Source organism: Erinaceus europaeus, chromosome 12, assembly GCF_950295315.1.
Source record: "Erinaceus europaeus chromosome 12, mEriEur2.1, whole genome shotgun sequence".
Lineage (NCBI taxonomy): Eukaryota > Metazoa > Chordata > Mammalia > Eulipotyphla > Erinaceidae > Erinaceus > Erinaceus europaeus.
Window position 1 is genome coordinate 13,720,239 of NC_080173.1, and position 143,285 is coordinate 13,863,523.

The following is a 143,285-nucleotide window of genomic DNA, read 5'->3' on the forward strand; positions in this document are numbered from 1 at the left end:
TAAGTGGTGAATGAAGCAGGGCTGCCGGTATCTCTTTGTTTTTCTTCCTCTCTATCTCCCCCTTTCCTCTTGATTTCTGATGGGCTCTACCCAATAAATAAACAAATAAAATTAAAAAAAGTTCAAAAACTATATAAAAACAAAAAGAAAGAAAAAATGACCACCCATAGCAGTGGATTCCTAGTGCTGGCACTGAACCCCAGCAATAACCCTAGTGGGGAAAAAAATGAAATTCATTTGAAATACATCTCTTACTGCATTTCAGGTTTTGTGAGAGATCCTCAAGGATGACCCTCATTTCAGAGATGGAGATCAGAGAGCACTTAAATTTTTTCTTTAGAAGATCTATTTTTTCTTTTATTTATTTTATGACTATTATTGTTATTTTTTTTACCAGAGCACTATCAGCTCTGGCTTGTGGTGGTTTGGGACATAAGAGATCTATTTGTGAGAGTCAGGTGGTAGCACACGTGGCACAAAGCACAAGGACGGGCGTTAAGGATCCCTGTTCAAGCCCCGGCTCCCCACCTGCAGGTGAGTCGCTTCACAGGAGGTGAAACAGGTCTGCAGGTGTTCAACTTTCTCTCCTCCTCTGTCTTCTCTGCCTTTCTCTATTTCTCTGTCCTATCCAACAACGACGACATCGGTAACAACAACAATAATAACTACAACAATAAAAACAAGGGCAACAAAAGAGAATAAATAAATATTTTTTAAAAATGGAAAAAAAAAGAGATCTATTTGTTAACAAGAGTGAGCAAGCATGAACACAAACCAGAGCATCATTGAGCCACATGCAAGCTGGGAGTTGAACTCAGAACCTTATGCTTTAAGGTCCTTTAACCGCTATACCACCTCCAGAGCTACAGCTGAAGAACAGTTTGTCCAAGACCATCATCAAGAAGTCCCGTCTCCATCCCACAGGTATCCCTACCCTTTCCTTACCAGGGATGGTCCTAAAGGCCCCTGTGATATCCATTCCTTCACAGGCAGGACGGGGCCGGCCACCCTTAACCTAAGGGCTCTGTGGCTAAAGCCAAGGTTAAGTCAGATTGTAGGAAAGCTGGGCGCCACCACCTGGCCCCTCATTCATCCAGTTTCCCACTCACTCCTTCACCCCATTCCAGACTCCTCTAGTGACTCAGTGGCTATAGCCTGTGTTAGAATCTTCAGGCATTTGGATATATCAGTCAATAAGAGACCTGGGACTTTCTCTCTCTCTCTCTGTGTGTGTGTGTATTTTCACCCCACCATGCACTTGTCTTCTTTGACAACCTCTTAAGGGACCTACCAGGCTCTGTATAGCCAGGAAGACTAAGGCAGAAAAGGAAGATTCAAGAGTTGAGGGGGCCACAGATGGGACCCTGTGCTTCTGTCCTTCCAGAGGTCAGGAGATCACTGGGTGGGCAGATCCCACAGTGAGAGTGGATGCCATGAGACTTTGTTAGAGAGACGGGTGCCAAGGAGGTATACAGAGGCACACCCAGGCCTGGAATTCTGCCTCATCTTCCACTGGGTGGAAACTTTAGAGGACATCTTTGAGTAGCTTCTACTTTGAGATGGTCCAGGGGAACAGCAAGCAGAAGGAAACCCAGGCGGCGGGTAACCTCTGTGCTTGGTAACTTGTGTGTCAGTGCTGTCTTCAGGGGGACCTGCTGCTCTTAGTAGAAGGGAACCCTTCCTTGGGGCTCAGATTTCTCCGAGCCACCTGCTTATGCCTCACAGACTCCAGGGCGCTGAATCTAAGGATGATGAGTGAGTGAGAATGGGAGTCTGAAGCCTGCCGGGTTTCCATTTGGAGCCCTCATCTGCATTGGCTTCTAGGACAAGACACCTTTCTCTGAACCTCAGATTTCTTTTCTTTTTTTTTCTTTCTTTTTTTTGCCTTCAGGGTTATTGTTGGGGCTTGATGCCTGCACCACAAATCCACTGCTCCTCAACATTATTTTCCCCCTTTTGTTGCCCTTGTTGTTTATCGTTGTTGTTATTGTTATTCTTATTACTGTCATTGTTGTTGGATAGGACAGAGAGAAATTGAGAGATGGGGAAGACAGAGATGGGGAGAGAAAGATAGACACCTGCAGACCTGCTTCACCACCTGTGAAGCAACCCCCCCCCCACACACACACAGGTGGGAAGCCAGGAGCTTGAACTGGGATCCTTGCGCCGGTGTTTGCATGTTGCGCCATGGGCACTTAACCCGCTGTGCTACTGCCCGCCCTCCTTTTTTTTTTTAAATCTTTTTTTTATATTTATTTTATTTATTTATTTATTCCCTTTTGTTGCCCTTGTTGTTTTATTGTTTTAGTTATTATTGTTGTTGTTATTGATGTTGTTGTTGTTGGATAGGACAGAAAGAAATGGAGAGAGGGAGGGGAATACAGAGAGGAGGAGAGAAAGATAGACACCTGCAGACCTGCTTCACCGCCTGTGAAGCGACTACCCTGCAGGTGGGGAGCCGGGGTTCGAACCGGGATCCTTATGCCTGTCCTTGTGCTTTGCGCCACCTGCCGCCTTCCTTTTGAAAAATCTTTATTTACTTATTGGATAGAGACAGCCAGAAATTGAGAGGGATGGGGGAGAGGGGCCACGTGGTGGCCCACTTGGTTGAGCTCACACATTATAATGTGCAAGGACCCAGGTTCAAGTCCCCAGTCCCCACCTGTAGGAGGGAAGTTTCACAAGTGGTGAAGCAGTGCAGCAGGTGCCTCTCTATTGCTGTCTATCTCCCCCTTCCTATCAATTTCTGGCTCTCTCTCCCTCCCTCTCTCTCTCTTTCACCAGAGCATTGTTCAGCTCTGGTTTATATTGGTATGGGGGATTGAACCTGGGACATTGGAGCCTCAGGCATGAGAGTCTCTTTGCATCACCATTATGCTATCTACCCCCCTCCCAATTTCTGGCAGTCTCTATCAAATAAAGAAAGATTCTTAGTAATAATATTTATATTTAAAAAAAAGAGAGAAGGGAGTCGGGCTGTAGCGCAGCGGGTTAAGCGCAGGTGGCGCAAAGCACAAGGACCGGAATAAGGATCCTGGTTCGAGCCCCCGGCTCCCCACCTGCAGGGGAGTCGCTTCACAGGCGGTGAAGCAGGTCTGCAGGTGTCTATCTTTCTCTCCCCCTCTCTGTCTTCCCCTCCTCTCTCCGTTTCTCTCTGTCCTATCCAACAATGACGACAACAACAATAATAACTACAACAATAAAACAACAAGGGCAACAAAAGGGAATACATAAATAAATAAATAAAGAGAGAGAGAGAAGAAAGTTTGTGATAGAGAAAGAGACAGAGAGACAGACAGACAGACACCTGAAGCGTCACCACTCACAAAGCGTTTCCCCTGCAGGTGGGATCAGGGGTTGAACTTGGTTCCTTGTGCATTGTAACATGTGCATTCAACCAGGTACCCCACCACCTGGCCTGAGAAACTCCGATTTCTCACCTGTGAAGTGGTGATCTAGTGGGTAGATGGTGGCACATCTGGTTAAGCTCATTTAGTACTAAGTATAAGGGCCCCAGCAAGGATCCGAGTTCGAGTCCCCACTCCTCACTTGCAGTGGGCCTGCTTCATGAGCTGTGAAGCAAGTCTGCAGGAATCTCTTTCCCTCTCTATCTCTCCCTCCTCTCTCAATTTCTCTCTGTCCTGTCCCCCCCCCCCCAATGGAAAAATGGCCTCCAGGAGCAGTGGATTCATAGTGCCAGTACCACACCCCAACAATAACCCTGGAGGTAGGAGAAGGAGAAGGAGGAGGAGGAGGAGGAGGAGGAGGAGGAGGAGGAGAAGGAGTGGTGAGGCATACTCATAAGGGGAGCATAGACTGTCATGGTGCCTGGCCCATAGTTCTAAGCTACTGTCAGATTCTTGGGGCTGCTGTAACAAGTAGCCACAAACCTAGTGGCTCAGGGGAGTTGGGCGGTGGCGCAGCGGGTTAAGCACACATGGTGCAAAGTGCAAGGACCTGCATAAGGATCTCGGTTCAAGCCCCCGGCTCCCCACCTGCAGGGGAGTCGCTTCACAGGTGGTAAAGCAGGTCTGCAGGTGTCTCTCTTTCTCTTCCCCTCCTCTCTCTATTTCTCTCTGCCCTATCCAACAACGATATCAACAACAACAACATCAATAACAGCAACAATAATAACTACAACAAAGGCAACAAAAGGGAATAAATAAATAAATAACCTAGTGGATCAAAGCAACACACAACAACAACAGTAATAATACCATCCCAGGCCAGCAGGTTAGTGCACCTGGATAGTGTGTCTGCTCTGTCAGGTACATGACTGGAGTCCAATCCAATCCTTATTCTACTGGAAGAAGTTTTGGTGTTGTAGTGTCTGTCATGCTCCCTCTCTCTCTCTCTCTCTCTCTCATTCTCTCTCTCTCTCTGTCTCTCTATCTGAAAGAAGTCACCTTAGAATTGTGAAGCCCCAGTGACGACAACAATAAAACAAGTAAAATGACCCCTGTTTTTTCTAGCAGTTTTCCCAGTCCCACTACAGGGTGGGAGCAGCCACCTAGGATTGACACCGTCATGGTCTCCAGAAGATGACAACATTCTGATCCCCAGACTCTGAGACTGTTACATCCCACGCAAAAGGGGCTGAAGCTTACGGGTGAAATGAAAGGCTGTTCATCAGCTGATCTTCACCTGAGGACGTCACCTGGGGCCCTGTGCAATGACCTCACTGTTCCTGCACTGACTGTTTCATTCAAGGAGAGAGACAGAGGGTGTAGGAGTGAGAGAGAGAAGTGGAGAGGCACCACAGCTTACTATTCTTCCTTCCTTCCTTCCTTCCTTCCTTCCTTCCTTCCTTCCTTCCTTCATTCCCTTTCTCTTCTTCTTTCTTTCTTTTCTTTCCTTTCCTTCTTTCTTGCTTTCTTTCCCTCCAGGGTTATTGCTGGGACTTGGTGCTGGCACTATGAATCTACTGCTCCTGGTGGCCATTTTTTCCATTTTATTGGACAGGACAGAGAGAAATGGAGAGAGGAGGGGAAGATAGAGGGGGGGAGAGAAAGATAGACACCTGCAGACCTGCTTCACCGCCTGTGAAGCGACTCCCCTGCAGATGGGGAACTGGGTTCCTTGTGCAGGTCCTTGCACTTCTTTTATTTATTTATCTATTTATTTTTAATATTTATTTATTTATTTATTATTGGATTGAGACAAAGAGACATTGAAAGGGGAGGGGAAGATAGAGAGACAGAGAGACCCCTGCAGCACTGCTTCACCACTTGTGAAGCTTTCCCCCTGCAGGGGGAAAAGGGGCTTGAACCAGTGTCCTTCTCCACTGTAATGTGTTCTTAACCAGGTGCGCCACCACCTGACCCCCGGTTTATTTATTTATTTATGAGAGAGAAAACCAAAGCATCACTCTGGCACATGCAATGCCGGAACTTGAATTCAGGACATCAGGCTCGAGGGGTCAGCACCTCATCCATTGTACCACCTCCCAGGCCAAGGTCATCTTCTCTTTAAGTTGTCCTGGAAGAACAGAACAGATTGAGACAGGACAGCAGTGTAAACCTGGTCACGTGTTTCTTGTCCCTGGGTCACTTCCTGACAGAGCCAAAGTGGTGTTCAGCACATGGAGTGGAATCTCACGACTGTGATAAATGAAGAGAAACCTCCAGGTCTTTAGCACTGGGCTGGAGGTCCAGTTGGGAGCACCCACCACCACCATCTTGCCCCATCCCTGTTGTCCTCCCCAGCCCCCTCCCACACACATGCAAACACCGACCTAGCAGCTAAGGTACAATGGCTGTGTCCTGACTCCCACAAGCTGTGAGGCAGAATAACCTTCTAGCATAAAGAAAAATAAACCCCAGATGCCGCTTTTCAATTGGAGGATTAGCTTAAATGTTGTGAAACAGAACGTATGAAATATGCATTTGGAGAAACAGCGTTCCCCACCCCGCAGCTTCCCGGGTGGCGGCCTGGCTGCTGCTGATTTGTGTGTGGCGTCAGTGAGCGCAGTTATGACATTATTAATGCTTTGCACTCTGGCAAAGGACAATGGCCTGTTGCCTCTTAATGCACCAGAGTCTGCTGCTGGAGTAGGAGCGCATTAAATGGGGGCTTTCCAACACTGGAAGCTGCTTCTGTCTATTCTTGTCCCACCCCCAGGCCCCAGGAGCAACCTTGAAGCCTTGAGAAGGTGAGGTGGCCCCTGGTGCCCAGGGAGACTTTGGGGGTCCTGGAAAAGTCCCAGAGCTCATGTTCCCCATATCAAGGAGCTGCAAGGGGTCTTTGAAGCTGGGGTAGTGGAGACCTCAGGGAAGCCCTGGGTCCTTGTCTTCTGTTTGACACCTCTGGGGACCCTATCAGCAGACCAGCTGGTAAAGTGCTTGCACAATATTCTAAAAGTATCATCTACTCTTTTAAAATTATTATTATTACCAGAGCACTGCTCAGCTCTGGTTTATGGTGGTATAGGAGATTGAACCTGGGACTTTGGAGCCTCAGGCATGAGAGTCTGCTTGCATAACCATTGTGCTATCTACCCTGAAAGTATCCTCCAGATTTTCTGATCATGCCACTGCACAAAGGAGCCCTAAATTCTCATCTCTCGTAAACAGCTGGGTGCACATTCACACAAAGCAAGTGTAGCACATCAAATCCTTCCCCACTGGTCCCCATGCGGTGGGTCAAACAGAAACTCTACATATTCTTGTCTTTCCGGAGCTTCAGAAGGTCACCTCACTGGAAACTGGCTTTTGCAGATGTGATGAAATTGGGATGAAGTCATTCTGCATTGCTGTGGTCCTAGTGCTGTCTGGTAAGAAGAGGATAGGCCAGTTTGAGCCCACGGCTCCCCTCCTTCAGGGAATCACTTCACAGGCAGTGAAGCAGGTCTGCAGGTGTCTACCTTTCTCTCCCCCTCTCTGTCTTCCCCTCCTCTCTCCATTTCTCTCTGTCCTATCCAACAACAACAACATCAATAGCAACTACAATAACAAAATAACAAGGGCAACAAAAGGGAATAAATAAATAAATATTTTTTTAAAAAGAAGAGGACAGGGCATAGAGTCACACCGAGGAAGGACATAGTGAGACAAGTGGAGACTGGGGTGAGCCTCTACCAGCCACAGGTGGCCTGTCCCACCAGAAGCCAGCCAAGGGACAGGAGACTGACTATTCCCAGAGGCCACTGCCGTTTTGTGTTACTTTTCTTTCCTTTCCTTAATTAATTTATTTTTAAATTATTATTATTTTTTTTACCTCCAGGGTTATTGCTGGGGCTTGGTGCCTGCATTATGAATCCACTGCTCCTGGAGGCCATTTTTCCCATTTTACTGCCCTTGTTGTTGTTATTGTTGCCATTGCTGTTGTTGTTGGATACGACAGAGAGACATCAAGAAAGGAGGGGAAGACAGACAGGGGGAGAGAAAGACAGACACCTGCAGACCTGCTTCACCACTTGTGAAGTGATCCCCCCTGTAGGTGGGGAGCCAGAGGCTCGAATCAGTATCCTTACTATGTTCCTTGCACTTCATGCCATGTTCGCATACCCCCACTGCACTGCCACCCGCCCCCTTTTTCCTTTATTTTTATTTTGTGCACAGCTGGAGCCTCATGCATACGCTGACCTCACTGCTCCTGGACTGACTTTTTCATTCAGGTAGAGAGAAAGGGTACAGAGAGCAACGTCCAAACTTGAAAAGATATATAAATACAATTAACTGGTTACCACACTGATGTAACCCAGGGTCCACATATATTCATGTTTAGTACACAGGAAACTGTATGACTTAAAGATCCCTGTCAGTCTGAGTTCACAGTCCATGGTCACAGCTGGGAACATTCTAGGCTGCACATATCACAGGACCAGTCCTCCTCCAGTGGCAGAGTAGGCTGGCCCAACCTCCCTTCAGAGTGTGGGGCAGTTATTATTGCTAGTTTATAGCAAGGGCAAGGTCCTAGAGAGGCCCACAAAAGGCCTGAAGAGGACATTCCTGATGGAAGTGACTAGTGATGATGGAGAGAGGGATCCTTTAGAGGCCCATAGTATCTCTGGGAAATCCAAGGATTCTCTGACTAAGGATCTCATACTATTGAGTCTAACATTTTAGTCACTGTGCCATCTCCTGCACCATATAACCTGGGAATTTCTGACCCCTCCAGGCAGGTCAGGAATCCCTCTGGATGCAGAGAGAGCCCAGGGGCCAGGTGGTGGTGCACCTGGTTAAGCGCACATGTTACAATACATCAAGAACCCAGGTTTGAGTCCCCAGTCCCCACTTGCAGGGGGAAAGCTTTGTGAGTGGTGAGACAGTGCTGCAGGTGTTTCTCTGTCTCTCTCCTTCTCTCTCTCTCCTCTCTCTCTTGATTTCTGGATGTCTCTATCCAATAAATAAAGATAATTTTTTTTTTAAAAAAAGGGGAGAGTCTGGATATGCTGTAGGAGACTTCCCTGTGGCCATTCTCTCTCTCTCTCTCTTTCCCTCTCTCTTTAGGACAGAGATAAATTGAGAAGAGAAGGAAAGATAGAGAGCGGTGTAATACTCCTTTACCACTTGTGAAGTTTTCCCCCTTAGGTGGGCAACAGGGGCTTGAACCCAGGTACTTGTGCATGATAATGTGTGCTCTGTATTGAGAGTATAACTTCCTAACTCCCAGGCTCAGATCTACCAAGCATTATGCAAGCAGGCTAGAGTAGCTTAGTTTGCAGTATTGAAAACCAAGGCTAGGAGAGGTTGTATGCCTTGGGCATTCACACATTCTCCCTGCATGTCTACAGCAAAGTAAAGTGCAAGAAGGAACATTTATCCTGAACTCTCCTGATCACACAAGGCCTACAAAGGAAAAAACGGACTCCCAGAGGAAGAGAGAGCTGGGTGACCTCTAAACTCTATTCTCTGTCCTCTCTGAACCCACTTCCATGAGAGCAAAGTCCCGAGCTCTAGGGTCTGTTTTTTCTTACCTGAATTCCATTAAAAAATATTTTTATTTATTATTGCATAGAGACAGAAATTGAGAGGGGAGAGGGAGATAGACAGACAAGGAGACAGAGAGATACCTGTAGCCCTGCTTCACCACTTGTGAAACTTTCCCTCAGCAGGTGTGGACCAGGGGCTTGAACCTGGGTCCTTATGCACTGTTATGTGAGAGCTTAACCAGGTGCTCCGCCGCCTGGTCCCATCTTACCTGAATTCTGGCTTCTGGCTGAGGGACAATGGGCTACCTTCCCAGATGAGGTACTTAGATGGGGCTATGCCTTTGGGGGAACCCCAGCTTCCTTCTTTCCTCTGGCCTGATATACCCACCAGGTGTAAATTCCACTCCATGAGACATCCATTTAGAAGGACCATCTGATCTGTCAGTGTAGATGTGACTTTCACTTTGACACTCTGGGTTTGTATCTGTCTGAATGTGTGGTTGGTGTAGGCCCAGGCAGGAGGTGGGGTTCAGAAGCCCAGCAGGGACCCTTGTTCTTATAGATTCCCTTGCTTAGGCTGCCAGGCTGCACGAATTTCCCTCCAGTTTGCCACTCTTCTGCACAAAGGCCCCGCCGGTCAACATGTCCTTGTTCAATGCAAATTTGCTACCTAGCTAGAGTAACACATCAATCCGCCAGCGCCAATTCATCATGGGTTTTCACATTAGTGGAGAGCAAGGCGATGAGATAATGGAACACAGGGCAGGTACAATTTGATGGAGAAGGAACAGGACACGCCAGCAGAGGAGCCGATGCCAGTGAGAAATGGCTCAGGAGGGGGGCTGGGAGGTGGGCTAGGTGGGCAGCAAAGAGGTTGGGAGGGAGGGGAGGTGGAGGGTCAGATTGAAGGGGCCTGGGGATTGAGAAGCAAAGATTTTTCTCTTCCGGGAAGCCAGGCTGCAGAATAGCTGTCTGGGACGGATAGACCCTCCCCTGCAACCCCCCCCCGCCCCCCGCCCCAGCTCTCTCTCCCCCACTCCTTAGAGTTAGTTCCCCCACCCCACCGCCCCGGCCCGGGAGGAGGCGCTACTGGGCGGCGGCCACGAGGTGGCGCCCGCGTGCCGAGCAAGCCGGGCGACCGCTCCAGGGCCGGGCCGCCGCGTTGCCGCCGCCGCCTCGGAGGGAACAATGCGGCTCCTCCGGGCGTAGCGCGGGACCGCCGAGCGCGGGCAGCCTGCGAGCCCTGCGGAGCGGGCGCGGGGCGCTTTCCACGAGAGCCATGGGCGCGGCGCGGCGCCGGGAGGGGGACCGGCGCGGCCCGGGGGCGCGGGAGCCCGGGGCACGGGCCGGGGGTCGCCGCTAGCCCGCACCGGTGATGAGGGCGCCCGCCGCGGGGATCCCGTCTGCGCGCCGCGGTCGAGCCCGAGCAGCCGGCGGTCTGGGGGCGCGCCGCCTCCCGGACCCCAAGATGTGAAGCCGGGAGGGCGGACACGCAGAGGCGGCCCGGCCGGGCACCCCCGCGCCCCTTCCCGCCCGCAGCGCAGCCGCCGACCCCGCGCTCTCGTCCCCCCCCCCCCCGCCCCGCTCGGACCCCGCGCCGGCCGCAGCGGGTGGGCGGGCAGGACGCGGCGGGAGCCGGCGCCTCCGCCACCCCGGAGTGAACAATGGTCACAGTCAACCCCGAGGGCAAGATAATGGTCAGAAGATGCCTGGTCACCCTGAGACCCTTCCGGTAAAGTTCTCTCCCGGCTGGCTCGCCCCCTGCCCCAAGGGGCGCGGGGTCGGGGGGGGGGGTGAGGTGGAGCGCCGCCCCCCCCCCAACCTCGGGGCCACCCTGGGGTGGGGGTTCGGGTTCTGGGACCCAAGGGACGGGTTCGAACTCCAGCCTGTGCTGCTGGCCAGTGGGGTCGGGCAAGGGATGGGGCTGGGTTCTGGGCTCGAGTGGAGCGGGGTGCGTGGTTCTGGGACGCGTCCCGAGTCTCGATCTAGGTTAGACGGGAATCGGGGTGCAGAGATGGGAGCAGGAACCACTCAGGCTGTGATCCTGGGCCGGTGGGGGAGGGGGTCACCCCAGTCGAGGCGCCCCTGCCCTGCCCCTCGTGGCAGAGTTAGAGCTCGGCAACCCCCCACCCCTCTCCACGGGTGGGCAGGGACACCCTGGGTCCGCAGGCTCATGCCCCGAGCGGGTGCGCCCCCCTCCCACCCCTTCTGTGCTTTCTCCCCACCTTGAGCAGGGGACAAGGACCTCCTCTACTGGGGGTTCGACCCTCCGACCCTCCCTATGGAGGGTGCTAGGAGCTAGACCTAGTTGGGAGCTTGGAGACTGTATGAAGGGGAAGGCCAGCGTGGCCACCCCTCGCCCCCTTCCCCATCCTCCCAGTCAAGACCAGGAGGTTCATGGGATCAGCTGGGTTCTGAAGGGCCCATCTCAGGAACCCTGAACACCAGCGTTGCCTGGCCAGCGCCATCCTCTCCCCAGAGCCCACCCACCTGATTATGATTGATGGTTGGCTGGGTAGGGGGCTAAACTCTGGGTGCCCAGTGGAACTGGAGTGAGACTTCCCTTGGTGGGTGGGCAGTGAGGGACCCCGAAGGAGATGTCCAGGCTGACCACACTCCAGACATGGCCACAGGTGGGATCTGGGCTGGGTGGAGCCCAGCAGGCCAGAGCTGGACAGGTGGAGGTGACCTGAGGCTTTGGCCTGTCAGAGGGACCACGTTCAAGCCCCCTCCACTCCAGACCCCTGGGCTGAACCCCAGGCCTTTCCTACTGCCCCTCTGGTCTCATGGTTCTTTGGGGGGAGGGGAGGTCTGCAGGAGGAGAAGATGATCTCCAATTCGGTAGCCTCTCTTAGAATGTTAACCACTCCTGTGTGGGCTGTTTGTGGGTGTGAGGAGAGAAGACTCCTGTTGGGAGGATGCCAGAGAAACTTAGCCCTGGGGGGGGGGGGGTGTCATGAGAGCAGCGCTTTAGGAAGGAGTTTGGGGGAACCTGGAGCCCCTGAAATAGGGTTCCTGTGGGAAGTTATTTGTTGCTGTGAGACTCTAGTGTGACTTCTGGGTTTTGCCTCCTGTCCCCATGGCACCCTAATCTCTGGCAGGTGGTGTATATAATCCACAGCTCTGTAAAGCGTCTTTTGCTCTTCCAGCCGCTGACCCAACTGGGACACCAAGAGGTCCACACCCTGGCTTTTCCTGGCAGCCCATGTTGGCCAGCCTTCCAGGCCACAGAGGGTCTTGCTGCTGACATGTGCTTTCATGAGCTGTTTTCTGGTGCAATTGGTTGCATGGAGGTGGGGGTGGTGGTGGGGTGTCAGCACCATGGACAGCTGCTTCCCTCTGGGCCCTGGACAGACAACGCCAGGCTCTTCTGTGAAGGCAGGTGTCAGTAGTGCACTTGCATAAACCCCCTTCCCCCACTGAGTTATGCCACTTCATCTCAGGGTCTTCCTAAGCTGCTCAGAGCCCCCCGCCATCATGCAGTCTTTCTGTCCCCTTCACATATGAGAGGATGGACCCCCACCCTACTGGTTAATCAAGCAGATGGTGTCAGAGGGTTAGTGAGGGCCGCTACCCCATTCTCTCAGATCTGATTCCTGAGACCTGCTTCTGTATTTGCTCCTGGGATGTGGCATGAATGGCATGGATATGTGAACAGAAATCATTTTAACTACTCTCTGCCCACTCTAAATGCTCCCAGAATTGGGGTTTTGCAAAAAGAGAGGCCAAACCAGTTCTGTGTGGACTCTGGTTCCAGGCTAAAAGTATACAGACCCTTTCTCACAGCTAGACTTGGACACTGGCCACCCAGGTCCCCGGCTCTGAATGTCACCCTATAGCTGGGGGAGGGGTAGAAGGAGTGACGAACAGGAAACTTGATGGTGTTCTGGCTTGTCCTCAGGGTGGGAGGACAATCAGCTGACTTCTCCCAGAACCTTTCTGGCTGTGAGGCCATGCCTTCCACTCCACCATCTCTCTGGGTGCCATCTGCACTTCTTCATGGGTCTCAGAGCCCGAGTCCCACCCCCACACTTAGTGGTGTTGTGTGAGGGTCCCAGGGAGATGAGGAAGTGTGTTCCTTGCACCATCTTGCCTGTCCTCCGGACCATCTCCTGGGGGAAGAAGCCCCCAGTGCCTACTGTGCTTTGGGGCTCTGTTCGCTTTCTGCTGTAATCTCCAACAGCTTCCTTTAAATATGGGTTAGAAATTTTGTTGTGCTTTTATTTTCTTTTGCAATTATGTGTTTTCTTTAATGGACCAAATTTTAATTAAATACTGCTCTGCCAGCTTCACATAATGAAGATTAAAATGCATAAAGCAAGTCTTGCATGGAGAAGCAAACAAATGTGGGACTTGGGACTGGGCTGGATCTGGGTTGTCTGAGGTCTCTGATAGGACTTGACTTGTGGGGTTCCCTCTGGGAAGCTCGACTCTGTGAGAGATGGGATACATCACCCTGACTTCTGCTCTGCCAGCTCAAGTCTTCTGATAGATCCAAGTCCTCAGAAGAGCTCCCACCTCTGGCCAGCCCCCCCAGGTTGTGCTGGTGAGGACAGTTCTCGTGTTGGGGAGCCAGGATCTACAAGGAAGGTTGATGCTGAGAATGGGTTCTGTGTCTCTGAGGAATAGATAATCCATAATAGGTGTTGAGGTGTATATGCAGGACGGAACAACAGACAGGCCAATAGGACTTATGACACCCCACCTCCCTCTGACCAGTCCCTGGGGTGTGCAGTGGGGCCCTGCCCTCCTAGATCCTGTCATCGATTGGTCAGTGGTAGCTCCCCACCCCCAAAAGTGATAAGGTGGTGTTGAAGTGAGCTCGCGAGTGACTGCCGCAGCAGGCCTGTGTACACAGCAGCTGAGCGGGGCTGGGTGATTGATGGCATCCAAACGAGGTTTGTCAGGACCGATTACCCGCCCTCCACCTGGCCTGTGCACTGCCATTTCTGTCCATACCAGTGGTCCTTGGACCTTAGCGGGTAGTGGGATCGCCTGGAACACTGGTTAAAACCCGTGTTGGCCCCACCCCAGGGTGCCTGATTCAGTAAGCCTGGCACTGGGACCCAAGAATGAGAATTTCTAAAATTTCCGAGGTAATGTCAGTGCTGCTGACCTTGGGTCCACACTTTGAGGACTTTGAACCAGGCTTTCTCAGGATGCTAGAGCTTATTCAAACTCTCTCTCTCCTTCTCTCTCTGTCTCTCTTATGGTGGTGTGAGGGATTGAACCTGGGACTTTGGAGCCTAAAGCATGAAAGTTATTTTTTGCATAGCCATTATGCTGTCTACCCCACCCTCAACCTTTCTCTACATGTCCATTGTTGTCCGTAAGGGTGTGTGTATGTATATGTGTATGTATGTATGTATATATGCATAGCACATGGCTAGGTCCTTGTCGTCACACTCTCCCTGTCCTGCTGGCTTGGGAGCTCAGTCTGTGACCATCCTCCATCCATCCATCCATCCATCCATCCATCCCTCCCTCCCTCATGCTCTGTCTATTCCTCCATCCCTCTATCCTTCTATCTTTTCATCCCTTCATTCCTCTATCACTCCCTCTCCATCCCTCCCTTTATTCCTCCATTCCTTTATCCATCCCTCCCTCCCTCTACCTTTCCATCCCTCCCTCCATCCCTCCATCCTCCCCAGTCCATTCCTGTGGAGCCCTGTGTCCCTGCCCTGGCCCTGACCTGCCCTCTTGCTCTCCACAGGCTCTTTGTCCTGGGCATAGGCTTCTTCTCGCTGTGCTTCCTGATGACATCTCTGGGAGGCCAGTTCTCTGCCCGGCGCACTGGGGACTCCCCCTTCACCATCCGCACAGAAGGTATATTGTTGGGAGAAGGGCAGTCAGACACAGGTCTGGGGGGCTGTGGGTCAAGAGAGGGAGATATGCTAGGGCCCTGGCTGCCGGGTGTGGGAGCAGGGAGGGTTAGGTCTGGTCCATGTGACCTTGAATGCTGCTCTGACTTTGGTCCTGGCTGTGGCTGTCGGGCCTCCTCTGGCCTGAACCCTGAGGTCAGGGGGAGGCCTACGCACCAGGGCATCCTAGGCATCAGAAAAGACTTTCTGTGTGGGGAGAGACCTCTGCACAGGGCACTGTGCCTTCAAGACATACACAGTCTGTGCTGTTTGTTAGTTCATGGCCGTAGCAGGACCAGAGGGCTGGCCTGTCCATGGGCTCTTGTTTCTGTCTCTGAGCTTTTGGGGCATCCGTACCATTGTCTCTCCTTGTGAGGCAATGGAGGCACTGGGGTTGGCCTGGCTTATGCCTTTGTTCATCCTTAATCCATTGTGTGCTGTTGGCTGTGTCACTTCACTTACTCACAGAGAAGGGTCCAGATCCACTGAACTCATCTCAGGGGCTGGGCTGGTGAGAGAGATGGAGCAATCAGAGCACTGTTCAGCTCTGGCACATGGTGCTGCTGAGGATTGAACCTGGGGGAGCCTGGGCACTCAGGTCCTATGCTGTAATATGCTGGGCTATCTTTCCTGCCCGATTTCATGAGGGGGTGGGGAGACAAGTGTGAGAGCACTCAGAGCACCACTCTAGCATCTGGTTGAAGGTCTCCCACAGTTTTATGCTCTACCTGCTGAGCCATCTTCCCAGTAGCAGGAACCTCTCTTCTTGGACCTGGGGTGGGGGATTAGCTCTTGTTGGTACCCCCAACCTCCCCACTTCCAAGGACAAAAAGACCCTCGGTGGAATGAGTGTCTCCCAGGGTGGGTGTGCCTGTCATGCCATCTGGCATCCCATTAGAGTCATTCCTTGGGTTTCTCATGCACTGCTTTAAACTTGCAGGAGCTCCCGGCAGGATTTCACATTTCTTAGTCATTCAAGCCCCAGTGCAAATGAATTGATCTCAGCTCCGCTCCCAGACCTTCCTCAACCTCTCCAGCCTTCTTCTCCTCTGGTCAGGGGTGCTGTGAACTCTGTTCCCTGAGGCTCCGTCAGTGGCTGTCCTATGGGAACATCTCCGCAGGGTCCCGGCAGCTGTGGGCAGCACAAGCTCTGTAAATACTTAATTGCTGTCTTGGGGCTCAGATGGGGGTCACTGCAGAAGAGGAGGTTCAGGAAGAGCCAAGGTCACCGCCTATAGGTTCCAGGAGATGCCAAGGTCACCACCTAGGAGAGGCCTGATGGTTGAGACTAGAGGAAGCGGCTGCTATGTAGGTGTCCTTGGGGGGTAACTTGGGGAGGGGTTGCTGGAGGTCATGGGGGAGACAGATGGTAGAGGAGGTGCAACATGGGAAATGGGGTGTAGAGAATGATGCTCAGGTTTCCAGGGTGCTTCCCTGGAGAGGGGGGTGGGGGCGGCAGTAGGCTTGGGTGGGCTGCAGCAAGGGACTTGAGAAGGTAGAAAGGTCCAGAATCCAAGAGATGGGGCTCAGGGGCTGAGAGGGGTAGGGTGGACGGCTGGGATTGGGTGTGTTTGCTCACTTTCCATGAGGGGTTTGGGGGTTTGGGGGCCCCACCCTGGCAGGGGACAGGTGACTTGCTGTTAGAGGAGCCTACTGTGCTCAGTGCTGTGCAGTTTTCCCTGAAGAGGGGATAGGAGTTCAACTCCAGCCCGGATCTCATGTCTTAAGCCTGGCCCTGGACCATATAGTTAGACAAGTGGGATTGTGTGTGCTTGTGTCCGATGTGTGTTCCTGTGTGTGTGTGTGTGTGTGTGTGTGTGTGTGTGTGTGTGTACAAGCGTGCTTGAACTTTCCCTTGGAGAATAATATACCCACGGACTGGACAAACCCGCTACCTGCAGCTGAGCAAGGATCACAATACAGTCAGCCCTCAGAAGCACCGTCAACCCTCCTCCCTGTCAGTCTTGGCTTCTCCGAATGCAGAACTCTCAAATCTGCACTTTGAGACCCTGACTTCTAATAATGCAGAGGAGGTTTTTTTTTTTTTTTTTTTGCCTTATTTATTCTGAGAGTGGAACTGTAAAGCAGGTGTACTTTGCATGTGCCTTTTTTTTTTTCCTCCAGGGTTATGTCTGGGGCTTGGTGCCTACACTGTGAATCCACTGCTCCTGGTGGCCATCTTTCTTCCCATTGTTGTTGTTGTTGCTGCTGTTGTTGTTGGATAGCACAGAGAGAAAATGAGAGAGGAGAGAAAGACAGAGAAGGGGAGCGAAAGATAGACACCTGCAGACCTGCTTCACTGCTTATGAAGTGACCTCCCCCACCACAGGTGGGGAACTGGGGGTTTGAACCTGGATCCTTGCATTGGTCCTTGTGCTTCATACTATGTGCGCTTAGCCCAGTACACTACTGCCCGGCCCCCTGTGTGTGACTTCCTATTGCATGGTGAACTCTCACTTGTTCCTTTGAAGTGATGCTGCTACAGACCTTCGACAACCTGTCTTGTGCTACCTTTGAAGGTATTCGGTTGGCTCTTCCCAGCATTGGGGTTGCTGGGTCTCCCATGAACTGACAGTCATGCTCAGATCGAGTTTATTCAAGCCAAAACTCTTTCACTATTCCCAGGTCTTTGTGCTGAAAGCTACGTGCCCAGAATGTGAGATGAAAGCCCAGGAAGAGAAAGAGATGGACAGGGAGAGAGATCTCTGAGACTGACAGGGAGAGATCTCTGAGTCTTCCAGGAGAGAGATCTCTGAGAATGCCAGGGAGCAGGATCTCTGAGACTACCAGGAGAGAGATCTCTGAGACTTCCAGGAGAGAGATCTCTGAGAATGCCAGGGAGAGAGATCTCTGAGACTGCCAGGAGAGAGATCTCTGAGAATGCCAGGGAGCGAGATCTCTGAGACTGCCAGGAGAGAGATCTCTGAGAATGCCAGGGAGCGAGATCTCTGAGACTGCCAGGAGAGAGATCTCTGAGACTGCCAGGGAGCGAGATCTCTGAGACTGCCAGGAGAGAGATCTCTGAGACTGCCAGGAGAGAGATCTCTGAGACTGCAAGGAGAGAGATCTCTGAGACTGCCAGGGAGCGAGATCTCTGAGACTGCCAGGAGAGAGATCTCTGAGACTGCCAGGGAGCGAGATCTCTGAGACTGCCAGGAGAGAGATCTCTGAGACTGCCAGGAGAGAGATCTCTGAGACTGCCAGGAGAGAGATCTCTGAGACTGCCAGGGAGCGAGATCTCTGAGACTGCCAGGAGAGAGATCTCTGAGACTGCCAGGAGAGAGATCTCTGAGACTGCCAGGAGAGAGATCTCTGAGAATGCCAGGAGCGAGATCTCTGAGACTGCCAGGAGAGAGATCTCTGAGACTGCCAGGAGAGAGATCTCTGAGACTGCCAGGGACATGGTCCTGATTCATTTTGTCTTCCTTGCCCCGACTCTCATTTGTCCTCTTGATCTCTCTTGTTCCTTTGCATGCAGTGGGTTTCCTTGGATAGACCCAAAGCAGGGAGTAAGAAGCACTCCAAATTTATGCTGTGGGTTTAAAATCTTGATCCTACAAGAGGTGTCTCCTAAAACAACACCCCACACCTTAAGTGGAGCAGTGCCCTGGAAAACCTAGGTGGTGCCAACATTTTTCCCAGGGACCTTGCGAGGGGAGGAGTGAGGTTGGCATAGGGGGGCAGTGGTGCGGGGTCCGAGGAAAGACAGTGAAGGTTGTGGGCAGGGACTGGGTTATTGAAGAGTTTTCTTTTTCTACTACTCTGATTTTGTAATTATTTTTTGTATTTTGATTTGTATTGTATTATTTTTATTTGTTTATTGTATAGAGACAGAGAGAAACTGAGAGGAAGGGGGAGGTTGAGAGGGAGAGAGACAGAGAGACACCTGCAGCTCTGCTTCATCACTTGCAAAGCCTTCTCCCTGTAGATGGGGACCGGGAGCTTGAACCTGGAACCCTGTGCACTGTAATGTGTGCACTCAACCAGGTGCACCACGCAGCCCCTGATTTTATAATAATAATTTTCCCCCCTCCAGGGTTATTGCTGGGGCTCGGTGTCTGCACTATGAATTCACTGCTCCAGGAGGCTGTTTTTTCCCGTTTGTTGCTCTTGTTGTTTATCGTTGTTGTAGTTAGTATTATTGTTGGATAGGACAAAGAGAAATCAAAAAAGGAGGGGAAGACAGAGAGGGGAAGAGAAAGACAGACACCTGCAGACCTGCTTCACCACCTGTGAAGTGACCCCCGTGCAGGTAGGTGGCCAGGGGCTTGAACTGGGATTCTTACACCAGTCCCTGTGCTTGGTGCCATGTGCGCTTAACCTGCTGTGCTACCACCTGGCTATTATTATTGTTGCTGTTGTAAAGGGAGGAGAGAAGGACAGAGAGGCACTTGGAGCACTGATCTACTGCTTGTGAAGTTTCCCCCTTGTGTGTGGGGACAGAGTCTTGAACTCAGGTTCTTCCACGTGATAACACAGGCACCACCGACCCCTGTCGGAGAGCTTTTATTCCTCTGTGCCTGCGCAGCACCAGGGCAGAATCAGAGGCATGAAAAACCACTCAAGTACCACCTTTTGGGGGTGGGGAGAAGCTTTTGCCTTGGCCAATAAAACAGCTTGAGCTCAAGTGGAAAAACTATTTCTCCTCAGCTGTCAAGCCTGAGAGGGAAGTGGGGTTCCTGGCTGGAGTGTCTGGGAAGAGGCAGGGTGCAGGGTTTCCTTGAAGGGAAGATCCCGTCAGCCTCAGATAGGGTGTGGTCTCTCTGGAGAGATTCCAGGTTCCCCCGGGCCAATTTATGTTTGGGGATAAAGTTTTCCAGTTTGGGGCCTGGGAGATAGCTCACCCGGTAGAGTGCTTGCCTAACCACATACAAGGATCAAAGTTTGAGCTCTTGGCTGTCATAAGTGGTAGAGCAGTGGTATAGTGTCCTTTTCTCCTCCTCCTCCCCCTCCTCCTCCTCCTCCTCCTTCTCCTCCTCCTTCTCCTCCTCCTCTTTCTCTCTTTCACCCCCTCTATCTTAAGAAGAAAGAGTGCTCAGCAGGTGCATCTCGAAACTTGACATCAGGCTCAACCTGACGCTGTTGACTGGCTACGGAAGAAGGGCAAACGCTAGAAGAAGAAGCAGGTGCAGAAGAATTTTGCAGGTGCAGAAGCCCAGCTACATCCCTGGTGAAAACCAGTTTGGGTGTGTGCAGAGTAAAAGCTCTCCAAAGGGGCCTGGTGGTGGTGACGCAAATACCTCCTTGGGTGTGCTGCACACCTCTCCTGAACTGAGCAAGGAAGCCTGGGGGAGGTCCATCCCAGTTCTCCTGTGCTGCCTCTGATCCCTTGTTGATGCTCCTTTACCAGGTGGCTTTTCCCCCCTCCCCATCCCAGACCCTTCTCTCTGGCTCCTGCCTCCTCTAACCCCCTGCTCCTGCCCTCAGGAAGAGTGTTTCCCTCTGAACACCAAGGGGATGTGAGGCATGTCTGACTCCTCCCTTCTGAGATGGCTGCTGGTTCCCTGGAGCCCGAGTCTTGTCTTGAATTAGAGGCAGAGTTTGGAGGGCCTCTCCAGTCTGCAGCCTGCCCATCTAGCCTCTTGTATTGCCCCTCTGAGCTTTTCTTGGGACCCACTTTGCCTTATCTCCAGCCTCCCCCACCAGGGCTTGAACCTGGGAGACACTGGAACAGTATTTCCTTGCTTCTGGTCTGTGTCTGGCCCTAGACCTTTGGCCCCCAGAAGTTCTGGAGCTCTTCTTTTCAGATGGAACTGGCTGATGGATGTCTGGGCCAGAGCCCTTGTCTCCACACTGCCTGGAGCTGGGCTCCGATGGTCTCAGCTGGTTTCAGAGGTGGCAGCCATGTGTGAAGGGATAATGTGTTCATTTCTCCAGCTGTGCTGACTCCCACACATCCCCTTCCTGCCTGCACCCCCAAGTGCCAGGAGTGCTCTTTTATCAGGCCCATGGGGTCTCAGGCAGTTATCCAACCAGCAGTAAAGGGTGGGGTGGAGATAGAAAGGGAGCAACCAGAGCAGCCAGAGGAGGGGAGCTTACTGGGTGATAAGAGTGCCTTCTTTGTAGCTCTTGTCTGTCTCTGTGCATATGGGAATAGGGGGGAACCTGTGTTAGTTCTGACATGTGGACCTCACGTTAAATACCTTTCAGATTCACTGATGCAGAGAAAGCAATGAGGGGAAGGGATGACGGGAACCAAGATAAGTGACATTCTGCTGACATCGCCTGTACTGGTGGCATCCAGGGCCATGTCCCCAGCTGCCTTCACGACTCCCCAGGGAACCTAACCCATACTTTGTCCTGGGCAGGAAATATTACTCAAGAGGTCCCTGGGGAGTTGTGTGGGGGGTGGGCTGACTCCTGTGCTCTCAGGAACTTTGGGGATCCTGCTGCTTCTCTGAGTTCCAGGGGGTCAGGGTGGCATATAAAGATGTGGGTATGGGAGTTGGGTGGTAGCACAGTGGGTTAAGTGCAAGGACCAGCGTAAGGATCCCAGTTCGAGCCCCCGGCTCCCCACCTGCAGGGGAGTCTCTTCACAAGTGGTGAAGTAGGTCTGCAGGTGTCTGTCTTCCCCCCCCCCCCCCCCGTCTTCACCTCTTCTCTCTGTCCTATCCAACAATGACGACAACAATAAAACAACAAAGGCAAAACAAAAGGGAAATAAGTCAGAAACAGAAGGATGAATATGGGAGGATCTCACTCTCAGGCAGAAGTTGGAAAAAAAAAAAGGGAATAAATAAATAAATATTTAAAAAAAAAGATGTGGGTCCACAGGGAGGGTGTCCCATCTGTGGAGGGGGGATGTTAGCCACTGTGGCCATAAGCCCTCAGATCTGTCCTTTTAGTTTGTGCTTTATTGCAGAGCCTGAGCCTCAAGCCTGTGTCATGTCACCATTTCTGGCTGACTTTTTCCTGCAGAGACAGACAGAGAGGCTGGGGGAGGAACACCGAGTACCAGAGCTTGCCCTGGCGCCATACCACTGTTTGTGGTGCAGCAGCACAGGCCAAATGCAATGAGCGCTCCCTCTCTCTCCCTCTCTCCCCCCTCTCCCCCCCCCCCTCTCTCTCTCTCTCTCTCCTTCCTTCCCTCCCCTAGCCCTCTGTCTGCTATCACTCTGTTGACATTGTAAAGCAACTTCTACTTCTCAAGAACAATCGAGAACCCCCTGATGTCTCCCAGGACTCTTAGCGCTCACCTCTGGCTCTGCTCTGCTGCTTCTGTGGAATTTTCCTGCTCAGTGTCTCCTCTCCCGCCTGCCTTACCCGTGTGCCCCACATCAACCTCGTGGGAAGGGCATCCCAACCTCCCTAAGCCTCCTGCACAGAGGAGGGGGGAGTAGGGTGGGGACACCGACCAGCAACTCCCAGTCACATCCCTGTCCTTCCAGTTCCCAACAGTGGGGTGCCCTCTAATTCTGCTGAGTCCCTGGCCTCCTCTCTCTTGCTCTTCCAAACTGAGCCAAGGGACCCGCTTCCCACTTGAATATGCAGCCATTTAGCTTCCTGTCTGTCTCATTGCTCCAGGCTCACAGCTCTGGTCCATCTGGGCTCAGCAAAACCAAACCAAACAGAACTGTCTCCCTGAGAGCAACTGCCAGCTTTGATGGGACAGTTCTTTCTCTGTTGCCCTAGACAGGAATCCTAGCCTGTGGAACCTCAGGGCACAGTCTGGCCAACTCCCTGGCTTTACTGGATGGGTAATTGTGACCCAGAAAAGGGAAGTGCCCCTTCCTCCTGTCCAGGAAACAGCAGAGCAGAGTCCAGGCTCCCTGGCTGCACCTCTGGGGGCCCCAGCCCACCACTCTGCCCGGCTCAGAGGCTGTGCTGCTCTGTGTTGGGTCTCCTAGTACTTGCAGCTTGGGAAATGTGGCTGAGAGAATCTAGGGGGTGAGAGGGGGCCGTGCTGTGTCACTGAGGCCCCCCACCCCCCCGCTTCTAGAAGTCACTTAGCTCTAAGCACTGCTTGACAGGATGGGCTAGGCTGGAGTGCTGGGGGTGAGAGTGACTTCAAAGAGCCCAGCGATGCCCCCAACTCCTTGCAGTGGAGATCGAGGGGAAGCTCTGTGTCGGGTGAAGTATCCAACTGAGAGCCTGGGTGAACGGGGAGGCCAGAGTGAAGGGAGACACCCCATTCTGCTTCATTTAACTTTAAGATAAAATGTCCCAATCCCAGCCAGTTACCAAAAAAAATTCACCTACTTTTCTTTCTGTCTTTTTAAATCTTCTTTATTTTTTAAAATTTATTTACCTATTTATTTACTTTTATTTTTTTACCAGAGTACTGCTCAGCTCTGGCTTATGGTGATGCAGTGAACCTGGGACTTTGGGTCACCTGCTTTTCTTTTTTTAAAATTTTTTATATTTATTTCTTCTCTTTTTGTTGTCCTTGTTTTATTGTTGTAGTTATTATTAATGTCATCGTTGTTGGATAGGACAGAGAGAAATGGAGAGAGGAGGGGAAGACAGAGAGGGGAAGAGAAAGACAGACACCTGCAGACCTGCTTCACCGCCTGTGAAGCGACTCCCCTGCAGGTGGGGAGCCGGGGGCTCAAACCGGGATCCTTACGCCGGTTCTTGCAGTTTGCACCACGTGCTCTTTAACCTGCTGCACTACTGCCTGACTCCCTGGGTCTCCTGCTTTTCTAAGAGGGCAAGTAAGTAGCCCACTAGCTATTGTATCTCTTGGGGGGGGGGGTAGCATCTCCTCCCTTCCTCCCTCCCAACTCTCATTTTCTCCTGCAGCTCCTAGCTCTCTCTTCTGTAATCCCCCCACCCCCGCCAACACACACACCACTCCAACCTGTTCTCTTTGGTGCTTTATGGAACTACAGCTGCTCCCTGCTCTGGTCTTGACGCCCAGCAGGCACTTCCCCGGCCTGTGAGTGAGCCTTCTCCACTCAGCACCTCCCTGTGGACCTCCCTGGGGCTCAGCTGGGTGGGGCGCCAAGAGGTTGCCCCATCAATATGGGGAGAGCAGCACAGCCACCTGAGACATCGTAAGCAGCCCTAGTGACATGACACCCCCCCAAGTGTAGACCACTCGTCTCTGTCTCTGTTCCTGGTGACCTGGCCTGTGACATGGGACTGCAGGGGGGCCTGGGAGTCTTGCCTTGAGCTGGGAACACTGAGCTCATATTTAAACAAGAATGACCCACAGCCATGGGGGGCTTGTTGGAAGAGGCTGCTGGAGTCCCCACATCCTGCTCTCAGCTCCTGCACCCTGTGACTATGGTGGGGCAGCCCTGCTTCCCCCAGAGCCGGCGGCGCTCACGGCAGCACACAAACTGGTTTCATCTTTGCCCTCTCATTGACACTTACAAGATTCCTTTAGCACCTGGGGCCGGGTCTGCCACCTCACAGCAGGCAGAATGCACCAGCACACTGCTCCTCCTGTGAACAGGGAGCAGCAGGAGGTCGTCTATCCATGCCCCAGCTCCTTTCTCCCCAGGGAAAGACCTCCCAGGTGGGCGCACACCTGCTGCTGGTTCCCTAGCTGTGGTGCTGTACCCTCTATGTTTGCCTCTTCTGTGTCCTCCCACCCTGCTCCCCCATTTCCACCTGTGCTTTCCTTCCATTTCTAAATGAACCATTTGTCCTCAGACCCTTGACTCAGGGTTTGCTTCTGGGGAATCCCAGTGGGGGTGGGGGTTGGGGGGGGCTGTCTTCCTCCTGACTGCCCAGGGTCCCTGGAAATGTCTTTCTGGGTCCTCTGCTTGGCCTGTTTCTTACACATGATTTGAGTCTGGCCCTGGGGGTCTGCAGGCAGCCAAGTGGGAGATGGCAGCGCCTGGAAATGGTAGCACGGACTGTTTAGAGGAGCTGTTTGAAACTGTCACGCGATGTGATTAAAAAGGAAGCCAGGGCTGGCGCTCCCGGGCCGGCACGTGCGGCACTAATGATCAGGAATGATTAGAGAGGAAATCGTGAAGGGCCTCCGGTTGGCTGATGGGAGCTGGGTGCAGGTGTCTCATTTTCATTTGTTCTTCCTTCTCACACACTCTCCCCTAACCCTTGGCCTGGAGTTGGTCTCTCGGGACCTGCAGACCAGTTTGAAATTAAGGACAATGATTTTTTAGAGTAAGTGTCTGGGTAGGGAGGGGACAGCTACAGGGTCTCAAATCTGGGCTCAGAATCTCCCCCATTCATCTAGACCACGTGTGGGAGCAAGCAGATGCAGGGTCCTGGGCCCCACACTGTGGAGATGGGAATTGGCCCGTCTCCACTGGGGCCCAGAAGCTGGATTTTATCAGCCTGACCCAGTGGTTCAGGGCTGCAGGTGGTTTAGAAACCCCAGTCCACAGGCTCTGTCTGGGGCTTGGTGTTGGGAGGCTTTACTAACTGGCCTTCCCTGTCACCTCAATTACAGAGAAAGCTCCATTTTGCAGGGAACAGAACTGAGGCCCAGAGAGGTTAAAAGATGACTCCATTGTCACTCGGCTGGTAGGGCACGGGGTTGACTGAGCTCTCAGCCCCACTGTACTCGAGGGGACTCCTCCCTTGCTGACATGAGGGGCGAGGGACTCTCTCCTGGACCCTTCCTCTGCCTGGAAAGACAGAAACAGAACTGATCGTCTGATTGTGCCCATGCTCTGCCCACAGTGATGGGCAGCCCGGAGTCCCGTGGCGTCCTCCGCAAGATGAGTGACCTGCTGGAGCTGATGGTGAAGCGGATGGATACGCTGGCCAGGCTGGAGAACAGCAGTGAGCTGCACCGGGCCAGCGAAGGCCACTTAGCTGCGGACAGGTGAGGCTGGGGGTCAGGGGAGGGGGACGGCAGGGGCAGGAGCGCTTCGGTGTGCAGCCTCAATAAGCACCCCCACAGCTCATGCGGGCATGTCCTTACTCCTTTCTCTCTTTTTTAAATTTTTATTTATTTATTATTGGATAGAGACATTGAGAAGGGAGGGGGAGATAGAGAGGGAGAGAAACAGAGAGACACCTGCAGCCCTGCTTCACTACTCACAAAGCTTCCCCCCTACAGATGGAGACCAGGGGCTTGAACCTGGTACTTGTGCACTATGATGTGTGCACTTAACAGGTGTGCCACCACCTGGTCCCTTCTTTACTCCTCTCTCTCTTTCTGTTAAACTGGGAAAACTTTTTAAGAATACAGAAAACCTGGGGGTCGGGCAGTATCGCACCAGGTTAAGTGCACATGGTACAAAGCACAAGGACCGGCGTAAGGATCCTAATTCAAGCCCCCGGCTCCCCACCTGCAGGGGAGTCGCTTCACAGGTGGTGAAGCAGGTCTACAGGTGTCTGTCTTTCTCTCCCCCTCTGTCTTCCCCTCCTCTCTCGGTTTCTCTCTGTCATATCCAACAATGACAATAGCTACAACAACAATAACAACAAGGATGACAATAAGGTCAACAAAATGGGAAAAATTTCCTCCAGAAGCAGAGGATTCATGATGCAGGCACTGAGCCCCAGCAATAACCCTGGAGGCAAAAAAAAAATACACGTTCAATAACTGGTAACATTCTGTTATATGGGTCTTTAATTCATTTTTTTCCTTTTTAATAAAATATCACAGATGAAAACTGAAAGGCCCTCTCACTGCTTCACTTTCTCTCTTTTTTAAGGTTTACATTTTAAAAATTATTTTTATTTATTGGATAGAGGCAGCCAGAAATTGAGAGGAGAGGGGAAGATAGAGCGTGAGATAGACAGAGATATCTGCATCACTGCTTCACCACTCACAAAGCTTTCCCCCTGCAGGCGCGGACGGGGGCTCGAACATGTATACTCAGCCAGGTGTGTCACCCCCTGGCCCCTTACTGCTTCACTCTCAATGGTGTTTTCTTCTTTGGCTTTTTTTTTTTTATTAAACCAGAGCACTGTTCAGCTCTGGCTTATGGTGATGCTGGGGACTGAACCTGGGACCTCAGAACCTTAGGCATATGATTTTTTTTTAATTAGGCAGATTAATGGTTTACAGTAAATGCAGTTTTTGATACATGTGTAAAGCATGAATTTTTTTTTTTACATAACCATTGTGCTGTCTCCCAGGCTCTGCTCCCCCCTCCCACTCCCACAAGTGCCTTCCTGAGTTTGGTATAAGTTCTTCCAGCTTAGTCTAGATGTCAGTAGTGTATATCTATAGGTGATGTCATTGTTACCACTTTTTTAAACTTTTATTTATTTATTATCAGAGAGAGACAGCCAGAAATTGAGAGTGGTGGGGAGATATACAGATGGAGAGGGACACCTGCAGCCCTGCTTCACTACTTATGAAGCTGTCCCCCTGTAGGTGGGGACCAGGGGCTTGAACCTGGGTCCTTATGCACTGTAATGTGTGCTCTTAACCCGGTGTACCCTGCCTGGGCCCTGTCATTATGTATGTGTGTTTTTTGGGGTTTTTTTTGCCTCTAGGGTTATTTCTGAGGCTCAGTGCCTACACCGCCACGAATCCACTGCTCCTGGAAGCTTTTTTTTTTCCCTTTTGTTGCCCTTGTTGTTTATCGTTATTGTGGTTATTGTCATTGTTGTTATTGCTGTTGGATAAGAAAGAGAGAAATGGAAAGAAGAAGAGAAGACAGAGGGGGAGAGAAAGACAGACACCTGCAGACCTGCTTCACCGCCTGTGAAGCGACTCCCCTGCAAGCGGGGAGCTCAAACCGGGATCCTCACGCTGGTCCCTGCACTTTGTGCCACTTGTGCTTAACCCGCTGTGCTACCGCCCGACCTGTGCCATTATTTTAATGACAGGGATTGAACACAGGGGTTCAAAGTATGCACTTCACTTCTGTGTCACCCTCCAAGGTGTACACTTACATTTTATCCACATCCAATAATGTAGATACTGTGAGCTTTTGCAAATTGAATAACAGCATATAGTTCAAAACTTTATTTATTTATTTTTGCCTTTGGGGTTATCTCTGGGGCTTGGTGCTGGCACTGCAAATCTACTGCCCAGGAAGCCTTTTTTTTTTTTTTTTTCCATTTTATTTGACAGGACAGCGAGAAAGTGAGAGTGGAAGGGGAGGCAGAGAGGAAGAAAGACAGACACCTGTAGACCTGCTTTGCCACTTGTGAAGTGGCCCCCCTTGGAGAACCTGGATCCTTGTGTGGATCCTCATGCTTAGTTCTATGCGTGCTTAACCTGGTGTGCCACCACCCAGCCCCCTCTCCTCCCACCATTTTCTCTCTCTCTCTCTCTCTCTTTCTGTCTCTTTTTTTAATTCCCTCCAGAGCTTCACAACTCTGGGATGACATTTTCAGGTATACTTAGACAAAGACTGAGAGAGAGATAGAGAAATAAAGAGACCACAGCACTGAGGTTTTTTTTCCTTCAGCACATCGGTGGCCAGGCTTGAACCTGTTTCTCATACATGACAAAGTGGTCACCTTCACAGGCGAGCTTTCTGGGTGGGCCCCCTAGTCTGAGTTCTCTAAGGCTTATTCACTCCTGATGACTTTGAGTTCTGTGTGCTAATAGGTATATGCAGGGCTGTGGGTGTCCCCTGGATTCTCTGTCCCCCATTGGTGAGTCTCTAACATCCCCCACAGAGCCTTAGTCATCAGTGTCACAGCACCGATGCCCCTGTGGTGTCCCCGGGAGTCCCAGAGGGTGTGGAGACAAATTGTGTGTCTCAGGTGTGTAAGTGATCTGCAGAAGCTCTGAGAGTGGAGTCAGGGCTAGTCGGAAGTCCCGGCCCTATACAAGGGGATGTGAACCACTCGCAGCTTCCATGGAGCTGTGTTCGGCCTCTTTTCGATGCCAGGGTTCTTCACAAGATGGATTTGCTCAGTGGATTTCACCGCTAAAATATAAGCGTGAACCTCACACTTTTACCCAGCTTGAGAAAAGCTATACCTTGGTCAGTGTGATTTGCTAAAAGTGTTCCTAGTGCTGAAAGACAGTTTAGAATTCTACATTTTCAGACAGCCTGCAGAAAAGCTGTGTTTCAGCCAGTGTGGGCTATATGAGTCCCTTTCAGATGTTTCTAAAGTCTGGAGTTGGGAAAAATCAAAAGAAGGGAAGGAAGGAAGTCCTGGATTGTGGGACCCTCACCAGCCTGAGCAAGGAATGTTTGGGCAGCCCTGAGAGCCCTGAAGAGAACCCCTCCCAACCCTTCTACCTCTCGCAGTTGGGCCTGTGTGGACCCCCTGACCTGGAGGCTGCCCGGGCTTATTGTGAGTCCCCTCCTGATGGTTTCCTGTCCAGGCGCTGCTCTCAGCCTCACTGACCTTGGACTGTATGTAGTGGGGCACACTTACTGGAAGCTTGGTGGGCACCTGATCTCATTCATCCACAGGCACTGTTAGCGTGCATCTGTCCTCATAAGGAAGGAGCTCAGGCACCAGGAAGTTAAAGAACTAACTCACGGAGACTGGGCAACACATCTGGTTTAGTGCATGAATCACCATGCATAAGGACCTGGGTACAAGCCCCCAGACTTCTTGGGCTGGGGGGAAGTTTCATAGGTTGTGAAGCAGTACGATACCTCTGTATGTATCTGTTTGTCTGTCTATCTATCTATCTATCTCTCACCTTTTCTATTCTTCTTTCCCCTCAATTTCTCTCTGCCCTATAAAGTTAAATAAAGTTTTTTTTTTTTTTTCCTCCAGGGTTATCACTGGGGCTTGGTGCCTGCACTACAAGTCCACTGCTCCTGGAGGCCATTTTTCCCATTTTTTGTCCTTGTTGTTATTTTTATTGTTGCCATTGCTGTTGTTGTTGCTGGATAGGACAGAGAGAAATAGAGAGAGGAGTGGAAGATGGAGAGGGAGAGAGAAAGATAGACACCTGCTGGTTCTTGTGTTTCACACCATGTGCACTTAACCATCTACGCTATCACCTACCCTTTCCCCCAGCCCAATTTTTTTTTTTAGGGAAAGAAAAAAAAATATTTCAGGGTGGGGGTAAATGGCATAATGGTTATGCAAAGAGAATCTCATGCCTGAGGCTTCAAAAGTCCCAGGTTCAGTCCCCCACACCACCATAATCCAGAGCTGAGCAGTGCTCTGGTCAAAAAGAAAAAAAGTAAGAAAAAATATTATTCATTTATTTACTTGAGAAAGAGGAGGAGGAGAAGGAGGAAGAGAGACATATACCAGAGCATTATTCTAGCACATGAGATGTCGGGACCTCAGACTTGAAGTCCAACACACTACCCACTGTGCCACCTCCTGGACCCAGCACCCACATTTCTGGTCCCTGTGCTTCTTTTGATGGCCTTCGTGAAACATGTGTGCGACTGATGTGTTGGTTTTGATTTCTTTGCCAGACTCTTCATATCAACAGATTCACAACTTGTGACAGGGGTAGAATCCTTTGCTAGATCTTTACTCAGATTTTCTTGGTTTGGAACATGGAGGCAGTAAAATTCCCATCCTGGAGCCAGAGACTAAGTGTGATGATGGTGTGGGGACCCCAAAGAGTGTGAGGCTTGAGGAGGGAGCTCTTGGCCTGCAGGAAGTCAGCCTCCTGTGGGAGCCGCCTTGCAGTCCACCTTAGACTTGGACTCATACTCCCAGGCACTGAGGCTCCAGGGCCTGGAGGGAGGGTGAGAGCAGAGCTCTCAAGGGCTCTCCACTTGAGAGTCCTGCTGTGGGACAGCAGAGCCAAGGGGAGGGTGCACCTGGAGTTGCTACTGCCAGCCCTGGCCTGTCCCTTCCTCCTCTGCCCTCCCCTGCCCTCTCTCCCTCCAGCGGGAAGTGTACATCACCTCCCAGCCCCATTCCCGGGAAATAGCAACCATCCATCATGACCAGCGGAGCCCATCAAACCTCACAGGCAGAGCCATAAATTTCGGGGACACTGTTGCTTCTGGTTTCAGAGCGAAGTGGTGGGTGTGTCCAGAGCCCCTAAGCTGCACACAAACATGCCAGCCCCTTCCCCAGCCTAGCCCACCCAGGTCAGCTGGCCTGGAGCTGGGGCCAGAGGGGGACCTTGCAGGTGCACACACAGCCATCTTGTCAGTAGACCCTGCGCTACCTGCTCTTGAATACGTCACTTTGGAATTAGCTGTTTCATGAAGGAAAAACCACCTTCACTGTCCTCCCCCTGCCCTTCTGGAAGCTTCTGGGCTGGGCTTTTCACCCATGGCTTATGTGTCTTCAGGGAAAGTAAATCTGCTTTTTTAGCCCAGGGAAACATAATAGCGGCTGCAAATGGCATCATTTTAGATAGCTTAAAGCTAAGTAACAAGGATCTTTAATTTTTCCACGCTACCTTTCTGCAGAAGCAAAGGTTTCTAGGGTCAAGGGTTGTCTGCATGGGCATCAGTCCCTGTTTGGTGAGTACTTACTGTGTACAGAGCCTGGACTGGACTTTGGGGACTGGGTGGAGAGAACAGAGGATGCAGAAGCTGGAGCTCTGTTCTCAGAGTGTCCCAGCTTCTTGGGGAGTGGGAAACAGCACACTGTCCCTGTATACAGCTAGACCACTGCAGATGAGTGTGTTTCTGAGTCTCTAACTCCCCATGAGGCAGCCCTAGCGGTGTGTGGCGATCTGGGTTTGAATTCTGGCCATTGACCACAGATGGCATGTGACATTGGGAGCCTCAGTGTCCCCTTTGGTCAGTTAGAGTTAACACTGACAGAGGGTAGAGCCCCCTGGCCCTGCACCTGCAGTGGAGGGAGAGACCCTCTGTCAAGTCAGTGGAGAACCTAGAATCACAAAGCCCCCGTGGAAGGAAGAAGAAGGAACGGGAGAAGAGAGGACTAGTGAAACCACATGTTGGACCCAGACATCAGTGGGGCCCAGGGAGGGTGCTGGTTATGCTCTGTGTCTGGTAATTGCGTGTTCTCTCCCCCCCCCCCCCAACACACACACTTGATTGTTCTTACAACCATCTGCAGACTTCTGACTTCCCCATCTGTGTGTCCTACTGGAGTCACAACCCTGACCTTCCACTTGGATGTCCTAAAACAGCCCAAAAGCAACATTAGCTGGAGGTGAGGAGACTCACAATCCCCACCTGCCCCACCCTGAGCCGCAGGCAATGCGGACGGGGCAGAGAATGTCGGGGAAAATTCAGCCTCACAAACAGCAAAAATTCCACTCTGAGAAACAGTTTAACTTATCTGTCTAGTAAATACATTTTCATGATAAGCTTTCTCACTGAGGATACAGCTAAGTAGCTTATGAGTGCTCTCTTATTAGGAAGACTATAAGAAAAAGCTCTGGAGTGTGGAGACATGATGGAATGCAGTGTAACCACTAACATTTATTTATTATTTATTTATTTTTAATTTATTTCCTTATTGGGGAATTAATGTTTTACATTCAACAGTAAATACAATAGTTTGTACATGCATAACATTCCCCAGTTTCCCATTTAACAATACAACCCCCACTATGTCATTTATCATCCTTCATGGACCTGTATTCTCCCCACCCACCCACCCCAGAGTCTTTTACTTGGGTGCAATATGCCAATTCCATTTCAGGTTCTACTTGTGTTTTCTTTTCTGATCTTGTTTTTCAACTTCAGCCTGAGAGTGAGATCATCCCATATTCATCCTTCTGTTTCTGACTTAGTTCACTCAACATGATTTTTTCAAGGTCCATCCAAGATCGGCTGAAAACGGTGAAGTCACCATTTTTTACAGTTGAGTAGTATTCCATTGTGTATGTAGACCACAACTTGCTCAGCCACTCATCTGTTGTTAGACACCCGGGTTGTTTCCAGGTTTTGGCTATTACAAATTGTGCTGCCAAGAACATATGTGTACACAGATCTTTTTGGATGGATGTGTTGGGTTCCTTAGGATATATCACCAGGAGAGGAAATGCAGGGTCATAGGTTAGGTCCATTTCTAGCCTTCTGAGAGTTCTCCAGACTGTTCTCCACAGAGGTTGGACCAATTTGCATTCCCACCAGCAGTGTAGGAGGGTTCCTTGACCTCACACCCTCTCCAGCATTTGCTGCTGTTACCTTTTCTGATGTATGACATTCTCACAGGAGTGAAGTGATATCTCATTGTTGTCTTGATTTGCATTTCTCTGACAATCAGAGACTTGGAGCATTTTTTCATGTGTTTCTCGGCCTTTTGGATCTCTTCTGTGGTGAATATTCTGTCCAAGTCCTCCCCCCATTTTTGGATGGGGTTATTTGTTGTCTTGTTGTTGAGTCTGGCAAGCTCTTTATATATGTTGGTTATTAAACTCTTATCTGATGTATGGCATGTAAAGATCTTCTCCCATTCTGTGAGGGGTCTCTTGGTTTGGGTAATGGTTTCTTTTGCTGTGAAGAAGCTTTTTAATTTGATGTAGTCCCATAGGTTTATACTTGCCTTAGTCTTCTTTGTAATTGGATTCGTTTCATTGAAAATGTCTTTAAAATTTATGTGGAAAAGAGTTCTGCCAATATTTTCCTCTAAGTATTTGATAGTTTGTGGTCTAACATCCAAGTCCTTGATCCACTTGGAATTTACTTTTGTATTTGGTGAAATACAGTGATTCAGTTTCATTCTTCTGCATGTTTCAACCCATTGTTTCCAACACCATTTGTTGAAGAGACTCTGCTTTCCCCATGTAATAGTCTGGGCCCCTTTGTCAAAGATTAGATGTCCATAGGTGTGGGGCCTCATTTCTGGGCTCTCAATTCTATTCCACTGGTCAGTGTGTCTATTCATGTTCCAGTACCAAGCAGTTTTGATGACAGCGGCCCTATAATATAGTTTGAGATCTGGGAGTGTGATGCCTCCGGTTCTGTTCTTTTTTCTCAAGATTGTTTTGGCAATTCTAAGTCTTTTCTGGTTCCAGATAAACATTTGTAGCATTTTTTCTATTCTCCTAGAAAGTGTGCTTGGGATCTTGATGGGGATAGCATTAAATTTGTAGATGGCTCTGGGTAATATATTCATTTTGATGATGTTAATTCTTCCAACCCATGAACATGGAATATCTTTCCACTTCTTTGTGTCTTTTTCAATTTCTTTGAGTAGTGACTCATAATTTTCAGTATACAAGTCTTTCACTTCCTTGGTTAGATTTATTCCTAGATACTTTATTGTTTTTGTTGCTATAGTAAAAGGAATTGATTTCTGGATTTCAATTTCTTCTCACTTAGTGTTTGCATAGAGGAATGCCACTGACTTTTGAATGTTAATCTTATAGCCTGACACCTTACTATATTGCCTGATGATTTCCAAAAGCTTCTTGCTGGATTCTTTAGGTTTTTCTATGTATACTATCATGTCATCTGCAAATAAGGAGAGTTTGACTTCTTCTCTTCCAATCTGTATGCCTTTAATTCCTTGCTCCTGCCTGATTGCTATGGCAAGAACTTCCAACACTATGTTGAATAGTAATGGTGATAGTGGGCAGCCCTGTCTAGTACCTGATCTGAGGGGAAATGCTTCCAGTTTTTCACCATTGAGTATGATGTTGGCTGTAGGTTTGCTATCTATAGACTCCACTATCTTCAGGAATTTTCCATCTATTCCCATTTTTTGTAGTGTTTTGATCATAAAGGAATGTTGTATTTTGTCAAAGGCTTTCTCTGCATCTATTGATATGACCATGTGGTTTTTGGTCTTGCTTTTGTTGATGTGGTGGATCACATTGATTGATTTACGTATATTAAACCAACCTTGCATGCCTGGGATAAACCCCACTTGGTCATGATGAACAATCTTTTTGATATACTGCTGTATCCGGTTGGCTAGAATTTTGTTCAATATTTTTGCATCTATGTTCCTCAGAGATATTGGTCTGTAGTTTTCTTTTTTGGTTGTGTCCCTGTCTGCTTTTGGTATCAGGGTGATGTTGGCTTCATAGAAGCTGGCAGGGAGTATTCCAGTGTCTTCAATCTTCTGGAAGACTTTTCAAAGTAGAGGTATTAGTTCTTCTTTGAAAGTTTTGTAGAATTCATTTGTAAAACCATCTGGTCCAGGACTTTTATTTTTGGGGAGATTTTTGATAACTGTTTCAATTTCATTAGCTGTGATGGGCCTGTTCATGGTATCCACTTCCTCTTTACTTAGTTTTGGAAGTTGGTAGGTATCTAGGAAATCGTCCATTTTTTCCAGGTTCTCTAGCTTGGTGGCATATAATTGTTCGTAGAAGCCTCACATGATATGTTGAATTTCTGCAGTGTCTGTTGTGATATCTCCTCTTTCATTTACTATCCGATTTATTTGGGTCTTCTCCCTTTTTTGTTTTGTGAGTCTGGCTAAAGGTTTGTCGATTTTGTTTACTCTTTCGAAGAACCAACATTTACTTTCGTTGATCTTTTGTATGGTTTTCCTATTCTCAATGTTATTTATTTCTGCCCTAACTTTAGTGATTTCTGACCTTCTCGTTGCTTCAGGGTTCCTTTGTTGTTCTTCTTCTAGGTCTTTAAGATGTACAATCAGGCTGTTTATTTGTGCTTTTTCTTGTTTCCTAATGTGTGCTTGTAGCTATGAACTTCCCTCTTAGGACTGCTTTAGCTGTGTCCCAAATATTTTGATAGCTTGTGTCTTCATTTTCATTGAAGTCTCGAAACATTGTGATTTTTTCCTTGATTTCCTCTTTGACCCAGAAGTTGTTAAGAAGTGTACTGTTGAGCTTCCACATTTTGGCACTGTTACTAATCTTTTGTTGATTGTTAAGTGTTAGTTTAATTCCACTGTGGTCTGAGAAGATGCTTGGGATGATTTCAGTGCTCTTGAATTGGCTGATGCTGTCTTTGTGGCCTAACATATGGTCTATCCTTGAGAATGACCCATGTGGATTTGAGTAAAATGTGGATTCCAGTTTCTTGGGATGAATGACTCTGAAAATGTCCAATAGTTCTAGTTTATCTATCTCTTCATTTAGCTCCTTTATGTCTTTATTGATTTTCTGCCTGGATGATCTGTCAAGTTGAGAGAGTGGGGTGTTGAAGTTCCCTACTATGATTGTGTTACTGTTAATATATTGCTATAGCTCTTTCAGTAGAAGTTTGATATATTTAGATGGCTTCTCATTGGGTGCATAGATGTTAATAATTCTAAGTCCTTTTGATTGACTGATCCTCTGAGCACTAAGTAGTGTCCATTCCTATCTTTTTTAATCTTATTTATTTTAAAGTCTATCATGTCAGATATGAGAATAGCTGTTCCTGCCCTTTTTTGTGGGCCATTGGCTTGTATGATAGTTTTCCATCCTTTCACTTTAAGTCTGTATTTGTCTTGTTAAGTTAGGTGGGCTTCCTATAGACAGCATATTGTTGGGTTGTGTTTTCTGATCCATCTTCCTACTCTGTGTCTTTTAATAGGTGAATTCAGGCCACTGACATTTATTGATATCAAAGATTGAAGATATTTTAATGCCATTCTTGTAGAGTTTTAGAGTGTTTTGATATATGTCCTATTTGTGGTGGTCTGATTGTTTATAGGAGGCCTTTCAGAACTTCTTTCAGGGCAGGCTTGGTGATAGTTGATTCCTTCAACTGTTGCTTGTCTGAGAAGGTTTTGATGCTTCCATCTAGTCTGAATGACAGTCTAGCAGGATATAGTATTCTTGGCTGAAAGCCTTTCTCATTGAGCACTCGATAGATATCTTGCCATTCTCTTCTGGCCTGTAGTGTTTGTATGGAGAAGTCTGCTGCTAATCTTATGGGTTTTCCTTTGTAGGTGACTCTTTGTTTTTCTCTTGCAGCCTTGAGGATCCTTTCTTTATCCTTATTCCTTTCCATTCTAAGTATGATATGTCTTGGTATCTCTAGGTCTGGGTTAATTCTGTTTGGGACCCTCTGGGCTTCTTGAATCTTGATGTTTTTGATGGTGTCTAGACTAGAGAAATTTTCAGCTATTATGGCCTGGAAAATGCTTTCTTCCTCTCCTTCTCTTTCTTTCTCTGGTATGCCAATAATGCGTATATTGTTTCTTTTGAAGTCATCACATAGGACTCTGTTGTTGTTTTCAGCATCTCTTAGTCTCTTTTTGAGATCTCTTACTTATTTTTTAGTTGTCTCTAATTCATCCTCAATCTTGCTAATTCTGTCTTCAGCCTCATAGATTCTATTCTCTTGCCCTCTACTGCTTTCTGGAGTTCATCTATTTTGTTGCCCTGCTCTGATACTGTTTTAGCTTGTTCAGCTAGTTGCCTTCTTAGCTCAGCGATTTCAGCTTTCAGCTCTCTAATAACCATGAGATAATTAGTATTTTCTTCCATATTCTCATTTGTTGTTCCTGCATTTCTGATTACAATTTTTTCAAATTCTTTACTCACTCCTGTTATTATTTCCTTAGCTAATGTTTGGATGTTGAACTCATTGTTTTGTGCTTCACCCTCTGGAGGACTTTTAGCTGGACTCTTGTCCTGGTTCGATTCTCCAATATTTCTTCTTGTTGTTTTAACCATTTTATATATTATGTTATGAGTTCCCTTTATCAGTACTTTTCAAATTATTGGTCACTATTGCCTGGATTGACTTGTGTCTAAGTAAGTTAATTAAAGAGTTCACAGTGGCGGAAGTTAACAGTTGTTTCAATAGTATTTAAATCTCTGACTTGGAGCTCAGTGGTTTAAAAGCCTCTTTTTTTTTTCTTCCCTGTAGGCTATGGGAGCCTGAGGGCTTTTAAACTATCAATAGGCTTCAGCTTAATCACTGACTCCTGACCAAGAGATAAAGCAGGGTGTGGCAGAGATAATCCAGTGGTTATGCAAAGAGACTTTCACAGCCCCTCAGCTATGCCACCGAGGTATAGGTCTTCTGAGTTTCCTGGTTAGATCTCTGTCTCTCCCTGTTGCTGCTCGAGATTCTGAGGGTAGTAGCAATGGAGACTCAGAGTTGCACTTGGGGAGTCTCTGGGGAGTCCTCTCCTCCCTTAAGCTGTCCCCTTGTTGGTGGAGCAGACTGGAGGTGGTGTCTCAACTGATAAACTGCTGAACTGTTAGCAGTCACTTAATCTCTCCTTAGGCTCCTCTCTCCTCTCTGTCACCAGCTACATGTGTTTGTACTCACCGGTGATTTACTGGGTTTCTGTGGTCATTCTAGTCCTGTCTTGTTTCGGTCCAGGGTGGTCTCCTTTGGTATTCCTTGTTGATCCGGGAGAGGAGAGGAGAGGAGAGGAGAGGAGAGGAGAGGAGAGGAGAGGAGAGGAGAGAAAGCGATCTGCAGCTTATAGCTCCATCTTCCAAACTTATTTATTTATTTATTATTGGATAGAGACAGAGAGAAATTGAGAGGGAAGAGAGAGAGGAAAGGAAAGAGGATCCAGGCACACCTGGTTAAGCACACACACTGCGGTGCACAGGGTTGCAGGATCAAGCCCCTGTTTCCCCACCTGCAGGGGGAAAGCTTCACAAGTGGTGGAGCAAGGCTGCAGACGTCTCTCTGTCTCTCTTCCTCTCTGTCGCCTTCTCCTCTCTCAATTCCTCTCTGTCTCTATTCAATAATAGATAAATGAAAACATTAAAAATATTTTATTTGTTTATTAATGAGAAAGATAGGAGGAGAGAGAGAAAGAACCAGACATCACTCTAGTACATGTGCTGCTGGGGATGGAACTCAGGACCTCATGCTTGAGAGCCCAATGCTTTAGCCACTGCGCCACCTCCCGGACCACTTCCCCTCCCCTCTAAATTTTTCTCTGTCCTATCAAAGAAAATAAATAAAGTTAAAAAAATTAAAAAATAATCTAAAGAGAGAGAGAAAGAGACAGAGACACCTGTAGCTCTGCTTCACCACTTGTGAAACTTTTCCCCCATGGGTGGGGACCAGGGGCTTGAACCCCAGTCCTTGTGCACTGTAGTGTGTGCGCTCAGCCAGGCGTGTCAGCACCCAGCCCCACCACTAACAATACTCTAGAAGAGTGAATGGTGCATTGTCCTCATCACGCAGCTCAAGTTAAAGAGGCAGCACCCACTTGATGCGCAGCAGGGTCTCAGTGTGTCTTAGATAACATGCGCATAGGAACTGTTACAACTCTTCCAGGAGAAGGTTGGACCTGGGGAAGGGGCTGGAGTCTGACCAGCCTGGCCCCCACATTCTGCCCTCGATCCTTTCACAGGACCCCACCACCTTCCCCAAGTGGTGAGATGGTACACGACAGCTCCGTCTCTGTCTACCAGTGATGGGAACTTTGCCTACCTGTCTGCCTGCCTACCTACCTAGCAATCTATCTACCCCCTTATCTTCAGTCTTTTACCTATCTGTTCTGGTTTTTTAAAAATATTTTAAAATTTATTTTCATCTTTTGTTGCCCTTGTTGTTTATCATTATTGTTATTATTGTTGTTATTGTTGTTGGATAAAATAGAGAGAAATGGAGAGGGGAGTGGAAGACAGAGGGAGAGAGAAAGACAGACACCTGTAGACCTGCTTCACCACTTGTGAAGCAACCCCCCTGCAGGTGGGGAGATGGGGGATCAAACTGGGTCCTTAGGCCGATCCTTGCGCTTCATGCCATGTGCGCTTAACCCACTGCGCTACCAACCACCCAGCCCCCTGTTCTTTTTTAAATTTAGTATTTGCTTTAAAATGTTTTAAATTATTTTTATTTATTTATTGGATAGCAACAGCCAGAAATCAAGTGGGAAGGGGATGATAGAGAGGGAGAGAGACAGAGAAACACCTGCAGCCCTGTTTCACCACTCGCAAAGCTTTCCCTCTTCAGGTGGGGAGACCCGGGGCTGGAACCAAGTTCCTTGCACATTGTAACATGTGCCCTCAATCAGGTGCACCACCACCCAGCCCTGTTCTTTCTGTCTAAACATATATCTATTTGTCTATCTCTCTGACCTATCTCTCTAATATATGTATGCATACATGTACTTATAGAGGGATGGGTGGGTATGTTTATTGGTACAGGAGAGAGGAATCCTCTATTCTTGCATGGAGAGGGGCTGATAGACCCCCAGTCATCTGTTTGGAACCCTTTTGTTTCCCAACAGGGCAATGGCAGTGCAGCCCTGGCTGGCCACAAGAGCTGGGTTCCTTGGGTCCGGTGTGGTGCGTGTGAGGAGAAAGGCAGACATTAAAAGGACACACTTGCCCATCTGACCCCCCTCGTGTCTGGCTGTTTGTGCTTGAGTCTCTCCCTGTTTGTCTCTTGGTATGAATGTCAGCCCACACCTGTCTGCAGGAGTCTTTGTTTTAAAAGGAAAGCGATCCGCTTCATAATAAAATAACAGCTCCCAGCAAGTACGCTGGCCAGCTGCGCAGAAATCGATACCCTGTTAATTGAATGCAACCCTCATAAATCATGGGAGGAATGCAAAATTAAACTTCCTTCCCCAGGAGTCCTAGAGAGCTCATTCAGAGGCCCAGGGGAGGGAGAACCGGAAGTGCTGATTGCCGAGTGGGGCTGAAGGCAGGGCTGGAGGTGGTCCCCGGGGCCTGCTGTGAAGAGAGTGGGTGACCGGAGCCAGTGGGGCACAGACCACCTGCAGGAGCCAGAGCTGCCCATTCAGCCATGGCCCTGGCCCTGGTGGTAGACAGAGCACGGTGTCCACTGGCCAATGGTGACCTGTGGTCCTGACTGCCTCTTTGGGAGGCCCTGGGATGGCGTCCAGAAGCTGGCTGCACTGGGGTCGCCCTTGGGAACCATTCAGCTTCTGGAAACCCCTTGTGTCCAAGTAAGAGTGGCTGTTGGTCAGAGAGGGCATGAGATGCTCGGACAAATGGGCCAGGGCTTCAATTCCACCGAGTCCTGAGGACCCACCATCTCCCCTCAGGATGGGAGGTGCTGGGTACTTGATCAAAAACCTAGCTTGACAGTCTTTTACTTTTTTAATTTAAAATTATTTATTTATTTACTTTTGCCTCCAGGGTTATCACTGGGGCTTAGTACCAGCACTATGAATCCATTGCTCCTGGCAGTCCTTTTTTCCATTTTATTGGATAGGACAGAGAGAAATTGAGAGGGGAGAGGGAGCTAGTGAGGGAGAGAAAAAGATACCTGCAGACCTGCTTCACCACTCTTGAAGCTCCCCCCTGAAGGTAGGGAGCTGGGGGATCAAACCAGGATCCTTGTGCCAGTCCTTGCACTTCATACTATGTGTACTTAACCCGATGCACTACCACCTGGCCCCCTTATTTATTTATTTTAAACCAAAGCACTGGCTTATGGTGGTGCGGGGGATTGAACCAGGGATTTTAGAGCCTCAGGCATAACCATTATGCTATCTCTTCTGTGCCTTTCTAAATAGCAGTTGCGCAGACACACACCCCTAGGTTTCTGGCTCTGAGTGCACTTAGCTCTTTAGCAAATGTTGTGAGGAGTGAGCCAGCACAAGGAGCCACTCATTCTCCACCCTGCCAGAAACCCACTCATGCAGGTGCTAACAGTCTTGTGGTTTTATAAGGAAGAAAGAAAATATGTGAAAATAGGCTACAGTAGAAGGATTAAGGTCTCTGTCATTTGCACCAGTTGGAGGTGCTTTGGGCATGTTGGCTGTCAGGGAAAAGGCTGAGGTCGTTGCCCCCTGCTCCCCCTGCCCAGGCTCACAGGGCTCCAGCCTTGTGTCCTGTAACAGGCCCCACGGGGTGAGGAGGGGTGTCACCTGGGAAGTGCCAGCCAGAACACTAGCCTCTGCCACTGGTCAAACGGGTGTTGGCTGTTACCTCCAGTAGAAATAGCACCAAGCTTCACCCCTGTGTCATTCCATGGACCAGAGGAGGGCTGGTCATGGTCCTGGTGTCCTGCCCCATGTCCACCTTTAGGGATAGACCCCTGGGGAGCTGGTATGTTCCCGCCTCCCTTCCAGCCCACTTACCGGCCTCACCTTCCCAGGATGGAGGGGTCAGGAGTAGATTTTTACTATGTACCGTGGCCCAGGGCAGCTGTTCCTAGTTTATCAAGTTCAGTGCTCTGTCTTGTGCTTCAGGCTGCTTCCCGTGCTAGAGATAGAGGATTGGACTTCTGTTGGTGTGTGTGTGTGTGTGTGTGTGTGTGTGTGTGTTTATAGACAGAGAAATTGAGAGGGAAGGGGGATGTAGGTGGGGGAGAGAGAGATAGAGATGGGGGGAAGGGAGAGCGAGAGAAAGAGCTGAAGCACTATTTCACTGTTCATGAAGCTTTTCCCCCTGCAGATGGGTCTGGGGACTTGAACCCAGGTCCTGCACACTATAATGTGTGTGCTCTACCAAGTGTGCCACCATGGCCCCTTTTATGCTGGCTTTTAGCCTCCATGTGGTCCTCCCTCTCCTCTTGCATGCCTGTCTCATTGCACACCCTCCCCACACACGCACACACACGCACACCAGTCCACACCCAGGAGCACCTCTTCTCGCATGCCCTGGCAAACACAGCAGCCATGTCAGCAGGGAGCTGATTTCCTCACCGAGCAGGGGCCTTGGTTTTCTTCTCTGCCCAATGGGCCCGTTCCAGGAGTCCTGATGTTGTGCGAGCAAACTGAGAGAATGTCAAGTGCTTACAGATCTGTGCTCCATCCCAGTGGGCTGTTTTGCCCTCGCTATCGTTCACAGATGCTTTGGGAAGCACTTAGTGCCTTTGACTGTCTAGGAGGAACCCTGCCTCCCTGGGCTGGATCATGACCTCAGGGGAATCCTCCTTAAGGAATAGATCCCAGGGATGGTGTTAGTTAGTCTGCCGTAGGCTGCAGTAGCCGAGCTCACCAGCTGTGGCTGAAACAGCAGGATTGTAGCATCCCAGGGTTCAGGGATGAGATGCTCAAGACCAAGGTATGGGTACGGCTCTATTTCCTTTGTGGGTATCTGTACAAGTCCCTCTCCACGCGCCTGGTGGCTTCTGGCTGGTGACAGCATATTCCAGTCTGCACACCCTACCCTCCCTTGTGCCCGTCTGTCTTCATCGTCCCCTTTGTATAAGGACAGCAGTTCTATTGGAATTAGGCCCACTCTAATGGCCCTATTTTAACGTCACTAATTATGCCTGAAATGACCCTATTTTCAAATAAGTTCACATTCTGAGATTCTAGGGGCTTAGGCTGCAACATATGAGTTAATTTGTGGGAAAAAATTGTATCATGGGGCTAGGTGTACATGTTACCATATGTAAAGACAGGTTCAAGCCCCCGGTCCCCACCCTACAGGGAGAAAGCTTTGCAAGTGGTAAAGCGGTGCTGCAAGTATTTCTCTTCCTCTCTCCCTCTCTCCTCCTAGCCTTTCAATTTCTTGCTGTCTCTATCCAATAAACAAAGATAAAAAAATTTTTAATTAAAAAATCATATCATAAAACCGCATGAGCATAGGGTTAGTCGAATATCACCACGCATGAGAATTTTTATTTTGACCTATAAAACTTTTCCTCTCACTCTGGAACTAAATGGAATTTAGAAATGAGTGGCCCCATTGTACAGATGAGGAAGCTAAGGACCATTTTATTTAGAAATCAATGAAATGCAGTGGGGGCCCCATCTGCACCTGTTGGGTCTGTTGAGGGAGTCAGCCCTGTGGCTACTGTGGCCTCTGATCCTGTCCCCCCTCTGGCTTCCTTGGGCCCCACCTTCTGGAGGCGGCTGCATACCCACCTACCCACCCTTCCCTAACCCTCCCGCTTCGGCTCTGTTCCACTCAGTTCCCGGTTCACAGACCTGCTGTGTTCTGAGGCCTTGTGGCACCTACTTTTATAGTCATTTTTTTTAAAGCTTATCTAAAAGACTTCATTTCGGAGGCTCTGAGTTCTCAGGTTGAATCCCAGAACCATCATAAACCTGAGCTGAGCAGTTGTCTCTCCAGCACTGAGAAAGAGCTCTTGACAGCAGAGATAAAGGGAAGCCTGGACACTCTTGGTGATGAATGAAAACCATTTTTCTCTGCAGTGCTACAGATGGGCTGCCATTAAAACGACCCAAACCCTCCCATTTCTGGATGCTGGAGGTCCAAAAGCAGGGCTGATTCTCCAGGCACTAGTGGGAGGATTTTTTTTCCTGCCCCTTTGCTGCTTCTGGTGGGCCAAGTGTCCCCTGGCCTGCAGCTGCCTCTGTCCAGCCTCTGCCTCAATCATCATACAGTCAGCCTCCTCCTGTGTGTCCTCACTTGACTGTATAAGGATGTCAGCCGTGGAACTTAGGGGATCCCCAATCCAGTGCAACAGCCTGACTACCTCTACAGAGACCCCATGTCTAGATGAGGTCACATCCTGAGGTTCTGGATGCAGATGGATTTGGGGGAGCACTGCTCAAGCCAGCACAGTGGTGGAGGCCTGTGCAGGGCAGTGCCACCAAGGAAAGCAAAGTCCCTTTCTTTGACAACTCAGGACTCTGTTGGGAATTTTTTTTGTGGGAGAGGCACCTTCTAAAAAGTGGAATGGACTCCATTCCAAGGTCTCTGGTGGCCTGACTGGGCCCCTGGTGAGAAGTCAGGAACCCCTCAGCTCCTATCCTTTCCTGCCTGGCAACAAGTCCTGTCCTCCCAGGGCCCCCTTTGTAGCCTCCCACCCCGACCCAGTGACTGTGAGAGGCTCTGGCTTGCAGACTGTGGCCCACATTTTTAGCCACCCAGAACTTCCAGACTGAGGAGTGTCTGTCCTGCCCCCTGGGTCAGTGGGAACATTCCACTGTCTCATTTGGAACTTATTTCAGAACTCATCAAAGGTCAGAGTGGCCCATTCCTCCTCTGATCTGACCCAGGCATTCTCAGTGGTAATGGAAAGTGGGTGGAGAGTGGTTCTTAAGTGTGTGTTTACAACACACACACACACACACACACACACCATAGATATTGCCCTGGGGTGATTCTGCAGTTCACAGTGTGTAAACATCAGCACAGTATTTGTGGTGTTGACATTCCCAATGGGGAGGGTGAGAAGGGGAAAAAATACCCCAAAACAAGTCTTTGGTGGAGGAACCCTCTGCAAAACAGGCAACAAATCCCACCCTGGCCCAAATCCACTTTGCTGAAAACCTCTACCCCACAAAAACCAGTAATAGAAATGATGCGGACAGGGTGATGTTTGGCCCCGTTGGGCTCTGCTGTAGTGCAGACTCACTGACCCCTTTCAAAGGAAGAGAATGTTGAGGAACAGTGAGGTTAAGCAACTGGCTCGGGGTAACACAGCTCATTTCCTGGTGAATCACGGCAAGTGCAAGGCCAGACAGCATCCCAATAGTCTGAAAAGCCAGGAGAAATGGGCTGGTTCCTCCTACTTGAGGCCCCGTGGAGTCAAACAAGTGGGCTCCTTTCAGTTTTGTTGCTATTCATTACCTCATTGGAGGAGGCTGACTTAAACTATGTTCCCCCCCAAAGATGTTGAAACTCTAACAGCCAGTGGCTATAAATGTGGTTTTACTTTTATTTCTTTTTACAATGTTTTTATTTTACTTATTATCTTTACTTATTGGAAAGAGACAGCCAGAAATCGAGAGGGAAAGAGGTGGTAGAGAAGGAAGGAGACAGAGAGACACTCGCAGCACTGCTTCACCACTTGGAAAGCTTTCTCCCTGCAGGTAGGGACCAGGGGCTTGAACCTGGGTCTTTGCACATTGTATTGTGTGCACTTAACCAGGTTGGCCACCACCTAGTCCCTAAATGTGGTTTTATTTGGGCTTAAGATCTTGGCAGGTGTGCTCAGACTGATACAAGGTCAGCCTGACCCTAATCAGTCTGGCCTGGATCAGCATGGGCCTTAATCCAAACACAGGTGTCCTGACAAGAAGGGAGTATTGGGGCAGAGATGGTGAGTGGGAGATAGCATAATGGTTACGCAAAAAGACTTTTCCTACCTAAGGCTCTGAGGTCCCAAGTTTAATGTCTAGCACCACCATAAGCCAGAATTGAGCAGTCCTCTGGGAGGAAGAAAAAAAAAAAGCCATTTATACACACAGAGAAGTCCTAGTGCCACAGAGGCAGGCCTTGGAGTTACACAGCTGCAAGCCAAGGGTCATCCTGGATCTTTGGCCCCAGAAGTCAGGAGAGACACTTGAAGGCTCAGAAGGTGGCCAGCTCTGCTGACAGACACCTTGACTTTGGACTTCTGTCCTGCAGAGTGAGGAGAGAGGAAATTTGTGATTTTTAAAGCCACCAGAGTTCATGGTCATTTGTGACTGTAGCCTCCAAAGTGAAGACAGAGGCACTGTTATTTTCCACTGGAGTGGTTTCAGAGGGAAGACTGCATGTATGTGCATGCACATGTATGTCCATGTTGGGGGCTCATATCCCCACCCCTGCCCCTGCCACTTTCTCCCTCTCGGCTCCATGTCTGCTTTTCCCCTTCCTGTGCCCTATCTTCACGGCCCTTTCTGTCTTCATAGAAAGGAGGGAAGGGAAAGGGGGCCCCAGAGGGTCCTCACTGTGCTTCCTTCAGAGGACAGGTGCAGTGGGCAGGTGAGAGGAGCCCAGGTGACAGGACCAAGCCTACACTTCATCCCCACTCTGCACTGCAGCAGGCACCCAGGCCTTGTAAGGAGTAACAGAGCTTGAGTGGGAATAGGAGTGAATGTGTTCTAGAAGCCAGAACCTTCCTGGCTCTGAGACCATTGCTGGCAAAATGGGCTCTATCTCTGTGATTTTTCTTTTTTCTTTTTAATTTTTTGGGGGAAGGATTAATGGTTTACAGTAAATATAGTTATTGATACATGTGTAAAATTTCTCAGTTTTTTGCAAAACATTCACACCCAGCCTAGGTCCTCCTCCGTCATCCTACACTAAGACCTGAACCGCTTCCCTCTTACCAAGAGTTTTTACTTTGGTGCAATACAGCAAACCCAGTCCAAGTACTGCGTTGTGTTTCCCCTTTCTGTTCTTATTTCTCAAATTCTATTTATTTATTTGAGACAGAGAGAAGTTGAGAGGGGAGAGGGAGATAGGGAAAGAGTGAGATACCTGCAGCCCAACTTCACCACTTGTGAAGCTTTCCCCCTGCAGGTGGGGACCAGGGACTTGAACCTGGGTCCTTGTGCACTGTAATGTGTGCACTTAACCAGGTGCATCACTGCCTGGCCCCTGTCTATTTTTTTTATTATTATTGCCATCAGAGTTGTCGCTGGGGTTCCTCTATGCCTGTATGACAAATCCACTGCTCCCAGTGGCCTCCCCTTCCCCCCTTTTATTTGGTAGGTCAGATGAAAATTGAGAGGGGAGGAGGTATAGAGAAGGGGAGAGAACGGGAGACACCTGCAACACTGCTTCACCACATGTGAAACATTCTCCCAACCCCTACAGGTGGGTCCAGGGGCTTGAACCCAGGTCCTTGTGCATGGTGATATGTGTATTCAACTGAATGTGCCACTGCCTGGCCCTTCTCTGTAGAAGTTATTCTATTTTTAAAAACTTTTTACGGGAGTCGGGCGGTAGCGCAGCGGGTTAAGCGCATGTGGCACAAGTTGCAAGGACCAGTGTAAGGATCCCGGTTTGAGCCCCCGGCTCCCCATTGGCAGGGGAGTCGCTTCACAGGCGGTAAAGCAGGTCTGCAGGTGTCTGTCTTTCTCTCTTGTCTTCCCCTCCTCTCTCCATTTCTCTCTGTCCTATCCAACAACGATGACATCAATAACAACAACAATAATAACTACAACAATAAAACAAGGGCAGCAAAAGGGAATAAATAAATAAAAATATTTAAAAATTTTATTATCTTTATTTATTTGATAGAGACAGCCAGAGATATTGAGAAGAAAGGGGGAGATAGAAAGACAGACACCTGCAGATCATGAAGCTTTCCCTATGGAGGTGGGGACCAGGGGGCTTGAACCTGGGTCCTTGCACATTGTAACATGTGTGCTCAACCAGATGCGCTACCACCCAACCCTAGTAGAAGGTATTTTTGCAGTGAGTTAATAAGCACTGTAAATGATGCCTCATAAACTTACATAAGAGTCAAGTTGCTAGTCATCAATACAAACAGAGGCAGCCTGGGTGTTGGTTTAGGGGTGCAGACCATGGCATTCATAGCGGTAAACCTTCTTCAGATCCTGGGAAGAATCCATCCTTGGGAACCCAGCAGTCATTTACCAGAGGTTAATACATTGGCAGGTGCCCAGATTGCTTGGGGTAGAATTTATTTTGGCATCATACAGCCCTTCTGGAAAAGTAGATTCAGGGCAGCTGGCCATGCCCAGGAAGCGGGGCTGTCACCTGAAGGAAGGATGGGGGAGACTAGAGAGAGCTGCCCAGGTCTTGAGTGGAATTCTGCTGTTGCTTCTGCCTTGGGCTGTGCCCCTGGCTGTGTGCCCATGCACAGGCCCCATACAGATGTGCCTGGCACCAACAGAGGTGGCTGTATACACAGATGCCTCCACCCTCCCGCACATGCAGTTGTGGGCTTTCCTGTATGTGTGGAATGTGTGCATTAGATGGTGGGTGAGCCCCTCCGGGTCCCAGCTGGCCACAGGTAGTCAGTGCCATGGCCTGGCCTGGCTTTCATTGCAGGTTGGCATTTGGCATTTCCTGCTGCCTATGCTGACCAGCTGGAGTCCTCCCTGGAAGGTCGCCAGGGCCAGCCGGGCCAGCTCATCCCTGGTTTCTCCCCTTAGGTTCACCCCTGGGGCTGGCCTCATGGAGCGCCTCCAGGCCATTGCCCAGAATGTCTCAGACATCGCTGTGAAGGTGGACCAGATCCTGCGCCACAGCCTGCTCCTGCACAACAAGGGTGTGTGTGTGTGTGTGTGTGTGTGTGTGTGTGTGTGTAGGTGGGGGTAGGTGGGGATTGACTTCTCCACACAGCAGCTCCCCTGGCTCCTGAGCCCCTGCTTTGGGGCTCATACTACCCTGATGTGGCATGATCCTCAGAGTCCTCAGACATCCCCTCCATTCCTCTGACCACTCAGGAAACGTGGAAGGTAAACGTGGGTGTGTGCATGTAGCCTGCTCAGCCAGGCAGTGGGGCCACAGCCATTCAGACCTACTCTTCTCTGGTTCCCAACCCTCTGAGGATGGAGGGTCAGGACAGAGTGGAGCAGCCCAGGCCTCTGGGCTCCTAGAGGTGAGAAAATCCCCGCCTTCTCCGGCTTTTCCTTGACCCAGGTTCCCCGCGAATTAATCTCTTGTCCCCACAGTATCTGAAGGCCGGCGGGATCAGTGTGAGGCGCCCAGTGACCCCAAGTTCCCTGACTGCTCAGGAAAGGTGGAGGTGAGTTCTGGGGCTAAGAGTCACTGTGAGGGTGGGTAGAGGTGACCAGGAGGAGAGATTCCTCCCTGGGGACTGTGTCCTGACCTGGCACAGGCAGGCAGTAGTCAAACTTAGGGAAATTCCTTTCTATTTCTGTCTAACCAGCCAAATCCCCAGTATTCTAGTGCTTGCCATGAACTGTGGAGGGTAGGATTGCCACGCCAACAGCCTGGAGTGAATTCAGGGGAGCCTGGGCTCACCATCTCCCCTCACTCCTCCTGAGAGAACCAAAGGAGAGCCCCTGTGGCCTGGTGGGTCTGACCCTGATTTGACCCAGGTTTGTCGCTAAGGAGTCAGACATCAGTATAAAGTCAGATCACAGCGCCAGGCGGTGGTGCATCTGGTTAAGTTCACACATCACAGTGCACAAGAACATAGGTTCAAGCCCTTGGTCCCCTGCAGGGGGAAAGCTTCAGGAGTGGTAAAGCAGGGCTGCAGGCTTCTCTCTCTCTCCCTTTCTATCTCCCTCTCGCCTCTCAATTTCTTTCTGTCTCTATCCAATAATAAATAAATAAAAATATTTTTAAAAAACCAGATCGGGAGTCGGGCTGTAGCGTAGCGGGTTAAGCGCAGGTGGCTCAAAGCACAAGGACCGGCATAAGGATCCCGGTTCGAACCCCAGCTCCCCCCCCCTGCAGGGGAGTCGCTTCACAGGCAGGTGTCTATCTTTCTCTCCTCCTCTCTGTCTTCCCCTCCTCTCTCCATTTCTCTCTGTCCTATCCAACAACGACAACAACAATAATAACTACAACAATAAAAAAACAACAAGGGCGACAAAAGGGAATAAATAAAAAAATAAATATTAAAAAAACAAACCAGATCATGCCGCTTCTGGGCTCCTGGAGGCTAGGGGTCCACTCTTTCTCTCTGGCTGTGTGGGGGCCATTTGGGGGCACTAGCTCTGACCCTAGCCCGTGCTTCTTGACCTGGACCTCAGCTGAAGCCTGTTCTAGGATCATGGGGGTGGCATGCTGCTGCACCTCCTTTCCTTTGCCTTCGAACCGTGCCCTCTAAGTCCTGACCTGCTGTGGACTCTCCTGGGATTTGGGGTGTGGTCTTGTCCAGCCTTCCCTGCAGTTCTGTGTGACTCACACAGAAGATGGAGTCCTAGTTCCTCTTTGCTTCTGGTCTCTGCTGCATCTTTAGGGGGCTCTAAGCTCCGTCCTGGGGACTTTGGGGCTCCCTAGGCCCATGCTTGCAGGGATGCGGTGAGGGTGCAGGTAGGCCTGGCGCCGGCTCCCTGACCCAGGCCTGGTCCCCTCCTCAGTGGATGCGTGCCCGCTGGACCTCCGACCCCTGTTACGCCTTCTTCGGGGTGGACGGCACCGAGTGTTCCTTCCTTATCTACCTCAGTGAGGTTGAATGGTTCTGCCCCCCGCTGCCATGGAGGAACCAGACAGCCCCCCAGATGGCCTCCAAGCCCTTCCCCAAAGTCCAGGTAGGTGTGGAAAGTGGGTGGACTAAGGGACCTCCCCAGGCTGGGCATGTGGGATGGGACATCAGTGAGTGGAATGTATAATCCCTGGTAAAATGAGATCAGCCTGCTTTGCCTGGTGGGTGGGCAGGTCCCAGCCTCCTCACTGGACACAGGGTAGCCATCTTCTACGGGCTGCTATGAGGAGGGGTGGACTCAAGACAGCGGGCTGTGGCTCTGGGTGTGACCCTTTAAGGGACTGTAAGAATATAGCAATGACTTTAGCTTACTGAAGGTTTCCTGTGTCAGACACTTTATTTGTACTTAACCCCCCACCCCATCCCCAGCAGCCATTGGCATCATGTTTAATGGAGAACTGTCCACTCTGAGGCCTGGAGAGTTGAGCTCATATGCTCAGGACACATGGTCACTGGCTTCTCTGAAAGGCTGCTCAGCCTCCCTGCCATCCAAACTCCTGCTCTGACCACTACCCATGTGATCACCTAGTGACTGGGATCCCTGAGAGCTGTCACAGGGTTGGGGACAAGTGACAGATTGCAGCTGGGCTGGGGCTGACCAGCTTGGATGGGGGTGATGAGGGTTGAGAGGTGATAGCAAGATTCATCACCTGCAGGGCATCTTAGAAAAGGTGAGGAATCCAGAGCCGGCCTCAACTTGGTGGGGAGGGTGCCAGCTCTGCCCCCGGGGCAGCAGCTGGTGGTGCCATGGTGGCAGAGCTGGATTGGAGTGGAGGTTTGGATTCCATTCCAGGCAGTGTTTCGGAGCAATCTGTCTCACCTCCTGGAGCTGATGGGCAGTGGGAAGGAGTCTCTAATCTTCATGAAGAAACGGACCAAGCGGCTCACAGCCCAGTGGGCACTGGCTGCCCAGCACCTGGCGCAGAAGCTGGTGGGCATCCAGAGGGACCAGAAGCAGGTACCTTACCTTTCACATGTGTTCAGGGAGCTGAGATATTAGGGAGTGAGGTCATGACCCCCGAGTGGGCACTAGCTCGCCCCTTGATGTTTTATTGAATCTGTTTGCATTTGAGCTGGTGGTGGGTGGCAGTGGCAGGAGAGATGAATGCTTGGGTTTGGGACAGAAAGACCAGCTGCACACCTCCTAGTAGTTGTCCTGAATACTGTAGACATTTTGTTCTTGTTGGGAAGAAAAGTCTGGTGCGCTGGGAATAATCCGATTTATTTGGAAAAGTTTATTGATTCCTCTATCTGCCATCCATCCATCCATCTATCCATCCATCCATCCATCCATCCATCCATCCATCCATCCATCCTTCCACCCAACTGTCTATCCATCCACCCAACTGTCCTTCCTTCCTTCCTTCCACCCAATTGTCCATCCATCCATCCATCCATCCATCCATCCATCCATCCATCCATCCATCCTTCCACTCAACTGTCTATCCATCCATACATCCTTCCTTCCACCCAGTTGTCCATCCATCCATCCATCCATCCATCCATCCATCCATCCATCCATCCATCCATCCATCCTTCCACTCAACTGTCTATCCATCCATACATCCTTCCATCCACCCAATTGTCCATCCATCCATCCATCCATCCATCCATCCATCCATCCATCCTTCCACTCAACTGTCTATCCATCCATACATCCTTCCTTCCACCCAATTGTCCATCCATCCATCCATCCATCCATCCATCCATCCATCCATCCATCCATCTTTCTTTCTTCCACCCAACTATACATTCATACGTCCAATAAATATTTATCTGACTCTCTCATCGCCTTGCTTATTTCTTTCAGAGCCCTTATAATTTCATGAAATTGTTCCTCTTCCATCAGCGGCTAAGGGCATTGAGGCAAGATGTGACTGCCTCACTCACTCGTATTCTCAGTGCCCCGACAGTCACTTACCCCTTAGTTCCTTCATGGTGCTCAGCGCGGCATGGACATAGTGTCTGCTGGTGGCTTGGTCTTCCTGGGGATGGCAGAATCATCTGCTGACCTCTGTGTTTCCTGCCCCTAGATTCTTGTCCATATTGGCTTCCTGACGGAGGAGTCTGGGGATGTGTTTAGCCCTCGGGTGCTGAAGGGCGGGCCTCTGGGGGAGATGGTGCAGTGGGCAGACATCCTAGCTGCGCTCTATGTCCTGGGCCATAGCCTGCGCATCACGGTGTCCCTGAAGGAGCTGCAGAGGTGAGTGCTGGGGGGAGCCACTCAGCATGAGGGGAAGGGAGGGGAGGTCAGGAGGTGGGGGGAACCCCTCCTCCAGGGATCCTCGCTTCACCTCGCTCCACAGCCCATGGAACCCATCTGACGTTTTGCTGGTCTATTGATTCTAAAAGTCTCTCTCTTTTCTGATGACCATTAAAAATCTTTTTCTTCTTTTTTAATTGTGTGGCTTTCCAGTGTGCTGTCAGATGGTGACATTCCTAATTTCTTCCTCTAGCTACCCTGTCCACATCACACCACCATTTCCTTCTCCATATTGCCACCTGGTCCCAGTCACTGTGGGCTGATCCAAGGCAATATATTGGCACAGTGCTGTTCAAACAGGGTTTATTTATTTATTTATTTATTTATTTATTTATTTATTTATTTATTTTTAATTGCTGGGCTCAGTGCCTGCACCATGAATCCACCGCTCCTGGAGGCCATTTTCCCCCTTTTTGTTGCCCTAGTTGTTGCAGCCTCGTTGTGGTTATTATTGCCATTGTTGACGTTGCTTTGTTGTTGGATAGGACAAAGAGAAATGGAGAGAGGAGGGGAAGACAGAGAGAGAGAGGAGATAAAGATAGACACCTGCAGACCTGCTTCACCGCTTGTGAAGTGACTCCCCTGCAGGTGGGGAGCCAAGGCTTGAACCGGGATCCTTACGCTGGTCCTTGCACTTTGTGCCACTTAACTTGCTGCACTACTGCCTGACTCCCAGGGGGTCTCTTTCTTTATCTCCATGTTTGTGCTCAGAGGTTGACAAACACTGGCTTCTGGAACTAAGCCATGTATACATCCTGGCAAGTGTAGCCTCAGGCAATCTCTTCTGGAATGGACCGCTTCTGGTTTGCTCTGGTACCTGGGGGCCATAAGACCTTAAAAATGGTGAGATCCCCACCCCCCAGAGTTTCTGGCTTCCCTCTGCTGCTATTGGATGTGAGAGACTGGTGGTTTGATGGTGGCGGGGGGTATCTGTGAATGATTCAGTTATTTTTAGCTACATCAAAAGTTTCCTTTATAATTTTATGATATGGCATTTGCTAGCAGACATCAACAGACCTAGCATGTTGCAAAGCTTTCTCTGAGAGCTGATTTCTACCCCCCCCAAGCCCCTGTTATTATGTTTTAAGATTCATCCGTGTTATGGCACATAGCTCTAGTTCATTCCTTTTCAGTACTGTAAAATAATTCCATTTCATGAATATACCACAATTACTTATTAATATTTCCTGCCTATGGGTACTTTTCCTGTTTTCACAGTTCTTCTGGTCAGTGATAATGGATATTTTAAAAAAAGACTTTATTTACTTATGAGAGAGCTGGGAGGATAGAGAGAAGGAGAACCAGAACATCACTCTGGCAGTTGTGTTGCTGGGAAATAAATTTGGGGCCTTATAATTGAGAGTCCAACACTTTATCCATGGCTCCACATCCCAGACCAAATGGATATTCTTGTATACATCGCCAGGAGTGCCTTTGCAAGAGTCTCTCTCAAGGATAAACAGGTGCACAGTAGCTGGGCTGAGGATATGTGGAAACCCAGCTTTCCAAGAGAAAGCTAGATACTTCTGAATCGACTACACTAGTTTGTTCCTACCATGTGCAGCCTCCCAGGGCCCGTTCTTTGCTCATGCTTAGTGCTACCACACTTTCTGGTTGAGGGTGTCATGTGGATTTATGGAATCTTATTATGGTCTTAAATTGTATTTCCCTGACAACTGATAGGTCTGAGCTTCTAGTTTGTTCTTCTTACCTCTTGATGAACTGTTCATATAATTTTGTGAGGTATGATCTTTTCCTCATTGAGCTGTTGATATTATTATTATTATTATTTTAAGATTTGTATATTTATTTATGAGAAAGAACCAGAGCATCATTCTGGCACATGCAGTGCTGGGGATCAAACCCAGGACCTCATGCATGCAAGTCCTATGCTCTTCCACTGGGCCACCACCCAAGCCACAGGAGTGTCTTATAAATTATGGGTACAGATTTTATTGTTATTTTTCTAAAGTCTCCTAATTTGTGACCCATCATTTAAAAAATTTATTGTGATTTAATGTTGATTTACAAAATTATGAGATAACGGGGGTATAATCCCACACTGTTCCCACCACCAGAGTTCTGCGTCCCCATTCTCTCCACTGGAAACTGCATTCGTTCTCCCAAGGTCACAGATATGAGTTGACTGTTATTTCTATAACTATCTATCTTTTTACCTTTTTTTTCCCCCTATGGTCCTGCCTTCTCTTCCTTTTTTTTTTTTTTCTTTCAGTTTTTGTTTCATTATTGGATAGAGACAGAAAGAAATTGAGAAAGGAGGAGAAGATAGAGAAAGAGACAGAGAAATACTTATAGCCCTGCTTCACTACTCCTGAAGCTTTCCCCTGCAGGCTGTGACTAGGGGCTTGAACCTGGACCTTTGTGCACTTAACCAGATGCACCACCACCTGGCCTACCTTCTCTTCCTTTCTAAGTCACACCTACACCTATTATTACTTCCAAATGTCCTTTTTTTTTTTTTTTTCTTTTCCTCTTCTCTCTCTGAGTCTTGATAGAATTGAAGTTCAGAGTCCTCTGGTTTTCTTCCCCTAAAATTTTTTGCCCTCTGGGAGTATGGACCAGAATTCTTTATGGGATGCAGAAGGTGGGGCTTCTGGCTTCTGTAATTGCTTCTCCACTGGACATGGGCATTGGCAGGTCTATCTTTCCCAAGTGAGGTAGGGCTCTGAAGAAGTGAAGTCCCAGGACACATTGGTGAGGTTGTCTGCCCAGGGAAGTCAGGACAGAATCATAGTAGCATCTTCAATTTGGTGGCTAAAAGGAGTAAGATATAAAGCAGGATAAAATGTTTAATAGACAGGAACAAAAAAGTAGGACTACAGCATATGAGAATAGGAATCTCAGGGTGGGAAGAGGTTAGAAAGTCTATTTTAGGTGTGTTCCTCGAGGGCTATGACTAGTGAATTTTGTTTGAGTTTGATAGCTAACCTGCAGGTTAACTAAAAATATTGTCTAGGAAGTTGATGTCAGAATTGAGAATAGGACTAGAACACTGGCTTAGGGCAGAGAAGTGTCTTGTCTTTGTTACATTTTTTTTTTTTTTTGGAGGGACAGAAAAATCTTGATTTTAATGTAATTAAAGTTAACAATCTTTTTTTCTCCCCCTTTTTTTTCCTGTTGTAACTTCCCGGCCAACTCTTTTCACATAAACAGAGGCAGAAAGAGTAAGGCACCATAAAGCGCTGAAGTTTCCCTCAGAGTGGGGGCTGGGATCAAACGTGTATCACAAATGGCAAGGCAGGCACCTTTCCACTTGAGCTATCTTGCAAGCCCAAATCCTTTCTCTTTCTTTCTTTCTTTCTTTCTTTCTTTCTTTCTTTCTTTCTTTCTTTCTCTCTTTCTTTCTTTCTCTTTCTTTTCTTTTCTTATTATTTTTTTATTTTTATTTTTTTTGTATTTATTTTCCCTTTTGTTACCCTCGTTGCTTTTCATTGTTGTTGTAGTTGTTATTGTTGTTGATGATGTCATTGTTGTTGGATAAGACAGAGAGAAATGGAGAGAGGAAGGGAAGACAGAGAGGGGGAGAGAAAGATAGACACCTGCAGACCTGCTTCACCGCCTGTGAAGTGACTCCCCTGCAGGTGGGGAGCCGGGGGCTTGAACCGGGATCCTTATGCTGATCCTTGAGCTTTGCGCCACCGCCCGACTCACTCTTTCTTTTATTTTTTTATGGTGAGGGATTTTTGTTCTTGGTGCATTGCTATTCCTCATTTTTATTTATCTTTAAGGGAATCATTATAATTTTACTCTAGAACATAAATTAACTTTCCTTCATTATCCACTAACTTACTCTCAGGTGGTTTTCAAGCCCAAGTGAGACTCCTGTCCAGACCCTGTCCACCATCTTGATAGCTTATTGGTTCTAGATGTCTCTCTTTTCTAATCACTATTTCAAAAAATGATATTCTTTCTTTCTTCCTTCCTTCCTTTCTTTCCTTTTTTACTCTTTCTTTCTTTCTTTTTCCAGTTTTGAGGGAGAAAGAGCAAGGCCAAATCACCACAAAATCATATGTGATGCTTGGGATTGAACCTAGAGCCTCACACGTGCAAGGTGTACTTCCCCACCCCCACCCCAACCACCTTCCCAGCCACTCTGAAAAGCATTTTTCCTGGGTCATGTATGCAGATTTTCTGTCTCACAGGAGGTGGAGAAAGGGGGGTGCTGGTAGGAATAGAGCTGCAGATAATTTTAGGTCACAGGGGCCCAGCGAGCACTAGTCTTGAATACTTCTGCCGGCTCTTTAGTTCTGTTCTGTGACTTAGAGTCTGCTAATGACTCGATGAGAACTTCCAATGATCTCAGTCAGCAGACAGGTTCCAGGTGTTGACTTCTTGCCCTTCCCCCCTCCCCCCACCTCTCTGTGCTGTCCTTTCTCACTGCAGATATGCACACATGCCCTGTGTACAACCACACATGCACACCTACTGGGTGTGCATACATGCATGTGCACAAAGACATGCTTTGTGGACCCTGTACACACACACACAAACATGCATGCCTTTGGACACATATACGTTGCATCACACACATGCAAACACATAACTCAGCATACACCCCAGTGCTGGACATGTAGCACTCTGCCCATGTGTGCAAATGTGGATACATGTGCACACACATGCATGCACACATGCCCCACACAAAGCCTGTATCTTCTCACCAGCCTTTCACCCCTGCCAGGCTCTTGCAGAACTGAAATCCCCAGAATCAGGGACCCCAGAGAGCGGCCACCACCTGTCTCCCTGACTCTTAGTGTGCTTGAATGGGCAGGTCCAGGACTGTGCCTGGCTGGCTCTGCCCTTGGTTTCCTGTGGGAACTGTCTGTACGTGTGCATGATCTTGTCAGCCAGGGCAGAGTCATGTCAACAGCCCTAGGAAGGTGTTTTCTAAAGCTCCTATTCCATGTAGTTCTAAAACGACTAGAAAGAAGAACAAAATGGAAACCGTCTTTCCCCAGAGACATAATATAGTCATATTGTCAAAATCAGCAGCATCAGCTGTGATTGGAATGAGTTCCAGGTGGGGATTCTTCAGCCCAGCTGCAGCCTAACCTCCTCACACACACACACTGTATAACTGAGCTCTACTCCTGGCTCTTTGATTTCCCGTATCTGGGGCTGAGCCCAAGTGTCAAGTGTTTAAAATCCCAGGTGATTTGAATGAGCAGAGAGAAGTAGGAGTTGAGACCACGGCTTTTCTTTTTCTTTTTTTTGCCTCTAGGGTTATTGTTGGGGCTCAGTGCCTGCACCTGTTGGGGCTCAGTGCCTACACCATGAATCCTCTGATCCTGGAGGCCATTTTCCCCCCTTTGTTGCCATTGTTGTTGTAGCCTTGTTGTGGCTAAAGTTGTTGTTGATGTCGTTCGCTGTTGGATAGGACAGAGAGAAATGGAGAGAGGAGGGGAAGACAGAGATGAGGAGAGAAAGATAGACACCTGCAGACCTGCTTCACCGCCTGTGAAGCGACTCCCCTGCAGGTGGGGAGCCAGGGGCTCGAACCGGATCCTTAAAACGGTTCCTGAGCTTTGCGCCACATGCGCTTAACCCGTTGCGCCACCACCCGACCCCCGAGACCATGGCTTTTCTAAGTACTCCCCCTCCCCCTGCAAGGTGGGGACTAGGTTTGGGGTTGAGTCATTGTAGAAAATGTCGACTGGCCTTGATGACTTGCTCAAAAGCGGTTCCTCTGTGCCCTGAGGAGTGGTTTCAGGCTTGGGGTGGAGGGTCAGAACCCTCAAAGATTTGCAGATTGGATGGGTTCCCCAACCCACAACTGCCAGCACCATCCAATACCCTTGGTTGCAGGTGTGTGGACTATGTGGAGGGGAGTGGGCCAAGAAGGCCCCCACTGGAAGGAACTAGAAAGTGGGACCTCCCCTCTCATGCCTCACCTAGGAATCAACTGGGGACCTGCTGGTCTGGGGTGAACTTTGTGCCTTATTTGCTCTTGGATGTGCTTTCCCCCATGGGAGCTGTAAGCCAGGGCTATGAGCTCCTCAGGGCATCCTCTGCTGGGACCATCCTGGTGATGCTGCCTGCTGGCTTCTTCTGAGCAGCAGCGAAAGTGCAGATGCATCACGAGGATTGACAGGGCTGTGGCATGTTGCAAACTGGGGTTCTGAAACAACAGAAAGGTGCAGAGCTCGAAGCCCAGCCTCCAAGTGTCAGCAAGCAAGGAAGGCTGTGAGGGGCAGGTGTCCCATGTCTCTCTCCACACTGCTCAGGATTGGATGGTGGGTTTTGGTGATCATCGGCTTGTAGCAGTATCTCCTTGACTTCTGTCTTCATAGTCACATGACCTCTACATAAGTGTCTGGGTTCAGATTTCCCCTTCTCATAAGGACTTTGATTCTGTTGTCTACCCTAATGACCTCATCTAATTTTTTTTACTTATTTATTTATGAGAAGGATGGGGGATGATGGCTGACCCTGAGTGCACACATTATCATGTGCAAGGACCTGAGTTCAAGACCCTAACCCCCACCTTCAGGGGGAAGCTTCATGAATCGTGAAGCAGTGCTGCAGGTCTCTCCATCTCTATCTCTTGTTCCCTCTCAATTTTTTAAATTCTTATTTGTTTTAAAGATTTTATTTATTTACTCATGAGAAAGATAAGAGGGTAGAGAAAGAACCAGACATCACTGTAGTACATGTCTGGCTGGGGATTGAACTCAGGAACTCATGCTTGAGAGTCTGATGCTTTATCTACTGCACCACCCCCCGGACCACCTTCCCTCTCAATTTCTCTCTGTTCTATCAAATTGAAAGGAAGGAAGGAAGGAAGGAAGGAAGGAAGGAAGGAAGGAAGGAAGGGAAGGAGAAAGAAAGAAAGAAAGAAAGAAAGAAAGAAAGAAAGAAAGGAAGGAAGGAAGGAAGGAAGGAAGGATGGTAAAAGAAAGATGGGGAGAGAGAACTAGAGCATCACTCTGACACATGCAATGCCTGGGACTGAACTGAGGACTCATGCTTGAGAGTCACTGCTTTATCCACTGCACCACCTCCTGGGCTGCATGACCTCATTTTTACTCGATCGCCTGTGTAGAGATCCTCTTTCCACATAAGCACACACCCCGAGGTGCTGGGGTTAGGACACCAATAAAGGAACTCACAACACATGGCGAAATGGTGACGTTTGAGCCCGGTGACCTTGGAGGATGGTAGAGATATAGTGACGAATGTGCCTGCACGGAACCTTTATGGCTATTGCAGGATGAGGCAGGATCATTGAAGGGACCAACATGGCAGGGGAGGTGGGACACAATTCCCAGCCCAGGGGAACCATCTCTTGCCAGTAGCACCAGGTTAATTTGAAAATAGGTCGGCAGGAGGTGAAGGTAATCTGAATTCCAAGCACCACAGCTTGGCTGTGGGAATGACCCGCGTGGGGCCGGCAGCAGGACAAAGGCGCTGCTTGTACAGTCATTGTAGTTTATTCACAGATGTTCACGGCAGCTGTCTCAGCCCCTGACTGAGCAACAAGGCTGGACGAACGAGCCTCCTTCCACTGCTGCTTGTGTTCTGGTGTCTTAATTAAGCGGCTCACTGGAGTGATGTTCGGGGGCCAGTACCCAGAATCCGAATCTGGCAGTGCTGCTCCAAGATGTCTGCAGGGACACCGGGTGGCACACGGGAGCCACGAGTTTCGCAGTGTCACGGCGGCAGGGTGATGCGAGCCAGCCCCCACCCGTGCAGCACCCCCGGTGAGCTGCATCCAGCACTGTCCTCCCGAGTGCCTGGCTCCAGAGCGGACATTTAAAGTCAAGCCTTCCCTGCCCACCCGCTCAGAATTGGCTGTGCTCATCAATTTTATTTGCATAATTTCAAGCATCATTAATAGTACATGGCATGAGGAGAAATTACTGAGCTCTTCCTCCATCCATGAGTGAAATTGGGTTTAGTAGAAAATTAGTTGACTTAACTGGCAAATGATGAAAGCTTGAGAGGAGAATGTTTAAATAAGGAGGACGAGGAGGGAAAACGGTGTCTGGTAAGCTCACCATCCAAATGGAAATCAGCCTCATGTTTGTTCAGTGTTTGTTCAAGGGAAATGCTGGGGAGGGTCCCTGGAGAACAACAAAGACAGACAGAGACCACATCCTATTTTCAGTCTTCAGCATGGCTTCACCCAACTCCGTCCGGCTACACGCTCCCGGCAGCTGGCTGTGCAGGCAGGCCTGCGGTTTGGACCCAGTTGGGATCTGGCTCTGATTCTCACACTGGCCTGGACCAGGGCTGTGCTGAGCAGTGCAAAGCAGGGGGTGGAGGAAGCAGGGGTGGGGGTGGGGGAAATGCAGTAGACCAAGGCAACATTGCATCTGGGTTCGGGCATGTTGAATTGAAGGTGCAGACGGCTGGGCCATGGGCCTGGGGCTCAGGGCAGGGACAGCATCTTGGCAGCCTTTGGACACAGTCCAGATGAAATTGCCAAGTGGTAGCAGAGGAGGCTTAAGGGCAAAGCCTAGGGCACATCAGCACTTCCGGGCCAGTGGGAGTGAGGAGTGGCTAAGAGCCTATGGACTCATGGGAACTAATGGAGTATTTATTTATTTATTTATTTATTTATTTATTTATTTTTAACCAGAGCACTCCTCATCCCTGACTTGTTGGGGGGGGGAGGGGGTTGAAACTGGGACTTAGGCACAAAACTTTTTTTTGCATAACTATGATGCTGTCTCCTTCACTTGAATAGATGCTTCTAGAAGGAGGTATAGCTCATGAGATGATATGTTCATAAAAGTTAGGGAGAGGGGCTCAGGCAGTAGCGCAGCGGGTTAAGCGCATCTGGTGCAAAGCGCAGGGACCAGCGTAAGGATCCCGGTTCGAGCCCCCGGCTCCTCACCTGCAGAGGAGTCGCTTCACAAGTGATGAAGCAGGTCTGCAGGTGTCTATCTTTCTCTCCCCCCTCTCTGTCTTCCCCTCCTCTCTCCATTTCTCTCTGTCCTATCCAACAACGAACGACATCAACAATGGCAATAATAATAACTACAACGAGGCTACAACGACAAGGGCAACAAAAGGGGGAAAAATGGCCTCCAGGAGCGGTGGATTCATGGTGCAGGCCCTGAGCCCAGCAATAACCCTGGAGGGAAAAAAAAAGTTAGGGAGACTGAAAATGATCAGTGGAAGTCACTGTTGACTGAAGAAAAGAGTCATTTTGATTGAGTGGGGTGGGGGGGGTGTGACTGAACAACAGATATTTAGCAGCTCAGTACTGCAGGTTGCAAGTCAGAAACTAAGATGGCAGATGTTTGGTTCCTTTGGAGACTGTGAGGGGAATCTGTTCCAGACTTCTCCTTTAACTTCTGGTGGATCCGGTGTTTCTTGTCTTGTGATATCATCTCCCAGTGATTGCATGTTGTTGGGACTTTGAGATTTTTTTTTCATTAAAAAGAATAGAGAGGGGGAGGGGGAGGAAAATTAGAGAGAGCCCACTCAAGGATCCCAGTTTGAGCCCCGGGCTCCCCACCTGTAAGGGTGGGGATCACTTCACAAGCAGTGAAGCAGGTCTGAAGGTGTCTATCTTTCTTTCTCCCCTTCTTCTCTCTCTTCCCCTCCTCTCTCATTTTTTTCTGTCTTATCCAAAAAAAGAAAAAAAGAAAAGAAAAGTAAAGAAAAAATGGCCTCCAGGAGTAGTGGATTCGTAGTGCCAGCACCAAGCCCCAGCAATAAGCCTGGAGGGGGAAAAGTAGAGAGAAAGGGGTGCATAACAATACAGTCTTCCATCCATAGACCTTCTCTTGCTCTTCTGAGGCTGTCGTGTGTTGCTTGGAAATGAAGCCGGGTCTCTCATTTGGTAAAGTACATGTTTGATTGGGCCTCCCCAGTACCCCCCCTTTAAAAATTTTTTTATTTATAAAAAGGAAGCACTGACAAAACCATAGGATAAGAGGGTTACAACTCCACACAATTCCCACCACCAGAACTCCGTATCCCATCCCCTCCCTTGATAGCTTTCCTATTCTTTATCCCTCTGGGAGGAGTATGGACCCAGGGCCATAATGGGGTACAGAAGGTGGAAGGTCTGGCTTCTGTAATTGCTTCCCCACTGAACATGGGTGTTGACAGGTCGATCCATACTCCCAGCCTGTCTCTCTCTGGCTCTAGTGTGGCAGGGCTCTGGGGAAGCAGGGCTCCAGGACACATTGGTTCAATCCCCAGCACCACTATAAGATAGCACTGAGAGACTCTGCTCTCTCTTTCTCTCTCTCTATGTCTTTAATTAAAAAATAAATTAATAAAATATATTTTTATTCCTGCATAGAGACAGAGAGAAATTGAGAGAGGGAGGAGATAGAGAGAGTAAAAGAGACAGACACCTGCAGACCCTGCTTCACCACTCATGAAGCTTTCCTCCTGCAGTTGGGGACCAGGAGCTTGAACCTGGGTCCTTGTGCACTGTAATGTAATAAGTAAAATTTTAAAGGTAAAGAAGTGTAGGATGCTCAGCGGTTAAGCGCAGATGGCACAAAGCACAAGGACCAGCTTAAGGATCCCGGTTCGAGCCCCGGCACCTCACCTGCAGGAGAGTCGCTTCACAAGTGGTGAAGCAGGTCTGCAGGTGTCTGTCTTTCTCTCCCCCTCTCTGTCTTCCCCTCCTCTCTCCATTTCTCTTTGTCCTATCCAGCTACGAAGACATCAATAACAACAACAATAATAACCACAACAATAAAACAAGGGCAGAAACCAAGGGTAAATAAATAAATATTAAAATAAAAAAGAAGTGTAGGATGGTATGAACAGATCCTCAAGCTCCTTACAGCTTTCCCTGTAGTCAGAGATCAGTGTTTGTAAAAGAGAAGTCTTCTTCCAGGAAGCCTTGCTCTCTCCTCAGGGCTCTGGGTAGACCCCTTTCTATGGCGCCACAACAGCTGGGCCTGTCCTTCCAACCCTCATCCTCCCCTGGGTTATGCTACTGGGCCTAAACCTGGGTCTTTATATAATATGATACAGAGAGAAATTGAAAAGGAGGAGGATATAGAGAAGGAGAGGGAAAGAAAGATACCTGCAGGGGGTCGGGCGGTGGCGCAGTGGGTTAAGCGCATGTGGCGCAAAGCGCAGGGACCGGCGTAAGGATCCCGGTTCGAGCCCCCGGCTCCCCACCTGCAGGGGAGTCGCTTCACAGGCGGTGAAGCAGGTCTGCAGGTGTCTGTCTTTCTCTCCCCTTCTCTGTCTTCCCCTCCTCTCTCCATTTCTCTCTGTCCTATCCAACAACGAATTGCGTCAACAAGGGCAATAATAATAACCACAACGAAGCTACAACAAGAGCAACAAAAGGGGGGAAAAAATGGCCTCCAGGAGCGGTGGATTCATGGTGCAGGCACCAAGCCCAGCAATAACCCTGGAGGAGGAAAAAAAAAAAAAAGAAAGAAAGATACCTGCAGCACTGCTTTGCTGCTTATGAAGCTTCCACCTGCAGGTGGAGAGCCAGGGGCTTGATCCAGGGTCCTCATGCATGTTAACATGTACACTCAACCAGGTGTGCTACCACCTGGCCCCTAAAACCTGGGTCTTATCTCTGTGTCTTCCCCAACACACTGGTTCTCAACAAAGGTATGCAAGTGGGCAGAACAGTGTGAGCCTAGAATGAAGCATCCCCAAGAACTGCAAAACTGACTTCCAGGGCCCAGCCCCCAGTGTGGACCTTGGTGGCACCTGGAATGCATGGCCAGGGCAGCTGGGGCAGCAGGAGCTGTGAGGACACTTCAGTGATTCTCAGTCCTGGGGAAGCTGCGAGGAGGCAGAGGCCTCACCGGGTGCCCATCACCTGCAGGCATGTGTCATAGAAACCAGGGTCCAGGGAATCGGGCAGTAGCACAGCGGGTTAAGCGCATGTGGTGCAAAGTGCAAGGACTGGTGTAAGAATCCCGGTTCGAGCCCCCGGCTCCCCACCTGTAGGGGAGTCACTTCACAAGCGGTGAAGCAGGTCTGCAGGTGTCTGTCTTTCTCTCCTCTCTGTCTTCCCCTCCTCTCTCCATTTCTCTCTGTCCTATCCAACAATGGCGATATCAATAACAACAACAACAACTACAACAACAATGAAAAACAACAAGAACAACAGAAAATAAAATAAATAAATATAAAATAAAAGAGAGAAAGAAACCAGGGTCCACCGGCAAAGTAGACAGCAGGAAACAGCCAGAGGGAGACAGCAGTCGGCCCTTCCAGCACTGGTGGAGGGGAGCCTTGGGAGCCAGGGGGAGGGAGGAGTCTGTGGCTTTGCCTAGCACTACTTCCAGCCCCGAATTTGCTTTCTGGTAAGGGACATGGAGAATAAAAGTGTCAGCTTTTGTCTGTTCCCACACAGCCCACCCCCCTCAAGTGGGAGACCCTTGCTCTCTGGGCTGCGCTTTCCCTGCAGGGCCCTACTTTCTTTTGGCCTTGCCTAAGGAGTGGCTGGAGCCTCTGCTCTCCCTTAGCCATGTGCCCCTGGCCTCCGGGCACAGGAGCATTAGCCAGTGATGGTGAGCACATCATTGTGGCATCAGAAGGCTCTTCTGTTGGGCATTTTAGACCAGTGTGGGCAAGGGGCACAGCCGCCGCAGGAAGAGATCATTTCTTCTTCATTAGTGCCGTTCACCTTCCTAAAAGTAGCTCATTAGATGCCCAGTGAGCTCCCCAGGGCCCCTTCTGAATGCCCTTTCATGCTCTTGGGAAGCAGAGGCTGACTCTGGCAGCCAGCCCCAGGAGGCACGGGGGCAGTGCTGTAGTGCCCAGGAAATGGGCACCAGCCAGGGTGGGCAGGCTTCCAGGGAGTCAGGAATGCCTGGAGCCCCCAGTAACAAGAGATGAGGGGAAGGAGCGGCTCCTTGGCTGCACATTACACCTGCAGCTGAAGATCTTTAGCACTTGTGAAAATTCCTTTTTAATTAGGTCCTTCCCACACAAAGAGGAGCGAGAGAGGGAAGAGGGTGTCCCAGAATTTGAGCACTACCTGGAGAGATGATTCCAGCCACGGGGAGGAATAAAGGCAGAGCATTTTTAGCTTAGAAAGACTGGCAGACTCTGGGTCAGTGTCGGATTGGGGCAGAACTCGTGCCCAGGGCCGAATCTCAATCCTTAGATGAGGGTTATGTCTCTTTGTTGAGTGTAGATAGATTTTCCTTTCTCTCTTGTCCCATTTACCCATCCTGTCTTCTGATCTGCTGGCAGAGGTGACTGACTGAGTCATCCTTCTCTGAGTATTTGCTGAGTTCCAAATTTTTGACCAGCTGGGAGCCTGGGGGTGCTGGAGAAGATGGGGACACAGATATCCTCAGGAGACAGAGAGCTGGACTGAGCAGGACTAGATGCAGGCCCAAGAGTGTGCCCCGGTTGGCTCTTAAAAAAAACAATAAATATTGAGGGGGTGGACGGTGGTGCACCAGGTTAAGTGCACATAGTATGAAGCACAAGAACCCATACAAGGATCCCAGTTTGAGCCCCTGGCTCTGCACCTGCAGGGGGGTCGCTTTGCATGCAGTGAAGCAGGTCTGCAGATGGCTGTCTTTCTCTCCCCCAACTCCATACCCCACTCCTCTCTCAATTTCCCTCTGTCCTTTCTAATAAAATGGAACAAACAGCCACCAGGAGCAGTGGATTTGTAATGCTTGCACTAAGCTCCAGCGATAACTCTGGAGGCAAAAATATAAATAAATAAATAAATAAATAAATAAATAAATAGTGTTGTAGTTGGGGCCTGGGGAGGTGGTGCACCTGGTAGAGTGCATATGTTAGCACGCACAAGGACCCAGTTTCATGTCCCCAGTCCCAGGGAGAAAGCTTCACAAGCAGCGAGGCAAGCCACAGGCATGTGGAGATGGGGAGCCTCTAGTGCATGGGCTTAGGGAACCCCTCTACTGCCCCCTCCCCCTTCTAACAGCGCAGCACTCAGCTTTCAGAGAGACATGAAGTTGGCTTTGAAACCACACATTCAAAGTGGGTCTTTTAGGAGCTGGCATGGAAGGGGGAGGATCTTGAACCAAATTTCCCTGGGCACCTTTGAAGGAAGTCCAGGAGACTGTATTTTATTTTAGCTCATGTCACTGCTCCCAGTCAAGCATACAGCATAAAATTTCCCGTAAGAGTGAACTTAAGTGATGAGAGAGAAAATCACAGCCCCTCTCCCTGGGGCTGGCCCTCTGCTCTCTCCATGTGCAGCTCTGACTCCTCAGGACAAGAGGAAGGAGGCAGCTGCAGACACTCATCTCTGGTGAAGGCACCTGAAATTGAAAATCTTTGTTTTCTGGAGCCAGGAGCCAGTGTGGCTTCTGGTTAACCCTTGGCCAGGTCTCCAGGCCACTCTGTCCCTCTCCCTCATCCTTCAGGGTGTATGGACCACCAGCACCCCAGTACTGCCGGGGATGCTACTTAACCGTTGCAAGAGGATGGGGGGGGGGCAGGGTAGAACTTGAAAGAGGAGCCTCTCACTGTGTCTAGTGGTCCATTCCAGGAAGGCTTCCTGGTAAAAGAAGCAAAGTTTGAATTAAGATCAGGAGGAGAACAGTGTCATGGAGAGAATCTGAACCCGGGGATGATATAGCCAGATCTACATAATAGAAAGATTTTTTTTTCTCTAGAATAAGATAGAAGAGAGGGGAATGTATTTAGAGAGTCCAGGTGTTACATGCCAGGATTTTAGATTGGAGGTGGGGCATGTGGGGAATGTAGGGGTTGTAGGGAGAGGTTGACACACTCATGTAAAACTAATGACTGAACTATTAACAGTCATTAATGGGACCAAGTCACCTTGCCTCACTTGTGAGATGGGCATTCTTACTTTTATTTATTTAAATTTTATTAGTGATTGAATAATGGTTAACAAGATTGTAAGATAACAGGGGTACAATTCCACCACAGTTACCACCACAGTGCCCACCCCCCTCCAATGGAAGATTCCCTATTCTTTATCCCTCTCTGGGAATTTGGACCAAAATTCTTTATGGGGTGCAGAAGGTGGAAGGTCTGGCTTTTGTAATTGCTTCTCCACTGGACATGGACATTGGCAAGTCAATCCATACCCCTAGCCTGTTTCTGTCTGTCTTTCTCTAGAGGGGTAGGGCTCTGGAGAGGTGAGGTTCTCGGAAACACTGGTAAGGTCATCTGCCTGGGGAGATCAGGATGGTGTCATGGTAGCATCTGCAACTTGGTAACTGAAAGTGGTAAGATATAAAGCAAATTATATAATAAACAGGAACCCAAAGATAGGAATAGAGCATCTGAGAATAGGGATCTCAGGGTGGAAAGAAGCTAGGAAGTCTATTTTAGGTATGTTCCATGTGGCCCATGACTTTAGTAATTTTTGCCTGAGCCTGATAGCTAATGTGAGGTGAACTAAAAGTATTCTCTGGGGAGATGGTGTTAAAGTTGAGAACAGGATTAGATAGCTGGGTTAAGGCAGAGAGTAGCTCCCAAATATGAGGGATGTATATAAATACTATTAACTGTTAACCCCATTGATCCAACCTAGGGCCCATGTCTATTCATATTTAACACAGAAGCCTGTATAACCTCTGAGTCTCAGTTGCAATTCCCTGAGGTTCCTGACTTCTCTAAGGTTAGCAGCAGCCCTGGGACTGGAGCAGAACTCTGCCAGCCAGCATCCCAGGGCTCTGATTTGAGACTGTCACCGTGAGTTGATGGTCTGTCACTGTGATCTGACCTCCAGAGGGCTGGGGAGCCAAGAGAGCCTGCTGGTGGGCATGTGGACTTAGTTCTACCCCAGCTCCTCTCCTTGTGTGCTTCTGGGTGAACAGTCAGACTTTCCATTACTTAATCTGAATGAGGCCTGGCCTCACTGGGAAACTGCCCAGATGAATGAATAGGGAGTGGGTGGTTCAGAATAACAGCCCTGAGGCTCATGGAGAGGGGAGCACATGGCCTGGCATATTAGCAGGTGGTCATTCTCCCAGGAGAGATCCCTGACTTGGAATATGGGATGGACATCAAGGGTGTGGGTCACTATTGGGGCAACAAAAAGGAGCCCCTCTAGGGGCTCTAGCTCTGTGGGCACCACACGTGACCACAGAGGAGACACATTGCCTGGAAATGGCCAGGGCGCTATGGGAGTCACTGTCTCCCTGGCGCAGGTGGCAGCACCCACACCCACATCCTATTTTCACAGCTATCTGAATCCCCCCCACACATACACACTGAGATTCTCTGTGGGAGGAGCAGCCACCCCTTCCACATTTCTGCAAGGATGGGTCAGGGAATCATCATTCTGTCCCATGTGTGGTTCTCAGTGGAGTGTAGGGGGGAAGAGGCATGAAGGGTGGTTCTGTACCTCTGGACTGTAGCCCCCGAGAGAAATTATGCTTCCTGCTGGGGCCTCAACCTTACTGGGGGAGTTTTGGGATAAGGAGGTCCCTGGTTAGAGCAGGCAAAATAGCTCACCTCGCTAGAGCATTTGCTTGCTGTACTGCTGTACTCACCACCGAGGTTTGAATCCAGCCCCTGTTGCCTTGGTAGAAGCTTTGGTGATATGGTGTCTTTTCTTCTTTCTCTCTGTTTTATCTGTTTCCATCTGAAAAATCAGTGAACTCCCTGTAATGACAAAAAAAAAAATCAAATGTAGAAGTCCCTGCTTAGAAGAAAATAAGGATGTCGTACAAAGTAGAATCCAGCATCCACTTACAGAGACCACCTAACATTTGCTTATTATTATTCTTTTTATTTATTCATTGGCTAGAAACAACCAGAAATCAAGAAGAAAGGAGGTGCTAGAGAGAGAGAGAGGGAGACCGAGAGACACCTGCAGCACTGCTTTACCACTCACTGCTTTACCACCCTGCGGGTGGGGACTGCAGGGTCTAACCCAGGTCTTTGCACACTGTAACATGTGCGCTTGGCCAGGTGCTCTGCCCGCCACCCATCCTGTGTGTTCGCTTTTACCAGACCACCTCTCAGCTGACTCTTGAGGTGCTGGGGGTCTAACCTGGGACCTGTCGGATGCAGGTTCTATGCCCCACTGTTGTGCTAGCTCCCCTACTGGCTCTTTCTTTCTCTTTCTATCTCTCCTTCTTTTTCTCCCTTTCTCTCTTTCTATCTCTCTTTCTTTCTTTCTTTCTTTCTCTCATTCATTCTTTCTTCCTTCGTTTCTTCTTCTTCTTTTAATGATCAGATATGAACAAACAGAGACACCTACAGCACTGTTTTGCTTCTTGAACCTGGACCCTTGCACATGGTAACATGTGTGCCCGATCAGGTGTACCACCACCTGGCCCCTCCTTAATGGTTCTTGAAGTCTCCAGGTTGCTGGAACAGTTTCCTGTTTCTAGAGTCTCTTGTGCAGTGAACACCTGCCCAGCCATCCAGGGCCAACCTGTCTGCTTCTTTTGCGAGAATCTCCAGGACTCAAGACTCCCTGATTTTCCTTACAAGCCTCTGCTCACCCTGCCCCCTTCCCCATGTTTATGAGGGAACTGGGGTGGGCTCCAGGGCTGGCTGGGAAAGTGGGTGGCCCCTTTCTGGGGCATCTCTCAGAGCTCAGACACTGAGAGGTTCTTTTCTCAGTAATTTAGGGGTGCCGCCAGGTCGGGGAAACTGCCCGCTCACTATGCCCCTGCCTTTCGACCTCATCTACACTGACTACCATGGCCTGCAGCAGATGAAACAATACATGGGTCTCTCCTTCAAGAAGTACCGGTGAGCATGGGGACAGGGTGCAGTGGCCTCTCCCTGCCCTCATGCTTCGGCTGCAGCCCCTCACCCCCTAGAACTGCTTGCTTGGATTCTGAGTCATGTCTCTGCCCACCCCCTTCTCTAATAATCACTGCCTCCAGGCTGCCTCAGATGACAAGAACCCAGGAGGGACAGGGTCAGAGCTACCTGGAGGAGGGGGCAGAGGAATTGCTGGGAGGGGTGGAAAGAGAAAGAGGGGGTTGGCCCTATGGGACAGTGACCTCTGCTGATTGGAGCTCTGAAACACGTCCCCTCCCCACCCTTTGTCTGGATCTAGGCCAGCACCCCCTCTGCAGCCAGTGGGGTGCGGGGTTTAATTTAGCACAGAGAGTTTTGCTATTTATTATATTTGTTCCTGTCCCGTTGACGAGCCCCCGTGATTTTATTAGGAGAAAAAAAGGTGACAGGCAGCGTTATTGCTTTTATTATGAATGCGTGTTCTCTGCAGGAGCTGCCTCCTCCTCCAGCCCCTGTCCCTGCTGCCGGAGGAGTGCCGGCCTCAGCAGTCTGCACAATTCTGGGTCAGAGGGAAGGGCTCTGCATGCCCAGCTCTGCATGGGGGTGTCTGAGTCTCTACGGTGTCCCAGGTTGGGGGGGGTGGTCGGGCGGGTGAAGGGGGAGGCTCTAGAGAAGGGTCCTGGGACAGAGAAGGGGCCCCAGGGCCTCTCTTCTTCATCTCAGCCTGGATGAAATGGGCCCATCCTGGGGTGTCAGCTCCCCAGCAGACTCCTTTCCTGCCTGGGAAAACTCAGGATCTGCAGGAGCCCCCCCAGGGATAGTGGGGGGGGGGTGCTCTCCTCCTGAGCTCTCTTGATGTAATAGTCATGACTGTTCCTGAGTTGCCAATCTTGATTCAGGGCACCCACCTAGACAGCACAGCCAGGCTGATGGGTCCGGCTGTCAGATGGCGAGGCTGGCCCAGAGAGGTCAAGGCTCTCACCTGTGGTCACATAGCCAGGCCTGTCTGAGTCTGAACTCTAGCCCCTCATCACGCCACCTCCAGCACAGCTGCTGGCTGGAAGTATAGACCCACGGCCAGGGCTGCCCCAGCCCGGACAGACGCCAGGAGTTGCTAACCCTGCGTCCTGATCTTTGGCGGGGCCAGGTGTCGGATCCGGGTCATCGACACCTTTGGGACCGAGCCCGCGTACAACCATGAGGAGTACGCCACACTGCACGGCTACCGGACCAACTGGGGCTACTGGAACCTCAACCCCAAGCAGTTCATGACCATGTTCCGTGAGTGGCAGGGGTGGGGTGGGGTGGGGTGGGGTGGGATGGGGAGGTGGGTGGGCCTCTGTGCTTCTGGGGGTGACAGGAAGGAGGCAGGGTCTCATCTCTCCTGGCTACTTCTCCTCTGCCTCAACAAATAAGTGAGCAGAAAGAAAGTCTCTGACTATGCTTGGGGTGTGGGAGACACAGAGGGAGCAGCCTGGCTGGAGAGCCATGTGGGGAGCCATCCATCAGGAGGACTGGCCTTTTCCCTCCCAGGGGACGAGTTGCTTTCAGAGCATCTAAGCACACGTTGTTCCTGAACAAAGACGATTCCGTGGCCTTCCAGAAAGAGGCCAGCTGCAGACTGGGGACTGTCACTGAGTGTCAGAGGGTCAGGACAAGCTGCCTTTCCAAACAGAGGGCAGGAGGGGATGAAGAAAGTTCTGGAAATCAAGCATTTCCCCCACTTCCCCACGTGGGGAGGCTGGCACGTCAGACTGTCAGTGGGGGATTGGCCCATCTGGAAACCCTCGTATCACGGGCTTCAGGCAAGGAATTTAATTAGAGCTGAGCCTTTGCTGTTTTTAATGTGTGCACACGCCGGCCCACCGTCTTACACACAGCATGTTGGGAGTGATCTCACCTGTTCTTGACATCCCTGGGCCAGTTCTAAATCTCCTGCATGCGTTGTGCCCTCTGGGGCCGGGAGCTGTGTCCTCGCTCAGTGACCCCTTCTCCCATCATTGTTTTAATGTGGCACTTTGGCTCCCTGTTGTGAGGCAGTCAGCTATCACTCTCCATTCTTATCATTGTGGCCACTTCCAGCAGCATCCTGCCTCTAATCTGCACTCTGTGGAGGCTCTGGGTCAGAAGGTCGGCTGAGCACCCTCATTAGGACTGTGTCTAAATTGGGGCCAGGCAGCGGCGCATCTGGTTAAGCACACACACTAAGGATTGTATCTAAATGAAGCACAAAGCAGGCACCAAGCTTCGGGGCTTCTCAAGAGCAAGTCCATGTTGCCAGAGGACTCTGGGCTCTGTGTAGCTTGTCGACTTAGCATGTCTCTGTGAGAAGCTTGGGGCCTCCTTTTGTATTGGTCTCTAGGCTCTTGGCTGTGTTGGATGCAGGTGAGGAGGTTCCTGGAAATCCGGGCAGCCCTGTTGGGGAAACTGAGGCTCAGAGGCAAAGAGTTCCAAACAGCCTGTAGGGACCAGATTCCTCCCCTCCTGGGCCCATTTCAAGCTTGCCTAGCTTCCTTCCTTTCTTCAGTGTGTGTAAAATAATGATTTTTAATTGTTATTATTGTAGACACAGAGAGGAAGAGGGAGAGGATGAAAGAGAACACAGCACCAAAACTTCCTTCAGTGCAGTGAGGGAATGGGCTTGACCCTGGAGTGTGCATAGGTCAAAGCAACACACTACCCAAGTGAGCTATTTTGCTAATTTTTTTTTTCCCTGCTAGGGTTATTGCTGGGGCTCAGTGCCTACACACTGATTCTATCAGGAGTGGTGACCATTTTTTTTATTCTTTGCTTTAAGGTGAGAGACAGGGGTGGGGGGAGTTACCTCCAACACTGTTTCACTGCTTGTGAAGCTTCCCCCCTGCAGGTAGGGACTGGGGAGCTTGAACCTGGATCGACCACCACCTGGCCCCACATTAGAGTCATTTGCTTGTGTATTTATTTGCCCCATAGATCATAAGCCTTTCAAAAAGGGGCCACTGGCTGGTTATTTTTATCTCCCTGGAGCTAATCAAGGTCTTCAAAAAGTGTCAGTTGATTGAATTAATTAAAGAAGATAGAAATGCACATGAGAGAGACGGAGAGAGAGAGAGAGAGGGAGGGAGGGGGCTTTTCCAGTTGTATTACACTGCAAACCCAGAGCAGAGTTCATGGACCATCTTTTCCTCTATCTACTAGGCTTTCCCAGGGAGCCACAGCCAGCCCAGCTGCTTCTCCCTCCCCACGCCAGCCCCAGGAGATCTTTATTTAAACATCAGTCTCTTTGCAGTCCCTTCCTCTCCCTTGCCCTGTGACTTAATTAATTGTGTTCTAAACTTGTCCCTGCTGGTGGAGTTGGTGGAAAGAGGATGATTTAATGGTTCAGCTCCCAGAATAAGGAAGAAATGATTAGAGAGAGACCCGGATGGCAGCTTCATCTGGAGCTAGGGAGAGAAACAGAGGAACAAAGGAGAAAGTTGATTATGACGTGTGGATGTTGAGGGCTGGGTGAAAACATGACATGAAATCTACACATTTGATGAGAACATATGCCCCAGTGTTAGAAAAGTGCGTCCCTCTCTCTCTCTCTCTCTCTCTCTCTCTCTCTCTCTCTCTCGCCCTCTCCCTCTCCCTCTCCCTCTCCCTCTCCCTCTCCCTCTCCCTCTCCCTCTCCCTCTCCCTCTCTCTCCCTGCATCTGTAATGCTGAAATGAAGAAATAGGTGTTCTGTGTTGGAGTCTGAGCTGTTTTGGCAAATCGAGACTCTGTGTCAGAAGCTTAGTGGAGCCATGCAGTCACTGAGCCCCAGCAATAACCCTGATGGCAAAAGAAAAGAAAAGAAAAGAAAACCTTAAACAACAACAACAAAACATGTCTTTTGTCAAGCTGCTCCCCTGAGGCAGGCAGAACCAATCTCATTAGATGCACCAAGCAGTCTGTTCAGGGTCCCAGCTGGGAGGGAGAGGCCCTACACCTTGCCTGGCCTTGCTGAGAGACAGCTCTGTGCCCATCCCTCCACCTCTGCTGGGAAGACACAAGAGCGCTTTGCAGCCTGACCGGAAACTGGGCCCAAGAGGACTCACCCCCAGCCTGGAGCTTGGGGGTCTAGGGATGGAAGCCACTGCACCATCTGAGATAAACAGTGGGCATGGGTCATAAGAGGGGGTTACAATTACCCCCAGAAAAAGCTTCTTGGAAGAGGTGACAGATGGGTGGGAGTTTCTCATCCCTGGTGAAGGGAAGTGGACACTGTGGACAGAGGGAATAATTCAAGTAGGTGAGTGCAAATGAGGTGGAGGCCTGTATGTGGCCTGATATTCCTGAGCTGGCGTGCAAGGCTCCCCCAAGGGCCAGGACCACAGAAGGGGACAAGACAGCCCCTGTACGCACAGGGCTAATGTTTAGACAATCCTGCATGAATAAATACATATATAATATGACATCTGGTTGTTGAATGCCATGGCAGGAGTAGGGGGAGCTGGGTGACAGCGGGTGTGGCTTGGCCACTGCTTTTGTGCCTCAGTTTTCTTGAAAAAAGCAAGGGGGAGGCTGGGGCTTTGTGACAGTCTGGGCAAGGAAGAGGTCCAGGGCACCTCTATCCGCAACACCCATCCTGCCCCCAGCCTCTGCTCTAACCCTTCCAAAGGGAGACTCCTCCCATGGGGGCAGACCCCTGTAAGCCTGGGACGTGTCCTCGGCTGACCTCGTGGTCTGGCTGCAGCTCACACCCCGGACAACTCCTTCATGGGCTTCGTGTCCGAGGAGCTCAACGAGACAGAGAAGCAGCTCGTCAAGGGAGGCAAAACCAGCAACATGGCCGTGGTGTACGGCAAGGAGGCCAGCATCTGGAAGGTGAGCCCCTGATTCGACCCTAGGAGCTCACCCTTTCGGGACCCAGCTCCCGTCCACTTCCAGCCCTGGACAGCAAAAAGCTTCCCCTGCTGAGGGGTCAGCAAAGAGAGCTCCTTCGGACCAGTTTTGGGGAGAGGCCCAGCCTGGCAGTGCCTAGCTCATCCCTCTCTCTCACTCCACTCTTTGCAACAAGCTCAGCGGTACTTTATGGGGCTGTGACGCTTCTCCGTCCAACCCGTCCTCTTCCCCCCTCCCCCTCCCCACCCCCGGTCCATCAGCAAACACAGACCAGCCAAAGGAGCACACGGAAGACTTGGGGATCTGGTGGGTAGGAAACAGAGGGGAAGACTGGAGAGAATTAAGGGTTAGAGCCTCATCTTCAGGGCTGGGTCCCCAGGGAAACTGCCTGTTGAAGCTGACCTGCTCTCTTTCCGCTTTCCTTTGTGCTTCCTGGTGTCGAGGCAGCTCCAGGTATGATGACTCTACTGCATCCTCCTCTCGCCTCTCCACAGGGTCCCCCTGATCTGGGCTTTTTGGGGTGTCTGGCTTCTGTGCATGGACCACGGTGGGAAAGAGGTTCCAGAAGGGCTCTTCCCTACTTGGGGAGAGGAAGACACCCTGGGGGTCAAGATCCAGCTTGGGCTGCCATGAGGGTTAGAGCTCCTGGGGCAGGTGACTGACCTGAAGCCAGTGACAGGTGATGAGAGTTCATCCCAGAGATACTGGGAAGTACCTGCATCCTGTGTGTGGCCTGTGATGTGACCATTTATTTATTTTACTTTAATGAGAGAGAGATATAGAGAGAAAGACAGGGCTGGGTGGTGGCTCACCTGATTGAGCGCACTTGTTAGAGTGTACAAGGATCCGGGTTTGAGTCCCTGCTCCCCACCTGCAGGGAGAAAGCTTTGCAAGTGGTGAGGCAGTGCTGCAAGTGTCTCTTTCTCTCTCTCTCCCTCTTTATCACCTCCTTCCCCCTCGATTTATGGCTGTCTTTATTTAATAAATAAAGATAATTAAATAAAAAGAGAGAGGAAAAGACTAGAACACTGTTCTGCTCTGTCATATGGTGGTACTGGGAATTGAACCTGGGACATCAAAGCCTCAGGTATGAGAGTCTTTTGCATAACCATTAAGCTGTCTCCCCAACCCATGACCATTTATGTAATGGTGCCTACACCTGCTGAGCTGGAACTAGGTGCTACTGTCACAGGAAAGCCCCAAATAATAGTGCTGCCAAGTAGATGGGATTATGGGGTTGTATAGATGACCCTCCAACAACATGGGCTTAGGGACCTGATTCTCCCTGCAGTCAAAATTCTTGGCATCCTGGAGAGATTGGTTGTAGGGCCCCCTCCCCCCGACCCTTCTCCTTCAAGCCACCCAAACCTGCTTGTGTCGAGTCCCTTCTTGCCAGTCCTTCTCATCTGTGGGTTCACCTGTGAGTGCAGAGCGCACAGACGGGAAACAGTTGCAAATCAGTGGACAAATCAGTGCCGTCCAAACAGGCTGTTGAGAGCCAGCTGTGTATTTTCTGTCCTACTTGCAAATGCTAGGAAGATGTATCTGTTCAGGGCTGGTGGGCACCTCCTGGGGGCTCTTTTCACCCTACTAGCCCTCCTTTAGTTTACACCCACGCCCACACGCACACTCATACACACAGTCTTCCCTCATGGTTTAAGATGGGTGTGGCAATTTCAATCATTGCCAGCACCTGCCCTCCAACTGTCAGGAAAGGGACAGGACAGAGAAGGTAGTTGTTTGGGGCCATCACCCTGTTTCTCCCTCGTGCTGCTCTCGGGCTCCACCTCAGTCCCGTAGTCATGCATGCCCAGTTTCAGAGGATGCTGGAAATGGCTCTGCTAGGCAGCCATGTGCCGGGCTCAGATGTGTCTATGCCAAGGAAGTGGGGGGAGAGGAAAAAGACAAGTTACCCTGAAAGAGCAGCAGCAAGATTCACACTGACTTCTCCACAGAAGCGCTAGCAGCCAGAAGACAATAGAATGCTTCCCGAGCACTGAGAGAACACCGCCATATTCAGACTCTGTGAGCAGCAAGGATTGCCTTCGAAGATGAAGGTGGAATAGAAGCATTTTTAGAAAAGTTAAAAACAGAGCAAGCCCAGGCTGAGGCTGTAGAAGGATAATGATCACAGATGGAAGCTCAGAGGTGTAAGAAAAAACACAGAATAGTGAAAAAGGACAGTGTATGGAAATGAAGACCAGCTGCACGAAACAATACTCTCTTATATTTTAGGCTATACAGTATTTTGAGGGAATTAAAATACAATTTGCATATGTAAGTGGAGCATGAAATTAAAGCATTTTAAAGATTTTTAAAGATTCTTTTATTACCTAATAAAAAGCAAAACTATCGATTTAGACTTTGCGAAGTCGAGGCTGCGTGGTATAACTAATATAGCTTTTGAGAGAATATAGGGAGTGATTTATTAGCTAAAAGAGGTGGAGTTAAAAAGGTGTGTTTTTAAAGAGGGCTAAAATATAGAGGGAAAAACACACGGGACTGATGCAAAGTAAAAAAGAGAAAAAGAACTACTTGTCATAAACTGAATCTGCTCATAGAAATATTCAAATAAAGGAGGCCAGGTGGGTGGTCCAGAAGGTGGTGCAGTAGATAAAGCACTAGATTCTTGACCATGAGGTCCCAAGTTCAATCCCCGGCAGCACATGTACCAGAGTGATATTTGGTTCTTTCTCTCTCTCTCTCTCCTATTTTTCTCGTGAATAAATAAATTCTTTAAAAAGGGGGGGGCAGGTGGTGGTGCACCAGGTTAAATGCATATAGTATGAAGCACAAGGACTGGTGCAAGGATCCTGGTTTGAGCCCCCGGCTCCCCACCTGCAGGGGAGTCACTTCACAAGCAGTGAAGCAGGTCTGTAGGTGTCTATCTTTCTCTCCCCCTCTCTGTCTTCCCTTCCTCTCTCGATTTCTATGTCATATCCAACAACAACAACAGCAATAACAATAATAACAAGTGCAACAAAAATGGCCACCAGGAGCAGTGGATTCCTGGTGCTGGCACTGAGCCCCAACGATAACCCTGAAGGAAAAAATAATAAATAAATGAATGAAATATTCAAATCAAGGAGATTAAGAAAACACCAAGAACCTCCTTGATTCCCACACTGCAAAATCCTCAGCCTTCTGTGTTGCTGTGTGCCAGGTGCACATGTATGTCCCCCCATTTCTGCACACTGTGAGGTGCGGGTCACACATTAGCAAATTAATTCCACAAGGGAGCAAACCCAGGTATTAAAGGTTCAAGCAGCAAGCCAGGATCTAAACCCACATAAGCCTCCAGAGCTGGGGCATTAACCAGACTTTGCCCAGAGTGCCTGGTTACGATCCTTAGGTAGCAGAGAGAAGCTCTGGGGGCAGGGCCTGGACTGAGACGCCATGGGCATGGGGAGGACCCAGGAGGTCGCTCTCAGCCATGTCACCTGAGTCACACCAGGTGATTGCTGGGAGGTCAGAGAGCGATGCCAGGGCTCTGGGGAGGGGCAGCGTAGACTGCCAACTGCCTTGACCAGAAAAACATTGTTATGAAACCATCCCAAAAGAATGAGAGGTTATGAAATCTGAGCAGCAAAAAGGGTTTATCTCTAGCCTCTGTGATAGCCAGGAGCAAGACTGTTGAGCAACAGACTTCAAAGAAGCTGCTTTCCAAAACAGAGCGAGAGACCTTTGGGCTGGTCTTTATGACCGAATGGAGTCAGAGGTAGTTGGGTGGAGAGAAAAACAGCAGCATCCTGGGATGAGTGCTGTTGTGAATCCGGGGGAGTAGGCGGCAGAGAATATAGGAGACAGGGTGGCTTCGGGTCAGGCAGACATCACATGATCCCTGTGGGAGTGGCAGCCAGGACCCAGGGGGAAGGTTGGTGATGCTTGTGCTGAGGAACATTGTCTTCTTCTGGAGGCGAAGACCTGGGTGCTCTTGTTTTATTCAAAGTTGAATTCCTAGGGAGCAGGAGGGAGGGACAGGAATAAGGCAACTGAGTCAGGCATAGGGCAAGCCTCTTCTTGCAGCTCAAGAAATGTTCCAGACATCAGAAAAGAGGGAAGTGCTGGATTGAAGACCCCACCAATATGTCCTGGAGCTCAGCTTCCCCAGAGACCCACCCTACTAGGGAAAGAGAGAGGCAGACTGGGAGTATGGACCGACCAGTCAATGCCCATGTTCAGCGGGGAAGCAATTACAGAAGCCAGACCTTCTACCTTCTGCAACCCACAATGACCCTGGGTCCATGCTCCCAGAGGGATAGAGAATGGGAAAGCTATCGGGGGAGGGGGTGGGATATGGAGATTGGGTGGTGGGAATTGTGTGGAGTTGTACCCCTCCTACCGTATGGTTTTGTTAATTAATCCTTTCTTAAATAAAAAAAAAAAAAATTAAAAAAAAAAAAAAGAAAAGAGGGAAGTGTCCTTGAAGAGAAGGGTTTTTTGTTTTGTTTTTTGGTCAGGGGTAGAGAAAGAGCTCACAGGTAGGGCTGTGCCTTTCTATACACATGACCCAGGTTCCAACCCTCACACCACATGGGAACACCACAGCACCTGAGGAAGCACCAGTGCTGTGGCTGTCCTCTCTCGCTTTATCTCTCTACCTGAATGAAAATGCAACCCTGGAATAGTCAAACCGGACACGTGGGAGGCCCTGGCTCTGCACAGAGAAAAGAACGGCTTCTCAGATGATAGGCAGCCAGCTGATGGATAAGTTGTGAAATCAGTTCAGGGCTCTGGTTTTTCTTTTATCTTTTCACTGAGGTACATCTGGCAAAGAGAATCATATTATGTGATGATTACCACAGTCAAGCTAACGAACCTATTCGTTAATTCATAGAACATCTTTTTGTCGGGCCGGGTGGTGGCGCACCTGGTTAAGCGCACACACTACAGTGCACAAGGACCCACGTTCGAGCCCCCAGTCCCCACCTGCAGGGTGAAAGCTTTGCAAGCGGTGAAGCAGGGCTGCAGGTATCTGTCTGTCTCTCTCCCTCTCTATAACCCCCTTCCCTCTTGACTTCTGGCTTTCTCTATCCAATAAATAAAAAAATAAAAAGAATATCCTTTTTCTTTGTCAGATGAGAATACAGAAGATCCACTTCTGTATTCTGGGCAGAGGCTGGATATAATGCAACCATGTTAACTCCAGCCTCTAAGCTGTGCATTCGAGCCCAGAACCTGGACGTTTGCGCCCTTTGACCCCATCTCCTCACTCCTGCTTCCCTAACCCCTGTTAACCACCTTTCTGCTCCTTGTTGCGGAGTTTGGCATTTTTAGATTCTAAGTAGAAGTGAGATTTTGCACTTTGACTAACTCAGACTTATTCCCACCCCCCCCAGCTGAGAATTTGTGTCCGTGCAACATTACAGCTCCCAAGATGTTTTGTTGTTGTTTTTTTATTTGTTCAGATAGAAAAAGAAAGGGAAGGAGAGACACCACAGCACCAAGCTTCCCCACTGGAACTCTGTTGTGGTTCCGGGCTCAAATCTGGGTTGCGCACATGGCAAGACATGCACCCTACCCAGTGAGCTATCTCTCAGGCCCCAGCAATTTTTTAAGGACTTGAGCTTTTGAAGCTGTGTTCAAAAAATCTTTGTCTAATTTTTTTTTATTTTGTGAGTTTTATATTTGAGTTTATTATCTATCTTGGATGAACCTTTGTATATTATGTGAAGTATAGATTACTGTTCTATTTTATCTTTCTGATTACTCTGCACATGAATACTCAGTGTTCCACTTGTTGAAATGACAGCCCTTCACACACAGACACCCTTTGATGAAAATCACTGGTCCATACATGAGTGGATCTATTCTCTTCCAGTGATTGTCAGTCCTGAAGCCAGTGTTACACTATTTTTTATTACTGTGGCTTTATGATAAGCCCGTTTCTTTGGTTTAGTATTTTTACTATTGGACTGTTATGCTCTGCTTATGGTGGTGCTAGGCATTGAACCTAGGACCTTGGGGCCTCAGGCATGAAAGTCTCTTCCATAAACATTATACTGCCCCCCCCCCCGCCACAGTCTATAATAAGTCTTGAAATCAGGTAATATAGGTCTGTCTACTGTCTTCTTTTTTCTTCAAAATTATTTTGTCTGTTCTAAGTTGGTTTTTGTTTGTTTGTTTCTGTTTTCTGCCTCCAGGCTTATCGCTGGGGCTTGGTGCTGCACTAAGAGTCCACTGCTCTTAGCAGCCGTCTTTCTTTCTTTTTTTTTTTTTCCCATGGTTGTTGTTGCTGCTGCTGCTATTGTTGGATACGTAGAGAGAAATTGAGAGGAGGTGAAGGCAGAGATGGGGAAAGGTAGGCACCTGCAGACCTGCTTCACTGCTGTGAAGTGACCCCCCGCCTGCAGGTAGGGAGCTGGGGGCTTGAACCAGGATCTTTGCACAGGTCCTTCCACCATGTGTGCTTAACCTGGTGCACCACCACCCAGCCCCCTGTGTTCTGAGGTCTTTGCAGATCAAAGTGACTTTGAGAATTAGTTTGTCAGTTTTCCCCAAAAGACTTCTTGGGGATTTTAGTGGCATTTCATTGGCTTCTTTTCCTTCCTCCCCTTCTGTTCTTCTTCTCTTTGTTTTTATTTTGATGTCTAGAAAGTGAATATGAACAACCTGAGGGCCAGGATGCTGCTGTCTTCCTCCAGGGAAGGTTTCCTTGGACCCTTGCCTTGTGGCTGGGACCCAGGTGACTCTGGCCACCTTAGTCCGTGATGATGAGTTGAGACTGCCCCAGCAAGGAGAGCCCAGGATCTGGTCCATCCTCCCAACCCCCATGGTCTTGAAGCTTCTTTTAAGCCAGTAACAGAGTCCAAACTTATTTCTGACCACAGCACTGAGCTCAGGGCCTGCCTGTGGGTCAGGCGCTCAGAGGCTAAGGAGCCCTAACCCTAACCCCAACTTTATTCCATAGGTGGAGGGACAGTGGAGGAATGGGTGGATGGAGGGGTTATAGGTACAGGGATCATGGAGGGAGGGAGAAAAAGAAGAAAAGGAAGGGGTCATAGGTAGAGGGGTGGGTGGGAGGATGGATGGATGGGTTGTAAGTAGATGACTGATGGGTGGAGAGATGGATGGATGGATGGATGGATGGATGGATGGATGGATGGACAGATGGACAGGTGGGATGATTAGGTGCATAGATGGCTGGAGAGAAGAGGCAGGATGAATGAATGAGGATTGAAATAGATGGCCAAGCTCCAGGAAATTCAGCATCCCCTTAGAGGTCCTTGGAAGGGCGAGCAGCTCCATTAAATATTGGTGCCTTCGGGGGGGAAAAAGCAGTTCAGGGACAGGGACTACAAATCGCCCAGACTGCTCTGGGCTAGTTCAACCTCAGCAACTTAACTGACAGGAGCTGAGGGCTGGAGAGGAACCTTGCTCAGGCTTATTTAGACTCTGGGTAACTACAGGCCTAAAATGGTGCCACATCTTCTAGCTCCCAGACCCAGCTGTCACTTCTCCCTGTTCTGCCTGCTTCACTCTGGGGCAGCTCTCACCCTTCCTTTTGTTCTCCAGGGGAAAGAGAAATTCCTGGGCATCCTGAACAAGTACATGGAGATCCATGGCACCGTGTACTACGAGAGCCAGCGGCCACCTGAGGTCCCAGCCTTTGTGAAGAACCACGGCCTCTTGCCGCAGCCCGAGTTCCAGCAGCTGCTTCGCAAGGCCAAGGTGAGTCTGCCTCACCCCTGCTCAGCTGCAGACAGGAAGGGAGCCCCCACAGTGGAAAGGGACCCAGGCTGGCCAGCAAGCTCAGGCTCTGGGGCAAGAATGTGGGCTTCCTCCTTGCACCAGGCAGCCAGTGAACTGAGTGATGTCTGGCTTTTGTAGGACAGCCTGGAATGGATCCCAGCAAGAGTTCCATGAGGCCATCAGTGTTTTATTTTGTTTTGCTTTGCTTTTGCTACCAGGGTTATCACTGGAGCTCAGTGAAATTGAGAGGGAAAAGGGGGAGATACAGAAAGACAGATACTGGGGGCCAGGCAATGGTATACCTGGTTAAGCACACATAGTACTAAGCCCCAAACCCTCACAAGGATCTGGGTTTGAGTTGTAAAGCAGGTCTGCAGGTGTCTGTCTCTCTCCCTCTCTATTTCCTCCTCCCTCCTCAGTTTTTCTCTGTCCTTTCCAATAAAATGGGAAAAATGGCCACCAGGAGCAGTGGGTTTGTTGTGACAGCACCAATCCCCAATAATAACCCTGGAGGCAAAAAGAAAGAAAAGGAAGAAAGAAAGAAAGAAAGAAAGAAACCTATAGTGCTGCTTCACTGCCTCAACGCTTCCCCCCTGTAGGTGGGCACCTGGGGACTTGAGCCCATGATCTTGTACATGATAATGTGTGCACACAACCAGGTGCACCATGGCGTGGTCCCTAGACCATCGGTTTTGACTTACTGCTGCCATGGGTTTGTGAACTGTATTCCTGGAGCAAAAACTAGCACAGTGGGCCAGTCAGCTGAGACTAGAGGGTTTCTAGTCAGTGTCAACGTCCTCTCTGGATCTTGCTATAGCTCCTTCCTTTGGGCTTCGTGCACATGTGTGTGTGTGTATACGTGTGTGTATACATATGTGTATACGTGTGTGTATACATGTGTGTATACATGTGTGTGTATACGTGTGTGTGTGTGTGTGTGTTTAGTCGACCTTTGTGCAGTGAGTACCCTGACTGACCTTACATGACATCCCTGGATTAAGAATCATTTGAGGACCCTTCAGGAGTCAGTCCATGAGGGCTTCTTACACAAGGCAGATGCTAAAGGAACTTTTTTTTTTAATTTCTGTATTGGGGGATTAATTGTTTGCAGTGGACAGTAAAATACAATAGTTTGTACATGCATAACATTTCCCAGTTTTCCACATAACAATTCAACTGCCCCCAGGTCCTCCTCTGCCTTCATGTTTCAGGATCTGAGCCCTTCCCCCACACCAGAGTCTTAATTTAGTGCAACTCCGATCCAAGTTCTGCTTAGCGTTTTCTCTTCTGTTCTTATTTTTCAACTTCTGCCTATGAGTGAAATCATCCCATATCCATCCATTTCTGACTTACCTCACTTAACGTGATTCTGAAGGAACATTTTTTAAGATGAGAGTCAAGGTCCTTTGAGGTCAGTTGTAGCTCTAAACCCTTCCCAACTGAAGACCCTCACTCTTCTCTTTCCCTTTCCAGAGTCATAGCCTAGTAGAGCCACAAGAGACCATTGATGTCATGTAGTCAGAGGTCCTCATGTTACAAGTGGAGAGACCAAGGCGTAGAGACAGGAAGCAGTGCAGCTGACCTGGGACACCCTCTGCCCACACCCCAGCCCTTAGCCTTGCTCCAGCTTCCCAGGGCTCCAGAACGGGGCTGCCCAGCCTGCCCTGACCATGTGCACCTTCCCACAGCTCTTCATAGGGTTTGGCTTCCCCTACGAGGGCCCTGCACCCCTGGAGGCCATCGCCAATGGCTGCATCTTCCTACAGTCCCGCTTCCACCCACCGCACAGCTCCCTCAACCACGAGTTCTTCCGAGGCAAGCCCACCTCCAGGGAGGTGAGTGGGCCACCTGGGGGGCCTCACTGAGCTTCCTGGAAGAGGGACAGGTGAAGGAGTGCTGAGACAGGTGGGTGGGGTGCCCCTTGACCCGACCCTGTGGGCACAGTAGATGCTCCTGTCCCTGCCTCCAGGTGTTCTCCCAGCATCCCTATGCAGAGAACTTCATTGGCAAGCCCCACGTGTGGACGGTGGACTACAACAACTCGGAGGAGTTTGAGGCAGCCATCAAGGCCATTATGAGGACCCAGGTGAGACTCAGGTCTCGAGAACACTGCCACTAGCCCATATTGTAGGCATTCAGGAAAAAGAGGAAGAAAGAAAAGAAGGCAGGAAGGGTGAGAGGGAGGAAGAGAAGGAGGAGGGAGGGAGGGAGGGAGGGAGGGAGGGAGGGAGGGAGGAGCCCTTTTTGTGAGTTCAGATTTGCAGGCCTGGGTTGGCAAATTTGAACATTATCCCCAATGTCTGTATGTTAGAGAGGAGGGGGCTGGGAAGACAACATAATGGTTATGCAAAAAGACTTGTTCCTGGGGTACCAAGTGTCCTAGGTTCAATCCCCAGCACCACCACATACCAGAGTTGAGCAGTACTCTGGTATAAAAGGCGGGGGCGGAGATTAGCGGAGAAAAATGTCTGTGTGCCGTGAGCAGCGTGCACAGCCTGGCACGGCAGCCTCTGATCCAAACTCCCTTGTTGGGTGTCTCTGAGGGCCAGGCCTGTAAGGGCACCCAGCACAGGTTGGGTACTGTGTGTTTCCTGAATGAATACATGACGTCTCTTTGAACTCGCTCTTGCTGTGGGTCTGTGGCCTTTCAGGACCTAAACTATAACACGCATAAAGTCTATCTGGAGCTCTTGTTAAAAATGCCAGTTTGGATCCAGAATCCTGGGGATGGGGCTAACAGCTATGTTTCTGGGGGTGGCACCATGGTGCCGGCTTCTGAGCAGCAAGGAGGGACAGTCAGCAGACACCTTCAGGAGCGGGTGAGGCTCCACAGCTCGCCTCCCTGGGCCCCTTGGTAGCCTCTCATGGCCCTGTTGCTTTCTGGTCCCTTCACCAGTAGTGAGGCTCTGCACCTGCTTCACACTATAGTTCAGACACCAGATGGGGCCAAGCTTACCCCTCTCCTCTGCCCAGTGTCCCCTCCCTGCCATGCGGTGCTGAGTCACCTTTTCTGGGGGGACATGCCACCTGAGTAAGCTCGTGGGTCTGGCTAAAATGGGGTGGTTAGGCTTGGTGGGAGCAGGACTGCCACCAGCAAGCAACAGACAGATGGTTCCTTCAGTAGGGGAGAGCCAGGCATTAGAGGACATGCAGCTGGCCGGTGGGGATGCTGCCCAGGCACCCATAGGCACTGCCCTGGGCTGGGTTACCCCCATCCTTGAGGTCTGTGAGGCTTCTCTTTAGTTCAGATCCATGCCTGGCTATCCTGACCCTCATACAGGGTGGCACCGTTTGTTTGATTGATTGACTGATTGACAGGACAGAAAGAAATAGAGAAAGAAGGGGGAGACAGAGATGGAGAGAGAGAGACACGTGCAGCCCTGCTTTACTCATGAAGCCTCTCCCCACCCCCATAGGTGGGGAGGGAGGGCTTGAATGCAGGACCTTGCGCATGGCAATGTACATTCTACCAGTGTGCCACCACCCAGCCTCTCCTGGCATCTGGTTTTATAGGACTAGGTATGTCCTTGGAGCCTGATTTTTTTTTAATTTAATATTTTACCTGTTGTTGCCCTTGTTGTTTTTCATTGTTGTTGTAGTTATTATTGTTGTTATTGATGTCGCTGTTGTTGGATAGGACAGAGAGAAATGGAGAGAGGAGGGGAAGACAGAGAGGGGGAGAGAAAGATAGACACCTGCAGACCTGCTTCACCACCTATGAAGCAATTCCCCTGCAGGCGGGGAGCTGGGGGCTTGAACTGGGATCCTTATGCTGGTCCTTGTGCTTTGCGCCACGTGCACTTAACCCGCTGCACTACCGCCCGACTCCCAATTTTTTTTTTATTACCTCCACAGCTATCACTGGGGCTTGGTGCCTGCAGGATGAATCCACTTGCCCAGGCAGCCATCCCCCCCACAACACCACCTTTTATATTTTTTTAATTAGATAGGACAGAGAGAAATTGAGAGCAAAACGGGAGAGATAGGGAGAGAGAGAGAGAGAGAGAGACCCACCTGCTGTACTTGTTTCACTGCTCATGAAGCACCTGCCCCACCCCCCACAGGTCGGGAGCTGGGCTCCAACTGGGGTCTTTGTGCATGGCAATGTCGCACTCGACCAGGTGCACCACCACCCGACTTCCTGGCAACTGAACTTTGAAACAAACCCTAGGGGGCTCTGATCATCCCAGGTAGGAAGCAGGTTCAGGGACAGTTGGCCAAGGCTTAGCATGAGTGACGGACACTGTGGAGGAGGTAGCTTCTCTCTGGGACTTTGAGCCTGGCTGCTGGAGCTGGGGTGGAGGACAAATTGGGGGGGGGAGGAAGGGGAGTCCTGCCGCCCTCTGACCTTAGTTTGCAGCTGGCATCTCCATCAGGTGAGCCCAGTCAGGGGGAGGGAGTAGTGATGGCAGCGCTGCCCCCCCCCCCCACTATCTTTATCCAGGTGCCCTCCCCAGCAGGCCCCACACCTCTGCCCTGTCCAATCACGGTCACCCCTGTAACTAGACTGAATGTGGGTGGTTTCCAGGCAGCCTGGCTCCTTAAGCAGGAGATTCGTGGCAGGAGGCACTGGTGGCTTGAGCTCCCCACCCCCACCCTGCCTTGGCCTGGCCTGTGAGAGTTCAGCGGCACCAGGGGGTCATGAAGAAGAGGCTGGAACAAGCAGGGGATTGTCTCTCCTCTAGGCATTTATTTTATTTTATTTTTATTTTTATTTCTTTATTGGAGAATTAATGTGTTACATTAGACAGTAAATACAATAGTTTGTACATGCATAACATTTCCCAGTCTTCCACATAACAACACAACCCCCACTAGGTCCTCTGTCATCCTTCTTGGACCTGTGTTCTCCCCACCCACACACCCCAGAGTCTTTTACTTTGGTGCAATACGCCAATTCCAGTTCAGGTTCTACTTGTGTTTTCTTTTCTGATCTTGTTTATCAACTTCCAGGCATTTATTTTTTTATTTATAACCTGGGCTTGAAGTCTCTGTCCCACAGGACACCCCCGAGGCTTTGGGAGAACATCAGAGCAGATGCTGGGCTGCCAGTGAACCTGGGGGACGGGGTGGTACTGGGCTGTGGGGACAGGGCGTAGCAGTTACTTGAGGCCCCTGAACCTTTGGTCTCCTGGGTCCCTGGGCACTCAGACCTGCTCACTCATGGCTCTGTGGACAGGCTGCCAGGGTGGCTTAGTGGGGCCTGTCCCAAGGATCCTTTTGGTGGCCGGGGCTAGTTCCCAGGCTAGTAGTGGCCACTGCTTCCCAGGGACCCACCCCAGTGTGAATGTTGGGGTATCCTGGCCAGAGTGCCCAGGGCTCGCCTCCTGCCCTCCAAGGGACCTTGTTGTCATCTGCTATGGGTCAGAGGAGAGCTTGCAGGTTTGGACTAAATGTGGGGTTTTCCCACTTGGACTCAAAACTCCTTAATGTCTGGAACTGCAGGCAGGAAAATGGCCTGTGTAGGAGATGGACAGGGCCAGGTGTGGGGCTTGTGCATGCAGACACACACACACACACACACACACACACACACAAACACACACACACGGGAATGGTGAGGCATACACACACACACACACACACACACACACACGGGAATGGTGAGGCATACACACACACACACACACACACACACACACGGGAATGGTGAGGCATACACACACACAGACACACACACACACACAGGAATGGTGAGGCATACACACACACACACACACACACGGGAATGGTGAGGCATACACACACACACACACACACACACACACACACGGGAATGGTGAGGTGAGGTATTAGGCTGAAAACAGCCTTTCTCTGAGTCTGGAATGTGTCTCCCCCACATCCCACTCCCTGCTCCTACCTCCTTCCATGGTGGCTGGACCTTGGGGGTTAATGCCAGGGGCAGAGAATAATGGTCAAATAAGAAGAGTGGGGAGGTGGTCCGTGTGATGGTGCAGTGGATAAAAGCATTGGACTCTCAAGTATGAGGTCCTGAGTTTGATCCTTGGCAGCACATGTACCAGAGTGATGTCTGCTTTCATCTCTCACTCTCTCAAAAAAAGAAAAAAGAAGAGTTATCCACACCTAGAAGGTGGATGTCTCCTCTACCTCCTCTTCTCTTTATGGCCCTTGTCCCCGGACCCCAGATATTTAAACAGTGTGTGGCTGGTTCCTGCACATGTGTCCTACGTTCCTGCCAGGTGCCTGGAGTTGGCTGGGCGCATTCCGCCCAATCATTCCTTTCCATGAACAGTCCTTGTCTGTGGGGAGGGTGCTGCAGGCAGAGCAGGGACACTGTTTCCTAAGTGCTTACTGTATACCAGGCTGTGCAGGTGTAGGTGCCAGGGGAGGAAGTCTGGGTGCCACCAAGGGCAACAAGGTGGGTTCAAAATGGACATCCTGGAGGAGGAGGATGTAGCTCTCGGTGTTGTGCAGGTGGTCCGGCAGGGCACGGAGCACTGTGCTTTACAGAGACACATGGAGCTCTGGGAGGGCTGAGTGATAGCCACCTGGTTAAGTACACGATACCATGCTCAAGGACCCAGGTTTGAGCCCCCAATGCCCTCTTGCAGAGGAGAAGCCTCACAAGTGGTGAAGCGGTGCAGCAGGTGGATCTGTCTCCCCTCCTCTCTCTCTCTCTCTCTCTCTCTCTCTATATATATATATATATATATATATATATCTGTCCCCTCTTAATTTCTCTCTGTCCTATCAAATAAAGGGGGAAAAAGACACCAAGCCCTAGTAATGTCCCTGGTGGCAATAAGAAGAGGGGAGGGGTGGGGAGGGGAGGGAGGAGGGAAGGGAAGGGAAAGGGAAAGGGAAAGGGAAAGGGAGGGAAGGGGAGGGAGGGAAGGGAAGGGAAGGGAAGGGAAGGGAAGGGAAGGGAAGGGAAGGGAAGGGAAGGGGGAAGGGGAAGGGGAAGGGGAAGAGAAGGGAAGGGAAGGGAAAGGGAAGGGAAAGGGAAAGGAAGGGAAGGGAAAGGGAAAGGGAAAGGGAAGGAAAGGAAAGGAAAGGAAAGGAAAGGAAAGGAAAGGAAAGGAAAGGAAAGGAAAAGGGAAAGGAAGGGGAGGGGAAGGGAAGGGAAGGGAAGGGAAGGGAAGGGAAGGGAAGGGAAGGGAAAGGGAAGGAAGGGAAAGGAAAGGAAAGGAAAGGAAAGGAAAGGAAAGGAAAGGAAAGGAAAGGAAGAGGAGGGAGGGGATGAGAGAGAGGAGGGGAGGAAAGGAAGGAGAGGAAAGAGGGGAGAGAGAGGAGGGGAAGGGAAAGGGGAGGCTCTCTGGAGAGAGATGCCACCCAGTCTCCACCCCCAGAGCCCAGCCCAGCACAGCCAGCAGCAGGTCTGGAGCTCCAGGTGGGGGGGGACCCACGGCAGCTGTCACCCCCCCCCCCACAGGTTGACCCCTACCTGCCCTACGAGTATACCTGTGAGGGAATGCTGGAGCGAATCCATGCCTACATCCAGCACCAGGTAGGTGGGCCCTAGGCTCTCTGTCCCACAGCGGTGAAGAACCCACCCCAAGTCCCATCAGACCAGAGAGAGGGGCTGCCTCCACTGAGATCCCTGAAACCCCCTCTCCCACTGGTCTCCAGTGCCTCTCTCGCTCGCTCGCTTGCTCGCTCGCTCACTCTTTCTCTGTCAGTGAGCTTAGAAATAGGCAAGGAAGCCCAGGGTCCTCTTCCAGAGCCCCAATGTCATAATCTAGAAATACAAGCTCTGTTCTTTTACCTTATTAAAAATATATAAAAAGGGCAAGAGTTTGGTAATTGATTGCAGGAGTGGGAGATGGGAGATGTGGGAGGTACCTCAGCTCCCACCAAGAGTCAGTTGGTGAGATTGGGTTGGAGAAACTGGAAGGAGGGATGGCTGTTGGAAAAGCAGGAGTCCTCACCTCAGCTTCCCCTGCCCTCCCCCCAATTTGAGCTCATGCTCCCATGAAACCTGGAAATGAGCTCAGAGCTCTGCTGAGCTGTGGACCTAGGGTGGGCTGTGGTGTCACTATCAGGTATTCAGACATGCAGCAGTGAGGCCTGAGAGAGTGGTTCTAGGCCATTAAATTGGAGATGAGAAGGGTGGAGCCCCCAGAAGGGAGGACGTGTTGGGGTCATAAGTACAGTAGTGCAGGGCAGTGGGTAGTACAGGGCAGAAGCCAGAACCCAGAACACTCAGCCCAGTGGCCTGTAGGGCCTGTATCTGCATGAAGCTGGAAGAAAGCCTCATTTGGGCCAGGAGCTGGCTGAGCAACTATGCCAAAGACATGGTGCCCTGGGCCCCAGGCAGGAAACCCTGAGCCTGGTACAAGCGTGACCAGCAGAAAAATGCCAAGGAGGGACAACAGGCAGACAGACCTGAGTTCAAATGCCACGTGTCATGCAGCCATTAGATCCTGGGCTGGTTCCTTGACCTTGAGCCTCATTCCCCCTCTCCCCCAATTGCTGGTGACCCACTGGGACCTTGCTGGGTGGACCTGCAGCAGGACGGAATGAGATAACACAGGAGTCTGCCCAGCATCCAGACAGCTGCCATCAGAGCTGTGCTATCTGGCCCCTCCTCCCCACCTTAGCTCCACACAGAGCCATCTATTCCCCCTTCCTAACACTGCTTTCCTCTTGGCAGGACTTCTGTGCAGCCCCAGACTCTGCCCTGCCAGCTACAAAGGCCCTGCAGAGCCCCTTTGTCCTGGCTCCTAATGCCACCCATCTTCAGTGGGCCCCAAACGCCAGCCTGGCCCCCAGGGCCTGGCCCCCAGCGCACTCTCTCCAGGCCTGGCTGGCCGACGTGGGGAGGGCCTGCACAGATGCCTGCCTGGACCGCGGGCTGGTCTGCGAACCCTCTTTCTTCCCCTTTCTCAACAGTCAGGACACCTTCCAAAAGTGAGTGAGCTCCAGCTGGTACAACCCACCTCCTCTGTGGCCCTGGCCCTGCCAGCACTGGGGCATGGGGGGGTTGCTGATGCAGGAAGTTTTCAGAAGGGGGTTCCCAGGCATGTGTCTAGGCCCTGATCCCCAACATCATGGCAAAGCCTCAGGCCCCATTCTCTGCCCTCCCCCAGCCCCTTCCCAGCCCACTTGGGCATCTTCTAGGTCTAAACCACGAAAGCTCCTCTCTGCCCACCGCTTCTCCTCCAAGCTTCCTGGCTCAGCAGGTGGATGAAGGCTATAGTCAGTGTCCCCTGAAATTATCCCCTTCCTTGATTTTGTGATGGGCCAGGGAGGGGGATGGGCAGTGCCAGGCCAGTTACAGCCCCACCCTTTGACCTGAGAAGGCTGAGCAACACTGCCTGTGCTGTCACACCCACATCGACCACCACCCCCTGCCCCCGCCCCAGACTGCAGGTACCCTGTGACAGCACCGAGTCCGAGATGAACCACCTGTACCCTGCCTTCGCCCAGCCGGGCCAGGAGTGCTTCCTGCAGAAGGAGCCCCTGCTCTTCAGCTGTGCCGGCGCCAGCACCAAGTATCGCAGGCTCTGCCCTTGCAGGGACTTCCGCAAGGGCCAGGTGGCCTTGTGCAAGGACTGCCTGTGAGGCTCCTGCCGGCATCACCTGCTGGCCCTCCCTGCTCCAGGAGAATGCACCAGCAGATTCTGAGTCCCAGCGCCCTGGCCTCCGGACCGCTCACCTCGGCCAGCAAGCGGGCACTGCAGACACATGGGGGTGGCTCACCCAGCACCTGCGACACCTCCACGTTCTCATCCCAGTGGTGTCAGCAGGTGTGGGGCTGGGCAGAGGTCCCACTGGCCCAAAGCAGGTGGTTGGAGGCCCTTTGCTCTGTGCAAGACTAAATATGGACCAGGGTGAGAGAGGCCCTCTGCCTTCTTGGCGTCCTGTCATTCTTGGGGTGGTCCAGAGTGGGGCCTTAGGATGCAGGGAGATTATGGGGGAGACACTTGCCTATTGACCCAGCCAAGGGTCTGTGGGGAGGAAGTAATGTAGACGGGGTCAGCTGTGGCCTTTCAGCGTGTGGGCACAAGGGCAGAGGGAGGCCAAGTGCAGGGGAGCTATTTCTGCCTCTTCTTAATCCTACCCCTCCTGCTGTCCCAAACCCCACCCCACCCCCATCCTCTTATGGTGGCGACAGGGGCCACCCTGGGTTGAATTGTCCATCCTTGCCTGCCTGTCCCCACTCTCTGATTTTGGGCATGCCTCGGATCCTACCATTCGTGTCACGGGCTGCATGCTGCCCTGGCCTCTCAGAGCAGACTCTGGAACCCCAGCCTTCGTGCCTCATGCAGGCCAAGGCTTGGGGTGGGGCTCTAGCCCCTGACATTCCTGGCTACCAAGGAGCTCCCCACCCCATCACTATTGTGCCCTTGTCCTTGCCTTCAGCTCCCAGTGGCCTCCAGCCACTTCTGGGACCTGTGCCCATCTCTGCAGCATGCCCGCCTCTCTCCCCAGATGTCCCCTGTACCCTATGCCCTGTGCCCCGTGCCCAGAGTGCAGCCTAGTGGAATGGGTCAGACTCCCAGAAACACTGCCACCCCCATTCTAACCCCATTCCTGCTCTGGCCAGCCCCACCCCCCACACCAGCCTCTCTACCCTGCCAAGTGGGCAGCCAAGCCCCTCTAAGCTGGGGTGGGGGGGAGATGACCCCCACCCCTCTCTGGGCTGAAAGCAGATGCTGCCACCACCGGGGAGCCCTCTCCTGGCCTGGGCTGCCCCTGCGGCCTCTCCATGGACCTGACCTGTCTGGGGAAAGCAATAGAGACACTCTTTTCTCTCTCTTTTTTTAAAGATTTATTTCTTGAAATAATAAATATTTTATTGGGATGTGCGGTGCAAGGAGGAGCCCTGCTGTTTCTCATCTTTTCTGGAGTGCCTGGGGTTGGAGGCCTATGCAGGGTGTGAGAGCCCAGGGCCAGGCTGGTTGGGGGGAGGGGTGTAGTAAGAGGGTCCTTGTTCTGAGATGTCAAGCAGAGAACAGGCGGCATTCAGACTGCACCACTGGTTTTCTCCGTCTCTGCAAGAGACCCGCGGCCCCTCCCAGCTGCCCTGGCACTGTGACCCAGGGGCCCTGTCTGTGCCCTGGCCTGTTCCCCACCCCTCATACCCCCCCCCCAGCTGGCTCACCACAGCATCTTACAGAGAACATGGCATGTTCATGAGAACCCAAGACAAGCTAGGATTTACTGATAAAATGACACACCATCAGTGGTGTACATGCTCAGTAGTCCGGCCAGGTTGGTAGGATTAGACCCTCATTTTACAGCTGTGAAAACTTCAGCACAGAGAGTTCAAGTAATTTGCCCAGGGCCATACAGCTTAGAAACAGTGAGCTGGGGTTCTTCATGAAGTGGGTGGTGGTGGGGGGGTGTCATTTCAAATTTACTGTAGGGTCAGATGACCCATGGGAGACAGCCCAGCCTGGTGTGCCCCTCCCCTTCCCCTAGTGTGCACGCCTGGCCCTGTGCAAGCCTGGGTTCGAGATGCTCTAGAGAAGGGACTTCTTGCCAGCAGTTCTCACCTAGGTGCAAGGTGGTGCTCCCTGCAGGGATCTGGGACTATTATTTCTTGGGTGGATCTAGCTGGCATCTCCTGGGTGGAGGCCAAGCCAGTTTCCCACCTGCCTGGTGTGACCAGAGTGTCAACAGCACTGAGGGAGGGAGGGCTCGGGGCCAGGGCTTCTCACGTGTTAGCAGCTGAGTCACCAGATTGTGGTATGAAAACACAGCTTGCTGATTCTGTAGGTCTGGGGTGGGGCCTGGGAACTAAGTCTTTAAAAATATATATATATATTTTTTAATTTCTTTATTGGGAAATTAATGTTTTCCATTCGACAGTAAATACAATAGTTTGTACATGCAGAACGTTTCTCAGTTTACCATATAACAATACAACCCCCACTAGGTCCTCTGTCATCCTTCTTGGACCTGTATTCTCACACACACACACAATATATATATATATATATATATATATATATATATATATATATTTCTTAAAGAAAAGAGAGAACAGAGCACTGCACAGCTCTGGCTTATGGTGGTACGGGGATTGAACCCGAGACTTTGGAGCTTCAGGCACGAAGTCTTTTTGTATAATCACTATGCTATCTCCCTAGCCCCTGAGAAAATATTTCTGTAGCTTCAAGATGCCCAGTTTGTGACGGTTTATTACAACCAACACAGGAAACTACGTTAGAAGTGGTTTGATTTCTCTGCCACTAGAGACGCTAAGAGCTCCAGTCCAGGGTTGCACCACACCAACCTCCAACGCTGCCCCTTTCAGACCCTAGAGCCCAACCCACTGTTGTTCAGAAAAGCTCCATGCTTGCTCAGTGAAATACCCAAGGTAATAGAATGCTGGCTCCCCAATAACGCCCACAGCACAGCCCTCAGGGCACTTGGGGAGCCGCCAGTGGGAGGGGAGAGCAGAAGAAGCCAGGCCATCCCTCCAAGCCTGATTTACAGGTTGCTGCTGGTCTGCACCCCTCCTGTTCTGTTCAGCCTTAGATCACCTCCCTTTGTGTCTGCTAAAAATAGCCCAGGCCCCAACTCCTGCATATATTTGAATATTGGGCTCTGGTGACAATGTGACTCTGGAGAAGCCGTGCAGCTGATTCCCCATGGCTGGCTGGAAGTGAACGATGGCAGACCATTTGCTCTCAGCGACCTCAGGCAACCCTGACTGTCTAAGCCAGGCCTCCAGCCACCTTCCCCATCAGACCCTCGGTGGTGGTGGGGCTTTCGGCAGGGACTCCCCGGTACTGGGTGTCATTGGGCTCTTGACTTTAGAGAGCTGGAACTAGGTCCTATAATGGTCCCCCACCTGGTGCCCTCAAAAGGCAGGGTGACAGAGTAGGTAGAGGTGATGAATTACTAGCCTCATCTAAGCTGAATGTTCATATTCTCATTTCTCAACATTAAAAAACCCCCAGAGCATGATTCTGGTATGTTCAGTGCCAGGGATTGAACCTGGGGCCTCAGGCATGCCAGTTCTGCACTTTACCTACTAAGCCACCTCCAGAGCTGCACTTGTTTCCCATCTTGTTCCCCCTCACCACATTGTTCACTCATTCATTCACTAGCACAAGCACTCAGTGGGTTGCTTGGCCCAGTTATCCAGTGTCTCCCACCAAGCACCCATGTGTCCAGGGCCTGAGCTGAATGGGGCACCAGAACCTTCCCAGACCCGATGATGCTTGTTTCTCTCTCAGCCATTCTGGAAACTCTTCAGCCAGCGTCCCCTCAACTGTGCCTGTTCCCCAGAAGCAGGACAGCCTCCTCCTGGACTGGTGCCTTCTGTTGGCCAAGTCTCCCGGCCTTGCAGACCACTCTCTCCTTTCTTCACCATACTCTTGTTTCCATGTCTAGCTTCCTTTAGGAAGTGGGGCCTCTCCTATCTGTCTGGACCTCGCTGTTTATAGCAGTCTTATTTTCTGGCATTTTGTAGAGAAAAGTTTTCCAGTTACCTGGGCTGAAAAAGACTTAAGTTGGTTAATTTCCCAGGAGAATTTACATTCAAAGAGTGACTACTCTTGGCGGGGGTGGGGTGGGGGGGGAAACGAAGAGCTTAAGCCTTGGAATCAGATGACTCAAACTCTTTTTGACAACTGTCACTAGCTGGAGCCCTGAAAAACTCACGTCTCTCAACTTGAGTCCCAACCTCTAGTTAAATGTGAGCACTGGAGAGCAGAGATAGCATACTAGTTATGCAAAAAGACTCACACACCTAAGGCTCCAAGGTCTCAGGTTCAGTCCCCGTCACCACCACAAGCTGAGCAGTGCTCTGGTAATAGATAGATAGATAGATAGATAGATAGATAGATAGATAGATAGATGATAGATAGATAGATAGATAAAATTATTATTATAGAAATGTGCACACTATTAGTAGTCTATGACTGCTGTGGCTCTTGACAACAAACTTAAGAGGTATAAAACAACATGTAGGGGGCTGGGTGGTGGCATACCCAGTTAAGTACACATAGTACTATGCACAAAGACCCAGGTTCGAGCCCCCTGAGTGGTGAAGCAGGTCTGCAGGTGTCTGTCTTTCTCTCACTTCTCAAGTTCTCTCTGTCTTATCCAATAAAATAGAAGAAACAGAAAAGAAAACAAGGGAAAATATGGCAGCCAGGAGCAATGATTCCTAGTGCTAGCGCAGAGCTCCAGTGACTGGAGGCAAAATTAATTAATTATATTTAATTTAGTAAAACAGCATATGCATTGATCTATCAAGAGAGCTCACCTGGGAGAAGTCTAATGTTCTGTGCACACAACCCAGGATCAAGTGTAGCTCACACTGCATTGGGGAAACTTTGGAGCTGTGGTTCTCTCTCTTTCTCTCTGTTTCTCTTTTTTTCTTATCGTTATTTATTTACTGGATGGAAACAGAGAGAAATTGAGAGGAAGGGCAGACAGAAAGAGGAAGAGAGACAGAGATACCTGTAGCCCTGCTTCACCACTTACGAAGCTTTCCCCTTGCAGGTGGGGACAGGAGGCTTGAACCCAGTCCTTGTGCACTGTAATGTGTGTGCACCACCACCAGGACCTTTCTCTGTCTTTTGTTATATCTAGAAAGTCAGGCTGAAACAGTGAAGCCCCAGTGACAACCAAAAAAAGAGAATAAAAATCTATTTATTCACTAGGTGCTAGTATTATTGTCAGTCTAAAGAAGCAATCCAAAAAGAGTCTCAAGGTTCAAATCAAGGTGTCCACAGGGCTGTGGTGCTTCTGGTGCCCCAGGGGAGAATCCCTGTCTGGTCTTACACAGCTTCTAAGGTCTTCTCCATCCCTGGGCTCGGGGCCCCACCAGAGGTTCAAAGCCAACAGGCTTCAGGAACCGTCTCATGTCTGGAGAGTGGCCAGCACAGAATCGAGTGGAGGTCTAGGTAAGAGCTAATATTGCAGTTCAGATTCAAAGGCTGTCTGGTGGCAGACTTTTCTTTCTCAAAAGAGAAAGTTGTCATTCGCTTGGATGAGGCCTACCACCCACATTGTAGTGGGCAGGCTACTTGCCTCAAAGTCCACCTCCATGAACATGAATCCCATCCAGTCATACAGATGTTCAGAATGATATTTCATCACATACCTGGGCGCTGAGAAACAGCCAAGTACAGATACGCAACCAACCACCACATAATGTAGTATGACCTGTTTACAGGGATTAGAACATGGGGGGGGGGGAATTGCTAGGCAGTAGCTCAGCGGGTTAAGAGCACATGGCGTGAAGCTCAAGGACCCATGCAAGAATCTTGGTTGGAACCTCTAGCTCCCAACCTGTGGGGGGTGGGGGAGAGTCACTTCACAAGCAGTGAAGCAGGTCTACAGATGTCTGTCTTTCCTCTTCTCTGTCTTCCCCTTCTCTCTTGATTTCTCTCTGTCCTATCCAACAATACCAACAGCAATAACAATAACAAGGGCAACAAAATGGGGAAAGTGGCCTCCAGGAGCAGTGGATTCATAGTGCAGGCACTGAGCCCCAGGGATAACCCTGGAGGCAATAATAATAATGATGATGATACAGTAATATTCTAGGGATTGGTGGGGTGAGGTGGAGCATTACATTAGTGGCACTGACTACTGTATTAGCATTCTCCAGAGCAACAGAACCAACACACTTTACTGTGATGATGGAGGCTGTAACTGCTCTGCTGTCTGGAGCGGAGACCCAGCAGGGGCTGGGAGTGTGGTTCTAGACTGGGTGCACAGGTCTGAGACCCAGGCCAACCCCTCTTGCAAGTTCTTGTCCACAAGACTACAGGCTTGAGATTCCACATAGACGGCACCTCTGCCATAGCTCAGCCACTATTGATTCTATTCTCTTTCTCCTTTGCCTACAGTCAGAGTCCTCCCTCCCAAGGAAGGGACTCTCCAAGGGGCAGTGTGGCCCTGGTGGAAGGGGCAGTTTTGCCCTTTGTGGCCTGTGCCCTCTGCCTCTGCCTTCTTCCTACAGGTGGGCTTTGGACAGGCTGTGCTCTCACTCAGCCCAGGCCCACAAGACCCACGGAGCCTCACTGACAGCTCTCAGGATGAGGGCAAGCGTCTGTCTTGTCACTGCTCAACGAAATAATTAATAATAATTCATGAATAAACTGTGTTTATGGAAAGCCATTTACCACAGAAAGCCGCAGGGTATACTGCATTCCAACTTAATTAAGATTAGTATCTTTAAAACTTTGGAATGAAGCACAAAACTGTTCTGCTGGCCAGTGCAGATGCTACCTCATCTCTGTCTCAGCCAGCTGTGCAGAGGATGTGGGCTAGGGTGGCACTGGGAAGCATAGGCATGGGGAGCAGGGCCCCAAAGAGCACAGCTGAGAGGGCTGCTTAGCAGAGAGGGACCAGATGGGCAAGCAGTGGGGGTCTCCTAAGCAGGCACAGGACAAAGCCTCTGGTGGCAGCTCACCTCTGGCCTCAGTGCGGCCATTGAATCCAAAGGGAGGTCTTCCCTTCTTACACCCAGAACTCTGTGCCCGTTTTCTGGTTAGTTATGGCCACTCATTCATTCATTCATTCAGCTAGTGTTTGTTGAGAAGCTACTAGGTGCCAGGCACTGTTGTGGGAATACATCTGTGCCTGAAAGAAGGTACTTGCCTTCATGGAACTTCTGTTGCACCTGGGGGAGAACCAATGGGTTAATATTTAATACCTGATATGGAGAAAAGCAGAGCAAGGGGGCTGGGCCTTGGCTACGTGGCTAAGCACGCATAGTACTTAGCTCATAGTACTTAGCTCAGGGCTTAGCTCAAGCTCACCCGGCTCCTCACCTGTGGCCGGGAAGCTTCACAAGCAGCAAAGCAGGTCTGCAGGTGTCTGTTTTTCTCTCTTCCTCTCTACCTTCCCCTCCTTTCTCAATTTCTCTCTGTCCTATCCAATAAAACAGGAAAAAAAGAGAGAAAGAAAGAAGAAAGAAAGAAAGAAAGAAAGAAAGAAAGAAAGAAAGAAAGAAAGAAAGAAAGAAAAGGGAAGGAAAGGAAAGGAAAGGAAAGGAAAGGAAAGGAAAGGAAAGGAAAGGAAAGGAAAGGAAAGGAAAGGGAAGGGAAGGAAAGGAAAGGAAGTGGCTGCCAGAAGCAGTGGATTTGTGCCAGCACCAAGCCCCAGAGATAACACTGCAGGCAAAATGAAACAAAAAAGCAAGCAAAAAACCAGCAAGGAGGAGAGTGTATAAAGTAGGCGAGTGGTTCCAGGGTAACATGAAAATGCCTGGTCGTACACTATAGTGCACAAGGACTCAGATTCAACCCCCTGGCCCCCACCTGCAGGGGGAAAACTGCTAGTGTCGCTCTGTCTTTCTCCCTCTCTATCTCCTCTCAACTGCTCTCCGTCTCTATCCAGCTGTAATAATAATAAATGTCTTCTTACATGCCACTTGGGCAAGGAGATAGAGGGAGTGAGTCAGAGAGAGAAGTGGATTCATAGTGCAGACACTGAGCCCCAGGGATAACCCTGGAGGCAATAATAATAATGATAATAAAATAACATCCTAAGGATTGGTGGGGTGAGGTGGAGCAGGTCACATGTGCCAACGCCCGGAAGCAGAGATGAGATGGAGGAAAGGGCCCTAAGGGTGGCACAAAGTCAGTCCTATGCCTGACTCCAGCCTAGAGCTTTGACATATAGGGGCTGAACCCCCAGATACAGACTCAGATAGATGACTGAGAAATCAGCTGATCCGCCAGGTGTGGGGTAGGAGGCTCCCATGACAGTCCAGGCCTCCCAGGCTTACACAAGGACAAGCAGAGCCTGGAGAACCAGTCCCTCCTTTGGAGTCTCCTACCTCTCCTGGAGGTCCCGGATGTGAACCAGTCCCCCTTGGGGACTGCATCTCCCCTGACTGGCTTTCCGTCTCTCTCTAATGGGTGGTCTCCTGGCTGCATCGGCTCTGTTCTGTCCCTGTTGGGAGCACCCCTCCCCCCACCCCCAGGAACTCCTGCTACCAGAGGCTGTCACTGCTGACTGCGGATAATGACCGTGCCATTCCCCCTTCTCCTGGGGAGAAAGATGAGATTAGGAGGATGCATCAGAGTTCCAGGGCCTCTCCCAGAGGAGAGCTGCACATCAGCTGTGGATGCAGACCATCTGGAGTTGTCCTGCTCAGACTGGCTGGGAAATCTTGCTTGCTTACTCCTTACATTTCTCTTAAAATCAAGAAACACGCAGCCTTCTGAGTCCCAGATAAAGCTGACACAAGCTGTGCTAGGTGATACAGCAGCCCCAGTCTCTGCTCAGGGATAGGAGAGATGGTAAGAAAGGATTAAAGTGTGGTCATCAGAGATGCCACCTGGGAGGCCACACTGAGGGCTACAGACCAACCATCTTTGCTCCCCCCTTATCAGTAAGAAGACTCCGGAGCTGGGTGGTAGGGTAGCAGGTTAAGAGCACATGGTGCAAAGTGCAGGGACCAGCGTAAGGATCCCAGGTTCAAGCCCCCAGCTGCCCACCTGCAGGGGGGGGGGTCATCATTTCACAAGCAGTGAAGCAGGTCTGCAAGTGTCTTTCTCTCTCCCATTCTCTATTTTCCCTTCCTCTCTCAATTTCTCTCTGTCCTATCCAATAACAACAACAATAACAACAGCACGGGCAACAAAAATGGGAAAAATGGCCTCCAGGAGCAGTGGAGGCACCCCGATAACCCTGGAGGCAAAAAACAACTCCAGGGCCCAGGAAAGCATCGGGGTTTTAAGAGTCTGATTTAGCAAGGAAGCAATTACAGAAGCCAGCCCTTCCACCTTCTGCACCCCATAATAACCCTGGGTCCATACTCCCAGAGGCATAAAGAATAGGAAAGCTATCAGGGCAGTTCTGATGGTGGGAACTGTGTGGATTTGTACCCCTCTTATCCTGTATTTTTTGTCAGTGTTTCCTTTTTATAAATAAAAATTTTTTAAAAAATCTTCTCTTTGGGAGAAGAATGAAAACAGAGTGCATAGCCCCTCAGTGTGAGGTGGGCCAGCATTAGAGAGGGGAAAACCTTTCTGGCTCTTGGTAGAGCGGTGTCATCCAATTTCCACTTCATGTTGATAAAAAGCAAGCAAGCAAACAAACAAACAAAAAACACTTGGTTTTACCCCCAAAAGTATTAAGAATCAACACTAAACTTGAACATTTCCAAAAAGTCTGATTTGATCTTTGGGGTCCTGATTCCCCATCTACCTACCCAGCTGTTCATCCATACACTCATCCTCCCATCCACATATCCAATTCTCCACATCCATCCATCTGCCCACCCACCCATCATCTACCCAACCACCCAGCCATCCATCACACATTCATTAGAATCAATGGCTGAGTGCACAGCTGGAGTCAACCACAGTGTTTTAAGTTCTCGAGACACAGCTTTGTCCCCTGTCCCTGGAGAAGGAGTGCTCACTTGAATATCTAGTGCCCCAGCAGAATTACAATAAGAAAGGAGACAGACTGCAAATTGGGCTTTGGTTGAAAGTATTAATTTCCTGGCTTTAATTATTCAATAGAAATTAATGAAAATGTAAAAGGGATATCAAAGAAGCCTCTCTAAGCAGCAGGGGTGGGGGAAGCGGAGGAAGGTTGCGTACAGCAGAGTCTAGGAAAGTGGGCCGAGTCCAAGGCTCAGAGGCCTGTCACCTATCCCCAAACCAGCCACACCGTGAGCTTCCCCAGGCTGAGGAAATCTGTGTGCAACACCTGTCAGGAACAGCAAGGTGGCAGTTCCTCAGAAGGGATGACATGTGCAGGCCAGGATCCCAGAAGCTCTGGCCACTGCAGCATAGTAGAGGAGTCTTTCACCCAAGCTTAGCTCTGGAGATGGTGCTGCCTGTCTTTGAATGGTCCTGTGAGAACCTTGATCAGTGAGCCTATTCGTGGAGACCACACAGGCACAGAAGCCTTGCGGTGGCACATCCAGTGCCACAAAGGGCACATAGTACTAAGCTCAAGGACCTGGGTTTGAGCCCCTGCCTCCCCACCTGCAGGGGGAACTCTTCAAAAGAGGCTAGGCAGGTCTGCAGGTATTTGTCTTTCTCTCTTCCTCTCTATCTCCCCTTCCTCTGTCAGTTCTTCTCTGCCCTATTTAATAAAATGGAAAAAATGGCCTCCAGGAGCAGTGGACTTGTAGTGCTGGCAGACTTAGTGATAATTCCAAAAGGAGAGAGAGAGAGAGACCACACAGGCACAGTGAGAAGGGTTTCCCCATTCCTGTATAACCTTTAGGAGGGAGGGGCACACAGTGGTACCAACTCCAAACTTCTTGCCACTCTATGAAGCAGGGATTGGAGTAAGATATGGCTGAGCAAACCGAGAATGAGGGCATACATTTTCAGCCCCAGGCTGTGTCTAGACTACATGTTAAAAGAATACTTCAGGGTGGGGGGTAGATAGCATAATGGTTATGCAAAAAGACTCTCTTGCTTGAGGCTCCAGAGTCCCAAGTTCAAAAATTCAATCCCTTGCACCACCATAAACCAGAGCTGAGCTCTGGTAAAACAAACAAACAAACAAACAAACTTAAAGTAGGGCACCAAAGTAAAAACCCTGGGTTGAGGATGAGGGTGAATGTTCAGCTTAAGGGGGAGGGGTCAGGAGAGAAGGGGGATGGGACACAGTCTTTTGGGGGTGGTAGTGGGAATGGCGTTTATGTACACTCCTATTAATTTGGAGTCATAGAAATCACTATTTAATTAATATTAGAGGGGAAAAATTTATTGTACATCTCAAACTTTTTAAATCACAGACTGACTCTTTTTAATTCATAGGCTGAGTCTTTGATATGTTGACTCTCTTAAAAGCTTAGACCAGTGGTCTGGGAAGTGGTGCAGTGGTAAAGCTTTGGACTCTCAAGCATGAGGTCCCAAGTTTGATCCCCAGCTGCACATGTGCCAGAGTGATGTCTGGTTCTTTCTCTCTCCTTCTATCTTTCTCATAAATAAATAAAACCTTTAAAAAAAATAATAAAGCTTAGACCAGGGAGAACAGAAGCAACCGGTGGCACAGCTATATACAAATAATTTCAAAGGACATAAATTATGGTGATGTTGTGTATGATACAGCAAATCCTTATAAAGGGATATATCCAAGTTAACCCAATTGCCAAATAATGTGATTATAGTAATAACTATCTATTGTCTTCTTAAATCCTAAGACAGATCCTCCTACTTCCTCTATAGAGCCTATATTCCCCCAAGTCCTGGTACCTGTAGGGTGGGGCTCACTTTCCTGCATACTTCTCTCAATTCATACCAAATGACATTGCATCCACCAATCCCAACCTAATCAACACAACAAGTACCACCTCAGCGTGCTTCACTTCAGACTGTCCAGAGACATCAGGCATGGAATGTCAACCCTTCAGCCTCATTACTCAGGTGAGACCTTTCCTTTCATAGTATTGTCTAATTCCATTCCAGGAGGTTCACTTCCTAACAAAATCCAAAAACCTAGATATAGACCAGGTCCTGTAAGATAGAGCATATGTTCACATGTATCCATAAATTAGGGCAAAATACATACCTGAAAGCAAAAATACACAATAGTCTGTAGTGAGTCAGTATAAAGTTCATAATGAAATAGTGTCTACTTAGACTTAGATACCCTCCTCACCTACTTTGTATTACAGTTCTCTCACTCACTCCAAAGCTAACCTTATCAAAACAAGGACTACAAAAGCTGAATAAAGGCAAGAGACTGGCATACTTTAACAATGACTCTTTACTCACTATCAGGCCACCTCATCAGCTGGGGCCCTACTTGGGGAGTTCTGAGATTCCCAAACAGACATTATGGGCCTAGACCTCAAATAAATCCCTCTTTCCATTGTGACTGGTCATTGCTATCAGGATCAACACAATAGACCCCTTTGTGGGCCCCCATAGGACTTTGCCCTCAACTTGGATCAACAATGGTAGAGAATGTTCCATCCTCTGAAGGGAGGCTGGACAATATACTCTATGCTACACCTGAGGAAGATGGGTCCTGGAGCTCCGTTTCCCCAGAGCCCTTTCCCACTAGGGAAAGAGAAAGACAGGCTGAGAGTATGGACTGGCCTGTCAACGCCCATGTTTAGCCAGGAAGCAATTACAGAAGCCAGACCTTCCACCTTCTGCATCCCACAATGACTTTGGGTCCATAGTCCCAGAAGGTTAAAGAATAGGAAAGCTATCAGGGGAGGGAATGGGATACAGAGTTCTGGTGGTGGGAATTGTGTGGAGTTGTACCCCTCTTATCCTATGGTTTAGTCAATGTTTCCTTTTTTAAATAAAAAATTAAATTAAAAAAAAACCTAAACTTCAGTACCTGGAGATAGGAAAGGTGACAACTGTGCCAATTTTGCCCCAGCTTCTGTGACACTGGGGTAAGCTTCAGTGTTGGGCTCTCTCTCTCTCTCTCCCTGTGTGTGTGTGTGTGTGTGTGTGTGAGAGAGAGAGAGAGAGAGAGAGAGAGAGAGAGTGAGAGTGTGTGTGTGTATATATGTCCCTTTCTATCTGAAAAGCCAGCCCAGAGCAAAGAAGCCCTGTTGACAGATAGATGATAGACAGACAGACAGACAGACACTCTGGCCCACAACCTACAGCAGCAACCAGCCCAGGAAACAGGAACAGAAGAAACCTTCCCCCACCCCTCAGGGTTCTTCCTAAGCTGGTCAAGCAATTAAACTAACATCAGACAGATGGGCAAGGGAAAAGTACAAATTTAATTATATACCTATGGAGAATCCACTGGGATGGAAATTCCACAGTAAATGGGACAAAAGGAGGGCATCAATCCTGAGGTAAGGAGGGGACAGGGACCTGAGGTTTCAAGGAGAAGGGGGAGGGACTCACCTGACAAAAGGACCAGATGCTGCTATACTTAAATGTTTGCCAGGCCATACGGACAGGTTTCCCCCATTGAAAGGTTAATTCTGCAGAGAACCCTGAATCTGGGTGCTGACCCCAATTCTCATTCTTCTCAGTAGTTAAGAGAGTAGGGAATTTCTCCCCAGTCTGCACAGCCTTAGCTGACTTTAGCTCACAGCAATCCACATGCCAACGTGCTGTGGTCTGGGGAAGAAAGCCAGCTCTAGACATCTTAGGGAGGCCTCTACTTCAAAACCAACCCAGGAAGCCTGCCTACTGGCTCTAAGTCAGAGTTGGAGAAGGACTCAGTTGCCAGCAACCCAGGAGTCAAGCAACAGCCCGTCTTGACAACTCGGTCCCAAATAGCCCTACAGCTTCCGTAGTCTCTGGCCATACTTCCAACTTGGGACTGACCAGTGGAAACTCAAATATGCCTTAGTCCAGGATGTGGTACAGAGGTAGAGCTCTGGGCTTAGAAGCATAAGGTCTTGAGTTTGGATCCCTGGTATTACATAAGCCAGAGTGTTGCTCTGGTCTCTCTCTTTCTCTATCTTATAAAATAAATACCATAAAGGAGCCAGACGGTAGTGCAGTGGGTTAATAGCACATGGCATAAATCACAAGGACTGGCTTAAGGATCCCAGTTTGAGCCCCCGGCTCCCCACCTGCAGGAGGGTGGCTTCACAAGTGGTAAAGCAGGTCTGAAAGTATCTGTCTTTCTCTCCCCCTCTCTGTCTTCCCCTCCTTTATCGATTTCTCTCTGTCATATCCAACAACAACAATAACAATAACAACAAGGGCAAAAAAAAATGGCCTCCAGGAGCAGTGAATTTGTAGTGCAGGCACTGAGCCCCAACGATAACCCTGGAGGCAAAAATAAAATAAAATACATACAGTACAGTAAATCTTAAAGAAATAAACAGAAGGGTCACAAGTAGTGAAGCATGTCTGCAGGTATCTTTCTCTTCCTCTATCTCTCCATCCTCTATAAATTTCTGTCTTATTTAATAAAAATTAGAAAGAAGGGGTGGAGCCAAGATAGCAGTTTGGAGACAACACCTGCTGTGATCTCTGCAAGGAAGCTGCTTTCAACCTGGGGAGTTTGGCCACTAGGTTCCAGATGCTACCATGATGGCAACCCGACTTCCTTGGGCAGAAGACCCCACCATGTGTCTTGGAGCCCTGCCTGCCCAGATCCCTGCCCAACTAGGGAAAGAGAGAGGCAGGCTGGGAATATGGATCAACCTGCCAGTGCCCATGTTCAACGGGGCAGCAATTAAAGAAGCCAGACCTTCCACCTTCTGCATCCCATAATGACCCTGGGTCCATACTCCCAGAGGGATTAAAAAAAAAAGGGAAGCTATCAAGGGAGGGGACTGGATATGGAGCTCTGGGGGTGGGCACTGTGTGGAAATGTACTATTTATCCTATAGTCTTGTTAATATTTCCATTTTATACATTAAAAAAAAATGGCTGCCAGGAGCAGTGGATTTGTACTACTGGTAACGAGTCCCAGCAATAACCCTGGAGGCAAAAACAAACAGAAAGGCTTTGGAGATAGCATAATAGTTATGCAGACTCTCATGCCTGAGGTTCTGAGGTCACAGGTTCAATCTCCCGGCACCATCATAATCTAGAGTTGGGAAGTGCTCTGGTAAAAAATAAATAAATACATAAACAAACAAGCAAACAAACAAATAGGAGATTTAAAAGACACACAGAGAGAAAGTTACTTATAAAAGTCAAACCAATCACAGAAGTTGTCCCCACTTCTAGTCAGCTTCCCCTGACAACAGCCTCCCATCAGGGCACATCTGGGGCCCTCCCTGTATTCATTTATAAGCTTCTTGCTCTCCCCACACACACACACACACACATTTTGAATTCCTAATAAACAGAAAATTTGCAGGCTACAGCAAACTGAAATGTTACCAGTTCTCATTTGGTTAAATGCTTCCTTTATTTCACATTATTTTTTTTTTCCAGAGCACTGATTGAAACTGGGACTTAAAAGCCTCAGGCATGAGGTTTTTTTTGTTTGTTTTTGTTTTTCATAACCACTATGCTGTCTCCCCAGTCCTCCACATTATTTTTTTAAATTTCTTTATTGGGGAATTAATGTTTTACATTCAACAGTAAATACAATAGTTTATACATGTATAACATTCCCCAGCTTTCCACATAACAATATAACCTCCACTAGGTCCTCTGTCATCCTTCTTGGACCTGTATTCTCCCCCATCCACCCACCCCAGAGTCTTTTACTTTGGTGCAATCCCCACATTATTTTTTTTAAAAGATTTGTATCTTTTCTCTCTCTCTCTCTCTCTCTCTGTGTGTGTGTGTGTGAGAGAGAGAGAGACAGAGAGAAGACAGAAAGAGAGACAGAGAGAGAGACAGAGACTATATGCTCTCTGAGGTTCTGGTATGTCCTGGTGGTGGTACTGAGGATTCAAGTTCTGTGCTCTAACAGATAGAGCTATCTCCCAGCCTCACCCTCCACATTAGTTTTCACATGATTGAGGCTTAATCAACAAATTCTCATATCTGAGGCACCAGGGATCCCAGGTTCAATCCAGAACTGAGCAATGCTTTGGTTGAAAAAAAAAAGTATACCTTACTATATATATATAGTATTTGCTATGGATGAGACTCTGGGTCTATAAATTCATTCACGCTGAAAGAAAAACACTTTCCATCTTGCTTGCCATTGGAGTCACAACCACTTTATGTTATCTGTGAGCCTTTTACAGCTCTCTAAGTTGTGTAAAACTGGGGGGGATGCAGTGCATGTGAACAGAGCCTACTAGAACACGGTTGAGTAATATCCTGTGGCCGGCTGGCATCCGTTTGGAAAGGTCAACGTTCCTGACAGCTGGGCAGGTATGTCTGCAAGCTTTTCTTTGAACTGGTTGTAGCATCTGGCTCGTTCTCTCAAGAATTAATGAGTTCCAATTAAGAGCTAATGAAAATCTTTGACACCTGTTCATCTTATAGTTGACCCAGCCATGATTTCATTTTCACAACAGTGATGCCTTTGCAGATGGCTCACAGCCCTTGGAACACTGCTGTGGGACCCACTCTCATGACAAATGAAGAACATGATGTGTAGAGAACTTCAGGAGTTTTCCCCAAGGTCACATAGCTCGGTGGGGCCAGGATTCAGTCACTGGAATCTGACTCAAGAGGCTGTGTGTCTCCAAGAATACTTGTGTACTATTATTGTGTAATAATACCCGGTACTATTATTAACTTAGTATCTATTATTCACTCTCCAGCCCCTGAAACAGACATGAGAACAAGAAGGCAGACAGGCTAAGCAGCCTTCATATCCAGCTGTTAGCAGCTGTCCAGTGCTGCTGTTCTGATGTTGGCACTGCATGAATGCACAAATAGAATACTAATGCCAGAAACCACTGCTGCCTGCTGCCCAGCTCCAGGGGACATTAACTACATTCCTAGGTAGAATGTGGAACTGCGATGTCACTGCTAGAAGGAAAGACTACATGTCCCAGAGATCCCTGCTCCAAGAGCTGTCTTCAAACAAAGGACTCAAAGAAGCCAGCCAAATAAGAGCAGGAGCCAAATAAGAGCAGGAGCCAGATTACTGGGCCAGGAGGAAGCTGGAAGATGACCCTGTCCACTGGCCCATAAGCCCCCAGGGTAGTTGGCAGGAGCTGACCATCTCTGGACCTTCTCAGCTCACTGCTGTCAGCTGTCTCAGGGGTTTACTGAGGGGGTTTACTGCTGGGAAACCAGCAGTAAACCCCCTGATCAATCATGATGTTATTTGGACTTATAGTCAGTCTCCTCAACTATCTCTATGGTAGAGCATGGACAAGACCTGGAAAAGGATCACAGAGGACCTAGTGGGGGCTGTATTGTTATGTGGAAAACTGAGAAATAGTATACATGTAAAAACTATTATATTTACTGTTGACTGTAAAACATTAAATCCCCCAATAAAGAAATTAAAAAAAAAAGGATGGCCAAAAGCCCCGCCATTAGTTTGGGGGATCTGGGCTCCCCCATAATAACCATATAGATAAGGCGAGTATTTACTATTATTACCTATTATCCTTTGATGAGCCAAGGTCTTGCACATGAACATTATTCCCTGTGTTACTTCAAGTTCCAACATCAACCTGGAGTGAAAAGAAAAACTCACACATAATACAGTGAGTGAGGCTTGCCCAGAGGGACTGCATTCAGGGAAGTTTCCCCACAGACAGGGAAATTCCAAATGCAGCCCCAACCAAAGTTTGGGCTCCTTTTATTGGTGCATAATATAGTTATATCAGAGAAAGCAGTTCAAAGCAAGTTAGCCAAGTATAACCAATTCAAGGAGAATCTATTTTTTAATTTTTTAATATTTATTTATTTTCCCTTTTGTTGCCCTTGTTTCATTGTTATAGTTATTATTGTTGTTGATGTTGTCATTGTTGGATAGGACAGAGAGAAGTGGAGACAGGAGGGGAAGACAGAGAGGGGGAGAGAAAGAAAGACACCTGCAGACCTGTTTCACCATTTGTGAAGCGACTCCCCTGCAGGTGGGGAGCTGGGAGCTCGAACCAGGATCCTTCCACAGGTCCTTGAGCTTCACGTCATGTGTGCTACCGCCTGACTCCTGAGACTTTTTTTTTTAAATTTACTAGTGATTTAATAATGGTTAACAAGATCCTAAGATAACAGGGGTGCAATTCCACACAGTTCCCACCACCAGAGTTCTGTGTCTCATCCCCCTCCTTTGAAAACTTCCCTAGTCTTTATTCTTCTCTGGAAGTATGGACCAAATTCTTTATGGGGTGCAGAAGGTGGAAGGTTTAGCCTCTGTAACTGCTTCTCTGCTGGACATGGGCATTGGCAGGTTGACCCATACCTCTAGCCTGTAGCGAATGTATGTTTTATATGACTCCCATCCTGTACCAGGACCCAAGTGTACAGACATGATCTCATCAATCTTGCATATGTATCATCCACCCAGTTATCACAGAATGGCTAGCATCAGAAAGTACAGGTCAAGCATTTACCTATGAGAACTTTGACTCCAGATCCTCCTTCTGTGACAAACAACACACACCTGCCTTATGTTGGGACACAGAGAGCTAGAGAAGAGTTTACACACCATCCAGTATGCCCATAGCCACTCTCTGTACGTAGATTATTTCTAGGGTCCTTTCATCTCTTATTCCCAACATTCCTGCTCCCTGGTTACTTTTTCACTCTGACACACATGGAGAAAAAACATCACAGCACCAGAGCTGCCCCTGGAGCGCTGACACTCCCATGTGGTACATGGCAGGACAGGCACCCTCTCTGATGAGCTATTTATCCAGCTCCATCAAGCTAATAGTTATTGAGTGCTCTCTAGATGCCATATAACTCCACCCCACTCTCCTTCCTTCCTTCCTTCCTTCCTTCCTTCCTTCCTTCCTTCCTTCCTTTCTTCTTCCCTCCCTTTCTTCCTTCCTCCCTTCTTTCCTTCCTTAGAGAGAAAGAAATGGAGAGGGAAAAGGGGAGATAGAGAAGGAAAAAGAGACGCCTGAAGCACTGCTTCACCACTAGTGAAGCTTCCCCCCTGCAGGTAGGGACTAGGGGGCTTGAACCCGGGTCCTTGCACTTGGTAATGTGTGCGACCATCTTCTCTCTCACTTCTCACAGGAAGGATCCACCCAGGCAGAGTATGGTCCCATTTTACAGACTGAAAGCACTCCACAGAGGAAGAAATCGAGTTTCCCCACACCTCTGGGCCTCCAAAGAGCTGAGATCTGGAAGCTGTTCCGCCTTCACCAGGGTGCCCCGGGGTCTTCTGGCTTAATGACGCAATGCTAGGGCTTCCAAGGGGCAGGCGGGGCTCTCCAGCTGGTCTGGACTTGGGAGCACTGGCCCTAATCATCTAGCAATTATCTCAAGCCAGGGGAAACCCAGTCCCCTCAGCCTCAGTGAGGGCAGGGCAATTAGGGATTATAGGTGCCACCATCGGCCTGGCCTCGCTCTTTACAGGGGACTCCCGGAGTTAACTGAAAAGTGCAAATAGCTGGCCAAGCGGCAGCTGGGCTCCTGGGTTGACTGCTGTGTTGATGAGGTACTAAAGAGGAAATAAAAAAAAAAAAAATCCTTGGAGCTGTGGCTGCATTTGCAAGGGAAATGACTTAACTGGGGCCCATCTTTTGCAATCTCTGGGCTCAGAGGTTTAGATTAGCTCCAGAGGAGAAAGGTCCTCCTGTTTTATGCATGAACCAATGTGCTGGTGGCCTCCAGGGGACCCCATAGCCGTTCATTCCTACCTTACTCTTCCCATCCTTCCTGGCAGAGTCTGGGAGAGTGTTCCCAGAGGGCAGATCACTCACCTAAAACCAAGGCCACCCCTTGTTGGGCGAGAATGGAAGTTTCAGTAAGCATGGCTCCTCTTCCTTGTCTGTAAATTGGATAGTATAAAGCTTGGGGTTTGGAGGGAATGTGCTGAATTCTGCTCAGCACACAGGGAACCTGCTTCCAGCAGCTGGCAGCAAGTTCCTCTCCATCCAGACCCCTGATGTTACTGCAGCCTTTCCACCTCCTCCAGTCCTTCCTGGGCCTCCTAAGAACCCAGACACACACACTCTCTCCCTCTCTCTCTAACACACACACACACACACACACACAGTGGAGCTCAGCTGCACCCACTTCAGCTGGGAAAGCAAAGATAGCCGGACACTGAGCTACTTTGGGGAAGACTTTGCTTTGAACATTCTCCAGTACTTCCTAAGCTTGTCCTCTATGCATATCACACACCGCTCCCTATTGGTCATTACGCCAGGTCCCCTGCATTGCTTGATGCTGTGGTCTATTTACATAATCATTGTTTTGCCTGAGACCCACCCTGCCTGCAGGGTATTGGTTTAATCCCCACTGGTTAGAACCTTCGCAACAGCTGCTATGGAAGCTTGCTACCTTCGAGCTCTTTCCTTCTCTCCACCCCCTCTCCTAGCCATTTCCTTTTCCGACCTGCCACTTCTGTTTCAAAAGATATAAAGGTGTTTTCTCTGATCCATAAAAGCATTGCATTGCGTTCCCGCTCAGCCACGTGTTCCAGAGTCTCTCTCTCCGGTGGCGCTAGCCTGGCAGCTCCCCTTCTTGGGTTTATCGCACTTCTCAAGGGCTGGGGGCTCTCTGGGAACCTTGGCCTGCAGATTGAGTGGGATGTGAAGTGATGTCCTGTTGGCTAGCGCAAGGACAGGCGTAAGGATCACAGTTCGAGCCCTGGCTTCATAGGGGAGTTGCTTCACAGGCAGTGAAGCAGGTCTGCAGGTGTCTATCTTTCTCTCCCCCACCCCCGTCTTCTCCTCCTCTCTCCATTTCTCTCTGTGAATGGATGCATGGAAGGGAGATTATAAGAGCAAAACTTCAGGGACTGGTTTTGACAAGAGATGGCATGTGCTCCCACTGCAGGTGGGAATGCAAAATGGTGCAGCAGCTCTGGATAGAGTCTGGCAGGTTTTTTTTTTTTTTGCTTCCAGGATTATTGTTAGGATCCTTATGCCAGTCCTTGTGCTTTATGCCAAGTGTGCTTGACCCCATGTGCCATTGCCCATTGCTGCCTCCCCCACTCCCCCGCTCTTTGTTCCCCCAGTGTTATCGCTGGGGCTTGGTGCCTGCACTACGAATCCACTGCTCCTGTGGCCATTTTTATTGCTGTTGTTGGATAGGATAGAGATAAATTGAGAGGAGAGAGGAAGGTAGAGAGGGAGAGAGAAAGACAGATACCTGCTTCACCACTTGTGAAGTGACCTCCCTGCAGGTGGGGAGCCAAGAGCTCAAACCCTGTTTTTTGCTTCATACTATGTGTGTTTAACTGCTCAACCCCCTTGTTTTTTGTTTTGCTTGTTTGTTTGTTGTTTACAAAGAAAACACACTGTTAGCCTAAACTCAGCCCATCCTTGAATATTCATCCAAGAAAAATGAAAATCAGTGTTCACAAAGTATGGAATATTTATGGTATTTTTGTTCAGAACAAAACAACAAAAAAACTGGGAACAACTCAAATACCTACCATTGGTAACTAGCTAAAACCGCTGTAGTTCATTCGCACCACAGAATACTACTCAGCAGTAAACAAGAACCAGCTACTGCGACAAGCAGTGATCTGTACGGACTACTGCAACATGCAGTGACCTAATAGTAGTAGCCATGTGACTGTGTGTCCTTATCAAAACTCATGAAACAATCCTTGCAAAAAAAAATGTGCATTTTACTATCTATCAGTAAATCTGTCTTATCCACGTTTAGAAAATTTGAGGCTGTGGTCTCAAGCTTTTTGTTCCCTGTTCTCTTAGGTCTAGAACACTCTGCCTTACTCTGGGCATCTCCTCTCCCTAATAGTCAAATTCACTTTTTATCCATTTGTTGGAGTAATACATGCAAATGACAAATGAGTCAAGGGTTTGCAAGGTTATTCGGTAAAAAAAAGTGTGTCTTTGTCATGCCTCTCTCCGGTAACCATTCTTCTCCCTGGGGGCAGGTGCTGCTACTAGTGTCTTGCAGGCATACACGTGGAAGAGTGTGTGTGCGCATGTGCGTACAGAGATGAAGCTAACCAGAGAACTAGATATCTACATCTCTTCATATAGCCACCTGTCTGTCTCTCTAGCTACCTGTTATCTAAAGGGAGGAGGGTCTTCACTTTTTCTTTTTCCATAATGAACCTTTATCATTCTCATTTCTTAAACCTTGATATTCTTTGACCTAACATGAAATCTCAAATGATTCCAAACAACACAACACATGTCTTTAAACAGAAAAGGAAACAAATCAGGGTGGGGGTAGATAGCATAATGGTTAAGCAAACAGACTCTCATGCCTGAGTCCCAGGTTCAATCCCTTACACCACCATAAACCAGAGCTGAGCAGTGCTCTGGGAAAAAAAAAATGTAACAAATCACAAATTTCTCACACACACACACACACACACACACACACACACACACACACACACACACACATCATCCTTTGTAAACGGGCACAAGGAGCCATGGTATCAATGCACCCTGATTGATTTAACCAGTTCCTTGCTGATCAGCATTAGTTTCTACTGTTCCCTTGCCAGCAACATTGTCACCTGCACAAGGATTACGTGCTAAGTGTTTCATCTTCAAAGAGTGAAAAGCAGGATTCTTGTAGCAGTATAAAGCAGTGAGGTGTCAATGATTTATTAAGCTCATGAATGAAGGGACCAACAGCCTGCTAAGTTAGTTCAAATAGATTCAAAGCGATTGGAACCCTATCGAGAGGAAAGAAACTGAAGTGAGAGTGTTAGCTCCAACGTAGGTCACTATCTGCCAGAGCTACACGACTGGCACCTGTGGGATTCACTCTTCTACAGGACAGGAATCATTTCATCTCTAGACAAAATTCATTTGACTTGTTATTTGACAAGAGCCATTTGCATGGCTAACAAGTTGATACCTGCCCTTTAGAGTTGTAAAATGCCCTGAAAAAAAAAATCAAGGTGCAAATGTCTGTCTAATTAAATGATCTTGTGTGGGTCTGCTAGACAATGTCTCTGCAGGGCAGAAAGGACTAACAACCATCACTTTATAGGCTTCCTGACTCAGAGGACTTTCTCTCTACCCAAGGGAGCTGTGGGGTACATTCTCACTAGACTTGTATTGGGGGAATTGACTGGCCATTTGTTTTCCCCCAACATTTAAAAGCCTGTCATGCATAATCTCAACGAAGAATTGAGGAGAGAGCATGATTTTCAGGAATTTTAAACTTTATTCAAGAAAATTGAGAACATTCACATGTTAGGCCAAGAGAGAGAGGAAGAAAGAGAAAGAGCAAACCATGTCCACAGATCTAGCTTATAGAACACCCAAGTCCTGCCTTCACCTTCCTAAGCCACACCTGTCACCACTCCCATTTCCTGGACAGTAGTTTCCTTCCCCCCAGGTACATACTTCCTGTCCCTCAACAGACTTCCATAGATAGGGTCATGGGGCGTATCTATACAATTGGAGAGTACCAAGTGCACTGTCTTCAGCAGCAAGTGGGAGTGCCTACCCTACACACACACACACACACACACACACACACACACACACACACACACACACACTGGGGTCCATGACTTACCTGGTGCATTAGGGAAACTGGAGAGAAGTCAGTCTAGACTGAGGTCCAGAGGTCAAGTTATCCAAAGGAAGGGTTTAGAGAAATCAGGGCTCTTCACCCTGGTGAAACAGGATTCAGAGAAGATGTAATGACTTCCTATAGCATACAACTGCTAAGGCTGAAGACAAGCTGACAACCCCTTACTGTGATTTACCAGTCGGGTGTATAACTTCATTTCTCTTTTGTTTTGTTTTGTTTTTTTTCCTCCAGGGTTATTGGTGGGGTTTGGTGTCTGGACTACAAATCCACTGCTCCTGGGAGCCATTTTTCCATTTTGTTGCCCTTATTGTTGTTGTCATTATTGCTGTTGCTGTTGTTGGACAGGACAGAGAGAAACTGAGAGAGGGTGGAAGGCAGAGAGGGAGAGAGAAAGAGACACCTGCAGACCTGTTTCACCGCCTGTGAAGCGACACCCCCCTGCAGGTAGGGAGCTGGGGGCTCACAGTGGGATCTTTATGCTGGTCCTTGCACTTTGCACTATGTGTGCTTAACCTGGTGCGCTACCGCCCAGCCCCCTTTATTTATTTACTTACTTATTTACTAATTTATTTATTTTTTACCATAGCACTGATTAACTCTGGGTTATGGTGGTGCAGAGCATTGAACATGAGACTTCAGAGCCTCAGGCATGAGTCTCTTTGCATAACCATGATGCTATCTAGCCCTGCCCAATTCATTTCTCTATAATTTTCTTTCTTGTTAGGGAGATGGTGTAAGAGTGACACGACACAATAGGCTTTCCTACTTGAGGCTTGGAAGTCCCAGGTTCAATCCCTGGCACCAGCATAAGCCAAAGCTGCGCAGTGTTCTGGCAAAACATTGTTACTTTAATCTGTAAAACACACATATGGTTTCTACTCACAGGACAGCTTGATGGCCCAGCAGGACAGGGAATAATGTTGAGACCTTAGCACATAGAATCTGGCCCTCCAGTGGCTCCCCGTCGACAGCTGTGGCCAGATACCACTCTGCTAGTACACTAGGCAGAATGTGTGGGCACTGTTGGGACACAAAGAAAATGATCTCATCCCCCTCTGGGTTCTTCAGAAGCTGGGCAAATAATCAAAAGAAGGACCAGAAAGACTAGTAAGAGAAAAACCCAATTTTTTTTTTTTTTGCTCCCAGGATTATTGCTGGGGCTCGATGCCTGCACTATGAATCCAGTGCTCCTGGAGGTCATTTTTCCCATTTTGTTGTCCTTGTTGTAGTTGTTATTGTTATTATTGTTATAGCTGTTGTTGTTGTTGTTGGATAGGGCTGAGAGAAGTCAAGAGAGATGGGGAAGACAGAGAGGAGGAGAAAAAGATAGACATCTACGGACCTGCTTCACCGCTTGCAAAGCGGCCCCCTTGCAGGTGGGGAGCTGGGAGGCTCAAACCGGGATTCTTACCACAGCCCTTGAGCTTTGAGCCATGTGCGCTTGTCCTGCTGCGCTACCACCCAGCCCCCCAAAAACCCAGAATTTTATGGAAAATATCCCTCCTGTATATATGAAAGGAAACCACCAGAGCTGAGTAACTTACCCACCTGACATCAGACATTAACTGGTAAAGAAGAAGTTGGGGTGTAGGGGAAAAAAGGGGTAGGTAGACCGGAAGATCATGAGGAGAACGGCACAATAAACCAAGGTGTACAGGTTTAGTTTCTGCCTTCTCCAGCAAAAAGGGTAAGGAAACTTAAGTCTCCCAGGCAGCCACCCTCAAGGGAGAGGCTTACGGGCAAATACATTTTTTCAAAGAAAAATTCTACCCAGCCTTCATTGCCCCTCCTATGATACTAATCTTCTTGCCAAAAACATATTTTGGGGTAGTACATTTTTGCTCCCCTATATCATTTCCTTGTCTGTACCCAGTGACTTTCTTGGCAGCTATGCTGGGGGAGAAGAGCAAGGATATAACAGCAAAGCAGAGAAACTGTATGTGAGATTCTAAATCAAGGACTTTGATCGGCAAGATGCAGAAATTTTGAATTTCAAAAGTCAGCTTTGAAGGACTCAGCCCCAGATACTTTTGTCATCACATTGGCTTGATGAGATGAGAGCCACACACCCATATAACCTCCCCAGTGAAAAAATATAAGAAGTATTTTTGCAAATAAATATGTAAAAAGACGTTTTTTTTTTTTTAACAAATCAAAGATTTGAATACACATTTCACCAAAGAGATGCAGGTGGCAAATAAGCACATGAAAAGACATCTAATCTTTTCTTTTTTTAGTCACCAGGGAAATGCAAACAAAAACAATGGCATGCCACTACACATCCATCAGAAAAACATTGAAGAGGATATGGAGGAACTGGGACTCTCATGCCACTAATGGGCTACTGGTACAACCACTTAGAAAAACCACTTACTCTTTTCTTAAAAGTTAAATGTACCCCTACTATCTGAACTGTCATTCTACTCCCAATAGGGATGGAAGTGTATGCCTGTACAGACTTCCATACAAATATCCCAGAATCTTTCTGTTTTTAATAAATTCTTGCTAGAAAATAATCTATGGGAAGATGAATATCTAGACAAAGTGTGGCACAACCATGTAACTGAATGAATTCCTACACTCAGAATTAAAAGGAAAGAGGCTGAAACTTGCTAATACATCATATACGATATAAAATACATATACCTTAAAATAATTGTGCTGAGTGGAAAATGTTCCTATAAAAATGGCACATACTACAAGGTATATCCTATGCCCAGAAAACTCAGAAGCAGCCCACTGCAGCTGAAAGCACAGCGGGGTTGTTTAAACTGGGCTGGGGGAAAGCAGGTGATGAGGAGATGAGATCATCAAGGTGAGAGGAGTTCACTCTTTCAGTCATGCTGATAGGCTCATGTATGTTTACTTACTGTTCAAACTTCACAAATTAAATATGTGCAGTTTACTGTGTTCAATCACTATTTATTTTTTTTGTATTTTTTAAAAATTTATTTCTTTATTGGGGAATTAATGTTTTACATTCAACAGTAAATACAATGGTTTGTACATGTATAACATTCCCCAGTTTCCCATTTAACAATACAACCCCCACTATGTCATTCATCATCCTTCATGGACCTGTATTCTCCCCACCCACCCACCCCAGAGTCTTTTACTTTGGTGCAATATGCCAATTCCATTTCAGGTTCTACTTGTGTTTTCTTTTCTGATCTTGTTTTTCAACTTCTGCCTGAGAGTGAGATCATCCCATATTCATCCTTCTGTTTCTGACTTAGTTCACTCAACATGATTTTTTCAAGGTCCATCCAAGATCGGCTGAAAACGGTGAAGTCAACATTTTTTACAGCTGAGTACTATTCCATTGTGTATATAGACCACAACTTGCTCAGCCACTCATCTGTTTTTGGTTATTTTTTTTAAGGACGTTTTTCTTTCTTTTCTTTTTTTTTTCTTTTTACCTCCAGGGTTATTGTTGGGGCTCAGTGCCTGCACTACAAATCCACTGCTCCAAGAGGCCATTTTCCCCATTTTGTTGCCCTTGCTGTTATTGTTGTTATAGCTGTTGTTGTTGTTGTTGGTTAAGACAGAGAGAAATAGAGAGAGAAGGGGAGACACAGAAGGGGAGAGAAAGATAGACACCTGCAGACCTGCTTCACCACTTGCAAAGTGACCCCCCTACAGGTGGGGAGCTGAGGGCTCAAACCGGGATCCTTATGCTGGTCCTTGAGCTTGCACCATGTGCACTTAACCCACTGCACTACCACCCAACCTCCTTTCTTTTCTTTTCTTCTCCTTTTATTTATTTATTTTGCCTCCAGTGTTATTGCTGGGGCTCAGTGCCTGCACCACAAATTCACTGCTCCTGGAGGCTATTTCTTTCCCTTTCGTTGCCCTTCTTGTTCTATCATTGCTGTGGTTATTATTGTTGTTGTTATTGCTGTCGTTGTTGTTGGATAGGACAGAGAGAAATGGAGAGAGGAGGGGAAGACGGGGGGGAGAGAAAGATAGACACCTGCAGACCTGCTTCACCACTTGTGAAGTGACCCTCCTGCAGGTGGGGAGCCAGGGGAACCAGATCCTTATGCCCATCCTTGTGCTTTGTGCCATGTGCACTTAACCCATTGTGCTACCGCCTGACCTCCCTTAAGGCTGTTTTTCTAAGTCAACCTTAAAGGATCAAAGTTTATACTTTGGTTTGTACTAACTGAAATACTTCCACCACACACACACACACACACACACACACACACACACACACACACACACACACGGAGCCAAGCTTACATAAACACAGACATGCTCATTTCTACAAAATACTTACATGCATACACGTGTCATATGCAGGCAAACACACATGAATTCCTATATGCACATAGTTACAAATACACAAGAATGTGTATATACACATGTACAAAACTGCACACAAATGGATATACACACATGTGCAGTTACATGTATGCACATGACACTTGCACAAATATTCTATCTATGGACACACACGTGCATGCATAGCTATATGTATAACACATGCATATGTGCTCTTACCTCACCCATTAAAGTACGCAAATTCATACAGCACACATGGGCATGCAGAGACACACCACACAAACACACACACACGGATGCATATACGTGCTTATATGCACAGCAGCATGGAGAAGTCAGCTGGGAGTCATACCAGCAGGCACTCTCTCTACCACCACAAGCTCCTGGCAGCCCCCTTAGAAAGCACAGACCAAAGCTGGGGAGATAGCATTGCTGTTATGCAAATGGTTTTCATGCCTGAGCTCCCAGGTTCAATTCCCAGCACCCAATGTAAGGCAGAATTGAGCAGTGCTCTAATAATTAAACACACATATACTAGGAGTGAGCCTGAATGGGCCCTGCAACGGTTTCCCAGCTCCACTTGGCCTGTTCCCAGTGGACAATCACCCTTTCTTCACCTAGGGAGCCCATAACCTACTCCTTCCACAAGAAGGGGTCTGGACAGAACCAGCTCAGGTACTCCCGAGCTCAGAGAAACACCACCGCTACCTCCACCCTTAGCCTTCTTGCGTTCAGCCTTGTGGACACATGTGGACCCCATGAGGGGAGAGTTTTAATGAAGGAAGGGCTGCCCATATGGCTTCAGCTCTGAACATCAGAATCTAGGCTTTGAGACTCCCCTGGGGTCCCCCGGCTCAGACGAATAAGATTATGGAAACCAGCTGTGCTCATGCTCAGAGATGGAGCTGGATACATTCATTATTCATGTGTTTCTTGTACACATTTCCATCCTTTGAACCTCTGATTTGGACTTGCTAGACTCTAATTCCTTCCCTCCAGAGCCCAGGGCGTCCCTTCCCCAGAAGGGCAGAGGGCTAAGATGTGTGTCCAGTACAGTCCTGCTCTCAGCACCACCCATTGTTATTTCCAGGGACTGCTGCCACCCCCACCCCAGCTCCTGAGAGTCACCTTGGTGCTCTCCCCTCACCTGTCGGGCACAGCCACCCCTGTGTCCACTGCTGCTGCCTAAGGTGCTGGAATATCCTGCCAATTCTCAAGACGCTACTGGAATAATTATGACAGAGAAATAAACTAAACATTTGTGATTCCAAATTCTGATGCTGGAACCCAAAGCCCAACCTGAGGGTATTTGCACATGGAGCCTTTTGGGGGTAATTAGAGAATGAGGGTAGAGTCCCCCAGATGGGATTAGTACCTTTAGATGGTCAGAAAGCCAACTCACGTTCTCTGGAAAGACACACAAGAAATGAGCCATCTATATAGCCCTGAGGAGAGCCCTCACATATTTCACCAGCCATTTCACAGTTTATGAAGCTGCCCTCCTACAGATGAGGACCAGGGTTTGAACCCAGGTCCTTGCGTATGTTAATGTGTCCACTCAACCAGGTACACCTCTGTCTGGCCCTTGTACTTCATTTTCCTTCTATCCTGTTCACCTTGTAAATCTAATAACTGACTGGCCAAGCCTTCCTCCCTCCAGCCCCTGTTTTAGCTGCAACCCTACACAAAAGCACTTTTCAGAGCTCACACTTTCTTTCTCCCCACCTTCTTTAGACTATTTGTTTGGTCTGGCTCTCAGAGAAGTGGAAAATCACCACTAAGTTTTGCCTGCCTGTGAAGGCAGCTCTAGGATGACACCCATCCTCCCAACACACACACACACACACACACACACACACACACACACACACACACACCCCTCTACCTCGTCTTCGGGGGCTCTGTTTGTTCTTTGGGATTGGTGGGTGCTTATTTGTTGAAATGCACAGCCTACACATGTGCAGTTTCCCAAAAGAGCTGGAAACAGGCTGCATCATGCAAACACAGTCAGAAAAAACTGAGAGGCAGGAAACAGAGCCAAAGCGGGGGGGCCCCACAGGTCTGGAGCCATTTTCTTACTCTGTCTACACAAGTGACCACACAAGTTCATTGCCTCCCCCATCCACACACACTTTTGCAGAATGCCAAAGACAATGGTCATTTCAACCCCAGGTTTCCTGCCGAGGGTCGTGACACACATCATTGTTCTTCAACAAATTAATAGAGTGGCCCGGCTCTTAGTTGCTATAGCAACAAACACCCCCCCCCCCCAGCACTTTTTGTGATCAGGAAATGGAATTCATCGGAAGCACGCTGCTCACTAAACTCTTCTCCAGGCTAATAGGTGAAAGAAAAATTACCGGAAGCCAAAGCACCTCCGAATAGGTCTTTGTTTCCAGGAGAAGAGTTCAGTGGGCTGATGAGAGCCCAGCAGCCCTGGGCATCAATTAAAAATATTCCAGAAGTGGCCCTGGCCGTGGAGTAGGGGGAGGTTTGGCTGCTGCCACACACAGTTCTTGGCACTGCAATTAACCCAGAGACCTTGAGAAATCTCAGAGACAATGAAGCTTTATCTTCCTCCTACCTGCTAACCATCTCAGGCTTGACCACCTCACACGGCCTTTTCTGGGCTCCCATCCGTAGGAGGAATGCTGCGGCAGGGAACAAATGCAACTCAAAAGGAGAAAATCAGGGCTGGGTGGTGGGGCCCCTGGTTGGGTGCACATGTTACCACCTGCAGCGGGAAAGCTTTGCAAGTGGGGAAGCGGTGCTGCAGGTGTTTCTCTGTCTCTGTCTCTGTCCTTCTCTATCTCCTTTCCCTTTCAATTTCTGGCTGTCTCTATCCAACAAATAAAGATAATTAATTTTTTTTAAAAAGGGGGGCTGGGCGGTAGCGCACCCAGTTAAGCACACATAGTACAAAGCACAAGGACCGACGCAAGGATCCCAGTTCAAACCCCTGGCTCCCCACTTGCTTTGCAAGTGGTGAAGCAGGTCTGCAGGTATCTATCTGTCTTTCCCTCCTCTCTCAGTTCCTCTCTGTCCTAGTCATAGTGCAGTCATTGAGCCCTGGAGGTTAAATTTTTTATTTTATTTTACTTTTTTTTACAAAAGCAGATTTAGGAGCCCATGTCAGAGGACCTGTGGAGGGTTCATGGAGGCACCTCCAAGCAGGCAGGATGGGAAACAAACTTTGCCTGAATTATAATAAGACTCCAGGACCAAGATGCCCAAAACAAAACAAACTTCCTAGTCCACACAGATTCCCTTCTTAGATAATCTAAGACATTATATATATATGTATATATATGCATATATATATATTCAGATTACAGAAGTAATTCAGACCTATAGCAGAAAAAGGAGTGAACAGAGAAGCACAGAAGCAATAGAAGCAATACAGTGTGTTGGAAGAGAGGGTAACTGCCATGCCCCTCTGAGTTCTCCTAGGACTGGTGGTGAAATTAAAAGAACATCAGCCCAGTGGGAGAAAAAAGAAAATCCACATTTAATGATGTCCATGCAGGAAATCTGCAGAGTGAAATTATATATATATATATATATTATATATATATATGTATATATATATAATATATATATACAGGGGCCTGAAGAATGCTGTAGGGCTGAGGGCTTCAGGAGAGTGAAGGATCCCCTTGTGTGGTGAGGGGGTCTCCCAGTGCTCCGTCATAAGAGGTCATTTTTCCCACAGGAAGTGATTTCTAGTGATAACCCTATTTGGAGGTAAGACCCTCAGTTTTCATTCTTCCAGGTGGCTAGGGGAGTAGCAAAAGCTTCCCATTAGCCTATAAGACCACAATTGACCTCAGCTTGAAATAATCCACATGCTGAAGAGACTTGCTTTAGGTAGGCCTGTCATGATGCATTGGGGGTATGTCCTTCAGAAGTAAAGCCAATGCAGCTGAGTAAACGGGAGAAGGTATTTGTGCATCAAACGACTGATAGCAAACATTGACACAGAATTGGTTCAGATCTACAAAAGAAGCAAAAATAACCCAATAAAAAAGTGGGCCAAAGAACTAAGCAGGCAGTTTTCTAAAGGAGAGATACACATGGCCCACAGACACATGAAGAAATGCTCCACTTCGGGAGTCTGGCGGTTGTGCAGTGGGTTCAGCTGCACGTGGCACAAAGCACAAGGACCAGTGTAACGATCCCGGTTTGAAGCCCCGGCTTCCCACCTGCAGGGGAGTCCCTTCACACACAGGTAGTGAAGCAGGTCTGCAGGTGTCTATCTTTCTCTCCCCCTCTCTGTCTTCCCCTCTTCTCTCCATTTCTCTCTGTCCCATGTAACAACGACATCAATAATAACTATGACAACAAGGGCAACAAAAGGGAAAATAAATAAATAAAATTTATTAAAAAAAAAAAAAAGAAAAAGAAAAAGAAATTAAAACTACACTGAGATCCCATCTGACACCTGAGAGAAGGGCTTCCATCAATAAGCCAGGAAAGGACAGGTGTTGGAGAGGTTGTGGAGAAAAAGAAATTAAAACTTCAATTTTTATGTGTTTAAGGGCTTTCCATACAGTTTTCCAAAAAAGGAAAGGCTTCCCCTTTGGAAAACTGTATGCAAAGCCCTTAAACACATAAAAATTGAAGTCCCTTATGACCCAGCAATACCACTCTTCAGCATCTATCCAATGGACACGTAAGCACTAAATTGAAGGGACAGATGCACCCCTATGTTCATAGCTGCATCACTCACAATAGTCAAGAGTGAAAGTAGCCTAAATGCCTGTCATCAGATGACTGTCTAAAGAAGTTATAGGATATATATTCCTTATAGGATATATATTACTCTACGATAAAAAAGATGATATTGTGTCCTTTGGGACAAAATGAATGGAACTAGAGGTGATTGTGTTTAGCAAAAGAAGAAAGAAACAACTACCAGTTTCACTCATGTGGACTCTAGAGATCTGATTTACACAATTTGCCAAAAAAAAATCCAAACAAGACAGAAGCAAGCAAACTCTGAGATTTATGAGAACTATGGTGGTTATCTTTGAAAGTCTGGAGGGTGGGGATAAGGAACTTTGGTGATGGCTGTGGTGTGGAGCTATATATTGTAATTTTATAATCTTGTAACAAACTGTTAATAACAAATAAAAATCATTTTTAAAAATGTAAAGCCAATGATAAGCCCCATTTCTGTCCAGATAACCTTCACTAGTGTGGATTTTCCCAAGACACCACCACGTCCATCTCCTCCTCCTTTTAAAAAAAGTTTATTTATTTACTTATTTAGATAGAGAGAATATGAGATAACAGACCAGAACAATGCTCAGCTCTGGCATATGGTAGGGCTGGGGATTAAACCTGGGACCTCAAAGCTTCAGGCATGAAAGTCTTTTGCAGAACATTGTACTGTCTCTTCAGCCCCCTCCTACCCCCCCATTTTTTTTTGTCTTCCTCTTACCAGAGCACTGCTCAGCTCTGGCTTATGGTGGTGCAGGGGATTGAACTTGGGACTTTGGAGCCTCAGGCATGAGAGTGTCTTTGCATATCCATTATACTATCTATCCCCACCCCTTTTATTTTTAATATTTATTTATGAGAACCTAGGCAACCTACTCCAAGCAATAAAATGTGAGCAGTGGGGTGCTAAATCTAATCACTTGTATAGTCATTTCTAGGTGAAAGTGTCGCATATCTTTGAGACATTTTTAAAAAGCAGAGAGATACCTCAATGGGTAGGGCACATACCATGCCATGCATGCAACCCAGCTTTAAGCCCCAGCTCCACATGGGGAATACTATGGCACCAGAGGAAACTCTAGTGCAGTGACGTCTCTCCCTCTCTCTCTCTTCCTCTTTCATCTGAATGAAAAAGCAGCCTGGAGCAGAGAAACTGTCCGAGTGCAGCTCTGCAGGCCAAGGATGGGGAGGCATGAGCGTGAGAGGCAGGCAAGGGCAGGGGCTGGGTTGGACAGTATCTGTAGGGCACCTCTGAGAAACATCACAGCTTGGTTTTGTCACATCACAAAATTATTCCATTCAGCACCTGAGCCTCACTTTTGCTCGAGTGTGTCTATCACAGTTGCAGTGTGTCTATCACAGTGGATGTGGCTTTAGAAAGCAACCTGAGGCCCAAACAGAAACCCCCTCCCAGCCCCAGCTCCTCCCTAAATTCACCTGCTCCCCTGCCTCCCCATGTCCACCCCACCCCACCCCCATCTTAGCTTTAGCTCTAGACCCGGCTACCATGTCTGAGTTCACATAGAGATTTCCCAGGGCAGGTCGCTTCCATTCTTCTTCTAGCGTTTGCCCTTCTTCCATAGCCAGTCAACAGCGTCAGGTTGCTGCTTGTTGCTGGCTTTGAAAGTGACTGGGATCCATGTGGATTCAGTCGGCTAGGAAGGATCATCAGTTTCCCCAATGAATGGGTACGCACGGGATGCACCACGGGAAGGTCGATCCAATGCATCCCATGATTTTTCCTGATGAGAGGAGTTTATCCTTGATTTCCCGATTACCCTGGGGTGGAGTAGTTGGCACAGGCTTTTACTGCGCAGTTCTCTGAGTCTGGGGGTGGCGTGGGGTGAAATCCTGAGAATGGAAGTTGGTAAGCTGGCTTGGGGGGACTGGTCAGGGTCTCTGCTCAGATCTGAGTTGCAGAGTCAGAGCACCCCTTGTAAGGGGCAGGGAGGAAAAGCGACATCCAGTTCCTCCCCCAGCTGGGTCCCAGAACCCTTGTAGCCCACCTTCCCTCCCTCCCTCCCTCCCTCACCTCCCAGCCCCACCCCTGCTAACTTTGCACCCCTCTCCTGAGGCAGGGCTGGGCAGCTTAATGAGCCTCTCTGCTTGGCCGCCAGATGAATGGTACACAATTAGCTGTCTGTTTAACAGCCATATTTCTTGCTCCTGATGAGGCCTCATTCTCTCTCCCATGAAATATAGTGTGAAGAGCCCCAGTCTTGGATTTGAAGTAGCGAGCAATTACTCAGCAATGATTCTGGGCTGTGGCAGCTTGGCAACAGCCACCTCTTCTGTCTCCCCTGCTTGATTGGAGAAGGGGAGAGGGCAGGCTTCCATGGGACAAGACACTGGTGTGCGTCCCCAGTCTTCCTGCTTCCTTTCAGCATCTTCTTTCCATCCCGAATTCAGGAAGTGTGGGTTCCGGCATGCCATTCCTGCTCCAACTGCCTTCCCCCCAGCTTCAGACTTCCAGCTGGTTTTCACCCCCTTGTCTGGGAGTAGGGGGTGACTCACTGGCCAGATGATGAGGTTGGCCTGAAGCAACCAGAGTTCAGTCCCCTGCAAGCAAAAGCTAAGGTCTGGGTGGTGATGCACCTGGTTGGGTGCTCAAGGAGTCAGGTAAAAGCCCCTGGTCTCCGCCTGCAGGGGGAAACTGCATGAGTGGTGAAGCAGTGCTGCAGATGTCTCTCTGTCTCTCTCCTTCTCTATCTCCCCCTTTCTTCTCAACTTCTCTAATTCTGTTCAATAGCTAATAATTTCTTAAATTTATATATATATATTTATTTTCCCTTTTGTTGCCCTTGTTTTAGTTATTGTTGTTATTGATGTCGGTGTTGTTAGATAGGACAGAGAGAAATGGAGAGAGGAGGGAAGGACAGAGAGAGGGAGAGAAAGATAGACACATGCAGACCCGCTTCACCGCCTGTGAAGAGACTCCCCTGCAGGTGGGGAGCCGGGGTTCGAACCGGGATCTTTAAGCTGGTCCTTGCACTTTGCACCACATGCATTTAGCCCGCTGTGCTACTGCCCGACTCCCTCAATAGCTAATAATGATGATGATGATAATGATAATAATATAAAGGAAAAGCTAAAGTTAGAAAGGGGCAATGGCAGAGACTCACTCCCTCTAGTCACCCCACCTGAGCTGAGCTGCTTGTTTATGCTGGTCCCCTTCTGACTCCAAACCAGATCTCCCCAGATCTACCCCCCCCCCAGGAAGCTAGTCCTTCACTCAGCCACACATTCCCACACCATCTCTCTTCATCTCCCCTCCCTTGTCCTTATCCCTCCATCCTACCTCCTCACTCTAAAGACTCTGAAACACATCTGAGTGTGTCGCCTGGGGGGAGAGAGACAAGGAGCAGGTGCACAGAAAGGAGGAAGGGCTTCCAACAACACACAGACCAAGTAACTGGGGACTAAGCTATCTCCTCTTCCAGTGCAGGGATAAGCAGAATAAAATACAGCCCAGTGACAAATGGTTTTCTAAATGAGTTCAGAAGAAAAAGAGGGAAACCCTCAGATGGGAAACAGAGTCTAAGCCCAGAATAGGAGAGTAAGACCAAGGGCCTGCGGAGCCTCAGGGTTGGGGTTGGGGCCAAGGTTCTAACATGGGGACAGGCAGTGACATTTGGAGTTCATTCTAGTTGGATAGCTCAAATGGACTCCCCAGTTAAAAACTGAGTCTGTGAGTCTGTGAGGGCTGCCCACTGCTGCCGTGTGGAGGGTAAAGAGGGAATGGACACTGGGAAAAGATAGAAACAGGCTGGGGGGATGGATCCACCTGCCAATGCCCATGTACAACAGAGAAGCAATTACAGAAACCAGAACTCCTACCTTCTGCATCCCCAAAATAATTTTGTTCTATACTCACAAAGGGATACTTTCAGAGAAGATGACCAGAGGGTTCTGAACATCAATTCCATCAGCACCCAGTGAAAGAAGAGGGAGAAAAGGAAAGAAAGGAAGGAAGGAAGGAAGGAAGAAAGAAAGGAAGGAAGGAAGAAAGGAAGAAAGGAAGAAAGAAGAGAAAGAAAGAAAGAAAGAAAGAAAGAAAGAAAGAAAGGAAGAAAGGAAAAAGACACTCAGAAGTAGTAGGGTGTGGCTTAGAAAAGAAGGCAGGATTATGGAAAAAGGGGCCAAATATATATATGATAGTCAACCCATATCCATGATCTTGGGAAAACTAATATAATTTCCAATGAAGAGAATGGAGACAAAAAAATCTGGTGATGGGAAAGATATAGAATTACACCCCTGTGACCTTATAATTCTGTAAATCAATATTAAATCATTAGTTAAAAAAAAAAGAAAGAAAGAAAAAGGAGGGAGTGGAAAATCCTACTCATTGGTTTAGGACTTCGGAGCTTGGATAAGAGGAAAAAAAAAACTCTTATAAATCTAACCCCCAGGCTTGGACTGGAAACAGGAACTGGGTATGATAATACCACCTAAGCAGTAGAAGAAGCCACATCATGAGAGTAGCTTAAAAACTGGTCCAGAACTGTCTCCACACCTGATCCCTGGTAAGAACAAATATAAAATTGCTCTCCAGGGATGGCTGTACAATCTAGAACATACTAGATTTTCACAGGGCAACGGAAACATTTTTTTAATACTCATAAATTTACTGATAATTGTTTTGCATCTCAACATGTAATTTACCATTTAAATTTTTTAATTTGCTATTAATACTAGGTTACAAGATTATAAGATTACAGTGTATAGTCACACACCACACCCACCATCAAAGTTCTGTATCTTTACCCTCCCACCTCCCAAAGATATAGTTATAGAAATAACACTCTTAATTTGAACACACATGTCACACAACGCCCATGTCCAGCAGAGAAGCAACTACAGAAGCCAGAACTCCCACCTTCTGCAACCCATAAAGAATTTTGATCCGTATTCCTAGTGGGGGAGAAATGATAGGGGAGCTCCGAACTCCAATTCCATCAGGACCAATAGAGAGAAGAGGAAAAAAGAAAGGATATTCAGAAGTAGTAATAGGTGTAGGTGTGACTTAGAAAGGAAGAGAAGGCAGGACCACAGAAGAAATGGGCAAATATATATAAATATAGATAGTTATCGAAATAATAGTCAACCCATGTCTGTGGCCTTGGGAGAACTACTGCAGTTTTCGGTGGAGGGAATGGGGATGCAGAGCTCTGGTGATGGGAACAGCGTGGAATTATACCCGTTATCTCATAATTTTGTAAGTCAATATTAAATCATTAATACATTTTAAATATGTTCTTTGACAATATGAACTAAATTTAAATTTCTGAGATGTATATCAAGACTAACAAGATCAAAAAGAGAGTTGGATAAATAGAAGAGGAAAAAAAAGTACAGGGAAGTAATCCAAAATGGAATGCAGAAATATAGAGAGATTTTTGAAATGTGAAAAATGTGAAAGCATGATTAAGACATGGAAGATACAATGAGTTGATTGAGCATACATCTAGAAGGAAATTAAGACTATGGGATAGAAGCAAATTCAAAATAAGAAAAATGGCAGATTTTTTTTTCATCACTGGAGAAATGAGTTATCAGAGTGAAGTATTCCACTATTCAAACAGGACCAAAAAGGCCCAGGTTACAGCATAACTGCTATTAAAAAAACTCACACCTGAGACTCTGAAAGCCCAGATTTAATTCTTAGTACCAGCACCACCATAAGACAGAGCTGAGCAGTACTTCCCTCTATCTGTCTATCTTTCATTAAAAATAATCCAAAAGTTTTAGCACGATAAAAAGTATCAACATCTATGGACAGCTAATTTTTTATTAGTGATTGAATTAAATGATCGACAAGATTGTGGGATAAGAGGGGCACAATTCCACACAATTCCCACCAACAGAGTTCCACAGCCCATCCCTTCCATTGGAAATTTCCCTGTTCTTTATCTCTCTGGGAGTATGGACCAAAGTTCTTTATGGAGAACTGAAGATGGGAGGTCTGGCTTATGTAAATGCTTCCACAAATTTTTTTTAAAATAATTTATTTCTTTATTGGGGAATTAATGCTTTACATTCAACAGTAAATACAATAGTTTGTACATGCATAACATTCCCCAGATTCCCATTTAACAATACAACCCCCACTATGTCATTCATCATCTTTCATGGACCTGTATTCTCCCCACCCACCCACCCACCCCAGAGTCTTTTACTTTGGTGCAATACTCCAATGCTTCCACAAATTTTTAACCAAGGGACATTAAGTGGAGAAAGAAAAGTCTCTTCAACACATGGTGTTGGGAAAACTGGATCAAAACATGCAAATAAATGATTGGAATGCCACATATCAGCATACACAAGTCAACTTCAAGTAGATCAAAGGCATGGACATAGATCATAAACTATGAAATACAGAGCAGAAAACTTTGGGAGAAGGCTTCATGATATATATTCAAAAATGTCTTCAAAAACTCAAGTCCAATAGTGAAGAAACAAAAATAAATCAATATGACTACATCAAAGTGCAAAGCTTCTCTGCAGAAAAGTGTACCATCACTCAAACAGAAAGACACCTGACAGTTTATACAACATACTTCAGATAAAGGACTAATAACCAAGGTAAAGAAAGAGCTCAGTGGTCCGGGATGTGTCACAATGGATAAAGCATTAGACTCTCAAGCATGAGGTCTTGAGTTCAATCCCCGGCAGCACATGTACCAGAGTAATGTCTGGTTCTCTCTCTCTCTCTCTCTCTCCTCTTATCTTATAAATAAATAAAATAAAAAGAGAAAGAAAGAAAGAGCTCAGTAAGCTAAGCAAAAATGGGGTGAGGACAATGGACAGAAATTCACCAAGGAAAAGATTCAGAAGACCAACAGACACATGAGAAAGTGCTCAAAGTCAGTGATTATCAGAGAAAAGCAAATAAAGACAGCAATGAGATATCACTTCGCATCCTTGAGAATGGCATGCAATAAAAAAGGATGGTAATAACAAATATTGGAGAGGATATGGGGAAAAAGAGACACTTCTGCACTCCTGGTGGGAGTGTAAACTGGTCTAATCCCTGTGGAAAACAGTCTGGAGATTTCTCAGAGCACTAGAAATGGACCTACCCCAGCCAGATTTTTCAACAGACTTCAATTACAAACCCCCTCAGAACATACCAGAAGGTTCTGGGATCCTGCTGTTTATTTTTCACGCAAACTTTTTGGGTAAGGAAGTGATTGCACGGCTCTGTGGACCATGTAGTGTGCAAGCTGTAGTTTTGAATGACAAATTTCAACTTCCTATTTTTCTGTCACTTTGTTTATTCATTCAGCCCTGTAGCAGGCCTCGATAAGCTCTTCTTAAGTTAACAGAAGCACCCTTTGCTAAGGTGAAGCTGCTGATCAGGGCCTACAGAGTGCAGCTGGTGCAGTGAACCGGCAAGATGGGAATGGACGACTTTGAGACCTGTCTCTGCTCTGTTGGAAACAGTTTGGGATTCTGGCACAACCTCTTCACTTTGAAACCTGTCCTCTGTTGTAGTCTAAGCTGAAACACAGTGGTAGATGCTAATATAGATATATTTGTGCCAAAAAAAAAAAAGAAAGAAAGAAATGGACCTACCATATGATTCAGAAATTTTTCTCATGGGGATTTACCCAAAGGTGGGGGACCGTGTGTCGGAAGATATTTGTGTACACTTAGGTTCATAACAACACAACTTGTAATAGCCAAAATCTGGAAGCAACCCAGATGTCCAATAACAGATGAGTGGTTTAAAAAAAAAAAAAGTACTTTCTATCTTAACTCTTTCAACTACCAGGTTCCAGATGCTACCATGATGCCAACCAGATTTCTCAGGGCAGACGACCCCATCCATGTGTCCTGGAGCCCCACTTCACCAGAGCCCTGCCCCACTAGGGAAAGAGAGAGGCAGGCTGGGAGTATGGATCGACCTGTCAATGCCCGTGTTCAGTGGGGAAGCAATGACAGAAGCCAGACCTTCCACCTTCTGCATCCCATAATGACCCTGGGTCCATGCTCCCAGAGGGTTAAAGAATAGGGAAGCTCAGGAGTCGGGCTATAGCACAGCGGGTTAAGCGCAGGTGGCGCAAAGCACAAGGACCGGCATAAGGATCCCAGTTCGAACCCCGGCTCCCCACCTGCAGGAGAGTCGCTTCACAGGCGGTGAAGCAGGTCTGCAGGTGTCTATCTTTCTCTCCTCCTCTCTGTCTTCCCCTCCTCTCTCCATTTCTCTCTGTCCTATCCAACAACGACAACAACAATAATAACTACAACAATAAAACAAGGGCAACAAAAGGGAATAAATAAATAAAATTAAAAAAAAAAGAATAGGGAAGCTATCAGGGGAGAGGATGGGATACGGAGTTCTGGTGGTGGGAACTGTGTGGAATTGTACCCCTCTTACCCTATGGTCTTGTCAGTGTTTCCATTTTGTAAATAATTTTTTGTAAAAATAAAATGATATAAACACATGTGCCCATAAGTTAGGGGAAAGTATACACCTTAAAGCAGAAGTGCAGAATAGTTTGCAGTGACCCAAAACAGCAAGCAAGGAGAAAGACATAAAAAAAAAAAACATAAAATGATACTTATGTACCTTTCCCATATTTGAGAACTATTCTCTTCCCTGATGCAGCTTTGTAGTCCTATTTCTGATGCTGACACCATCTCCCCAGATAATACCTTGGGTCCACCTGAATGTTAGCTGTTGTGCTCGGGCAAAAATTAGTAAAGTCATGGGCCCCTTGGAATATACCTAAAATAGACCTAATAGCTTTTTCCAAAATGGAGACCCCCAAACTCATCTGCTATATTCTTGCCTTTAGATTCCTGCCTATTAAACCATTTGTTCTGCTTTATATCTTAATGTTTTTCAGCCACCAAACTGCAGATGCTACCATGGTGCCAACCTGACTTCCCTGGGCAGACGACCTCACCAATGTACCCTGGGCCCCCACCTCTCCAGAGCCCTGCCCCACTAGGGAAAAATAGGGACAGGCTGGGAGTATGGCTTGACCTGCCAATGCCCATTTTCAGCGGAGAAACAATTACAGAATCCAGACCTTCCACCTCCTGTACCCCATAATGATTGTGGGTCCATGTTCCCAGAGGGATAAAGAATGGGGAAGTTTCCAATGGAGGGGATGAGATACAGAAGAACTCTGGTGTTGGAAACTGTGTGGAATTGTACCCCTCTTATCCTATGGTCTTTTCAATATTTTTATAAATAAATCAATAACAATAAAAAGTGATATATAAGTGAGTACTACTTAGCTGTTGAAAATTATGAAGTAATCTCTTTTGCATCATTTTGCATGGAACTTGAAGACATCATGTTAAATGAAATAAGCCAAAAAAAGAATGACAAATGACAAATAACAAATGAGCTCACTTACAGGTGGGACTTATAAGCGGGGCAGGTGTATTACATCAAAGCAAAGGACTCTGGAAAGGAGGGGGTGGTACTGAAAAGAACCTTGGGGTCCTGGTGCATGATGACAAAAATGGTTGTGGGTGAGCGTGTTCTGCAGAGAACTTTCACAGGGAGATGAGAAATCATACCTATGGAGCCAGGCAGTGGGACACTCAGTGAGCACACATGTTACCATGCACAAGGCAATAAGGGGGTTCAAGCCCCCCAAGCCCCACCTACAGAGGGAAGCTTCATGAGCAGTGAGGCAGGGCTATAGATGCCTCTCTTCCTCTATCCCTCTCTGTCTCTCTCTTCCCTCTAGATATCTCTCTGTGCTATAAATAAAATTTAAAAAATAAATAAATGAAAGAAATTGCACCTATATGTCAACGACTACACTGTAAACCATAATCCCCACAATAAAAATGATAATAAAAAGTATCAAATACTTATAACTGAAAGAATCACATTTCTAAACATAGGAGGAAGCTAAGATAGTAATAAGAGTAATTGAGTCATTGAGAACATCTTCAGCAAGTCACAGTGAAAATGAATCAAGTAAGCACTCACCACAAGAAACTGGAAGGGAAAGCAGAAAAAATAATTGAAAGAATTATTAGGAAGAAAACAATAAAGACAAGCACAAATATTGGTGACACAAAATATATACAAGACACCCTCCGAAGGGAGGCTGGACAGTGTACTCTGTGCTCCACCTGAGGAAGATGGGTCGATATTGGGGCGGCTTGGAATGTTCCTACTCATGACCGCAGAATGGGAGCTCACATCTACTGAGATGCAGAGGTCACATAGACTCCTAAGCTGAATATGGGCCCCAGACCAAATCAAATCGATGGGGTTTACAGTCAACAATATTTATGCCCTTTTCCCACATTTGGGAGCTACTCTCTTCCCTGATCCAGCTTTCTGTTCCTTTTCCAGCCATGACATCATCTCCCCAGACAATAATTTGGATCCACCTGCATATCAGATTTCAGGCTCAAGGAAAAAAAAGAAGAAATAAAAGAAAAAGAAAAAAAAAGCTAGTATAGCCACAGGCCCTTTGGAATATTACTAAAACATGCCTACTAGCTATCTACAAAATGGAGGATCCCCCAACTCTTCATCTGCACTATTCCAGCCTTTAGGTTCTTAATTGTTCAACAATTTGTTTGGCCTTGTATGTTAACTCTCTTTTCAGCCACCATGTTCCAGATGCTAGCAGGATGCTGACCAGAATTCCCTGGGCAGACAACCACACCGATGTGTCCTGGAGCTCCATTTCCCCAGAGCCCCACCCTACCAGGGAGAGAGACAGGCTGGGAGCATGGATCGACCTGTCAATGCCCATGTTCAGCGAGGAAGCAATTACAGAAACCAGACCTTCAACTTTCTGCACCCCACAATGACCATGGGTCCATACTCCCAGAAGGTTAAAGAATAAGAAAGCTAGGAGTCGGGCTGTAGCTCAGCGGGTTAAGCGCAGGTGGCGCAAAGCACAAGGTTGGCATAAGGATCCCATTGAGCCCCTGGCTCCCCACCTGCAGGGGAGTCGCTTCAGAAGCGGTGAAGCAGGTCTGCAGGTGTCTATCTTTCTCTGCCCCTCTCTGTCTTCCCCTCCTCTCTCCATTTCTCTCTGTCCTATCTAACAACGACAACATCAATAACAATAATAACTACTACAACAACGAAAAACAACAAGGACAACAAAAGAGAAAATAAATAAATAAAATATTAAAAAAAAGAATAAGAAAGCTATCAGGGGAGGGAATGGGATACGGAGTTCTGGTGGTGGGAATTGTGTGGAGTTGTACCCCTCTTATCCTATGGTTTTGTCAGTGTTTCCCTTTTATAAATAAAAAAGAAATATATATATACAAGAAACAATTAACAAATTCAAAGTTTTATATTTTAAGACTATAAAAAAAGTAGAGAGGCTGGGCAGTGGCATACCTGGTTGAGAGCACATATTATAATACTCACTCAAGGAACCGGGTTCAAGCCCCCACCCCCACCCCCAGCACTGCTCAGTTCTGTTGGCAGTGCTGAAGACAGAACCTGCAACCTCTCACATCCAAAACCAGTGTGTGCCCCCTGTGCATCTCCCCAGCCCCACAGCAGAAGTCTTTTAGAGGTTAAAAGAGTACAGTGAGTAATTATAGCAAAAAGTGTAAAAGCAGATGAAATAGACAGATGTACATAATAAATTATCAAGACTACCTCTAAAGTAGTAGAAAACCTATAACCTTTAGGGACATTAATTCAGTAGTCACAAATCTATTTGCAAAACAAAACCGGATAGTGTAACAGACAAGTTTTGCCAGTCCTTGAAGGAGCTGTCCCTGTTAGATATAAATCATTCCATAAACATTTCTTAGGATGGGGGCAGGAGGGACTTGCCAACTTTATTTATTTGATAGGACAGGGAGAAACAGAGAGGGAGGGAGAGAGAAAGAGAGACACCTGCAGACCTGCTTCACTCGTGACGCTTCCCCTCTGCAGACAAGGAGCAGGGGCTAGAAACCAAATCCGTGGAAACAGTGGCAATGGCGTCCAACCAGGTGAAACATCCCCTGTCCTCCTCCCAACTCTTTTTTATGGGTAGTAGCACTCTGATGCCCAAAGCAAGCAATAATAGGAACACAGCTACATAAACCCTAAATCAAAATTAGCAAGCTAGATCCAGTAACCTAAATATAAATACTTCATCGTGAGTACAAAGTTTTCCGCTCTGAAATATAAGACAGTTTAACACTAAAGTAATTCCAGGCATGAAAAGATGTAAAAGGAATGCTGATAGTATAATGGTTATGCAAAAAGACTTTCAGGCAAGAGGCGGCAAAGGTCTCAGGTTCTATCCCCTACATCACCATAATCAGAGCTGAGCAGGGCTCTCATGAGAATAAATAAGTGAGTAAATAAATAAATAAATAAATCCAAGTACAAGGCCAACTTACTAGGTTCAAAGAAGGCCTTAATGGATACCCATCTGTGACTGTATTTATGATTTTTAAGAGAGAGAGGACAGGATGGGGGTGGGTGCACTAGAGCCCTTCTCAGTCTGGTACATGCAGTGTTAAGGAAAGAACTTGGGAGTGGGGGGTGAGCAGTAAGCGCACGTGGAGCAAAGCAAAAGGAGCGGCCTAAGGCAGGGGAGTCGCTTCCCAGGCGGTGAAGCAGGTCTGCAGGTGTCTGTCTTTCTCTCCTCCTCTCTGTCTTCCCCTCCTCTCTCCATTTCTCTCTGTCCTATCCAACAAAAATAAAAATAAAATGCAATGTTTAAAAAAAGATAATAATTTAAAAAAAAAAACAGGAAAGAACTTGGACTATCAGACTTACAAGTTCTTTGCTCTACTGTAGAATTACCTTGCCAGCACTACTCATGATTTTATTTTATAGCTTTTCTTTTTAAATGAACTTTTAAATTTATTTTTATATCTATGTTGATTAATTTTTTATGCTAGGGTTATTGGTGGAGTTTGGTACCTGCACAACAACTCATTCCCAGTGTCTTTTTAAAATTCTTTTTCCTACTTTTACAGAGATGAGAGTGACAGAGAGGCCTGCAGCACTGCTCCACTGTCATGAGGCCTCTCCCCTGCAGGTGGAGACCAGGGATTTGAACCTCGGTCTGTGTGTAATATACAATTTACTGGCTGAGCCACCATTTGGCCTTTATTCATGATTTTTTTTAAAAAATTTTTTTCAGCAAACTGAGACTAGGCAGAACTTTTCTTAGATAAGTAAGAAATGAGTGACCAGAAACAGAAAACATCATATTTAATAATAAAACACTGGGATTAGTTTTCCTTGAAGTCAAGAATAAACTAAGGATGACTGATTTTGATTCAGTGTTTCACCAGGAGCAACAAGTCAACATAGGAAATGAGAAAAAGTATCATGTAGGGTTAATATTTGGTTGCCTTCAACTGACACAGGTACGAATCCATGGTGACATAAATAAGGTGGCCGGGCCCCCAACCTTTGTGTTCCGTGCGGTTGTACAGGCACCCAAGGCCCATCGATCTTGTGTTAACCACCCTCACCCTGTGGTTTGTTGTGCCTGCTACCTTGTCTACAGACAGAAGTTCAAGGGTAGCCAAGACAAGTTTGAAAAAACTAGACCAGAGACTTAAACCCTTCTGAAGGTAAATATTTACTACAAAGTGGCACGTAATAATAAAACAACACAATTTAGATCTATGACAAACAGACCAAGGGCTGGAACAGAGAAACCAGGGCGGATGATCAGTTGATGGAAACCTGGCAGACGACACAGGCATCAGTGCAAATCAGTGCGGGAAGAGTGAGCCGAGCCAGATGGGGTGTTAGGGTACCTGGCTTTCCAGACGGGAAGACACACTGCATGTTCATCTGACACAATTCGTGGAGGTAAGTTCCAGATAGATGATCAATCTCACGGAGGAAAAGAGGCTAGAGGAGGATGGCCTTAGGATTTCAAGATGGAGGGATTTATTTATTTACTTATTTATTTATTTATTTATTTACTTATTTTTGTAAGATCTAGAAAGAGGCATGGCAGAATAGCTCACTAGGACAGTGTGCTGCTGTGCCATGGATATGACCTGGGTTCAAGTCTGCCTGCCCCCTCTGCTACACTGAAGGAAGCTTTGGTGTCGTGCTCTCTTTCACTCTCTCTCTGCTTCTCTGCCTCTCCATCTGTGTCAAAAAGAAAATCTAGAAAGGAGGAGTCGGGTGGTAGCACATCGAGTTAAGCACAGGTGGTGCAAAGCGCAAAGACCAGCATAAGGATCTTGGTTCGGAGTTCCCGGCTCCCCACCTGCAGGGAGGTCACTTTACAGGCGGTGAAGCAGGTCTGCAGGTGTCTATCTTTCTCTCCCCTTCTCTGTCTTCCCTCCTCTGTCTATTTCTCTCTGTTCTATCCATCAACAATGACATCAATAACAACAACAATAATAATTACAACAATAGGAAAAATAAATAAATATTAAATAAATATTTAAAAATAATAAAAAAGAACATCTAGAAAGGACAAACTACACAGGATAAGACAAATAAATATTTGATGATAGTAAAATCTGAAGCATATAATCTAGAGAGATAACAAAACAAAGATAAAAGACAAACTCCCAGGAGCCGGGTGGCAGCGCAGCTGGTTAAGCGCACGTGGTGCAAAGCGCAAGGACCAGCTTAAGGATCCCGGTTTGAGTCCCCGGCTCCCCACCTGCAGGGGAGTCGCTTCACAGGTGGTGAAGCAGGTCTGCAGGTGTCTGTCTTTCTCTCACCCTCTGTCTTTCCCTCCTCTCTCCATTTCTCTGTTCTACCCAACAATGATGACATCAATAACAATAATAACTACAACAATAAAACAGGGGCAACAAAAGGGAATAAATAAATGAATAAATATTTTTTAAAAAGACAAACTCCCAAAATAAAAATAATAATAATAAAAAAAAGACAAACTCCCCTCTGGAAGATGTTTTAAGACCACCATATTGTTCAATGAATATTGGAAGGGTGGGTGGGTGGGTGGGTGGATGGATGGATGGATGGATGGATGGATGGATGGAAAGACAAGCATATGTTTAATTCTGTCTATCCTAGTTGTAGACAGAAAGGTAAATATTTGTGGCTGTTAGAGAGAGAGGATAGGAGAAAATTTGGAATATAGTAAACATAGCAGATAAAGAGAGGAAAAGTTAGTGAAAAGATAGTTAATGACAGTTCCCGAGAGAGAGGGTACATGCTACTGTGGCAGTGGCATGGGGTTGAGGCAGTTACATAACGAAGTTCAAGAGGCAGAGGGTGAGGTGGGAATCATGGTAGCAGCCTTTATTGTGGTTTCCATGGAGAGGGATGGACGAGGCAACAGACATAGGAGCAGACTTTGAATCATTTCAGTGATCTCTGGGATTTAGGGGTTGTCTTCCTAGTCTGAGTCCTGGTCTGGGGTGATCAGGACAGGTATACAGTGACCCTAGATGTGGGACCTGGTAAGTCCAGTGGTGGGAACTAGGTTCTGGACTTGGCTGGTTTATAGATGACAAGTCTGCCCCGGGAGGAGGACTCTGGGAGTAGAGGATGAAAATGGAAGAGGTGGGAGGCCAAGCTGAGGAGACCATCTGGCGGTCCAGAGCAAGGAGCCAGGCATATGCAGTGAGGACTAGTGCTAGACACCAGGTTTACAAAAGTAAGCGATATATTAATGTAATCACACACAGGTAATGCTCCTATCCCTCAGTTGTTTTGTTTTTTTTTTTGTTTTTTTTACCCTGCTCTGAATTTAACTTTCCCAGTAAACAGCTCAGCCCAGAGCTTTAGGAGAAGCAGATGAAATTAAAATGCCAAGCCAAGAAGTTTTTTTGTGTAATGCATCTTATTTTGGGCTCCTGACCTACAAGTCCCTGCTGAACCTGCTAGAGCCTCCAAGAGCCCCAGTTGTTACCTTCAGGGCTTTGCTAACAGCAAAGCTAACAGACACACAGCTGCTCCTTCTGGAACAGGCCCTTCCATCTGGATCAGCTCCATCTCCTGCCCACACCCTTCATGCACCCAGCCCAGCTGATTCCCTCAACTTTCTGCCAAGCTCTCTACATGAGCAAAGCAACACTCCATTTGCATGTGTGAAAGTCTACCCCAGACTAGTCTCCTGGTGGGGATTTTAGGATATTTAAAAGCCACTGCCGACGTGGAGGAGGGAGGAGGGGAGAGTGGTAGTCTCTGTTCAAGTCTCAGTTTAGAGCCAGGAGAGGGACCTTGGTCTAACATCACAAGGGACTCAATTCTGCTCACCCTGAATGAGCAAGGAAATGGGCCACTGCACACCCAGAAGACTCCGAAAGGAACCCCCACTTCACTTTGAGCTCAGAGAACTCTCATCTAACCTCTCACCCACAGAGCTGAGTGATGAAGCACTTGTGTTGTTCCGGCATCTGGTTCATACTGTTACAGCAGCAACAGGAAGCTCATACGGGAACATTCAAAGCACTCTGTCTAGTGAAGAAACATCCCCACTGGTGTGACACCCAGTGGCTACAGAGAAGACCCTCACCAGATGCTGAAGAAGATAGTCTGACCTGCCTGTGGGTCACACAAAGGCCCACTGTTGTTGCCAGTTGCCCAGTAAGCCTCTCCAAGCAGAGTAGGGAGACAGCATAGTGGTTCTGCAAAATGACTTTCACGTCTGAGGCTCTGAGGCCCCAGGTTTAATCTTCAGCACCACCATAAACCAGAACTGAGCAGTGTTCTGGTAAAAATTAATGAATTAATTAGTTAATTAATTAAATATCCAGGCTTGGGAACCAACCCACTTAAGAAACAGTTGTTTACTAGACCCAGATAATCTCCATGGGTCCCCTTAGTTCACTGTCAGCTCCCACCTTCCAAACCCCACCCTAATTTAGACTGACTGGGGTCAGGCTCTGCTTTCCTAAGGGAAAAAGACTGAATTATAGACTGTTAGGATTTTTTTTTTAAAGAACTTTAAAAATACACACAACACAGCTAACAAAATAGGATTTGCATAGTCAAATTTCTTGATGGCTTCTGGGATGAATAGAAAGAGACAGCTGGCAATCAGTGCTGCCATCATGTGCGCATGAGGTGCTGGAGGAGGAGGAGGAAAAAGAAGAGAAGGAGGAGGAGGAGGAGGAGGAGGAAATACAAATGCTGAGCCTGGCGCCACAATCACCAGCCTAAATGCACAGTGCTGACCTGTCCCCAGAAGAGGCTTGCCATTCTCCAGCTGAGATGTCTCGGGACCCAGATTCAATGCTCATCCACATGTTACAATGTGCAGGGACCCGGGTTCGAGCCCCTGATCCCCACCTGCAGGGGGAAAGCTTTACGAGTGGTGAAGCAGGGCTGCATGTGTCTCCCTGTCTCTCTATCACCCCTCCTTCCTTTTGATTTCTGGCTGTCTCTATCCAATAAATAAAGAAATTTAAAAAAAAATTTTTTTAATGAGTGCCCATCCTCACACTGTCCCATCCCTCCCTCCCATGTGGCTTCTCCTCCTCTGAATAGCCACGGAGCTCATCTAGATTACTGTTGCCACTGAAAATTTCCAATGTCCTGTGGTTAATAACAACTCCTCTTTATAACTTAACATGGGTGGGCTGCAAAACAGAACTTACTTGGATAGTACACTGCTTTGCCTTGTGCACGACTCAAGTTCAAACCCAGACCCCACCACATGGAGGGAGCTTCATTGCTGTGGTCTCCTATTCTCTCTCTCTCTCTCTCTCTCTCTGCCTCCATCCCTCTCTCCTTCCCTCCCTTTGTCTCTGTTTGAAAAAATCACCCAGGAGTAGTGAAGCCTCAGTAGTGACTAAAAAAAAAAATTCCTAAGTGCCAGTTTGCACACTGCTATTCTCACCCCTACACCCCAGTGCACAGAGGATGAGGCAGACAGAAGTTAGAATGCTTATGAGATTCACTGGAGACCGTTATACACCAGTCATCTGTCTATCCTTCTTTTATTTTCCCCAAGTCCCTAACAAGTGATGTGCAGATCAAAGCACACGCATCTGCCTGGGGCAGGCAGGGCAGACTTCTGCTTTTTTTTTTTTTAATATTTATTTTCCCTTTTGTTGACCTTGTTTTATTGTTGTAGTTATTATTGTTGTTATTGATGTTGTTGTAGTTGGATAGGACAGGGAGAAATGGAGAGAGGAGGGGAAGACAGAGAGGGGGAGAGAAAGATAGACACCTGCAGACCTGCTTCACCACTTGTGAAGCGACTCCCCTCCAGGTGGGGAGCCGAGGGCTCAAACCAGGATCCTTATGCTGGTCCTTGTGCTTTGCACCACGTGCACTTAACCCGCTGCGCTACTGCCCAACTCCAGACTTCTGCTTTCTGTAGTCTGTTTGCACACAGACAGCCACTGTGATGATTAATGAGTGAATCACCACCCCCCCCACACACACACATTGCTGTCATTCATTCTGCAGGTGTCAGGTAGTGTGCTGGAAACTGGAATTTCAAAACCAAGTAAACTGAGGCACCCAGAGAGCTCCCAGTCTCCTGAGAGATGGCATAGTCATGAAATCACCACCACAGTACGTTCACAGAGAAGCAGCCAACACCATCTGGGGGTTGATCGTCTGTCCTGTGTGAGCTGAGTCTTGAAGGACGAGGGACATTAGACTGTAAATGCTTGTTCTAACCTGCTGCATTTTTAGAATACTTCCCGAGGCAGAAATTGATGAGTCACGTAAGCTATATGAGTGAGGCTGGGAGGCAGCTCACTGGACACTTAACCATGTGGGGTGAGCCTGACACCACATAGGAGCACCATGCACAGGGGAAGCTTCACAAGCAGTGAGGTGGTGCTGTGGCCCTCCTCTCTCTGTCTATCAGTGTGTGTGTGTGTGTGTGTTTCTCACAGTGATGATAAATGCCCATTCTGCTGGGGTGATGGCAGTGGGAGGAGTCCAGGTATATGCAGGAACAGAGGATGTCTGGGGAATCACTGTACTTTTCTTTCAATTTTGCTGTGAATCGAAAAC

The 143,285-nt window shown here is 48.4% G+C and overlaps 1 protein-coding gene and 1 long non-coding RNA gene across 2 annotated transcripts; one reads left to right on the forward strand and one right to left on the reverse strand.

The window, feature by feature from the left end:
- The first annotated feature begins 10,205 nt into the window (after positions 1-10,205).
- Positions 10,206-92,325, forward strand: MGAT5B (alpha-1,6-mannosylglycoprotein 6-beta-N-acetylglucosaminyltransferase B). Its single transcript, XM_007532512.3, has 17 exons — positions 10,206-10,604; positions 14,586-14,698; positions 25,333-25,477; positions 48,049-48,164; positions 48,571-48,644; positions 49,951-50,121; positions 50,869-51,033; positions 52,109-52,278; positions 69,847-69,978; positions 71,120-71,253; positions 74,671-74,801; positions 82,335-82,490; positions 84,200-84,346; positions 84,481-84,597; positions 89,905-89,979; positions 91,126-91,382; positions 91,838-92,325. The coding sequence occupies exons 1-17, from the start codon at positions 10,537-10,539 to the stop codon at positions 92,034-92,036; spliced, it is 2,370 nt and encodes a 789-aa protein (XP_007532574.1). The 5' UTR covers positions 10,206-10,536; the 3' UTR covers positions 92,037-92,325.
- Positions 92,326-110,994: 18,669 nt separating this feature from the next.
- On the reverse strand, positions 110,995-116,409 carry LOC132541700 (uncharacterized). The gene is made up of 3 exons (XR_009552797.1): positions 116,277-116,409; positions 115,376-115,473; positions 110,995-111,680 (listed from the first exon to the last, which is right to left on the reverse strand). It is a non-coding gene; the product is annotated as an uncharacterized LOC132541700 (long non-coding RNA).
- Positions 116,410-143,285: the final 26,876 nt, after the last annotated feature.

What these genes read in the sequence shown, in the direction of transcription:
- MGAT5B (XM_007532512.3), top strand. Translation starts at nt 10,537, where the DNA reads ATGGTCACAGTCAACCCCGAGGGCAAGATAATGGTCAGAAGATGCCTG. An exon ending in AGCTGCTTCGCAAGGCCAAG is followed by an intron (nt 82,491 to 84,199) that starts GTGAGTCTGCCT and finishes ACCTTCCCACAG; the next exon opens with CTCTTCATAGGGTTTGGCTT. An exon ending in AGTCAGGACACCTTCCAAAA is followed by an intron (nt 91,383 to 91,837) that starts GTGAGTGAGCTC and finishes CCCCCGCCCCAG; the next exon opens with ACTGCAGGTACCCTGTGACA.